Source organism: Narcine bancroftii, chromosome 5 (genome assembly GCF_036971445.1).
Source record: "Narcine bancroftii isolate sNarBan1 chromosome 5, sNarBan1.hap1, whole genome shotgun sequence".
Taxonomy (NCBI): Eukaryota; Metazoa; Chordata; class Chondrichthyes; order Torpediniformes; family Narcinidae; genus Narcine; species Narcine bancroftii.
The window spans coordinates 200,066,123-200,179,409 of NC_091473.1; the positions used below are offsets into that span (position 1 = coordinate 200,066,123).

Below are 113,287 nucleotides of genomic sequence, written 5' to 3' on the forward strand. Positions count from 1 at the left end.
TGTTGGGGAAGGGGTGTGTTCATCTTGGGGAGCTTTGGTTCACCTGTCGAATCTGCTGGGAGGAGTGTGGTCTCCCTAGGGAGTGTTTATTCACCTGACGAATGTGGGAATGGGATGTATTCCCCCATGGTGAGTTGTTTACCCTGCCAAATGTAGTGGTAGAGTTGTGTTCCCCCTCGGGAGAGTTGGGTCACCTGCTGAATGATGGGGAAAGGGTCTGTACCCTCTGGGGAGCAATGGCTCACCTGCCGAATGTGGGGGAAAGGGGTTGTTCCCCAGGAAGAGTTGGTTCACCTTCTGCATGTGGGGGAAGGGTTGTGTTAAATTAGTGATAGTTGGTTCACCTGCTAAATGTTGGTGAAGGGGGATTTCCCCGTGAGCAGAGTTGGTTCACCTGCTGAAAGTAGGGGAAAGGTTGTGTTACCATGGGGAGAGTTAGTTCACCTGCCAAATGTGGTGTAAGAGGTGTGTTCCTCTGCAGAAAGTTTGTTCACCTGCCAAATTTGGGGGAACGTGAGTGTTCCAACTGGGGATAGTTGGTTCACCTGTCGAATGTAGTGGAGGGGTGTGTACATCCTGGGGAAAGTTGGTTCACCTGCCAAATTGGGGTTAAGGGTGTGTTTCCCAGGGGAGAGTTGGGTCACCGGATGAATGTGGGGTAAAAGCGTGTGTTCCTCCTGGGGAGAGTTGGTTCACCTGCCAAATGTGGGGGAAACAACTTGTTCCACTGGGGAGATTTGGTTGACTTGCCGAATGGTGGGGAGAAGGTTGTTCCCCCTGTGGAGAGTTGGTTCACCTGATGAATGTTGGGGAAGGGGTGTGTTCATCTTGGGGAGCTTTGGTTCACCTGTCGAATCTGCTGGGAGGAGTGTGGTCTCCCTAGGGAGTGTTTATTCACCTGACGAATGTGGGAATGGGATGTATTCCCCCATGGTGAGTTGTTTACCCTGCCAAATGTAGTGGTAGAGTTGTGTTCCCCCTCGGGAGAGTTGGTTAACCTGCCGAAAGAGGGGAAAGGTTGTATTCTCCTGGAGAAAGTTGGTTCATCTGCCGAATATAGGTGAAGGGGGATATTATACCTGGGGAGAGTAGGTTCATCTGCCGAATGTGGGGGAAGGTGAGTGTTCCCACTGGGGATAGTTGGTTAACCTGTCGAATGTGTGTACATCCTGGGGAGAGTTGGTTCACCTGCCAAATGTGGGGTTAAGGGTGTGTTTGCCAGGGGACAGTTGGTTCACCTGCCAAATGTGGGGTAAAAGGGTGTGTTCCTCTTGGGGAGTGTTTGTTCACCTGCTGAATGTATTTGAAGGGGTGTGTTCCCCCTGGGGAGAGTTGGTTCACCAGCTGAAAGTAGGGGACAGTTGGTTCAACTGCCAAATGTGGAGGAAAAGGTGTGTTTCACTGGGGAGATTTGGTTCACCTGCCGAATGTATGGGATGGAGTGTCCTCTCCCTAGGAATTGTCTATACACCTGAAGAATGTAGGAAAGGGATGTATTCCCCTGTGGTGAGTTGTTTACCCTGCCGAATGTTGGGGTAGAGGTGTGTTCCCCTGGGGAGCAATGGCTCACCTGCCGAATGTGGGGTTAAGGGTGTGTTCCACTGGGGAGATATGGTTCACTTGTCAAATCTTGGAGAGGGGTGTGTTCCTCCTGGGGAGTGTTTGTTCACCTGCTGAATGTATTTGAAGGTGTGTTCCCCCTGGGGAGAGTTGGTTCACCAGCTGAAAGTAGGGTAAAGGTAATGTTCCCCTGGGGAGAGTTAGTTCACCTGCCAAATGAGTGTTTTTCTGTGTGTTCCCCTGGGGAGATTTGGTTCACCTGAAGAAAGTTGGGATATGCATGTGTTCCCCAGGGGAGAGTTGGATTACCTGCCAAAAGTGGGGGAAGAGGTGCGTTCGCCCTTTGGAGACATGGTTCACCTGCCAAATGTGGGGGGAGTGTTGTGCTCCACTCAGGAGAGTTGGTTTACCTGATAAATGAGGTGAAGGGTTGTGATCCCCCTGCGGAGAGTTGGTTCACCTGCCAAATGTAGGTGAAGGGGGATGTTCACCCTGGGGAGAGTTGGTTAACCTGCTGAAAGTAGGGGACTGGTTTTGTTCCCCTGGGGAGAGTTAGTTCACCTGCCGAATGTGGTGTAAGAGGTGTGTTCCCCTGTGAAAGTTTATTCACCTGCCAAAAGTAGGGGAAGGTTGTATTCAACTGCCAAATGTAGGTGAAGGGGAATGTTATACCTGGGGAAAGTAGGTTCACCTGACAAAAGTAGGGGGAAGGTGAGTGTTCATATTGGGGTGAGTTGGTTCACCTGCCGAATGTAGGGTGATGGTGAGTGTTCCCACTAGGAAGAGTTGGTTCACCTGCCGATTGTAAGGTAGGGGTGTGTTACCCCGAGAAAGTTGGTTCACATGCCGAAATTAGGGGAAAATATGTGTTCACCAAGGGAGACTTGGTTCACCTGCCATTTGTGGGGGTAGGGGTGTGTTACCCGGAGAAATTTGGTTTACCTGCTGATTATAGTGGAAGGGGTGTTTTCCCCTGTGGAGAGTTGGTTCAGTTGCCAAATGTGCGTGCAGGGGTGTTTTCCACCTGGAGAGAGTTGAGAAACCTGCCGAATGTGGGGATATGGATGTGATCCCCTGGGGAGACATGAATATCCTGTCAAAAGTGGAGGAGGTGGTGTGCTCCCCCTGCAGAGAGTTGGTTCACTTGCCGAATTTGAAGGGGTGTGTTTGCCCTTTGGAGAGTTGGGTCACCTTCCGAATGAGGGGGGAAGAGGTGTGTTCCCCCTGGGGAGCAATGGCTCACCTGCCGAATGTGGGGTTAAGGGCGTGTTCCACTGGGGAGATATGGTTCACGTCAAATCTTGGGGAGCGGTGTGTTCCTCATGGGGAGTGTTTGTTCACCTGCCAAATTTATCTGAAGGGGTGTGCTCCCCTGGGGAGAGTTGGTTCAACTACCGAATATTGTGGAAGTGTTGTGTTCCCCTACAGAGAGTTGGTTCACCTGCCGAATGTGGTGGAAGGGGTGTGTTCCCCTGTGGTGATTTTGTTCACCTGCCGAATGTGGGGGAAGGTGAGTGTTCCCCCTGGGCATAATAGGTTCACCTGCTGAATGTGGGTTTTTCAGTGTGTTCCCCCTAGGGAGATTTGGTACACCTGCTGAAAGTTGGGAAATGTATGTGTTGCCCTGCGGAGAGTTGGTTCACTTGCCAAATTTGAAGAGGTGTGTTTCCCCTTTGGAGAGTTGGGTCACCTTCCGAATGAGGGGGAAGAGGTGTGTTCCCCCCTGGGAGCAATGGCTCACCTGCCGAATGTGGAGTTAAGGGCGTGTTCCACTGGGGAGATATGGTTCACGTCAAATCTTGGAGAGGGGAGTGTTTGTTCACCTGCTGAATGTATTTGAAGGGGTGTGTTCCCCCTGGGGAGAGTTGTTTCAACTACCGAATATCGTGGAAGTGTTGTGTTCCCCTGTGGTGATTTTGTTCACCTGCCGAATGTGGGGGAAGGTGAGTGTTCCCCCTGGGGAGATTTGGTACACCTGCTGAAAGTTGGGAAATGTATGTGTTCCCCTGGGGAGAGTTGGATCACCTGCCAAAAGTGGGGGAAGAGGTGCGTTCGCCCTTTGGAGAGAGTTGGTTTCCTGCTGATCGTGGTTGAAGGGGTGTATTCCCCTGGGGAGAGTGCTTTCATCTGCCAAATGTGTGGGTAGGGTGTGTTCCCCCTGGGGACATTTGGTTCACCTGCCGATTGTGAGGTAGGGGTGTGTTACCCCGAGACATTTGGTTCACATGCCGAAAGTTGGGGTAAGCTTGTGTTTACCAAGCAAGACTTGGTTCACCTGCCATTTGTGGGGGTAGGGGTGTATTCCCCAGGGTAGAGTTGTTTCAGCTGCCAAATGTGCACGCAGGGCTGTGTTCCCCCTGGGAGAGTTGAGCCACCTGCTGAGTTGAGCTCATTCCCTAACAAGAGATCTCATATTACACCGTCCCGAGTCGGTTCTTCTACTAATTGATTTAGAAAGCAATCTTGAACACATTTAATGAACTCTAGCCCATACAGCCCTCTAACCATATGGGTATCCCAATCAATGTGAGGGAAGTTAAAATCTCCCATGATCACTACCTTATGATTCTCACACATATACGTTATCTCCCTACAAATTTGTTCCTCTAATTTTCTTGGCGCATTTGGTGGTCTGTATTACACCCCTATTAGCACTCTCATGCCTCCTTTACCCCTCAATTCCTCCCAAACAGCCTCACTGGACGATCCCTCCAGACCATCCTGCCACCTCACGGCAGTAATGTCCTCCTTAACAAGCGGAGCAACTCCTCCCCCTTTTTTACCCCCTGATCTATCACATCTAAAACAAATGTATCCTGGAATATTAAGTTGCCAGTCCTGCCCCTCCTGTAGCCAGGTCTCACCAATTGTCACAATATCATGACCCCAAGTATCTGTCCATGCTCTAAGCTCATCTACCTTGTTCACTATGCTTCTTGCATTAAAATATATGCATTTCAGAGAATGATCCTCACATATATTCTCTTTTCTACCTTTTACCCTAATCTCCATCCTACCTTTGTTATCGTTATTATTCCTATCGAGGTGGCCATGCTCCCTTGACACTGCTCTCACACCCTGTTCACAACCCCCCTGCCAAACTAGTTTAAACCTTCCCCCACAGCTCTATCAAATCTGCTTGCCAGCACACTGTTCCCCCTCCAGTTCAAGTGGAGTTCGTCCATTTTGTACAGGTCCAACCTTCCCCAGAAGAGATCCCAATGATCCAGAAATCTTATCCCTTGCCCCCTGCACCATCTCTTTAGCCACGCATTCATCCTCCACATCCTTCTATTTCTACCCTCACTAGCGCTTGGCACAGGCAGCAATCCAGAGATTACTACCCTGGAGGTCCTGCTTTTTAACTTCCTACCTAATTCCACATAATCCTGTTTCAGGACCTCATCCCCACTTCTAACTAAGTAATTGGTCCCAACATGGACCACAACTTCTGGCTGTTCTCCTTCCCCTTGCAAAATGCTATGAACTCGATCAGAGATATCCCTGACCCTGGCACCAGGGAGGCAACAGATCAACTTGGATCCCCGATCTCGTCCCACAAACCTTCTATCTGTCCCTCTGACTAATGAGTCCCCAACTACAAGTATCCTGTTCTTATCCCTCCTTCCCTTCTGAACCTCAGGGGCAGCCCCTGTGCCAGAGACCTGACCCCCACGACTCATCCCTGATAGGCTATTCCCCCCAGCAGTATCCAATGCAGAATACATGTTGCTGAGTGGCACTTCCACAGGGGTACTCTGCACAGGCACTCTCCCTCCTTTCCTCACTGTCACCCAATTCCCTGACTCCTGCCTTCTAGGAGTGACTGTCTCCCTGTAACTCTTCTCTATCACTGCCTCTGCTTCCCTTATGATCCTCAGTTCATCCAACTGCAGCTCAAGCTCCCTAACACGGTCACTCATTATATGCAATTGGATGCACCTTTTGCAGGTTTAGTCATCAGAAACAGCTGTGTTGTCTCTGATTTCCCACATCCCACAACTGGAGCACTTAACTACCCCAACTGACTCCATTTCCTCCTTTCTTACTATAAATATGTTGTTTCAAAGATATCTTTCCACACAAGGAGCTCCTTCTCAGCCCGTGCTCGCCAAAGTCCCTCGAGCCAAAGTCCCAAGTCCCCACTCCTTCACTGGGCCACTCACTCACTGCGCCGCTCCCTCCCTTTCTACTCCTTTTATTAGCCCTTACCAATTAACCCCAATTAACTCCTGGCTCCTCCTCCTCTCACCCAACACCAGGCGCTGACTCACTGCCTCCTCCGACCCCGAGTCCGACCTTTCGAAGCCCAAGCCCCGGTAAGTCCAGCTATTTATTCTACTCACCCCTCTATTAAGCAAGCACAGTACTAGCTATAGACTACCTTGGGTCACTGTACCAGCTTGAACCATATCCTTGCATCCTTGGGGCTTGAGATAAGAAGGGGCCCACTAGCTAGTAGTCTTCTCTCAAGCTCTAATCTGCATACTTTGCATTCCATCACTTTTCACAGAATGGTGTGAGTTTAATCACTTTCCACCTTTTTTCACAATTCCTCCTTTTTTCTCTTTACTATGTATTTCTGATTAAACTGCATTATTGTTCACCTTTTGTTTCCTCAAATTGTTGTAACATGAGTTGAATTTGTCATTGTTCATCTGCCATGGGTTTTTTTTAAATACCATCTGCTTCGCTCCAGTAACTGAGGAAATTAATCGAGTGATAATACATTGTAGGATGGCTAATCCAATAAATAAGCCCACTAGAATCATTAAACCATATTTTTTTCTTTGGCTTGGCTTCGCGGACGAAGATTTATGGAGGGGGTAAAAAGTCCACGTCAGCTGCAGGCTCGTTTGTGGCTGACAAGTCCGATGCGGGACAGGCAGACACGGTTGCAGCGGTTGCAGGGGAAAATTGGTTGGTTGGGGTTGGGTGTTGGGTTTTTCCTCCTTTGCCTTTTGTCAGTGAGGTGGGCTCTGCGGTCTTCTTCAAAGGAGGTTGCTGCCCGCCAAACTGTGAGGCGCCAAGATGCACGGTTTGAGGCATTATCAGCCCACTGGCGGTGGTCAATGTGGCAGGCACCAAGAGATTTATTTAGGCAGTCCTTGTACCTTTTCTTTGGTGCACCTCTGTCACGGTGGCCAGTGGAGAGCTCGCCATATAACACGATCTTGGAAAGGCGATGGTCCTCCATTCTGGAGACGTGACCCATCCAGCGCAGCTGGATCTTCAGCAGCGTGGACTCGATGCTGTCGACCTCTGCCATCTCGAGTACTTCGACGTTAGGGATGAAAGCGCTCCAATGGATGTTGAGGATGGAGCGGAGACAACGCTGGTGGAAGCGTTCTAGGAGCCGTAGGTGGTGCCGGTAGAGGACCCATGATTCGGAGCCGAACAGGAGTGTGGGTATGACAACGGCTCTGTATACGCTTATCTTTGTGAGGTTTTTCAGTTGGGTGTTTTTCCAGACTCTTTTGTGTAGTCTTCCAAAGGCGCTATTTGCCTTGGCGAGTCTGTTGTCTATCTCATTGTCGATCCTTGCATCTGATGAAATGGTGCAGCCGAGATAGGTAAACTGGTTGACCGTTTTGAGTTTTGTGTGCCCGATGGAGATGTGGGGGGGGCTGGTAGTCATGGTGGGGAGCTGGCTGATGGAGGACCTCAGTTTTCTTCAGGCTGACTTCCAGGCCAAACATTTTGGCAGTTTCCGCAAAGCAGGACGTCAAGCGCTGAAGAGCTGGCTCTGAATGGGCAACTAAAGCGGCATCGTCTGCAAAGAGTAGTTCACGGACAAGTTTCTCTTGTGTCTTAGTGTGAGCTTGCAGGCGCCTCAGATTGAAGAGACTGCCATCCGTGCGGTACCAGATGTAAACAGCGTCTTCATTGTTGGGGTCTTTCATGGCTTGGTTCAGCATCATGCTGAAGAAGATTGAAAAGAGGGTTGGTGCCAGAACACAGCCTTGCTTCACGCCATTGTTAATGGAGAAGGGTTTAGAGAGCTCATTGCTGTATCTGACCCGACCTTGTTGGTTTTCGTGCAGTTGGATAATCATGTTGAGGAATTTTGGGGGACATCCGATGCGCTCTAGTATTTGCCAAAGCCCTTTCCTGCTCACGGTGTCGAAGGCTTTGGTGAGGTCAACAAAGGTGATGTAGAGCCCTTTGTTTTGTTCTCTGCACTTTTCTTGGAGCTGTCTGAGGGCAAAGACCATGTCAGTAGTTCCTCTGTTTGCGCGAAAGCCGCACTGTGATTCTGGGAGAATATTCTCGGCGACACTAGGTATTATTCTATTTAGTAGAATCCTAGCTAAGATTTTGCCTGCAATGGAGAGCAACGTGATTCCCCTGTAGTTTGAGCAGTCTGATTTCTCGCCTTTGTTTTTGTACAGGGTGATGATGGTGGCATCACGAAGATCCTGAGGCAGTTTTCCTTGGTCCCAACAAAGCTTGAAAAACTCATGCAGTTTGGCATGCAGAGTTTTGCCGCCAGCCTTCCAGACCTCTGGGGGGATTCCATCCATACCTGCTGCTTTGCCACTTTTCAGTTGTTCGATTGCCTTATATGTCTCATCCAGGGTGAGAACCTCATCCAGCTCTAGCCTTAGGGGCTGTTGAGGGAGCTGGAGCAGGGCGGAATCTTGGACTGAGCGGTTGGCACTGAAAAGAGATTGGAAGTGTTCTGACCATCGGTTGAGGATGGAGATCTTGTTGCTGAGGAGGACTTTGCCGTCTGAGCTGCGCAGCGGGCTTTGGACTTGGGGTGAGGGGCCGTACACAGCCTTTAGAGCCTCGTAGAAACCCCTGAAGTCGCCAATGTCCGCGCTGAGCTGGGTTCATTTGGCGAGGCTAGTCCACCACTCATTTTGGATCTCCCGGAGTTTGCGCTGAAGATGGCTGCATGCGCGATGGAAGGCTTGTTTCTTCTCTGGACAGGACGGCTTTGTAAGGTGAGCCTGGTGGGCAGCTCGCTTCTTTGCCAGCAGCTCCTGGATTTCCTGGCTGTTTTCGTCAAACCAGTCCTTGTTTTTCCTGGAGGAGAAGCCCAGTACCTCTTCAGTGGATTGCAGTATGGTAGTCTTCAACTGATCCCAGAGGGTTTCAGGGGACGGGTCCGTGAGGCGGGTTGCATCGTCGAGCTTTGCTTTGAGGTTTGCCTGGAAGTTTCCTCTCGCTTCGTCTGACTGCAGGTTTCCAACATTGAACCTCTTTCTGGGGGCTTTATTGTTCCTGGGCTTTGGCTTGAAGTGAAGGTTGAGCTTGCAGTGAACCAGCCGGTGGTCAGTGTGGCATTCCGCGCTAGCCATGTCCCTGGTGTGGAGCACATCTCGTTTGTCACTTTCTCGCACCAGGATGTAGTCCAGGAGGTGCTAGTGTTTGGATCGGGGATGCATCCAGGTGGTCTTAAGGCTGTCCCTCTGCTGAAAAAGAGTGTTTGTAATGACAAGCCGCTGTTCTGCGCAGAGCTCCAACAGGAGGCGCCCATTGTCGTTGCACTTGCCGACGCCATGCTTGCCCAGGATTCCTGGCCAGGTTTCTGAGTCTTTGCCGACACGAGCGTTGAAGTCGCCCAGGATGACAACCTCGGGCAGCGCTGTTGGGGAAAGGCCCTGGGCAGTTTCCTAAGGTGAAGAAGATGGTCTCTGTAATTTAAAAAAAACAAATTGTTGCACCTCATTTCTAATAGATTATTTACTGAATGAGAGTGGGAGGCGGCGGCCCCAGTCCAGGCACAGGGTGAGCAGCAGCGGCCCCGGCCCCGGTCCGGGCGAAGGGTAGACGGCGGCGGCCCCGATACGGGCAGGAGAAAGGGGGAGACGGCGGCCCCGGCCTCGGTCGAGTGAAGCAGGCGGAGGCCCCGGTCCGGGCAGGGAGTGGGAGGCGGCGGCCCCAGTCCGGGCACAGGGAGAGCAGCAGCGGCCCCGGCCCCGGTCCGGGCGAAGGGTAGGCGGCGGCGGCGGCCCCGATCTGGGCAGGAGCAAGGGGGAGACGGCGGCCCCGGCCTCGGTCGAATGGGGCAGGCGGAGGCCCCGATCCGGGCAGAGAGTGGGAGGCGGCGGCCCCAGTCCAGGCACAGGGTGAGCTGCGGCGGCCTCGGCCCCGGTCCGGGCAGTATGGACCGACCTAGGAGGGGAGGCAGGCCCCTCCAGCCCGGGTAAGAAACCTGCATAGGAGAAGGCCACTCCGATATAAAACCTACGACCCAAGGACCTCGCTGCCACGTCCCAGCTTGCTTGGCCACGGCACACGAACCATGGGTGTAAAGGGTGGGGCCAGTACTGCGCGCACTGCACTCCACCTAAAAGCTCCTTTGCGCAGGCCCGAGGACAGGTCCACGTCCTCCCCCTCCACGTCCTCCCCCTCCACGTCCTCCCCCTCCACGTCCTCCCCCTCCACGTCCTCCCCCTCCACGTCCTCCCCCTCCACGTCCTCCCCCTCCACGTCCTCCCCCTCCACGTCCTCCCCCTCCACGTCCTCCCCCTCCACGTCCTCCCCCTCCACGTCCTCCCCCTCCACGTCCTCCCCCTCCACGTCCTCCCCCTCAAAAGATGCTCACAAACTCAAGCTAGCATGCTGGAACATCAGAACCATGCTAGACAAGGCTGACAGCCACCGACCTGAACGTCGGTCTGCCCTCATTGCACATGAACTCCTCAGACTTGACATCGACATAGCCGCTCTCAGTGAAGTCCGCCTGGCAGATATAGGCAGCCTCCAAGAACGCGGCGCGGGCTACACACTCTACTGGTCTGGCAAGCCTTCGGATGAACGACGCCTATCTGGTGTAGGCTTCATGGTCAAGAGCTTCATTGCCTCCAAACTCGAAAACCTTCCGACAGGCCTCTCGGACCGAATCATGTCCATGCGACTCCCCCTTCAAAACAAGCGTCACATCACCCTCATCAGTGTCTATGCTCCAACCCTCCAGGCGGAACCAGCAGAAAAGGACAAGTTCTACACCGACCTGCGCAACCTCATCCAAACCATATATAGCAAGGTGCATTAACCATGGCCCCTAACCTCCAAAATCCAATCTCCCCATCTCCAATCACCTTTTTTATTTTTGTCTCTAGCCTCCTGGATCTTCTCTCTATACTTTTTAGTATGGACTGCAAAATCCGAGATATTAGCTGATTCATCCGGGATGTATGTGCAACATTCAGTGCCAATTAAAGCACAAGTCACCCCCTCTTTCTGCTAAAATAAAATGAAGGGCCATGCGATTTTGGAGGACTGTAAGTCGCATGGCGGCCATCTCTGTATTTATTGCCCGGACGTGAGATTGGGCTTCCCCAAGCGCCAGGTCCACAGCATTTACTAGTTCATCTAGGGTGGCTGCTAATTCTTAAATCTCAACCTCAGCTCGTGTGGCTCCATATGTCGGGAAAAATGTCCGCATAAGATAATCGCCTTCAGCCACCCTTTTTTTGCTTTGCCCATGGGACGAGACTAGTACAGGTTAAGAACACTGTCATGGGGAATTATATAGGCCAGGTACAACATCCACACCAACCTTTAGGTGTACGGGTCAATTTAAACCCTTTCGTCTGATTCTAACATTCCTTTTCCCCAGGTAACCATGAATAAATTTTACGTCCATACACCCAATATGTGCCATTTACAGGCTGCGGGATTCAGTCGTGTGACGGTCCAATTCTGCATGTAATTGGAAACTCCTAGTTGGTTCCTCAAAAGGAAGCAACACTCCAGAGTGAGTAGTTGCTAACTTGGTTTGTTTTGGTCGTATAGACGACCCTTTGTATTTATCTTCAGTGGTTGGATCACTGTTGTTGGGCAAGGTATATATATCAAATAATTCATGTAGGGAGAGAGGGACTGCTACTAAGGGGACTCCTGACTTGCCATGGTGTGGTATTTTCGCACATACCCAACAATCTGTTTGATTTTGGTTCTTAGCATAATTAGTACAGAGAGATAAAATAATTTTTAGGTTCAACACGCAAAGCTATGATATGTATAAGTACAAATTGAAATAGGGGAAAAGTTTCATTATTTTACTTTTATTTTCTGTCCCTTTTTACTCCTCTTTCCTTCCTTCTGTGGCTGGTGGTGAGTCCACTGGTCTCTTTATTCTTGACGTGTGTGTCCACCCCTTTTCCTTCATTCGAACTGCTGTTTCTGTGGTCAACAGTACTAGGTATGGTCCGTTCCACCGGGGCTGAAGCTTTTCTTCTTTCCACGACTTGATCAGGACCCAGTCACCAGCATTCACAGAGTGGATAGGGAAATCCAGAGGAGGGCTCTGTGCCAGCAGACCCTTAGCTTTTAAATCTGCAAGAGAAAACACATCATTACTTTCAACTGTAGGTATTCCTTCTACCCGCCCCAAATATGGGAGTCCAAATAACATCTCATAAGGGGATATTCTAATGTCTTGTCGTAGGGCTGTCTGAATTCTGAGAAGAGCTATCAGTGAGTTCTCCTTCTGATGTCCTGGTACATGTACTATGGCAATTCTTTCTGGTTTGATTAATGCTTCTAAAGTCTTTTCAATTAGTTGCTCATAAGCCAGTTCTTTTCCTCTTGCTGTTATCATTCCCTGTTCTTTCCAAATTTTCCCAAATGTGTGTACCACTCCAAATGCATATTTCGAATCTGTATATATGGTACCTTCCTGCCCTTCCAACAGTTCCAGGGCTCTCATCAGGGCTTACAACTCACAGGACTGAGCAGACCAGCTGCAGGGCAGACACCCAGTTTCCATTTGGGTTCTGGTAACTCCATCAACGACAGCATATCCATTGTATCTCTTCCCACCTATACAGCTTGACGATCCATCTATGAACCACCGTTGTCCTTCTGAGTGAGGCTCCTCTTCTAAATCATCTCGACTTTTCGTTTTTTGTAGCTCGATCACCTCGCTACAGTCGTGCCCCGAGTCCACTGGTTCTTTATCTTCTCCTGACGAGTACAGGATCTATGAAGGGTTCAGACTTTTATCTGTACAAATCGTTGTCATCTTTTTCCATTAAGATTGCCTCATACTTTAAAATTCTCGAGTCTGTCAACCATCTGTGAGACTTCTGAGTTAAAATGGTTCTGATAGTGTGGGGAGTGAATACAACCAGACTCCCTCCAAAGGTAAATTTTCAGCTTTCTTTCACTAATACTGCAGTGGCTGCTACTGTTTGAATGCATTCTGGCCACCCTCGTGATACTGGGTCCAACATTTTTGAGAGGAATGCCACAGGTTGCCTTTGGCCTCCTCTTTTCTGAGCTAGCATTCCCAAAGCTATCCCTTTTTCCACATTTACAAACAAGTGGAAAGGCTGATTAATAACAGGCAAAGCCAGGACCGGAGCATTAATCAAGTCTTTCTTCAAGCAATTAAATTCCTGCTGTTCCTCTAGGTTCCACTCCACATTTTCATTTTCGCTTCCCAGTTTTTCATATAAGAATCAGACTTTCTGTGCATATCTATCTATCCACAGTATCTATCTATCCACAGTCTACAATACCCAATTAATCCGAGGAACTTCCTTATCTCCTTCTGATTTTTCGGTAAAGGCAGACCGGTGATACCAGCAATTCGTTCAGGTCCGATTCTCTTTTTCCCTTGACTAATCAAGTGTCCCAAATACCTTACTTCCTGTTCGACCAACTGCTGTTTGTTCTTAGAAACTCTTAACCCTTTCTCTCCCAAGAAGTTTAGCAACTCAATAGTGGATTCACGAACTTCATTTTCCTTTGTTCCTGAAATCAACAGATCGTCTACTTACTGTATTAACTGTGTTCCCGGAGTGTATGGGTGTTCTTCTAAAACTTGTCCAAATAGATTGGGAGATTCTGTAAACCCTTGGGCGAGGACTGTCCATTGATACTGCTGTATCGAGTGGGTCCTCCCACTCGAATGCAAACAAGTCCCAACTATTCTCATCCAAGGGGCAACTCCAAAAAGTATCTTTCAAATCTACAACTGTAAACCACTCGTGTTCCGGGGGAATTCGATTCAATATGTTATAAGGGTTTGGGACTACTGGATATCGTGTCTGAACAATCTTATTTAATTCTCGTAGATCCTGGACCAACCGGAAAGTCCCATCCGTTTTCCGTTCAGGGAGGATAGGGGTGTTATAAGGGGATGTGCAACTTTCTAGCATTCCATCTCGCAGCAAATTTTCAATAATCGGCTGAAGGCCTCTTCGTCTTTCTACAGAAATAGGATACTGTTTCATCCGTACTGGCTGGAACCCCTCCTTTAGGGTTATTTTGAGTGGGGCTATTTGCAGTCCTCCCGTTTCCCTCTCCGGCCCAGACACAGTCCCCAATGTCCTGGATATCCTCTTCCCTCAACAGGTACAATTTCACCATTATATGTCCTTCCACTGTACCAACTCCTATTCTAATTTGCAGATCTTGTCCTATCAGATTCACCCCAGCTTGAGGAACCAGAATCAGGTCTTCAATTGCCTCCCTGTCTTGATACTTCACACGGACCCCCTTGATCAGAGGGGTCTTCATGACTCTCCTCCGTACTCCCGATACCTTTAATTGTGGACTAGTGAATCTAACTCACTCCGGTATAATGTTTAATGATGATCTAGTAGCCTCTGTGTCCACCAGAAAAATGGCATCCTTTTTGTTGGGTCCCACCTGGAAGAAACCCCCGATCCCACTAATCCTCCCCAAAAGTCATCAGAGGGATATCATCCCTTTCCCTCTTTAATTCGAGACATTCCTGTTTGAAATGTCCCACTTTCCCACAATAGTAACCCCCTGCCTGCTGGGGTTACCCAAAACTCAAGTACATCAACATAATAACAATCGGAACATTTCCATCGCTCAATTTCTCTATCAGAGGCGTCCCTCTGGTGGAGTCTAATCACCTGGATGGAAGGTATAAGGCTTGTTGAGGAGGACTCATGTTGAACTAAATCTTTGGGGTCCCAATCTTGATAACCCTTTCGATACTTTATCTGCTGCCTCATTAAGTTAAGAAATCACATCTTTATCATGGGTATGTGCTCAACTTTAAATTGCAAACAAATTGGTATCTTGTGTGGCCCTTTTAAGAGTATTCCTGGCTGTCTTCGTTCTCTTCAGAATACGACAGTTTTCTGCACAAACTGGCTGCGTTATCTCTTCTTCTGGGCTTTCTGCCAATTTGCCTTATGTTTCCTAACTGCCTTATGTTTTTATGCTGAGTTCTCTCTGTCCTCATTGAGAACAGCTTAAATTTTAAACTGTGCAAATGCAGACAAACATGCTTTCCCTCTTGAATTTTCCACAGACTTTAAATCTTAACTTCTTTGTTACAGTGGCTGGATGATTTATCATGGCTCTGTGTTCAAGCACTAACAGAATCTGAAAAAACTTTGGGTATTGCTGGCTAGGGGTCTAGATACAGGCAGATGATATGCTAGGGTGGTCCTTAGGGGGTCCCCGAGGAGTACTCAGGGTCACTCGTCTCTCCTTCTTTCATCAGCCTTAGGACTTCCATTTACGTAGTCTTTGTTTATCCTCCTGTGCAGGAGGCTTCTCCTGCCTACCCTTTGCTTTTTTCCTTTCCTGATTTTTCCTGTCCTGCTCCTTTCTATGTGCACATTCTTTCTGGAGGGCATCCACAGGTTTACTGTCCCCCCTTCTGCCAGTTTTACAGTGTTAGTTTGGCAACCTGCAAGCCGATCTCTTTTCTTTCTTGTGCTTACAAGCGTCAGTTTCCAATGAGCTCTTTAATGAATTCATCATCTCAAGTTACCCCCCCCCACCCCCCAAACGGCCTCTCTCACCTGTTGCTCTTCCTCGGGAGGGATATCACCAGCATCCTGGTGATTCTCCCCTCCCCTCTGACTGTCATACAGTAGGGGCAGGTGTTTCAAAGGATCCCAGGGAGGTTCATCTTCCTCATTTTTCACAGCAACCTTAAACAATTCGGACACTTGGATCCAACACGCTGCATAATCTGACTCCTCTGGGTCTGGAGGACTTCTTTCATTTATGAATAAATTTAATTCCTGACATATCCAATCTTCATCTGACCCCAGTTGGGGCCATCAAACCAAAGACCCCAGAATCGGAGTCTGAGGCCATTTGTAATAACAAAACTTTATCATATTTTCCTTAATCTTTCCCTGGGTCCTTCACCAACCCCAGTTTCCTAACTGCCGTCCCAACGGACTATCGGGCGGAATGTCACTCTGGAGTCCCTTCTTCTCTTGGGTATTCTTATTACCCATATCCCTGTCAGATCACTCACTCCTGACAGAATCCCAGTCGCCGGAGTAGCACTAAATAGTCAATTTTTCTTACCCGGGTCTCGTGCACGAGAGTTGCCCCGATCGAACGACTTCCACTCCCTCTACCGGAGCTTCCCTAGGTCCTGTTCTTCAGAGTCTCCTGTCTGGTTATCTCTTGCTCAAACCACTGACAGCAAGCAAGGAAATCAGAGACCATTGAAATCAGTGGGGTGCACCTTTTCGTTCTCCGATAGCCAGTCGCCAAGTGGTGGGAGTTGAGGATCCCAGACGATCCCCCAAGCTTGTGAAATATAAAGTGTTCAGAATCACTACTCTGGAGACAAAGTCTTGGAGAACAGGTTCAGCTTTATTTCGAGTCTGCAGAGTCAGGTGTCCCTGGTCTGGAGACACACCGGACGTTCAGAATCACCACTCTTTTGTACAGTCCCGCGCTCAACATCACCCCACCTTCATCCAATCAGAATCCCAATACATTACAACATTCTCTTTCTCCCTTCCATCAATCCAGCTATCACTCAGTTCCTCCCTCTTCATACATCGCATGTTATGTTAATGAGTTCATTCCCTCCTTAGGGGTGTCTTCTTGGGGTGACTGTAACTCTTCTCTATCACTGCCTCTGCTTCCCTTCAGTTCATCCAATTGCAGCTCAAGCTCCCTAACACGGTCACTCATTATATGCAATTGGATGCACCTTTTGGAGGTGTAGTCATCAGAAACAGCTGTGTTGTCTCTGACTTCCCACATCCCACAACTGGAGCACTTAACTACCCCTGTAGCGCAAGAGAAAAAAGGAACTGATGGTCATTTCTAAGGCATTAAAGTTCACTGAAGTCAAGCATTGGATGAGGAAAATACAAATAGAGGATGATAGTGAAATAGGTGAGGGAAAATTTGTTAATAAAGACAGATAATTTTTCGGAGGATAGAAACGGAACTTTGAGTTGCAGAAACAACATAATAAGGCAGAGGAAGCAGGCACCAGACCTCACCTCAAGAACATCTACATGAGGCAGTGTCTTAAAAAAGCAGCCTCTATCCTTAAGACCCCACCACCCAGGCCATGCCCTCTTCACTGCTACCATTGGGGAAAATATTCAGGAGACAAAAATGAGCACTCAGTGACACAAGGACAGCTTCTTCCCCACTGACATCAGATTCCTGAATAATCAATGAACCAAACACACGGCCTTACTTTTCGTGCCCTATTATTGTTATTATATTTTTTTTTGATAATGTTGTGGTAGGTTGTGTTTTCACATTTTTACTCATCAGGGAAACTTCAGGAATCAGCTCGAAAAAAGGGCTGAAAAGTGCCAGATGGATTTAATGCAACAAGTGTGAGGTGTTGCATTTTGAAATGACAAACCAAGTTAGGACATACATGGTAAATGGTAGGGCACTGAGGCGTGTGGTAGAACATGGGGATCTGGGAATATCAATGTTGCTGGGACTTTCAGAACTTGCAAATAACTGTACATTTTTCAATATTTTTTCTGAATCTATGATCTCTCTATTTTCAACCACAGACCCTAAATCCTGCAGGAAGGGGTGAATGCAGTGAACTGAGATTCACTAGTGATGTGTTGTACTTATGGCTGGCTTCACCCCCATATATAACCCTGGTTTCCCACCTAAACCGCAAGACCTTCTGAAGACCCTACCCTCAGTTATAAGCTAATAAAAATGTGTGTTCTCCAGTTGTGAGAGCTTTTATTCATGCTACACTTACCTACTGTGGAAGAGAGCCCCATGGTCCATCGCACCTGCACCAGATCCTTAGTCACATGTTTGACTGGAAGGTTTTCCCTCACTACATCAATGGTTCAGGACATTCTGATGACAACGCTGCATTTCTAATTTTGGATGCTGTAAACTCAACCTGCGACCTGCAAGATCTCATCTCTCTTCCTGCCAATGTCATCAGTACCACAATGAACCACCAACTCTGGCTGCTCCTTCTCCCCGTCCAGGATACTGGACCCTGAACCTGCTGTGAAACAGCCGTGACCCTGGCACCAAGGAGGCAACTCCCCTTCCTGGATCGTACAAGTGCGTGTCTGTGTCCCAGACCCCAGAGTCCCCAGTCTCTGGGAGCAATATTCTGTAATAGTGTAAAGACTGTATTGTGAGGGTAAAGAAATGTCTAATTTGAATTTTGCAACTTTTAATGTACAGGGATTGAATAATCCAATTAAGTGTAAACGTGTATTGGCTTATTTCAAAAAAAGAAAGTTGATATTGTCTTTTTACAAGATACACATTTGACTGAAAAAGAACATTTAAAATTGAAGAGAGTTTGGGTTGGATATGTGATTGCTTCTTCTTTTAATTCTAAAGCAAGGGGTGTAGCAATTCTGATTCATAAGAAACTATGATTTGAGTTGAAATCATTTACGAAGATTGCTGGTTGGGTTTTGATGGTGAATTGTAAAATTTTTGCAGAACCATGGACATTGTTGAATATTTATGCACCTAATATGGATAATGATCGATTTATATCTGAGGCTTTCTTAACATTAAATCAGGCCAATTAAAATATTTTGATTGGAAGGGATTTTAATTGTGCTTTGGATCCATTACTGGAAAGTATAAGGAAATCAAAGATGGCGATATAAATGGGATCTTTGGAGATGAAAGATTTGAATTTAGTTGAAATTTGGAGAATAAATCTGACAGAAAAGGACTTTTTTTATTCATCTAGACATGATTCATTTTCTGGAATAGATCTGTTCTTGATTTCAGCACATTTGCAGGCTGGAGTGTGCAGGCTGAATATAAGAGTAGGGTGATATCCAATCATTCTGTGTTGTTTATTTCTTGTGTAAATTCTGAAGTGTTGCAATCAACTGACCGGTGGAGATTTAATGTAATGTTATTGAAGAAATCAGAGTTTATTACTTTTGTTAAGGAACAGATTGCTTTACTTTTGGCTGAAAATGCTAATTCAGTTAGTAGTAATTTTGTAATGTGAGATGCTTAAAAGCATATTTGCCTGGTCAAATTATTAGTTATTCTACAAAAGTGAAAAAACAGTATCTGGTGGAAAGTTTGGCATTGGAGAAACAAATTACTGAGTTAACCATTTACGGAGCGGAAACAGGCCATGTTGGCCTTTCGAGTCCGCACAGGTTCACTGATTTTGTGAGCCCTCTTCAGGTGGAAAAGGAATTTCAGAAGAAGGTTACAGAAGATAAGAAAGTAGCATTAACTAAGTTGAAATTACATTATAATACTTTACAAACATATTAGTAAGAGCAATTAATTCAAAGATCTAAGCAACATTATTATGAGTTGGGTGAGCGGGCTCATAATTGTCAATAGCTTGACAATTAAAAATGGAACAAGTATCGAGGACTATTAATGCTGTTAAAAATAATTCAATAGTTACCTATAAACTTCAGGAAATTAATTACCAATTTTATTCATTTTATCAGAAATTATATACTTCTGAGGGAAATCAGGATGATGGTTCTATTGAATCCTTCTTATCTAAGTTAAATTTTAGGGGAGGAAGAGGTAAAGGATTTGGAAGCTCATTTTACAGATTTTGAGATTAAAGAAGCTATACAAGAGATGTCAAATGGAAAGTCACCAGGCGATGTCGATTTTCAGTGGAATTTTATAGTGTTTTATGAAGATTTATCTCTACATTTAAGGATGTGTTGCAACAAATAACTGAGGATCAGTCACTACCGAATCTTGTTCAAATGCTCTAATTACAGTGATTCCAAAGGACAGCGTGACTCCAACAAGGGCCGGGCCGGGCAGGGCCCCGAACAGTCGGGATCCCCACACACCTCAGTCATTCCCCTCACGCTCCGCCTGTCCACCCGGGGCAAGTCTCACCTCCACCCCCGGGGCAAGTCTCACCTCCACCCCCGGGGCAAGTCTCACCTCCACCCCCGGGGCAAGTCTCACCTCCACCCCCGGGGCAAGTCTCACCTCCACCCCCGGGCCCAGGCCATGGCCTCCTCCGTAGACTCGCCAGTTGCTGAGAGAACGGAGCTCAGGGACGTTCGAAGGCCCTGTGACGACAATGCGTAACGGACTGGCTCGGGCACACCGTCACTTGACTGGGCGACCGCAGCCCAGGAGGAGTGGCAGAGGGAGCTGCCAATCAGAGGAGGGGCGGCGCCTGTGCTTCCCTGTACATGCGGAAAGGGGCTTCCCCAGTCCTTTCCGGGTGGAATCTGGAGCAGTGTTCATTGGAACCGGGAATAAAGCAGCGAAGAATGAGGGGGATAAATAAATAAGGGAAACGGGAGTGTGGGATAAAACTGGCCCGAAATGGGGAGAATAGACGGTCAGAGTTCATGTTGAGGGTTTTCACAGCCAAACGGTGCCGAAAGTGAGCGGTGAAGCTGCGCTCAGTGAGTGTCGGGCGGGCGGGCTCTGGGCTCAGTGATGGACAATAAGGAGAGAGCAGATTGAGAAAGAGGGTTTAGCATCATCCTGCTCAAACGTTGGTTCGGACTCAGCTGGAGATGTTGGCGATGGAATCCGATTTCCGCGCTCCCTCCCTCCCTCCATCATGTTCCCGCGGCTTCAGTGGACGAGGCTCCCTTTCAAACGAACCCGCGTCTCCTCTCCCCGACCCGGGGAGCCCCACCTTCCGCCCGGGCCCGAGGGGAGCATTAATCTCCAGTGTGGAAGCAATAAATGGGAACCTTTCCAACAGCCCTAACTCCACATTGGATGAAAACTCAGATCAATGACGGATCTTCACTCACATGGTTCCAATCCTGTTCAATGAGGAAGCTCAGTTTCACCAAGTCCAGGCAAATGATGGAGCTCCGCCCCTTTAAGGAAGGGGGGTCAAGGACGTCCCATGGGGTGACGTCATCTGGTTCGCCAGACGGATGACGCTCAGAGTTCTTCATAAGCATGCGCAGTGGGTGTATCCCCGACAGGCGCTTGTTGGAGATCGAATATGATTCAGAACCGGGCGCCGGGAGCAGTTCGCAGCACCTGGACCTGGAACCGAGGCTCCCGTGGTTCTGGGCTTTGCAGCGCCCGGCGAGAGGACGTTTCTCTCCGGGTCCCGGCCCCATTCCCAATTTCTGTTTTCATTTAACCCGCGGCCCAGCTCTGCGGGACCCTCCATCGGGCCGAGCCCGCGCTGTGGGGCCCGGGGCAGGTCTACATTGACTTATCTCCACAGCGATGAACCCTTTCCAGTGCTCCGACTGCGGGAAGAAATTTAAACGTCTGGGTGACTTAAAGAGACACCAACGGGTCCACACCGGGGAGAGGCCCTTCACTTGCCCTGAGTGCAAGAAGGCCTTCGCTAGGTTGTCCAACCTTGATGTGCACCTGCGGATCCACACGGGGGAGAGGCCGTTCACCTGTCCCGATTGCGGGAAGGGGTTTGCCCAGATCACCAACCTACGGACCCACCAGTGGATCCACACCGAGGAAAAGCCTTTCTCTTGTCCCGAGTGCGAGAAGGCCTTCAGCAGGTTGTCCAGTCTTGAGGTACACCAGCGGGTCCACACAGGGGAGAGGCCGTTCACTTGCTCCGAGTGCGAGAAGGCCTTCAGCAGGTGGTCCCACCTTGAGAGACACCAGCGTGTCCACACAGAGGAGAGGCCCTTCATTTGTCCGGAGTGCGGCAAGGGCTTCACCCAGAACTCCCACTTGCAGATACACCAGCGGGTCCACACAGGGGAAAAGCCATTCACCTGCTCCAAGTGCAAGAAGTCCTTCACCAGGTTGTCCAACCTTGAGGTACACTGGCGGATTCACACTGGCGAGAGGCCCTTCACCTGCCCCGAGTGCAAGAAGTCCTTCAACAGGTTGTCCAACCTTGAGGTACACCGGCGGATTCACACTGGCGAGAGGGCGTTCACCTGCCCCAAGTGTGGCAAAGACTTCACCGACACCTCCAGTCTGCAGAGGCACCAGTGGGTCCACACTGGGGAAAAGCCGTTCACCTGCTTTGAGTGTGGGAAAGGTTTTACCCAGTCAGACATCCTGCTGAAACACCAGCGAGTTCACACATAAAGTTTGTAGAGTATTGAATATTGAAGAATCACTCAGACTGGGCTGGCGGCATCATGGGATTGGCAGTAGATTGGTGCTCCTGCCAACTTTCAAACATTTCCCACTCAATCATCTTTAATCTTTAACCAAAGTGGCTTAAACTTATCCCCTTCAATATTTAATATCATTGCCTTTGGAGAAGATGACTACCAGAGGAGCTAAAGCAGCAAAAAATAGTAAAGAAGATACGGCTCCTCTGACTGCAGACTCTATCTCAGATGTGTTGAAAAAACAATCACAGGAAATATCCACAGAAGGTCAATGAGAGTTTAATTCTAAGGTTGAGAAGGTTTTCCAAGTGATTTCAGTAATTGAAGAGCATTTGGAAACTGGAGGATGGTTTGAAGTCTGTTAATGACCATATAGATTAGTGGTCTCCAAAGTGGTCAATATCGACCCCTAGCGGTCAATGGGACCATCCAGGGGGTCAAAAATGCGGGAGGGTCGATTTAAAATCGTGCTTCTACATGGCCCACCCCCAACCTGGTTAAGCACAGTGGTGGGGGGGAGGAGAGGCTGACCTGCCAGGAACCTATGTGCGCCGCCGTTAAACTGCCCCTTCATCCCGCATGCGCCAGCCGGCACTTTGAGCATCTCCATCACATTTTCCCCCCTCATCACACGTGTCAGGTGGATACACACGACCTGTGGACCCTGAGACACTGCATTTAACAAGTGCACTTTCTGCCCCTTAATTTGTCCTCTATTTCAGGCTGTAGTGTTTACACATTCAAATGGAGGACAAGTTAACGTCCGGCTTGAGGTGGCCTAAAATTGGATGTTTGGCCACCCGGCCCATCCCCCCCCCCCCCCTGCTCCTGTTCAGCCTCATTGTTGCTCCCCCCACTCCCAGTCCAGCACCTGGATTCCATGCCTGGGGGTCGATGAGGGACCACGTAGTCTCCTAAGGGGATTAGGGTCTAAAATGTTTGGGGGCCCCTGGTATAGATAAACTAGAAACTCGATGTAAAGTAATGTCAGCCTCCAAATCCAAGGTAGCCTGGAAGGTGGTTGATTTGGAGAGCAGGAGCAGATCCTGGGCTGAAAGGAAGACACTGAAAAAGGCCAGTTAACTGACTTCTGCTCAAATCTACTGATGGTGGGGTTTGGAAGAATTTTTTTGCTCCTAAGCCCGAGCTCAACAGAGCATGTCAGTCTCTGGTTCCCAAGCCAACCATGGAACATCGTTCACGTTCGGTAATTCTTCATTTTCATTATTACCAAAAAAAGGATCCTGTTATTCATGAAGCTCATCTGATCAGATATTTGAATGATCAGGTTCAAGAAATTAGATTTGTGGAAGATTTTTGCCACGAAGTTGTGGAGCTGTGGAAAGAATAGGTTATGACTGCATTGTACAAGAAAGGATTCAAACCCACTTTGTTGTATCCAGTTCGTCTGTGGATCACCTTGGAAAACGGCCACAAGTATTTTTTAAATTTGGTGGATGAAGCTTGAAAAGTTTTGGTTGATTCTGTTCCAACTGCAAGTTTAATATAAACGAATAGTCTGTGTCTGAAGATATTTCTGTCTTGAAGGGGGGGGGGGGGGGGTTTTCAAATGGGAGAAGTCTGACCACTCATTTCTTGTGTGAATTGAAGGGTTAATTGATTTAATAATGACATGGTTTTTTATTTTAATTTTTGTTTAGTTTATTTTGTTTATCTTTGATATTAAAGATTTAATAGATTGTATTAATCTTATTTTATTAATGTTGACAGTATTTGCCTATGTTGCTTATTCATTTATTAACACTGCAAGTGATATAATGTATGTCCTTTATTATCTGATCGTGGGAAAGTAGGTTTGTGCAGCTCGTTTATTCTAGGACCGTGGGAAACTCCGGTCAACATTGGAATAACAGATATGCGCTTCATCTTGTTTAGGTGGGGAAACATTTTATAATAAGTAAAGACAAGTTGTAATGTTCATGTTACTGAGTTTGGAAAGTTAAATATATATTTTTATAGTTTAAGAAGCCTTCCTTTTTAATTACTAATGATTTTATATTATTTTGAAAGTTTAAGGCTCTTTTAACAAATTTTGGTATTTCAGATATTTTAAGTTTTGAAAAAAAAATACTAACAACAGAGAATATTTTTTTGAAACTATTGTCGGATTGATTATTTTTTCGTAGATAATCAACTGATTTCTTTGACTAAATCAAGTGAATATCAAGGAATAGTGATATCTGATCATCTCCTGTTATCTTGTCTTGGAATTCTCCTGACATTCCTTTTACAGAGAGATGTTGGTCTTTTAATTCTACCTGACGCTCAGATAATGATGTTTTGAATTTTATGGAAGAGCAAATCCAATTGTTCTTCACTACAAATTCTTCTCAACAATTTATAACCTGATTGGGTCATAATGAAATCATATCTGAGATGGCAAATTATTTCTTATACAGCTAATATAAAGAAGACTAATAAGGAAAGATTAGATTTAATCAATCAGATTAAACAAATTGATTTACAGGATACACAAGTTAAAAATCCTTAAACTTAAAATTAATTTGATCTTCTTTCTACTTATCCCATTGAACAGCAACTTTTGAAGAGTAAGAGTCAGTTCTACATCCATGGTGAGAAGGCTGGTAAACCTTTGTCCAGCCAATTGAAAGTAATGGCTGCTGAGAAACAAATTAATAAGATTCTGATGGAAGTGTCCATACCATTATGGACACTACTGACCATTCTGAAATAAATTAGAGAATTTTATTCTAGATTGTATACTTCTGAATCTTCAACATTACTTCAATGTTAGATTTTCTGGATCACCTTAATTTGCCTATGCTTTCTCAGAATAATTGTACGAGTTTGGAAACACCTATACCTCAAGAGGAAATACTTTTTGCAATTTCCTCTTTACAATCTGGTCAATCTACAGGACCTGATGGGTACCCTATGGAATGTTATAAATCCTTTTCCAAATTGCTTGTACCCCAATAAAGTTAATAATTTGCAGCAGTCTTAATCTTAATCCCGTTTAATCTTCAACAGGATACTGGTCAAGGTTGTCCTTTAAGTCCATTACTTTTTGACTTGGTATTCGAACCTTTAGCAATTGCTCTTCATGGTAGGAGAGATTTTATAGGGGTTCCTAGGAACGGTATTGAACACAAGGTTTCTTCATATACAGATGATCATTTGTATCTAATCCAGATGTTTCTTTACCAAGCAAATTAACTTTGCTTTCCCATATTAGTCTGTTTCTGGGGTATGTTGAATCTACATAAAAGTGAACTTTTACCTTTAAATGGTTCTATACCAAGTTACTCTAATTTTCCTTTTAAGATTGTGAAGGATTGGAATACCTATTGTCATTGCAATTACTAGGAGTTATAAACAACTTTTTAAGAAAATCTTTCTACTTTATTTAATCAAGTCAAATTACTGCTATTGAGATAGTCGCCATGATCTCTTTCCATCATAGGTCGCATCAATTCTATTAAAATGAGCATTTTACCTATGCTTTTGTCTCTTTTCCAATTTTCTTATCCCAATCTTCTTTTAACTTACTTGATTCACTCATGTCTTCCGACATATGGCAAGGAAAATGCCCTCATTGACATAAAGCTCATCTTTAAAACACTAAAAGGAGTGGTGGATTGGTGTTTCCTAATTTTAGATTTTATTATTGGGTGTCAATATATGGAATTTGCTTTAGTTACATTTTGATAATCTAATTGGCTACCTTTCATGGTTAGAAACAGAATTGGCTTACTAAAAATACTTATTAGTTGGCAATTCTCATGTTTTTTTTAATCTCTTTCTTTATTTTAATTAATTGATGATCCGATAATCAGACATAGTTTCAGAATATGGGCACAATTTAGAAAGTTTTTTTTAATTTCAGAGCTTTCAGAACTTCTCTTGCCAGCCATATTTTATCTAATCATATTTTTCAACCTTCTTTGCAAGATACTGTTTAATGACTGGCACAGATTGGGTATTAAAAGTTTTAAAGTCATTTTTATTTGAAACAATTTAAACAATTGGAAGTAAAATTTAACTTATCAAACACTCAGTTTGTTAGAAATTTACAAGTTACACATTTTGTCCAATCTCAGATCACTGACTTTCCGAGGCAAACATCCTTGATTTATGTTTTGATTTACAACTTTCTCATGAAGGTTTAATATCTTATTTATAATTGCTTGATTTAAGAATTGCCTCGTTAGTTAAACTCAAGAGCAATTGGGAACAGGATTTGAATTTTTCATTCTGAGATGAGGGTTGTGACTCTATTTGGAATCTGATTAATACAACTTTCTTTTGTTCACCACCCTGTTTGTTGCAATTTAAAGTAGTCCATAGATCTAAAGTAAAATTGGCTTATTTTTATTCAGATATAAATCATCTATGTGATAAATGTAAAATTGTTGTTGCCTCTTTGGTTCACATGTTCTGGACTTGCCCTTGATCAGAAAAATCTGGAAAGCTATCTTTCGGTGATTATCCAGTCCAAATTAGAGCCTTGTCCTTTAATTGCTCAGTTTGGACCATTTCAGAATGATGATGTTTTACTGACTCCAACTCAAAACCAAATTATATCTTTTACTTTATTGATGGCCAGGCGTGCAATTTTGATGAATGGAAAGACAATTCTCCAGCTTCACATACACTATGGTTCAGTGATATTATGTCTTAAGTTAGAAAAAAAATAGAAATGCCATTAAAGATTTAATATTTCAGAAGACGTGGGGCCTGTTCGGGCTGTTCTGAAGCTTTGGTTCTGTGCTGTCCATCTCCAGGTTGTTATCACCTGACTCCTACGTGTCAGCCTTGAACCTTGCTCAGTGGGATGGGTTCTGGATTGGAAGGGTTTCTGTTTTTCTCTTGAATTTGACAATACAATATATAATTGTCCTGTTCAATTGTGTAAAATGAAAACAGCAAAAAAAAATTTTAAGAGGAAAAAGTTAATACTATTTAGGATGTGAATTATGAATCTGATTTACAATTTATGTCTGTTAGTGATGTATAACATTTAATTTAGTTTATGTAATTGTTCACATTGAATTGTACCCTTTTTGCTTGTTTAGGTTCTTTATTAAAATCAAATAAAAATATTATAAAAAGAAAGAACATCACTCACTCAACCTCCAGAAGGGTCTGGAGTCTTGTGGTTATTGAGGAAACAAATCAAAACAGGTCTTGGTTTTGTTGTCAATTTGCAATATGTTTTCAGGTTCAAGTTTATGTCACAGGTACACAGGTGCAGTGGGGAAGTTTGTTCTGGAGCAGTCCAGCTGGACATTCATGTAAGTCACAGTGAGGGGTGCAAGTTCCAGGGACAGATCAGTGGGTACAAGGCAAAAGCAGCATTATTTTACAATGGTGGGGATCTTAAGAGTCTTATAAGAGGAAGGAACTGTCCTTGAATCTGTTGGGGTGTGATCTCATATTGGGGAATCCTCTCCATGGGGAGAGGGAGGGTTGGGTTTTTTACTATACTGATTGCTTTCCAAGCTAGTGGAGGTGGAATGGATTCTCTCCCTCAATGTTCGTGACTCACATTAAATGTTTTTGAAAATCTTAACAATACAACACGGGTGAAGGCTCTCCGGCCCATGAAACCCGTGCCGCCCAATTAACCTACCAATCACAGTGGGAAGGTACAGACAGGACTAGATTCGAACCTGTGGCGTTGGTTGGACAGCGCTTTCAATGATCCTATTCACTGAAATCCAAAATCAATAGGCTCAATGACCGTCTTCGTTACCCAGAATCCCCCCACGCAGCTGGACCCGCTCTGCCTGTGCCGAGTTTTGCCGTTAAAACGCGCACTGTCACACACACACAAATAAAACCACATTCGGCAATGCATCGCAAATCAGTATAAACGCACACGCGGCTGCTCCAGCAAATAACCAACACAAACTAGTAGCTGGGAAACAAGGTATGGAACTCATCCGTCTGCCCCTGTCGGCTGGAAACGCCTGGCCCACTCGGTTGGTTTGGACCCAGGCAGGAATCCAGCGCAACTCGTCATTAGATTGGTAAAACACTCCCGTTCATTTCTCGAGCAGAGGGGACGAGTTCTGTGGAAACGAGACGCATTATCGATCATCCAAGCTTTAAACAACATTCTTATTTTGCCAAGTTGTATCATTTCCTCGCGTTGGCGACTTGCAATGAATTTGAACCACCAAATAAAGCTTTTCCGAATTTAATCCTTTCAAAGCACCCGCCCCACCCCACCCCAAGCCAGTTGGAAGCAAATTTGTATTAAATTTTTTATGGCGTGTCTTTAAAAAAAGAAATCATGCTTTCCAAATTGTTCATCAAATATTGAGGTTAATATATAAATCCACCATTTCAGGCTCTAACGACGCTCAGTGACCAACGGTACATTATATTCAGAAACACTGCCTGACTGAGACGTGATCCAGACCCACGAACAGGTAACACTGAACACAACATTAACCAAATAAAGTATTAATTTGTCCTTCAGTTGTGCTTTGGAGGGTCATGGATCAGGTGCAGGGAGATGGGATTAGCCCAGAAGACCTTGTTGCAGTGACTGGTTGGGCTGAAGGGCCTGTCCCACATTCTTTGACTTTATGAACATACCATCCAATATGTCCTGCACACAGTGTCCCAACGTTGCCGACGTCCACTGATCACTGCACATGGTGGTTCATGGCACTCGGTGACACATCTTTCCTCCCCACATCTTCCATGACATTTATTACCCTGTGGGGTGTTGACAGTGGAAGCAGCGTGGATAAGAGAATGATGCTGGAAGATGCTCCACTGTTGGCTTCTGGATGAGCTGGTGGGGGCAGGATCTTTGTGTCCGATGCACTTCGATCAGTGGTTCTCAACCTTTATATTTCCACTTACTCCCACCTTAAATAATCCCTGATGACCCACAGAGCATCTATTCTCTGGCATAGGATATCACAGATGCTCTGTGGGCCGGGGAAATGCTGGAGGGGCCCATGGAGAAGAGCGGCGTGAAGCGGGCATTTTGGATTAATTCAGCCCATTCTCTCCCTGCTGGGCAGGGAGGGGTCGCTCAAGCCGGATGGCTTATATTACCCAAAAGTTGTTTACTTCATAGCTTATCTCTTTGAACAAATGATTTAATTATCTTCAAGGTCTGCGACCAACAAAAGAAAACTGCATCTCTGGGCCTCATGGTGGAATTTAGGTGTATCTAATTCATATGCATCCCTGGGCCCCATAGTGTAAATTAGATTATGTCTGCTGATTCTAAAAAAACAAGCAGGTTCTCAACCTTGCAGAAGCAAAGGCTGCAAAAGTAAAAATCACGGTTTAAATCTTCCATTATTGTGCATCAAGGCTTTGATAGACGAGTGCGCAAGGTCGTGAACCATTTTGAAGGCTTGATGCCCCCACTGCTGTGCCACTACCGGACATGGTGTGCCAGAGGAGACCACATAGGAGCATGTCGGGGCTGTCCGGCAGCTTGAGGTCCTTGAAACAGAGGCTGGTGATGGCGGCGCGAAATGCTTGCGTCTTGCCATCCCCCTTTTGTGCCTGTGCTAGTTGAGTGTCGTAAAGGCCGAGGGGTAGCGTGTGGATCCTGGGTCATGAGAGTGCATCAGCCACGACATTGTCCTTGCCCATTAAGTGCCGATGTCCGTAGTGAACTTGATGTAGGACAGATGTTGTTGCTGGTGCGCTAACCAGGGTCTTTTGCCATGGTGAGGGCTTGGGTTAGGGGCTTGTGGTCTGTGAAGACTGTGAATGACCTGCCCTCCAGGAAGTACCAGAAGTGTCTGATCAGGTAAAGGGCTAGGAGCTCCCTGTTGAAGGTGCTATATTTGAGTTTGGGGGGAGACACAGATGCCGGCTGAAGAACGCCAGGGGTCTCTACTGACCTTCCACCGACCTCTCCAGGATGCTCTTTTAAACTGCAGCACCTGGGTAGCCCTCCTGGGAGCACCTTTTAAATTGCAGGAGGAATCAACCCATTAAATCATTAACCGGCAATTTAAGGGCAATCACACCCCCATGATGTTGTGGTAAGTGATGTGTCATGCACTCATGGGAACTATCAGCAGATAGTCTCCCCCACCAACCATCAGTCATCCCCCCCCCCCGCTAGTTACCACCCACCATCAATCACCACCCTCCCAGTCAGTCACCCTCCCCTGACAGTCACCATCTCCGCCATCAAACAACACCCACCCCAACAGTCACACCCCTCTCCTCAACTACGTCCCGGTGCTGCAAACCAGAGTGGCATTTGCAGCAGCAGCAATTCACAGCCCCCCACTCACCTTTCCCCTCTTGCAGCGACCTCTTCCCCCCACCCCTCACGGTAATGACTTGTCACCACTCACCCCCCCGCGCGACAGCGACATCTTCCCTTCAACCCCCCCCCCCCACTTCATTGCAGCAACCTCACTGCCCCCAATTGTGGCATAGAGGCTCTGATTCTAAAGGCGAGAACACAGAAGTTTATCTCACCAATCTATTTCATGCTCCATGCGGAAGGAGCTAAACCAGGCCTTCGTAAGTCAAGACAGAGGTGGGAGTTGGACCTTGGAATATCGAATGATGAGCTCTGCTGGTCTGGCCAGTTTGACTGCAATTATAAATGTGCGGTATGTTGGAACCAAGGGGTTAAGTAATCATAGAAATTATGCCTATGTACTATTCATTATGTATTCATTAATCCAGTACTATGTAACTATTTACTATTTACTTCAATTATACTATTTAAAGGAAATAGGAATGCAATTAAGTAACAGCCACAGTATGTAGCAAAGTTGGCTGATGATAGTACGTGTAGAATTTGCTGTCTCCAAATTTTTTTTTTTCTTTGGCTTGGCTTCGCGGACGAAGATTTATGGAGGGGGTAAAAAGTCCACGTCAGCTGCAGGCTCGTTTGTGGCTGACCAGTCCGATGCGGGACAGGCAGACACGATTGCAGCGGTTGCAAGGGAAAATTGGTTGGTTGGGGTTGGGTGTTGGGTTTTTCCTCCTTTGCCTTTTGTCAGTGAGGTGGGCTCTCCAAATACAAAAGAGAGAAAATGTATGAACCTGTTAGGAATTAAAGTACCTTTAAAGAAATTGCTCGAGACAAAAATTGAGAACAAAGAACATTTATTACTACAACAATGCAAAGTTGGGTGCTTCCCCTTACCCTGGGAATACACACACATACTGGGGCTCACCCAACTTTTATACAGTCAATTTCAGTATCAGAATGCCCTCCCCCTTACATTCTTCTGCCCCCTGGATGGGTTTGGCATAGGTAATTCTTCCTGCCTACGTGCAGTTTCAGTACACTTGGAGGACCAGGGGGTATCCTGTGGGTGCCCCATCATGTCATTGTCCTTATTCACACCTTCCTGATTCTCTGGGCTACAGTCTCTTAATATGCAGAGTTGACTCATTCTATCTAGGGTTGGCTAATTTCATATGTATAAATCTGTGTATGGTTAGCTAATTAGAAATGTATGACTTGGTACTTCTGTCCAGGGCTAGGAGACCCTTATCTGATCCAGACTACCTCAACTTCCTACATTCTATTGTACCTTACCATTCCTTATCTTAGTCACAAAGGATAGATGATTCTTATGTTAATCGTGCTGACTCTGCTTTCCTGCATCCTAAGCCCCAAACTTATCCTGTTTGAACTGGTTTCAGCCATTTTACTGATGAACTTTAGTTTCTTCCATGTTCATAATTTTAGGTCAATTTTCCCATCTCTCACAATCCTCACTTTTCTTTTAGATCAGTAATACTGATCTTTCACCATGATCAGTGTTACTGATCTTTGGTTACTAGTGTCAGTGTGACTGATCCCCCCCCCCCCCCCTCCTCACTTTTCTTTTAGATCAGTAACACTGATCTTTCAAGTGTAAGGTGTAGTTTTACCCAGCTGGTCAATAACCGAATTGTAATGTCTGTGTAAAGTCTTTAGGTAGGGGAGCACCATGAAGGTCAGGGGAGTGAGTCCAGCTGCTTATTAGGGTTTGGAGTATCAGGCTCCAGTTCTCAGTAAAGAGTCTAGTCCATCCCATACGTTGAAATATTGAAGCAGTGTCTTTGAAGCACACGACCTTTGTAAGTGTTGTCCCGACGAAGTCTGTGAGAGGCGCTGCCTTCAGCAGCGAACAAGTATCAGTCTATGAGAAGCGCTGCCTTCAGCAGCGAACGAGTAGCAGTAGTCAGGCGGTTCCGTTTGATTGTGGCTCGTATCTGATGTCCTCTTCAGCCCCGAACCCTAGGGCCACCGATCTCCGAAGGCTGTTTGGAGCCTGATATTAAAGTGTCAAGCAGCTCACGTTGTTGGAAACTGGTGCTCCCTTTCATGGGGTGATGAAAAGTGACCAAGCTGGGGGGGGATTGTTTCTTGTGATTTAACTGTGTGTTGCAGCTTGTCTGCTAACATTAGCATATGTATCATTGAACTTGTGAGTTGCAGCCTGTCTGTGTACATTAGCATATGTATTAACTCTCTCTCTCTGTTACATGTACAATCCTGACTACCATTCTGTCTGTCTTTGTCCCACCATGTCCTTTGTGCTATCGCTTCAAAACTCCTGTCTTTAATACCTGTGTAGGCTATGATACAAATTAGATGTACTCCACTAAAGCTGTTTAATTCCCCTGGTCCGTATTGGGATCCCTTATATCCCATTATGACTATACATTAAATCTATGCCCTGTCTACATTCTAAAGGAGCACAATTGTAACCTCTGCTGCCCCTATTCCAGGGGGACTTAAAACATTAACGAACAATATTCCAAAAAATGAGTAAAACAACAATGAAAGTAAAACCCATTGAAAGCAGCAATAAAATATAACAATAACTGAATAAACAACAATAAATGTAAAGCTCATTGAAAACAGCAATAAAATACACAAAAACTGAATAAACCACGATAAATGTAAAGCTCATTGAAAACAGCAATAAAATACACAAAAACTGAATAAACCACGATAAATGTAAAGCTCATTGAAAACAGCAATAAAATACACAAAACTGAATAAACCATTAAAAAAAACGAATAAAATTGTAACATTATGGCACTTTGTCATTAATTCTTTGAATGTGGGTCCAGCCTTTCTCTCTTGTTCTTACTGCGGTGTCTGTAATTAAAAGTACACAGAAGGGACCATCCCAGGCAGGTTTTAGTTGATCCTCTTGCCATGCTTTTACATATAACCAATCACTAGATTTTAATAAAATGAATAACAATCTGACTTTCCTTTGTGTTAGTGTAAAAATTGTAAAATGAAACACAAACCATATTTGCATGGGTTTTGAATATGTTAGACCTTATTAAAATGCAGTTGGAGCTGCTTGTCTGTATGGGGCACAACCCTCCAACTTGTTAGAGTGAGTACATAACAGACATTGCAGCACAAGAGCCCCTGCAAGAGAACTTGAAACATATTCAACCTTTAGTTCTGCCTTAAGTAAAATGCCTTGTGCCACAGCTCACAGGAGCTGGCCTTATTTAAAACAGTCTGTAAAACAGGCACCAAAAAAAAGTTAAAAGATGTTCTTATGAAGATTGCACACACAATAATTTAAGTACAGGCTAGTTTCTATTATATTCCACTTAAAAGTTCTGCTGCATGAATCCTGGAGCTTGTGGAGTCATTATTGAATCAAAAAATATTGGTACCATGCCAATCTCATTCTAACATGCCAATTTCTCCAGTCCTTAAGTCAAGATGTACTGAATAGCATCTGGTACAAGATCTGTGAGTTCTTAATGATATTATTATTCTTATGCACCCAATTGTTCTGAACAATGCCACCAATTTAAATCATATTCCACCTATTGCAGTACTCACACACCACCATAGACCAGTTCGCAGGTTTATTTCTCCATTAAGTTGAATCCAGTTGCGCAGGATTTACCTCTGTGATTATTTACAATGTAACTTCCGCACTACCGGATTTAAATATAAACCTGATGAATGGGGGAAAGTTATCATGAATTAAATAACAGCGGCAATACAGAGAAATTGTGCTGAGGCATTAATTTCACTCCAGAGGAAAATGCACCAGAGAAATGAATGATTAAACTTATAGGAATCCCCATAGGAATCCCCAGAGGTATCTTTATTCTCCAGAGGTGGGTGATCTTTAAACTCACGGACCTTGACTGCTGAATGTGTAGAAGAAATGTATTTGATAGGGCTCCATACCTCTAACTGCAAGACAAGAGCCTGAAGCCTCAATTTCAAGTGCCACAGTGCACTTAAAGGGACATGCACACTCCCCCTTCAACTGGCTGATCCAGCCACTTTACACATCAGATCCTTTCTTTATCTCACATACACTTAAAGTTAAGATGTATAGAACTCACCCTATTTGCGCAAACATTTCTCCCTGCAAATGTTATAACATCACTCAACTCTCAGGTACTCCCTGTGCAAAATCACTTTTAAATACAATTTATTTCATAAATTGGAATTAACTGGTAGTTAAATTCGCTAATTCTACAGTATTGAAAAACGATCATTTATGACATTTAATTTTTAGCATGAATTTTAATCAATATTGGTCAGTGACTGAAGTGGGAAGTCGTGATTTATGAAATTATCTCTGGTCTCTACTCTCCCACTCCCTGCACTTCTCCCAACATTCAGGAGCTGGCACACAGTCCCTGCCTTTTTTTTCATGTTACTCATCTACTATTCCTTTAACTGCTTGCATCAAAATGTTAGCCTTTGCTTTCTGCTTATCCTCAGATGTCTGGACAAATGCTTTTTGTGTGATCTGTAGAAGCTGGGTTATTCCCTGCTCATGCCAATTTTCTGTCTTTTGTAATTTTCTCTTAATGTCTGGGGCTGAGTTGGTAACAAAACCTGTTAGTACCAATTGTTCCCCTGCTGGGGATTCTATGTCGAGACCCCCATATTGTATATATATATGGTCCCAAAAATTGGTCTAACTGTTCAGCACATCCCTGGGGATCTTCTATCAGGGAGGTCAGTTCTTTCTTAAAGTTACACACTTCAGTACTGGTCAGGGGCACATTTACGAAACCGAGACCCTCTCCCATGGGAACTTCCCACAGTGGTCTCATCCAATTGGTTTCTAGCTTATTAGGTCTGGGTTCCTGCTCCCTGGGAAATGAATCAAAGGGTTCTGCCCTTTCTTCCTGAAGAGTCTCACGCTGTTCTGAATTAAAGTTACCTCTCTCTCCTGCCAACAGAGGTGGTAATCGAGTGCTTTGTGAGCAAGTTATCATACCACTCCTGCTCTCTTCTCTCTTCTCTAGTGGTGGGGGAGGTGGGGAAGGTGCAGAAGGGTAGGTCATAGGAGGGGAAGGAAAGATAGGAGCCGGCATAGGAGGAACATAGGGTGGAGGGAGGGAATGTAACACATCCCAACCCTGTGATTCAGGGACAAGAGGTTCCTCCTCTCTCTTATCCCTGGATTCTTTCTCATTCAAAACCAGCTGTTCAATGGATCCCTTGAGCCAGCAGGCTGCATATTCCCTGCTCTCAACATTGTCTGGCTGGTTTTGATAGAGCCATAAGTTCAAACTTCACACATCCATTCATCCTCGGATCCGAATTTTGGCCAGTACACGGAGCTCCCTTTAACCGGGTATCCCACCCATTCATTACAACAATACCTGACCGTCGTCAGTTTGTCTTTACCGCGGGTCTTTCCTGTGCCCCACTCAGATAACATCATCCCAAGCGGGCTGTACGTAGCTATCTGGTGGTCACGTCCTGTGTCAGGACTCTCATCTCTACTGCCCGCTATTCCCATACTTAGGAACAAGTAAAATACTCTTACCGAGTTCTGGCAGTACTGCTCTAGCGCGCGTCCTTCCGCCGTTTGTTCTCAATGCCTCTTCTCGGATATCACTCGCTTCTTCCACTGACCAGCCACCCGTCGCCCGTGAGTCCAGCTGAATCAGCCGGGGTGCACCTACTCTCGTCGTCGGGGCACTCTGTCAGTGGAGGGAGTGTGATCCCGGACGAGCCCCCATTTGTTAGGAATTAAAGTACCTTTAAAGAAATTGCTCGAGACAAAAATTGAGAACAAAGAACATTTATTACTACAACAATGCAAAGTTGGGTGCTTCCCCTTACCCTGGGAATACACACACATACTGGGGCTCACCCAACTTTTATACAGTCAATTTCAGTATCAGAATGCCCTCCCCCTTACATTCTTCTGCCCCCTGGATGGGTTTGGCATAGGTAATTCTTCCTGCCTACGTGCAGTTTCAGTACACTTGGAGGACCAGGGGGTATCCTGTGGGTGCCCCATCATGTCATTGTCCTTATTCACACCTTCCTGATTCTCTGGGCTACAGTCTCTTAATATGCAGAGTTGACTCATTCTATCTAGGGTTGGCTAATTTCATATGTATAAATCTGTGTATGGTTAGCTAATTAGAAATGTATGACTTGGTACTTCTGTCCAGGGCTAGGAGACCCTTATCTGATCCAGACTACCTCAACTTCCTACATTCTATTGTACCTTACCATTCCTTATCTTAGTCCTATGGTCTTGTCACAAAGGATAGAAGATTCTTATGTTAATCGTGCTGACTCTGCTTTCCTGCATCCTAAGCCCCAAACTTATCCTGTTTGAACTGGTTTCAGCCATTTTACTGATGAACTTTAGTTTCTTCCATGTTCATAATTTTAGGTCAATTTTCCCATCTCTCACAAACCAATTTAGTAGAAATGCTAAGTCATGAGGAGGTGTTGAGTAGAACAGAAGGCTATGGCCAGATGAGAACAAAGAAATAATTAGAAATATATGGGGTATGAATTGATTTCCGATCAAGACAACAGGATGTTCTGGCCTTGAGGATTAAGATGGGAGGTCGACACCTGAGATAACTGCAGAGCAGAAAATTGCTTGAGATAAGTCTTATGCAAGGAATCTAGCAAAGAAAGCCAACTTTTGTTCAGTGTAATATATAAACAGAAGAGACTGGATAGTAGGTGTGAGTCTTGGGGAATAGATCACTGAGCAGGTGACCTATGAACTAATGACTGAACCTGAGCTCTGTTAAGCTTTATTCTTGTGCTGTGTAATAAACTGATTGTTGAACCGAATACCTTCTCCTATCACTTCATTCGACGAGCACGCTGGACTCAGACGACACATAGACTAAATTGAGGGTAGGGTAAAGCCAGAGTCCGACAGGTACAGGATGGTACAATACAAATCCTTGCACCAGCTGTACCCGATGTCGCAAAAATTGAACAGATCCAAACCAAAATTATCAGACCAATGCTTCAGAGGTGGCATTGAAACAGGAACCTTTGTGCATGTAACCTGGACATGTACCAATGTGAGACCTTGCTGGGTAGAAGTGGGTCAAACCCTGAAAAAAAAATCAGTAAAGAATTCCCACAGGACCCAGAGTTATTTCTGTTGTGAAACATAATAGACGCAAGACTCATGATGAACCTGTCCAAATTTCAAATTTAATTCGCAATGATCACATTGACAGTGGCCGGGAAGTGCATACCAGTTAACTAGAAGTCCGACTCCTGCCTGACTATTGCGCACTGGATTATAGAAATGCAGAGCTGTGTTCCCCTGGAGAAAATCACTTATAACTTAAGAACAAAGTACGACACTTTTGTAAAAATTTGGCAACCATAAATTCCACAGAAACAGTTATCTGGAGGACTGTTGTGTGTCACTGCCTCACCTTCCCTGTCAGCCCCGCAGTTGGCGAGGGGAGTGGGTCATGAGAGTACATTAGCCATGACATTGTGCTCAAAACGCTTTGCTGGGGGGGGGGGGGGGTCAAAATGCTGCACCGGGGTCTTCACATGGCGGTGTGGACTTTAGAGGTCTATCCTACTTCAACCAGGAAAAGTCGTGAGAAGAAAACAGCCTGAGCACTGTCTGTCGTGATATAAGAGACCCAAAAACCCCTGATGTATATTTTATACCTTTTTGCTGTGAAATGTCCTAAGTGTTATGTGTAATTGTGTTTGGATGTGTATTAGGTGTTAAATGTGGAGGGTAAAGGGGAAGGAAAAGGCTTGAACTCTAGAGGAAAAATAAATTGTATAAAATCGACAATTGTAAATTGCAGCTGGCATTGATGTTATTAATGTTAACGTTGACAATGTTGATACGGTTTGAGTTTCAGTCTGGAAATGAGAGATAATGGAATATGGGAAGTTTAAGCAAGTGCTAAATAGGAATGAATTAAGATGGGGTGAAGGGAATGGAATAGAAGTCAAGCAAGTGCTAAATAGGAATGAATTATGATGGGTTGAATAAGGGTGGAGTAAGAATGAAGTGTGAGGAAAGGGTTAAGCAAGTATAATAGAATAGGGTCTTATAGCAAGTAGATAGATTTAGCAAGTCCTGGGGGTTGAGATTTATGAATAAGAACAAAGACATGACACTTCCTGGTAAACAAGTTTACACACAGAAAGGCACAGCACAAACTGCAGGTAGGCAGAATTTCCTAATGCTAAACCAATCCAGGAGGCGAGGCAGAAGAATGTTAAGGGGGGAGGTACCTCTGTACTGATAGAATGTATAAAAAGTTGGGTAAGCCCCAGTATGTGTGTGTATTCCCAGGGAAAGGGGAAGCACCCAACTTTGCACTGTTGTAAAATAAATGTTCTTTGTTCTCAATTTTTGTCTTGAGTGAAATCTGTGAAGGCATCTCTGCTTCTCACAAAAATCATAAATAAAATATTTTTTAAAAAGACAAATTGCAAGATTGAATTTAAGAGCAGGGAGGTTATGTGGTAAATGCTCAAGGTTTTGGTGAGGCTGCATCTGGAGAACTGCATGCAGTTCTGGTCTCCTGACTTGAGGAAAGATGTACTGGCTTTGGAGGTGTTTCAGACAAGGTTCACCAGTTGATTCTAGAGATGAGGGGGTTAGTCTGAGGAGAGATTGCTGGGATTTAGAAGAATGAGTGGGGATCTTCTAGAAATGTATAAAATTATTTAAGGCATAGATAAGATAGAGGTGGGTAAATTATTTTAGTTCTTGTTAAGGAAACTAGAACTAGGGAACATTGCCTTGGTATTCAGGGTAGTAGATTTTGGATGGAGATATGGAGGCTTTCCCAGAGGATGGTTAATTTATGAAATCTCTGCCCATTGAAGCAGGGGAGGTGACCTCAGTAAATATATTTAAAACAAGGTTGGATTGATATTTACATGCAGTAAAAGTTCTAAAATCCAGATCGCTTGGGGATTGGGTCAGGCCGCATTTTCAGATTTTCCTGATTCTCGGGCAGTACTTGTAAAACTCAAATTTAGGAAGAATAAACGGGTCAATTTAAAAAATTATTAACGAGACAGTTTTCATATAAAATACAAAAATCATCAATATTTTGCCTTGCATTTCCACGACTTCTGCATAGCCATGTTGCCACTGGGCCTCTGGCGCTTACACATGGACGCACACAGAACCCGAGTGTTTTTAAGGACCGGATTCTCGAATGGTCTAGATTTCAGCCAAGTGTTTCCTTGAAGTCCAGATTTTTGGACTTTGACTGGACAAGGGAATTAAGGGACATGGGAAAAAGACAGGTCAGTGCAGATGAGCCAATCATCAGATCAGCCATGATCTTGTTGATTGGTGGAGGAGGCTTGAAGGGCCACATAACCTACTCTTGCTCCTATTTCTTATCTTCTCCTGCTACTCTCTCTATAGACACTGACTGAGCAACTGAATATTTCCAGCAGTTTCTGTCTTTATTTTGGATTTCCAGCATCTACAGTGTTTTCTATCCATCTGAAAATTGGAGCCTGAGGTCAAGACCTGAACTAAAATGGGGTTGGTCTATACTTACTGGAGTTGAGAGGTTGGGAGGTGATCTGATTGGTGTCTCTTGTGGTTTGCAGATTGATGTGGAGATGGAGAAGGCGGTGATTACATCAAACGTTCTCTCCCATTCCCATGTGGGTCTGTGACCTGACTTGTGGGCCTGACTGTTTGTCCACTGCATGCGGACTTCGGTGTCTTCTCTTTCTGCCTGGTGGGCAGTGAACAGTGAGTGTCTGTCAGAATCAGGTTTATTGTCATGAACATGTCATGAAATTTGTTGTATTGTACATTCCAGGTGTAAAATTCTTATAAATTAGGGTTCCGTAAACATAATATTAGAACCATCGAACATACAGCACAGAGAATAGGGTGTTTGGCCCGTCTAGTCTGTGCCAAACTATAATCAGCCCAGTTTCATTGTCCTGTACCCAGCTTGTATCCATTCCACTCCCATCCACGCACATGTCCAAATTTTTCTTAAATATTAAAATAAGCCCATATTCATCACTTTATCTGGCAGCACGTTCCGAACACCCACTACTCTCTGTGTGAATGTTCCCCTAACGTTCCTCATAAACTTTTCCCTATTCACCCCTCACCTGTGTCCAATGGTTTGTACCTCACCACAACTCAGTAGAAAAAGCATTCTTGCATTTACTCTGGTGAGACCTTTCATAATTTTGTATACCTAGATCAAATCTCTCCTTATACTTCAGGGAATAGTCCCAACCTGTTTATCCTTCCCTGTAACTCAGCTCCAAACATCCTAGCAACATCGATATTCCCAGATTGCCTCAGTGCCCTTCCATTTACCATATATGTTCTAACTTGGTTTGTCATTTCAAAATGGAACATGTTGCATTAAATCTGTCTGGCATTTTTCAGGCCTTTTTTCCAGCTGGTCCATGAAGATTCCCTGATGACTACAAATGTGAAAACAAGACTTACCACACACAAAGCCATGTTGACTTTCCTTAATCAGCCCATGACTGTCCAAATACCTATATATCCTGTCTCTCAGAACTCCTTCCAATAATTTACCCACTACCGACATCAGGCTCCAGTCCTCTGGCACGTCACCTGTGAGGCATTTTGAATCTATCAGTCAGGGCCCCTGAAATTTCTACACTAGTCCCTGTCAAGGTCTGAGGGAATATCCTATCTAGTCCAGGTGATTTATCTACCTCTTTCGCCGTAAGGCACCAAGCACCTCCTCCTCCTTCATCTCCATCTGCTCCATGACTCTTCGGTTTGTCTCCCTTCCTTCCTTATGCACTTTGCCAGTTTCCTGAGTAAATGCTGATGGAAATAAAAAGTGTTTAAGATCTTTCCCTATTTCATGAGGCTCCACAAATACTTGACCATTCTGATCCTCTCGGGGACCAATTTTGCCCCTAACTATTCTTTACCACTAATATACTTATAGAAGCCCCTCAGGCTCACCTTCATATTATTTGACAGAGCAACCTCTTTTTCCTTCCTGATTTCTTTCTTGAGTATTTTCCTGCTTTTTTTGGTTCTCTTAGAGTACCTCATTAGCTCCCTGTTGCCTTTATTTGCTATATATCTCCCTCCCTAACCAGATCGCCAATATCCCTTGAAAAACCAGGGTTCTCTGCGCCTGGTAACTTTGCCTTTGATCCTACCAGGAACATGCAAACTCTCCACTCTCAAGATTTCACTCTAAGGACATCCATTTACCTCACCCACCCTTCCCCTAAAACAACATATCCCAATCCCCTCTACATTTCCACAAAATTTGCCTACCTCCAGTTTAAAATCCCAACATGAGAATCAGGATTTATTGTCATGAACGTCATGAAATTCAGAGTTTTGCAGCAGCATCACACATAATCATCTTACAACATTACTATGAAAAATAAATAATAACAATAATACGGCACGAAAATTAAGGCCGTGTCTTTGGTTCATTGATTATTCAGGAATCTGATGGCAGTGGGGAAGAAGCTGTCTTTGTGCTGCTGAGTGCTCGTCGTTTGGCTCCTGTACCTTTTCCCTGATGGTAGCAGAGTGAAGAGGGCATGGCCTGTGAGGTGGTGGTGGGGGTGGGGGTCTTTGAGGATAGAGGCTGCTTTTTTAAGACAGCATCTCATGTGGATGTCCTCGATGGAGTGAAGTCTGGTGCCTGTGATGCCACAGGCCGAGTTAACAACCTTCTTGTCCTGAGAGTTTAATGCTCTCCACAGTGCACCTGTAGAAGTTTACAAGAGTCTTCAGTGACATACCAAACCTCCTCAGACACCTCACAAAGTTTTGACAGAGCACCAGTCTTATACTTTTCCATAAATAACTTGAAGCTCCTGACATTATGGTCACTGGACCCAAAATGTTCACCTACACATGCACCTGTCCCTGACCTGTTTCGTTCCCTCTCTTGTTGGTCCTCAATGCATTGATTTGGAAAACTTTCCTGAACACATTTCACAAACTCCAAGCCATCCAGCCCTTTTACAGTATGTGAGTCCCAGTCAATATTTGGGAAGTTAAAATCTCCCACTATCACAACATTCTTCTTCTTACATTGATCTGCTATCTCACTACAGGAGAAGGTAAGCCTTTAAATTTGAGGGCTTACTGGGGATTGGGCCGACTTGGTTCAGGCAGAAAGTTGGAGGAGGCAGCGACTGGAGCTTGGGCGGTTTTCCAGAGGAGGAGGAGGAGGAGCATGAAGAGAGTGAGGGGGTTAATTAGACAAGGGTTAATAAAAGGAGGGTAAAGCAAAGGAGTGGCCAGCGAAGAGCGGCACAGTGAGTGAGTGGCCTAGTGAAGGAATGGGGCTTCAAGGCTTTGGCTCAAGAGGCTGATGAGCATATTGGGATGAAGAAAAGACTGTATATTTGTCACATATAATCTATATCTATTTTTTCTATTTGTAGGTGAGGGGGGAGAGAGAAGGGATGTGTGTGAGAGCAGTTTGCTGTCGGATGTGGTAGGTCCTGGAGTCTTCTAGCCTCCCGGACATCCATGTCTGCATTAGGTGTACTGAGGTGCAGCGTCTCAAGGAACGTGTTAGGGAACTGGACCTGCAGCTTGATGGCCTCACTCTGGTCAGGGAGACTGAGGCCATCATAGATAGGAGTTATAGTCAGGTGGTCTCACCAAGGGTCACAGCAGGAGAATCAGTGGGTTACGATTAGGAGGGGGAAAGGGAAGAGTCAGATACAAGAGAGGGCCCCTGAGCCTGTAGTCCTCAACAATTGGTACTCCTCCTTGAATACTGCTGGTGGGGGGGGGGGAGCAATCAGGCTGAGGAAGGTAGATGTGGCCTTCGCTAAGGTTCCACATGGAAAGTTGGTGAGGAAGGTTCAGGCGCTAGGGATAAATGTTGAGATAGTCAGATGGGTTCAATGGTAGCTAGAAGATAGATTCCAGAGGGTCATGATGGATAACAGTCTGTCAGGATGGAGGCCGGTGACGAGCGGCGTTCCTCAGGTCCCTTGTTGTTTGTCATTTATATTAATGATTTGGATGATGGAATGGTGAATTGAGTTAGTAAATATGCGGACGATATAAAAATAGAGGGAGTTGTGGATAGTGTGGAGGGTTTTCATGAACTGCAGAAGGATTTGGACTGTTAGAAGAGTGGGTTGAAAGGTGGTAGATGGAGTTTAATGTAGATAAGTGTGAAATGCTTCATTTTGGGAACAATAATCAAAACAGGACTTGTGCAGTGAAGGGGAGGTGTTGAGGTGGTGGTGGAATACCGATTTCTTTGAAAGTGGATTCTCATGTAGATAGGGTGGTAAAGAATGCTTTTGGTATGGTGGCCTTTATAAATCATAACATAGAATATAAGAGCTGGGAGGTGATGTTGAGACTGTTCAAGGCATTGGTGAGGCCATATTTGGAATATTGTGTGGAGTTCTGTTCCCAAATTGTAGGAAGGATATCAATAAGGTAAAGAGGGTGGAGAGATTTACTAAAATGTTGCCTGGATTGCAGTATCTAGAATACAAAGAAAGATTGAGTGGACTCAATCTTTATTCATTGGAGCATAGAAGGTTGGGGGTGGATTTAATAGAGGTATATAAAATTATGAGGGGGATAGATAGAGTAGATGTGAATAGACTCTTCCCCTTGAGGGTAGGTCATAAGTTAAGGGTTAGGGGGCAAAACTTTAGAAGTAACATAGGAGGAAGCTTCTTCACTCAAGAGAGTGATGGCTAAGTGGAATGACCTTTCGGAAGAGATGGTTGCAGCAGGGTCAATTTTGTCATTTAAGAGAAGGTTGGATGAGTGGATGGATGTGAGGGGATTGGAGGGTTATGGATAGGGAGCAGGTAGGTGGGACGAGATGGGCCGAGATGGCCTGTTTCTGTACTGTAATTGTTTTATGGTTATAAATGTGCTTGTCAAGGACTGAAGGTGATTCAGAACCAGGTGCTGGGAGCAGAATGCAGCACCAAGTCCCGGAACGTAGGGCTCCTCTGTTTCCGGGACTTGCAATGCCCAGCTAGAGGATGCTTCTCCCAGATCCCAGCTATGGTCCCAGCTTGGGTGTTGATTTTACCTGTGGCCCAGTTCTCCAGAAGCTCCATATGGTTGAATATGCACTGTGCACCATGGGGCAGGACTGCATCCTCTCGTCCCCACAGCAATGAACCTGTTTCAGTGCTCCGTCTGTGGGAAAAACTTAAAACGGTTGACTGAGTTAACAAGACACCAGGGAGAGGCTGTTCACCTGTCCCGAGTGCAAGAAGGCCTTCACCAGGTTGTCCAGCCTTGAGACACACCGACAGGTCCATACCGGGAGAAGCCCTTCTCCTGCCCCAAGTGAGAAAAGAGTTCATCCAGATCTCCAACCTGCAGAACCATCAGTGGGTCCACACTGGAGAAAAGCCATTTGCCTGCCCTGAGTGTGATAAGGGCTGCACCAGGTTGTCCAGCCCTGAAACACACCGATTGGTCCACACTGGGGAAAGGCCCTTCACCTGCCCCATGTACAGCAAAGAGTTCACCAACACCTCCAGTCTGCAGAAGCACCAGCGGATCCAAACTGAGGAAAAGCTGTTCGCCTGCCCTGAATGCGAGAAGACCTTCACTAACCAGTCCAGCCTTGCAATACACCATCATGTCCACAGCAGTGAGAGGCCCTTCTCCTGCTCCGTGTGGCAAAGGCTTCAACACCTCCAGCCTGCAGAGGCACCAGCAGGGCCACACTGAGGAAAAACCATTCAACCTGCCTTGAGTGTGCCAAGGTCTTTGCCCAGTCCTCCAACTGAGGTTGCACCAGCAGGCCCACACTGGGAAAAAGCCATTCACCTGCTCTGAGTTCAGAAAGGGGTTTGCCCAGTCCTCCAACCTGCAGAGCCACGAGTGGGACGATACCAGGGAAAAGCCATTCACCTGCTCTGAGTGCAGAAAGGGGTTTGCCCAGTCCTCCAACCGGCAGAGGCACAAGTGGGACGATACCAGGGAAAAGCCATTTGCCTGCCCTGAGTGTGAGAAGGCCTTCACCTGGTTGTCCACCCTTGAGACACACCGACGGATGTACAAGGGGGAGATGCCCTTCGCCTGCTTTGAATGCGATGAGAGGTTCAGTGAGTCCAGCAAGTTGAGGAGATGCCAACAAGTTCACACTAGGAAGAGGCCTTTCACTTGCCCTCAGTGTGGGAAGGGGTTTATCCAGACTTATGAGCTGATGTCCCACCAGCAAGTCCACTCCAGGAAAGGCCATTCATCTGTCCCAAGTGTGGGAGGGGCTTTATCCAATCCTCTCAGCTGCTGACCCACCAGCAGGTACACTCTGGGAAGAGAGCATTCTTTAGCCCCGTGCAGAAAGGGGTTCACCCAGTCCTCCAACCTGCTGACACACCAGTGGGGTACATCGGGGAGAGGCCATGCACCTGCTCCGTGTAGGAAGAGCTTAACCCAGTCCTCCAACCTGCTGAGACCTGCTGACTCACCAGTGGGTCCACACCAGGAAGAGGCTGTTCACCTGCTCCGAGTGTGGGTAGGGCTTCACCCAGTCAGACAATCTGCTGAAACACCAGCGAGCTCACACACAAAGTTTTCAGAATGTGGAATATTGAAACTCACTCAGAGTTCCAGCTGGTGAGCACGTCGGGTCAGAGGCAGTCATATGGTGCTCCTGCCAACTTTCAAACATTTCTCGCTCGATCATCTTTCATCTTTAAACAAAGAGGATAAAACATCCCCTTCACTATTTAATGTCATTGCTTTTGGAGATGATGACCACCAGAGGAGCTAAAGCAGCAAAAAATGGTAAAGAAGATATGGCCCCTCTGACTGCAGACTCTGTCCCAGACATGTTGAAAAAACAACCACGGGAGATAACAAGAGAAACAATTGCAGAAGGTCAACGGGAGATTAATTCTAAGCCTGAGAAGGTTTTATGAGCGATTTCAGCAATTGAAGAGCATTTCGAAACAGTGTTTGAAGTCTGTTAATGACCATAGATAAATGAGAAACTCAATGTGTCAGCCTCCAACTCCAAGTTGGCCTGGAAGGTGGTTAATTTGGAGAGTAAGAGCAGATGCCAAATCATTCAGATCTTGCACTGAAAGGAAGACACTGAACAAAGGCCAGTTAACTGACTTCTCAAATCTACTCATGGAAGTGTTTGGAAGAGAGTGTTTTGCTAAGCCTGGTCTCTGGTTCCCAAGCAAACCTCGGAACATTGTTCATGTTCAGTAATTCTTCGTTTTCGTCATAACCAAGAAAAGGATCGTGTTATTCATGAAGCTTATCCCATCAGAAATTTGAATGATCAGGTCAACAAATTACATTTGTGGAAGATTTTTCCATGAAGTTTTGTGGAGATGTGGAAAGATTACAGAGGTTATGACTGAGCTGTGCAAGAAAAGACTTAGACCCACTTTGTTTGTATCCAGCTCGTCTGCGGGTCACCTTGGAAAACGGCCACAAAAGAAGCCTTCACTTGCCCGATTGCATCAAGGGCTTCTGCGAGCGATCAAACTTGCTGAACACTAGAAAATTCACAGCAGAGACAGGCCATTCATCTGCCAGAGTGCGGGAAGGACTTCACTCAGTTATCCCAGCTGCAGACCCACCAGATGGTCCACACCATCCCGTCAGGAAGAGCTTTATCCATTCGTATGAGCTGAGGCCCACCAGCAGGTACACTCTGTGGAGAGGCCGTTCATCTGCCCCAATTGTGGTAGGAGCATTATCCAGTCCTCCCACCTGCTGAACCACCAGCAGGTCCACTCTGGGGAGAGGCTGTTCAACTGCTCTGACTGCAGGAAGGGTTTCACCTATCCCTCCCAGGTAGTAACTCACCAGCAGGTACACTCAAGGGAGAGGCCAATCATTTGCCCCAATTGCGAAAAGGGGTTCTCCCAGTCCTCCAACCTGCTGACACACCAGTGGGGTACATCGGGGAGAGGCCATGCACCTGCTCCATGTAGGAAGAGCTTAACCCAATCCTCCTACCTGCTGAGACACCAGTGTGTCCATGCCAGGGAGAGGCCATTCATCTGCTCAGTGTATGAAACTTCACCCAGTTGAACAACCTGGTGAAATACCAGTGAGTTCACACATAAAGTTTGCAGAGTGTGGAATATTTAAACATAACTCACTCAAACACCAGGAGGGTCTGGAGTCTTGTGATTATTGAGGCAACAACTCAAAACGTGTCTGTTTAGTGGGAAAGTTTGTTTTGGACCAGTCCAGCTGGACATCCTGTCCACAGTCCAACAAATATGTCACAGTGAAAGGGTGTAAGTTCCAGGGAGAGATCAGTGGGTACAAGGCAAAAGCAGCATTACTTTACAAGGGTGAGGATCATTCAAGAGTCTGATAACATGGGGAAGGAACTGTCCTTGAATCTGATGGTGTGTGATCTCACACTGGGGAATCTTCTCCACGGGGAGGAAGGAAGAGGGAGTGTGTCTGGGGAGGGGTGAGTGTTTTAATATGCTGGTTGCTTTTCCAAGGCACCGGGAAGTGGAGGTGGAATGGATTCTCTCTGTCAATGTTAGTGACTTCAGTTAAATATTTTTAAAAGTTAAGAATGTAGCACGGTTGAAGGCTCTCCAGCCCATGAAACCTGTACTGGCCAATTAACCTACCAATCACGGGGGGAATACAGACTCCTTAAAGGCAGGACTGGATTCGAACTTGGGTCATTGGTGCTGTAATAATGTTTTGTTACCATGCCACTCAATTACGGGAATTGAATTTTATTTCCTACATCTAAACTGAATAAAGCAGCTATGTTTGAAAACTGTGTCTCATCCCCTTGTATCTGTAATATACTCAATGTAGAGAACAAAGGCAAGCCCATTCAGTCCATCTGGTGTCATACTGGGAGCATCCTGGTGTCTCCCCTCCTGTCAGTGTTTCAGCTCCCCATCAGTCCCACCCTCCTCACCCTGCTGGGATTCTTTTCTGTTCCCTTCTCCTCTCTGTGTTCACTGAGCTTCCACTTCTAGACAGCTGCACTGTTCACCTCAAGGTCAGAAACAGAAGCAGGAGTTGGCCACCCGGCCCCTTGAGCCTGCTCTGCCAGACAATAAGATCATGGCTGATCTGGCCATGGACTGAACTCCACTTACCCACCCGTTTCTTATAATCCTTAATTCCCCAATCTGTTAAAAATCTATCCATCTGTGTCTTAAACACTTTCAATAAGGCAATCTCCACTGCTCAAGTTCAGGGGGAACTCAGGAGAACACAATCCAGTCCTCATCGAGGGCTCAGTCATGGAGAGGGTCAGGAACTTCAAATTCCTGGGTGCCAACATCTCTGAGGATCTGTCCTGGAGCCTCCATGTCGATGCCATCATGAAGAAGACTCACCAGTGGTGATTCTTTGTGAGGTGTTTGAGGAGATTAATTTTGTCACTGAAGAGTCTCGAACACTTCTACAGGTGAACTGTGGAGAGTGTTCTGGCTGGTTCATCACTGTCTGGTACAGAGATGCCAACACTCAGGACAAGAAAAAACTCCAGAGGGTTGTTGTTGCCTTTTAAAATATTTGTAGTGATTTTAATCAAGAGTTAATAAATAATGAGATACAATGAGATGATGTGAATAGTTGCACATAATTAATAAAACAATCATCACATCAAAACCAAACATCAATTGTAAAACATTCAAAATTCACAATTCAGATCATATTTTTTAAACAAAGAGAAACTAATAAAAAAGGAAAGAAAAGATAGAAGGAAAAAAGTATGAAAAGAAACCAAACTAAACAGTGAAAACTCTGTCCCCTCCTTAATTGTGTTGCCATGTGCTGCATATGATTATTGTTAAAAGTAAAACGAAGGGAAAAATATATATGAAAAGACACAGGTCGGACAATTCGATGACATTGGAGTGAAATTATAAAGTCAGAAAGTGAGTTGTAGTAAATGGGGATTTTGCACAATGCAAGAGAGTCATTGAGTTCAGGTGGCCAAAAGCTGGAAAAAATATTTGGGTATTCGTATGTGTTATGAGCCCAGAGGACCCCAATAGAAATTCACCAAGACAAATAGTTACTTAAACAAAAATAGTTTTAATTATCTTTAAATATGAAAACAGGATCAAACTTACTACTATTAAATTCACCTAACTTAACCCCCTTCTAATTCTAAGTGCACATGTAGGTAATGTGTGTACAAGTTCAGAAAAGTTCTTTAATTCACAGTTGAATCTCACTTCTCATTCCTCCAAGTTCAACAATATCAGGCAATTCTTATCACTGATCACAGAATTTAACAGTTAAGAATTTTCACCAGGCTTTGGTGCTTGGCAAGGTAAATGTTTACTACTCAGGAAGGTTCTTGTCGGTTTTCAGAGAGAGATTTGTTGCTCGTTGGACACAAACTGATACCTTCTGATCAGCCACTTCCGCGTCTTGCCAAAGAAACTTGCCCCATCGGGGTTTTTCCACAGAGCCTCCAGTCCCAGCTGGTGCTGATGAATTGTAAAACTGTAGAACTGAATTCTCTCTCTCTCTCTCTCTCTCAGAAAAAAACACCTGAGCCACTAAAACAGCAAACTGCACTCAGACAGACTGCAGCAGTGGACCCAATCTTCTGAGTCTGTTCATCTGTTGCTTTCCGAAACAATAATCCATGACTCCACAGCATGTCCAATTAACATCTACTTGTGAACTTTCTATAGGTATTCTTCAAAGTTTTTTTCAAAGGCACCTGGAGCCTGGACTGTCTGGCTTGAGCATTGCTCTGGTATTTTAAATGAGATCTGTTTTGAAGTGTTCGTATCTGTGTGTGACCTAACTAAAAACCCCACAATCTATCTTCCAAAAACATATCCATACCTAATATAAAACATAATCTGTCATGTGGAACCAGAGTTTTAAAACACATTTAGATTAAATTAATCACTATCATTAAAGAAAGTAAGAGATTTGGAAAGATAGAATATGTCACCTATCACTTTAATAGGTGGAGTAAATTGTGTTAAGATGAATGTTTTTCCTTGAATACTTTATCTTTTTCAATCGATTCCAATTGCAATTCCTCAAAAATTTGTTCAGGAATTAAATGCTTGTGTGAGGAATTTTTTTATGGAAAGGAAAACTGGCCCTGGTGTAGCATTCACATTACGCGAGCATGGAGAAGAACGACACACACATCAAATCCTTGGATTTGAGACTGGTTTATTGGTCTAGTTGTCACACTTTTATGGGTCTCAGGTGCTGATATTAGGGCTCCGCCACATGGGAAGTTGCCGCGGGACCAGGGATCTTCCAGGCATTTGTCAGGGGCCAGGAATTCCCCTGGTATGATTAGGGGTGCACCCTAGACCACCTCTGCCACTGAGGCATTGAAGTCTCCCTTCGGTGTGGAGCGAATCCCCAGCAGGACTCAAGGCAGTTCTTCCACTCAGTTGGGACCCCTGAGCTGGGCATCAAGGCTGCCTTGAGATGCCTGTGAAACTGCTCCACCAACCCATTGGCCTGAGGTTGATATGCTGGGGTGTGTTGGAGCTGTGTTCCCAGGAAGTTAGCCAGCACTGCCCAGAAACAAATTGTGCCCCCCCCTACCTAAGGTTATTTGCTCTGGGACCCTGAATCTGAGCACCCATGTATTGATGAGTGTCCTGGCTCAGATTTCTGTGGTGGTATCAGCTAGCGGGACCATCTCAGGGCACCTTGTGGAGTGGTTAGCCATGGTCAAGAGGTATCTCGCCCCACAGGAAACTGTGGCTGAACTTGTGCCACACTGGTGTAAAGGACTGTGTGGTACCCCTTGTGTGAGTATGCACTTTGGAGGACTGGCAGTTCAGACAGGTTTTGGCCCACTGGCTGAGCTGGGCATGTGTGAGGAATCATGCATCCACGCAACTCCTGATTGGGCCCAGGCTGTCGGGCTGACTCTCCCGGCGGCCCGATCATGTCAGGCCTATGTGAGAGGTGATGTTGACCCGAAATTGGGGGCCCAGGCTGAGATTCTGGTCTGGGAATCAGCAGAAGAAGAGGAAGTAGACAAACTAATGGAAGAACCTGAAGAGGAAACAGAAGCAATATTGAGAGCAGCCAAAATTCTTCACGGTCGGCCTCAAAAACTTAAAAAATTTCTAGAACTAAGTCTCCTACTCTGCATACTTTCCAAACAGTACAAGTGGAGGAGAAAACTATGAATAATATGGCTGTTCAAGTTACTCAGGGTTTTAAAGAAAGTAAGAAAGGAGGATTAGGCAGGATGTGGTTAAATGTTTGTGAGCAGAAGATGTGGTCCAGGATGAATTTAAAGATATCAAATGGGTGTTTCGTGATTGTACGGATACAGTGGATCGGTATACTGGGCGAAAGGATTACTTGGAACACTGTCTTACAGATTGGAATGTTCAGAGCATGAATTTTTGAAGAAGATTGACTTGTTGGAAAATCAAAGTAGTCATAACAATGTCAAAATAGTGGACTTGCCTGAAGATTTTGAAGGTACTGATCCAGTGAAGTTTTTTCAGAAATGGATAACAGAAGTGTTGGGAAAAGATGTTTTTCCAGAAGGAGTGGAATTGGACAGAGCACATAGGGCAATACGAAGAAAACCTTTCCCTGACCAGCCTCCATGAGCGGGTCTTATTCATTGTTTAAGGTACCAAGATCATGAGGTGATTTTGCAGCTCGCAGTTCAGAAAACTCGGCCCATGATGATTCAAGGAAATAGGGTCTTTTTTTGCACAGATCTAAGTCAAGATGTGATACAATGATGGAAAGAGTTTAATCCAGCTTCGGTTGTGTTATGGAAGAAGGGTTTGCTGTGCTGAAGGTGTTTTATGGAAATTTTCAAGCCCCGTTTTTTGATGATGAAATTGAGGCTTTGTCTTTTGCTAATTCTTTGCCAAATAATTCACATAGTTGCAGAAACAACCGAAATCGCAAGGTTCTCCAAAGCGAAATGGGAATGGGAACAGAAATGACAGGAAGAATGTTGAAGAGCAACATTCGACCCGGAGGGGAGATGATGATCAATCTGCTGATGTTGTTGGTGCTGTTGGTGTTCAGGATCAACTGGTTGGAGTTATGGATGTCGTAGATTGAATTATTAATGTAATTTAAGGGATTTTTGATATACGTGAATGTCAGCTGGGGGGGGGGGGGTGGTGTAGATGGCGCTGCATCTTCTGAAGTCATCTGCCACTAGTGGTTTAGACCACACCCAGTCTGTAGAGGGGGATACCCACCTAGGTGTTTTTTTTAAATATTTTTTAGTGGAGTTTAAGGGGGAGTATTTTTTAAAAAAGTTTATTTGTGTTTAGAAAAGGAGGAGGGGTTTTTTGGAGCTTAAAATTGTGTTTGGGTTGATTGTGTTGGGTACTCTTTGTTAAGATAAAATGAGTAAATTGAATTTTGCAACACGTAATGTTAAAGGGATGAATCGTCCGATAAAGAGGAAACGTGTGTTGGACTACATTAAGAAGATGAAGGTGGACATTGCTTTTTTGCAAGAGACACACCTGACGGAGAAAGAACATTTGAAACTGAAGCGAGATTGGGTTGGACATGTTTCGGCATCTTCTTTTAATTCTAAAGCTAGGGGAGTGGCAATTTTGATACATAAAAAGGTGCCTTTTGTTTTAGAATCTTTTTCTGAGAATGCTGGAAGAAATTTGAAAGTTAATTGGATTTTATTGAATTTGTATGCACCAAATGAAGATGATGTACAAATTGTTAGATGCTTTTTTGCATTTGAATCAATCAGATGAGAATGTAATGGTAGGAGGGGATTTTAATTGTTATTTGGATCCACTGTTGGATAAATCTCCAAAAATTGTTAAGAAAACTAAGATGGCGAAAAGGGTAATTGAATTGAAGGAGGAGTTGAATCTAGTTGAAATATGGTGACGAATTCATCCGACTGAGAAAAATTATTCTTTTTATTCTACTCACCTGCAATAAGGTTTATCAATGATTTTTTTTTTGGATGGAATATTGGAAGAGTGAATTTATTATCTGTGAGTATGCATACATTGCAAACAGATTTTAATAGTTTTGAAAAGTTTTTTTTAAACTAAACAACAAGATCAGTTTAATATTGAGAAAATTGGAAAAAACGTAAACTTTATTATTAAATTTGGAAATTCAGTAGAAAGAAACTATGAACAAGATTGATGATTTATAAAATTAAAGTCGAAGGAGCAATGTCCAAGAAGAGTTAAAATTTTGAATAAATGTTCAAGAAAATTTTAAAAGATTTGAAAAAAACTTTTTTTTGAAAGTAAGCTACAAATTCAACTTGAGACTGAGAAGAATGGAAGATTTGGTGTTGAACTGGGATGTTCAGAGGTGTTTTAATTCAGTGGATGAAATTCAGGAAGACTTGAAAAAAAAATTTAAAAAAAAACTTTTATTGATTGTAAACAATGTTTAACTCAGTGTTGGGAGGGTGGAAAGGGTGCAAAATTTAATATCAAGTTTGGATTTTCAAAAAAAAGAGTTTATGAATAAGGTTGGTTAAATTGATGGACCGGGGTTTTATGGATATAAGAAATGATGATTTTTTTTTCGGTTTATACGTGTATTTTGTCTGCCGGGGGGGGGGGGGGGGGGTGGGGGAGGGAGTGGTACTTCTGCTCCCGAAAGTCATATGCCACTTGTGGTTTATACCACACCCATTTGGGTTTTTGGGAATTAACCACCACAAGGTGGTTTCCTAAGGGGCTAGGGGAGGTGGGGGGGGGGGGGGTGAAAATTAGAAAATTATTTAGTATCTATTATGTAATATTATACTAAGTCAATTTGAAATGAATGTATGGAGATACTATAAATAAATTTCGAAAAAAAAAAAGTTGAATTTACCTTTATTGGATGAGAATGATACAAAATCATTGGATTTTGAACTTACAGAGGCATTACAATCTATACTGCGTGGGAAATCACCCGGGGAGGACAGTTTTACCAGAGTTTCATAAAGAATTTTATGATTTGTTGATGCCGTTGTATATGGATGTACTTAAACAAGCTACTGGTGCAGGTTTATTTCCCGAGTCATTTTCAAGAGCATTGATAACAGTTATAACAAAAAAAGACAGAGACCTATTAAAGATTGCGTCGTAAAGACCGATATCTTTATTGAATGTAGATTATAAAATTGTAGCAAAAGTTTTAGCAAATAGATTGGGTCATTTTTTTACCAAAATTGGTACATATGTTTCAAACAGTGGGAGGAAATGGGAGGCCCCAGGGAAAACCCTACACAGACACGGGGAGAATATACAAGCTCCCGATCGCTGGTGCTATTCAGGCGTTGCACTAACCGCTACACCATCCGTGCTGAGAAGTTGCCTCAATCAAGGCTGAAAGAGCCAAAAACTAAAAGATTCAACATTCTTGTGAATTGTGAGGAGGGGTGGAGTAGAGGGGGCTGAGGGAGGCAGGATCTTATGGAGATTTATAAAAGGTTGCCAGTCATCATCTTTTCCTCAGGATAGGGGTATCTAAAACTAAAGGGCAGAGATTTAAGGCAAGAAGGGAAAGATTTACAACAGTACCAAGGGGACAATTCAAATAATCCAACTAAAACCTAGGTCCAGCCCTCACTATTCAACAGACAACATGTCAGATGTTCAAGGTCCAGGTCTTTTCTTTGATGTGCCATGTACATTAAGTTGGAGAGCAGTTACAGGGGTCGTTACGATCAGCTGAATGGGGACAAGATGGTGGACACGGTCCACCCCTGGTTAGAATGACAGGGGTGTGGGGTCAGATCAGGTACAGAATCTGCCTCACTTGTGGATCCGTTGGTGCTTCCACATGCCGCTGACTGGATGAAGCTCTTGCCGCAGTTGAAGGGCCTTTCCCTGGTGTGGACCCACTGGTGGATCAGGAAGTTGCATGACCTGGTGAACCCTTTGCTGCATTTGAGGCAGGTGGACGGCCTCTACCTGTTGTAGAACCACTGGTGCAGGTACAGGCTGGAGGTCAGGGTGAAGCTGTTGCCACACTCGGGACAGATGAACGGCTTTTCACCGGTGTGGACCCGCAAGTGACTCAAGAGGTGGGAGGATCGGGCAAACTCCTTCCCACATTTGGGGCAGGTGAAGGGTCTCTACCTGGTGTGGACCAGCTGGTGTCTCAACAGATGGGAGGACTGGAAAAACCCCTTCCCACACTCGGGGCAGATGAATGGCCTGCCTCTGGTGTGTGCCTGTTGGTGTCTCAGCAGGCTGGAGGTATGGGTGAAGTCCTTGTCACAGACGGGGCAGGTGAAGGGCCCCTCTCCTTTGTGGGCCTGCTTGTGTATCTCAAGGTTGGCCAAACTGTTGAAGGTCTTCTTGCACTCAGAGCAGGTGAAGGACCTCTCCCTGGTGTGGATCAGCTGGTGTCTCATCAAGTGGGAGGGCTGAACAAACCCCTTCCCACAATCAGAGCAGATGAATGGCCTCTCTCCGGTGTGAACCCGTTGGTGTCTCAGCAGGCTGGAGGAATGGATGAAGCCTTTGCTACAGTTGTGGCAGGTGAAGGGCCTCTCCCCAGAGTGGACCCGCTGGTGAGCCAGCAGTTTGAAGTTATGGGTGAAGCCCTTGCTGCACTTGGAACAGACAAACCGGTTTTTACTGGTGTGGACCCTCTGATGCCTCTGCAGGCTGGAGGTCTGGTTGAAGCCCTTGCCACACTCAGGGCAGGTGAATGGTTCCTCTCCGGTGTGGACCCGCAAGTGACTCAAGAGGTTGGAGGATCGGACAAACTTCTTTCCGTACTTGGGGCAGTTGAAGGGTCTCTCCCGGTTGTGGATCAGCTGGTGTCTCAGCAGGTTGGAGGACTGGATAAACCCCTTCCTACACTTGGGGCAGATGAATGGCCTCTCTCTGGTGTGAACCCGATGGTGTCTCAGCAGGCTGGAGTTATGGGTGAAGCCTTTGCCACAGTCGTGGCAGGTGAAGGGCCTCTCCCCGGAGTGGACCCGCTGGTGAGCCAACAGTTTGGAGTTCTGGGTGAAGCCCTTGCCACACTCGGAACAAATGAACGGCTTTTCACCAGTGTGGATCCACTGATGCATACGCAGGTTGGAGACGTGGTTGAAGCCCTTGCCACATTCAGGGCAGGTGAATGGTTTCTCTCCGGTGTGGACCAGCAAGTGACTCACAAGGTGGGAGGACTGGACAAACAACTTCCCACACTTGGGGCAGGTGAAGGATCTCTCCTGGGTGTGGATCAGCTGGTGTCTCAGCAGGTGGGAGGACTGGATAAACCCCTTCCTACACTTGGGGCAGATGAATGGCCTCTCTCTGGTGTGAACCCGTTGGTGTCTCAGCAGGCTGGAGGTACGGGTGAAGCCTTTGCCACAGTCGTGGCAGGTGAAGGGCCTCTCCCCGGAGTGGACCCGCTGGTGAGCCAACAGTTTGGAGTTCTGGGTGAAGCCCTTGCCACACTCGGAACAGATGAACGGCTTTTCATCAGTGTGGATCCACTGATGCGTCCGCAGGTTGGAGACATGGTTGAAGCCCTTGCCACACTCAGGGCAGGTGAATGGTTTCTCTCCGGTGTGGACCAGCAAGTGACTCACGAGGTGGGAGGACTGGACAAACAGCTTCCCACACTTGGGGCAGGTGAAGGATCTCTCCTGGGTGTGGATCAGCTGGTGTCTCAGCAGGTGGGAGGACTGGATAAACCCCTTCCTACACTTGGGGCAAATGAATGGCCTCTCTCTGGTGTGAACCCGTTGGTGTCTCAGCAGGCTGGAGGTACGGGTGAAGCCTTTGCCACAGTCGTGGCAGGTGAAGGGCCTCTCCCCGGAGTGGACCCGCTGGTGAGCCAACAGTTTGGAGTTCTGGGAGAAGCCCTTGCCACACTCAGAACAGATGAACGGCTTTTCACCAGTGTGGATCCACTGATGCATCCGCAGGTTGGAGACGTGGTTGAAGCCCTTGCCACACTCAGGGCAGGTGAATGGTTTCTCTCCGGTGTGGACCAGCAAGTGACTCACAAGGTGGGAGGACTGGACAAACAGCTTCCCACACTTGGGGCAGGTGAAGGATCTCTCCTGGGTGTGGATCAGCTGGTGTCTCAGCAGGTGGGAGGACTGGATAAATCCCTTTTTGCACTCGGAGCAGATGAACGGCCTCTCCCTGGTGTGAACCCGTTGGTGTCTCAGCAGGCTGGACTCGGGGCAGGTGAAGGGCTTCTTCCTGGAGTGGCCCCGCTGGTGTCTCGTTAACTCATTCGATCTTTTGAAGTTCTTCCCGCAGTCGGAGCACTGAAACGGCTTCATCGCTGTAGGGTCGAGAGGCTGTGAACAGGGGATGAATCCAATGCAGTCTTGCCCCAGGGCCACAGCGTGTTCTCAGCACGAAGGAGGCTCCCGGAGAGCTGGGCCCTGGGTTAAATCAACACCGAGACTGGGATAAGGGCCGGGACTCAGAAGAAGTGTCCTCAAGACGGGCGTTGCAAGCCCCTGAACCACGGAATCCACCCGTTCCGGGATCCGGTCCTGCGCTCTGCAACCAGCGCTGAATCGCCTTCGGTCTCAGACCAGTGCTTGAACGGCGCGCGGAGGAAAAATTGTCACACACCAGGATGACGTCACGGAAAAAGGTTCGAGGTCGTTGCCCCCGCCCTCTGACCTGATTGACAGATGCACTTGGGAGCTCAACCAGATCGGGGAGAGGAGACGCGGGTCGGTTTTAAAGGGAGCCTCGTCCACTGAAGCCGCGGGAACATGATGGAGGGAGGGAGCGCGGAAATTGGATTCCATCGCCAACATCTCCAGCTGTGTCCGAACCAACGTTTGAGCAGGATGATGCTAAACCCTCTTTCTCAATCTGCTCTCTCCTTATTGTCCATCACTGAGCCCAGAGCCCGCCCGCCCGACACTCACTGAGCGCAGCTTCACCGCTCACTTTCGGCACCGTTTGCCTGCGAAAACCCTCAACATGAACTCTGACCGTCTATTCTCCCCATTTCGGGCCAGTTTTATCCCACACTCCCGTTTTCCTTCTTTATTTATCCCCCTCACCCTTCGCTGCTTTATTCCCTCTTGTTCCCGCCTCAAATAAAAACTTCGCTTTCCGGATGCAGATTCCACCTGGAAAAGGCTCTGGGAAGCCGCTATGCGCATGCGCAAGGACGGCTCTGGGCGCCACGCCTCCGATTGATCCTCCTCCAGGGTTGCGACCGCCCGTTACGTGACGGCATGCGCGAACTGGAGCGTGTGCGCGTTGACGTCACAGGGTCCGTGAGTGGCGTTCCCCTCAGCAACGGGCCGGTCCACGGAGGAGGTCTGGGAATGGAGGTGAGAATTGCCCCGGGTGGGCGGATGGAACGGGAACGGCCGCGGCCAGGAGGGGAGGGGAGGGGGGGGGGGAGGGGGAGGGGAAGGGGAGGGGAAGGGGAGGGGGGAAGGGGAGGGGGGAGGGGAGGGGAGGGGGGAAGGGGGGAAGGGGAAGGGGGGGAGGGGAGGGGAAGGGGAGGGGAGGGGGGAAGGGGGGAAGGGGAAGGGGGGAGGGGAGGGGAAGGGGAAGGGGAGGGGGGGAAGGGGAGGGGGGAAGGGGAGGGGGGAAGGGGGGAGGGGAGGGGAGGGGGGAAGGGGAGGGGGGAAGGGGAGGGGGGAAGGGGAGGGGAGAGGGGAGGGGGAGGGGACGAGGGGAGGGGAAGGGGAGGGCAGGGGGGGGAAGGGGAGGGGAGGGGACGAGGGGAGGGGAAGGGGAGGGGAGGGGACGAGGGGAGGGGAAGGGGAGGGCAGGGGGGGGGAAGGGGAGGGGAGGGCAGGGGGGGAAGGGGAGGGGAGGGCAGGGGGGGAAGGGGAGGGGAGGGGAGTGGACGGGGGGGAAGGGGAGGGGAGAGGAGGGGACGGGGGGGGGAGGGGAGGGGAGAGGAGGGGACGGGGGGGGGAGGGGAGGGGACGGGGGGGAAGGGGAGGGGAGGGGACGGGGTGAGGGGAGGGACCGCTCCTCCTGTCACACGGGGATGGGGGAGGAATCAGGGAGAATGGTCCCTGACAACACCGTGTACAGCGAATGTTTCTGGCTGTAGCCCCTGTCCCACCGGCCTCACGGATGGGTGGGGGCAGCAGTCGGACTGACGGGGGGAGGGGGACAGAGGGCAGACAGGGTCCCACGCAGGAGGGGCAGGGACGGTGTCCCACCAGGGTGAGGCCGTTCACCTGGTACTAGAAGGAGTTCACCCAGTCAAACAATAGCGAGTTCATACAGATAGTTTGCAGAGTGTAGAATATTTAAACATCACTCCCTCAAACACCAGGAGGGACTGGAGTCTTGTGGTTATTGAGGAAACAAATCAAAACGCGTCAGGTTTTGTTGTCAACTTGCAATTTGTTTTCAGGTTCAAGTTTATTGTCATTTGTACAAAGGTGCAGTGAGGGAGTTGTTGTCCAGCTGGACATCCTGTATATCGTCCAGCAAATAAGTCACAGTGAGGGGTGCAAGTTCCTGGGACAGATCAGTGGTTACAAGGCAAAAGCAGCATTATTTTACAAGTGTGAGTATTATTCAAGAATCTGATAACAATGGGAAAAGAACTGTCCTTGACTCTCACTGGAGAATCTTCTCCATGGGGAGGAGGGTAAAGTGAGTGTGCCTGGGGAGGGGTGAGTCTTTTAATATGTTGGTTGCTTTTCCAAGGCAGCGGGAAGTGGAGGTGGAATGGATTTTCTCCATCAATGTTAGTGACTCTGATTAAATATTTTAAAAATTTAACAATACAGCACGGTTGAAGGCTCTTGGGTCCATGAAACCCATGCTACCCAATTAAACTACCCATCACAGGGGGAACATACAGACTCTTTACAGATGGGACTGGATTCAAACCTGGGTCACTGATGCTATAATAGTGTTTTGCTAACCATTCCACCTGTGAAATATAAAGTGTGAACAATCACTACTCTGGAGACAAAGTCTTGAAGAACAGGTTCAGCTTTATTTCGAGTCGGCAGAGTCGCGTGTCCCTGGTCTGTAGCCACACCGGAGGTTCAGAATCATCACTCTCTTGTACAGTCCCACGTTCAATATCACCCAACTTCATTTACCTTCTTCCAATCAGAATCCTAATACATTACAACATTCTCCTTTTCCTTCCATCAATACAGGTATCACTCAGTTCCTCCCTCTCCATACATCGTATGTTACGCCACAGGGGAGTCTATATCCTAGCAAGATAGACAGTGAACCGCTGTGTGATCTGTTTAAAGGTTAATAAGAATGTTATGTTATGTTAATTAGTTCATTCCCTCCTTAGGGAATATTCATGTCACTATTAAACAAGCTATAGACTGCCTTGGGTCACTTACCAGCCTGAACCATATCCTTGTAATCCTTGGGGCTCCTGATAAGAAGAGGCCGGCCTATTAGCTAGTATTGTGTGTTTTCAAGCTCTCATCTACATTCTTTGCATTCCATCTCTTTTCACAAAATGGTGCAAGTTTAATCATCTTCAACTATATTTCACAATTCCTCCCTTTTCTCTTTACTGTGTATTTCTGATTAAACTGTATTATTGTTCACCTTTTGTTTCCTCAAATTGTTGTAACATGAGTTTAATTTGTCTTTGTTTTTTAATACCATCTGCTGAGCAAATTAATCTAGTGATAACACATCGTAGGATGGCCAATCCAATAATCATTAAACCATATATTGCAAGGTGCATTAACCATGGCCCCCAACCTCTGAAATTCCAATGTCCCCATATTTGTCATCAGCCTCCCAGATTTTCTGTCTTACTTTTTAGTATGGACCACCAAATCTGAGATATTAGCTGATTCATCCAGGATGTATGTGCACATTCAGAGCCAATTAAAGCACAAGTCCCCCTTCTCTCTGCTAAAATAAAATCACATGCCATGCGATTTTGGAGGACTGTAAGTCGAATGGTGGCCATTACTGAAGTTATTGCCCAGATTTGAGATTGGGCTTCCCCAAGTGCCAGGTCTGTAGCATTTACTAGTTTGTCTAAGGTGGCTGCTAATTCTTGAATCTCAACCCCAGCTCGTGTGGCTCCATATGCCGAGAAAAAAATCCACATGAGACGATCGCCTTCTTTTGCTTTGCCCATGGGACGAGACTATACAGGTAGCTGGTTAAGAACATGGACATGGGGAATTAAGTACGCCAGGTAACAGCATCCACTCCAACCTTGAGGTGAACGGGTCAATTTAAACCCTTTTGTCTGATTTCAACATTCCATTTCCCCGGGTATATATATATCAAATAATTCGTGTAGAGAGAGAGGGACTGCTACTAAGGGGACTCGTGACTTGCCATGGTGTGGTATTTTCGCACATACCCAACAATCTGTTTGATTTTGGTTTTTAGCATAATTAGTACATAGAGAGATAAAATAATTTTTAGGTTCAACATGCAAAACTATGATATGTTTAAGTACAAATTGAGATAGTAAGTGTAAAAGTTCATTATTGTAGTTTTCTGTCCCTTTTTACTCCTCTTTCTTTCTCTCTGCAGTTGGTGGTGGGTCCACTGGTCCCTTTATTCTTGAAGTGCGTGTCCACCCCTTTTCCTTTGTTCGGACTGCTGTTTCTGTGGTCAACAGTACCAGATATGATCCGTTCCACCGGGGCTGAAGCTTTTCTTCTTTCCACAATTTGATCAGGATCCAGTCACCAGCAGTCACAGAGTGGATAGGGAAATCCAGAGGAGGGCTCTGCGCCAGGAGACCCTTAGCTTTTAAATCTGCAAGAGAACGAGAGACTGCCAGTAAATAGTTCCTTAAAAACACACCATTACTTTCAACTGTGTGGGCAGCAACCTCCTTTGAAGAAGACCGCAGAGCCCACCTCACTGACAAAAGACAAAAGAGGAAAAACCCAACACCCAACCCCAACCAACCAATTTTCCCTTTCAAACGCTGCAACCATGCCTGCCTGTCCCGCATCGGACTTTTCAGTCACCAACGAGCCTGCAGCAGGCGTGGACATACCCCTCCATAAATCTTCGTCCGCGAAGCCAAGCCAAAGAAAAAAGAAGAAAAAGGTATTCCTTCTACCCACCCCAAATATGGGAGTCCAAATAACATCTCATAAGGGGAATTATAACGTCTTATTGTGGGGCTGTCCAAATTCTGAAAAGAGCTATCAGTAAGGGTAATTTAGTTTCTTCTTTTACTTTTGTAATTTGCCTTTTTAAAATGGCATTCATTCGCATTCACTCTTCCCGAACTCTGTGGATGCCATGGTGTATGCAGCTTCCATTCTATCCCTAAGGCTTCACAGACCAGGCTGTGAATTTTAGAAGCGAAGTGCATTCCCCAATCTGAATCGATGGACTCGGCTATTATATATCAGGGCACAATTTGTTCCAGAATTATTTTTGCCACTGCTTGTGCAGTGGCAGTGGCAGTGGGGAACGCTTCGACCCATCTCGTGAAGTGGACCACTATTACTAGTAGAAATTTCCATCGCTGGACCTTAGGGAGTTTGGTGAAATCCACTTGTATCCGCTGAAATGGCTGGATTGCTAAAGGTTGTCCTCCTCCAGGTATAGCTTTCATAACTTTCTTATTAACCTTTAAACAGATCACACAGCGGTTCACTGTCTATCTTGCTAGGATATAGACTCCCCTGTGGCGTAAGTTCATAAGAATGCATCACACAGTGCTCGTGCTCCCCAGCCGGGTGATTTCTTTATTTAACAATTGTCTTCCATTGGGGAGCCACCATTTTCCACCTTCTGTCTTCTTTGCTCCCATCTTTTCCATTTGTTCTTCTTCAGGGAGGGAAAAGATAGGCACCTTCTCTGAGAGGTATCAGAGTCATCATGTTCACTGTTCCTGATTGTGCTGCTTGTCGGGCCAGTTCATCAGCCATCCGATTTCCTTGCTCTTCTGGTACATGTACTCCCAGACTGGTACATGTACTATGGCAATTCTTTCTGGTTTGATTAATGCTTCCAAAGTCTTTTCAATTAATTGCTCATGAGCTAGTTCTTTTCCTCTCGCTGTTATCATCCCCCGTTCTTTCCAATTTTTCCCAAATGCGTGAACCTCACCAAATGCATATTTCGAATCTGTATATATGGTACGTTCCTGCCCTTCCAACAGTTCCAGGGCTTTCATTAGGGAATATAACTTGCAGGACTGAGCAGACCAGCTGCCAGGCAGACGCCCAGTTTCCACCTCGGTTCCGGTAACTCCATCAATGATAAGCATATCCAATGAATCTCTTTCCATCTGTACAGTTTGACGATCCATTTATGAACCACCATTGTCCTTCCGAGAGGGCCTCCTCTTCTAAGTCATATTGACTTTTCATTTGTAGCTCAACCACCTCGCTACAAGTCAAGCCCTGAGTCCTCTGGTTCTTTATCTTCTCCTGACGAGTACAGGAACTGTGAAGGATTCAGACTTTTATCTGTACAAATAGTTAAGTCATCTTTTTCCATTAAGATTGTCTCATACTTTAAAATTCTCGAGTCTGTCAACCATCTGTGAGATTTCTGAGTTAAAATGGTTCTGACAGTGTGGGGAGTGAATACAATCAGACACCCTCCAAAGGTAAATTTTCGGCTTTCTTCCACTAATATAGGTACACGATCCTTTATCTGGAACCCTTGAGGGACAGTGTGTTCTGAATTTTAGATTTTTCCGGATTTTGGAAAGCCCACCTGAATTGTGCTGCTGTATCCACCCCCATCCCTGTCCAGTCTCCCAGCTGTCTCGCCATTCGGCCGTCTCGCCACACCGCGGTCCCGCGGCCGTCTCGCCCCACCACGGTCCCGCGGCCGTCTCGCCCCACCGCGGTCCCGCGGCCGTCTCGCCCCCACCGCGGTCCCGCGGCCGTCTCGCCCCCACCGCGGTCCCGCGGCCGTCTCGCCCCCACCGCGGTCCCGCGGCCGTCTCGCCCCCACCGCGGTCCCGCGGCCGTCTCGCCCCCACCGCGGTCCCGCGGCCGTCTCGCCCCCACCGCGGTCCCGCGGCCGTCTCGCCCCCACCGCGGTCCCGCGGCCGTCTCGCGCCCGGCAGTTTCCCCCAACCGACTTCCTCGACCGCCTGGCAGTCTACCCTGGCGGTCTCCCCTTACCGGATTTTGAAGCTTTCTGTATTTTAGATGTCCGGATAAAGAATCATGTAATTGTATTGGCATGGCTGCTACTGCTTGAATGCATTCTGGCCACACTAGTGATACTGGGTCCAACATTTTTGGGAGGAATGCCACAGGTTGCCTGCCTTTGGCCTCCTCTTTTCTGAGCTAGCACTCCCAAAGCTATCCCTTTTTCCACATTTACAAACAAGTGGAAAGGCTGATTAATAACAGGCAAAGCCAGGACCGGAGCATTAATCAAGTCTTTCTTCAAGCGATTACATTCCTGCTGTTCCTCTAGTTTCCACTCCACATTTTCTTTTTCGCTTCCCAGTTTTTCATGTAAGAATCGGACTTTCTGTTCGTATCTATCTATCCACAGTCAGCAATACCACTGTAGGTATAGACAGACCAGTGATACCAGCAATTCGTTCAGGTCCGATTCCCTTTTTCCCTTGACTAATCAAGTATCTCAAATACCTTACTTCCTGTTCCACGAATTGCAATTTGTTCGGAGAAACACTTAACCCTTTCTCTCCCAAGAAGTTTAGCAACTCGATGGTGGATTTGTGAACTTCATTTTCCTTTGTTCCTGAAATCAACAGATCATCTACATACTGTATTAACTATGTTCCTGTAGTTCTTGGGTGTTCTTCTAATACTTGCTCTAAAATTTGTCCAAATAGATCGGGAGATTCTGTAAACCCATGAGGGATGACTGTCCATCGATACTGCTGTTTTCTTCCCGAGTGAGGGTCCTCCCACTCTAACCATATAACCACTTACAGCACAGAACAAGCCAGTTCGGCCCTACTAGTCCATGTCGTAACAAATCCCCACCCTCCTAGTCCCACTGACCAGCACCCGGTCCATACCCCTCCATTCCTCTCCTCTCCATGTAACTATCCAGTCTATCCTTAAATGTAACCAATGATCCCGCCTCGACCACGTCTGTCGGAAGCTCATTCCACATCTCCACCACCCTTTGCGTAAAGAAATTTCCCCTCATGTTCCCCTTATAATTTTCCCCCTTCAATCTTAAACCATGCCCTCTAGTTTGAATCTCCCCCACTCTTAATTGAAAAAGCCTATCCACATTTATTCTGTCTGTCCCTTTTAAAATCTTAAACACCTCTATCAAGTCCCCCCTCAATCTTCTAAGGTCCAGAGAAAAAAGCCCTAGTCTGCACAACCTTTCCCTAACTCAAACCTTGAAATCCTGTCAACATTCTCGTGAATGCTGAATTAAGGTAAGGGGTTTTGATATTTACAAAGTGAAATGCAGCAATCCTGAGAACAGTTCTGTAAAGTAAATATGACTGGCTGGTGTTTCCTCTCACAGTTAAAGGGAGGCTCAGCAGGCAGCAGATAAGCTGCAATGGAGTTCAAGAACGCAATATTTTACATTCCCATCTTTATCACAAAACTAATAGCATTCTCTGTATTTGAGCCAGTATATCTTAGGATTGAAGTTTTTATTTAGACACTGGTGTAACATTTAAGCCAAATAACTGTAAGTGTCCTTCTCGCCATCCACATGCTCCAAATACTCCTTTTCTATCAGAATGTCGTTGCATTTCTTTATGACGGGGACTCTGGGTTTAAACCTGGAGGAGAGTTGGTTCAGTACCTCCGCCAGTAACTGTTGATGTTTCAAAACTTTCCTCATCTTCATTATTCATACAATTGCAGCCTGAATCAACAATTTCCTATCTTCTTCACTGTTTTTCTTTCTTTCTTTTTCAATCTTTTTATTATTATTATAATTTATAAACACATACAGTTCAAAGAGATATAAAAAAAAATACATAGTAAGTAATGAATTAATACAGATATTAAAAAATAATATTACAGAATAAAAATATATCATAAAAAAATTGTTTTGATCAGTTTAGGGTGTGAACTATCTCTTAAAAAAAAAAGATATAATTAATAACAATATATGAAAAAAGAGAAAAAAAACCCCAAAAAAGAAGAAAAAACAAATCTGAATTAAAAAAAACTTTAAAAAAAAACTTTAAAAAAAACCTACAGATATAGCTAAACCACGCCGATCACTCCGATCTCATCTTACAGCCCAATTATCATACATAATCATAGAAAGAAAACAGAGCCAGATCAACTCACCACAAATGAAAATATTGAATAAATGGTCGCCAGGTTAACTCAAACTTAGAAGGGGATTCATAGACAGAGTTTCTAATTTTCTCTAAATTTAAACATAGTATAGTTTGGGTAAACCATTGGAAAACAGTGGGAGGATTTACCTCTTTCCAATTTAATAGTATAGATCTTCTAGCCATTAGTGTAAGAAAAGCAATCATACGATCCGCAGGAAGAGATAAATAAGTCAAATCTATCATAGGTAATCCAAAAATTGCAGTAATGGGATGTGGTTGTAAATCAATATTCAAAACAGTAGATATAATGGAAAAAATTTCCTTCCAATAATTCTGTAAAGAGGGACAGGACCAAAACATATGTGTAAGGGAAGCTATTTCCAATTGACATTTATCACATATAGGATCGATATGAGAATAAAAGCGATGGAGTTTATCTTTAGACATATGAGCTCTATGAACAACTTTAAACTGTATTAGTGAATGTTTTGCACATAGAGAAGAAGAGTTTACCAGTCGCAGAATTTTATTCCAATTTTCATTAGAAATATGAAGGTTGAGTTCTCTTTCCCAATCATTTTTAAACTTTTCAAAAGTCCCAGAATTTATTTTTGTAATTATATTATATAATTTAGATATCACACCTTTTGGAAGGAATTTTGAATATAGTATATCCTCTAAAACAGTCGTAGTCTCCCGATTGGGAAAAGAGGGTAAAGTCGAAACTAAGAAACTCCTAATCTGCAAATATCGAAAGAAATGAGATCGAGGTAAATCATATTTCATGGATAATTCTATTCCTGCAGTTTTATCTTTATTAGCCCAATTTAGTAATTTTTCGGGATATAAACTGAATTTAAATAAAAGTGAATTATTCCCTTTTAATGGATGGGTCCCTATTTATGATAGTTTACCTTTTAAAATAGCTAGAGACCATTTTATATATTTAGGGATTAAGATTACTAAAAAACATAAAGATTTGTTTAGGACTAATTTTTTCCCTCTATTGGACCTGATCGGCAGTTTACTTACCAATTGGTCACCATTATCCCTATCCATGATAGGCCGAATTAATGCTATTAAGATGATGATCTTACCTAAATTTTTATATATATTCCAAGCTATACCTATTTTTGTTCCTAAATCTTTTTTTGATAAGGTCGATTCTAAATTGTCCTCGTATATCTGGCAAAACAAGAATCCTAGATTGGGGAAAAAATATTTACAGAAATCTAAACTAGAGGGAGGGTTGGCATTACCCAACTTTAGAATTTATTACTGGGCAATTAATATTAGTTACTTAAGGTATTGGTTGAATTATTCAGAATTATCTCTAAATCCCCATTGGGTAAATTTAGAAATTAAACCGATACAAAATTTTTCAATTAGCTCTATTTTGGGAGCTGCTCTCCCTTTTACTCTTACTAAATTATATAAACAAATTGATAATCCAATGGCTAAACATACACTACGTATATGGTTTCAATTCCGGAGATTTTTTGGCCTAAGTCATTTTATCTTGGAAACTCCTATTGTACTAAATTTCCTTTTTCATCCCTCTCTAATTGATCAAGCTTATTTACTCTGGAAAGTTAAAGGTATAACATGCTTTTCGGATTTATTCTTGGATAACTCTTTCATGTCATTTGAACAATTCTTCACTGTTTTTATGTGTGGTCTCCTGTTCTTGTTTTTGTTCAGTTTTCATCGGCACATTAATGTTCACCCTCAACTTTTTATTTTTGTAGCCCAAATATAGTTTGATTAGTGTGTCAGGCTTCATTTCCACTTCATCCACATTTGCATTTTCATCTTCCAGAACCAGTCATTTGGACTTCAAGAGTATCTGTAAAACCTGCATGGCCATTTTTTTTTAATTTTATTTTTCATACTATAAACCACATTGATCAAGATACATACATTTTCCTTTTCAAATATATACAGTGTCGTTTTCTCCCCTCCCTACCTCCCCTCCCATTCATTTAAAGTTCAGAATCTAAGATACATTAAACCCGTCAAACAATGTTGTCACTCAATAAAAACAAACAAGAAATTCCACTGAGTCAGTTCTTTTCATTCTCTTCTCCTGTCATTTTAGGTGGTAGATGTCCACGGTAGGTTTTCTTTATTGTGTTTCATGTATGGCTCCCATATTTGTTCAAATATTGTAATATTATTTCTTAAATTATATGTTATTTTTTCTAATGGAATACATTTATTCATTTCTATATACCATTGTTGTATTCTCAAGTTATCTTCTAATTTACAGACTGACATAATACATTTTTTTGCTACAGCAAGGGCTATCCTAACAAATCTTTTTTGTGCACCATCCAAATCAAGTCCAAATTCTTTGCTTTTTATGTTACTTAGGAGGAAGATCTCTGGGTTTTTTGGTATATTACTTTTTGTGATTTTATTTAATATCTGGTTTAGATCTTCCCAAAATTTTTTGTCCAGATTGCATGAATTGTTGTTCCCATTTCCTTTTTACAGCGAAAACATCTGTCAGATACTGTTGGGTCCCATTTATTTAACTTTTGAGGTGTAATATATAACCTGTGTATCCAGTTATATTGTATCATACGTATCCTCGTATTTATTGTATTTCTCATAGTTCCTCGTTCTCCTTTTCTTGTAGTTTAATATACATGTTTGTTACAAATTTTTTGATTATCATTGTGTCTGTAATCACATATTCAAAATTACTTCCCTCTGGTAACCTCAGACTGCTTCACAATTTGTCCTTCAAGTAGGATTTCAGTTGGTAGTATGCCAACACTGTATCGTGAGTTATATTATATTTATCCTTAAATATAGTGGGAGTGGGAGGCGGCGGCCCCAGTCCAGGCACAGGGAGAGCAGCAGCGGCCCCGGCCCCGGTCCGGGTGAAGGGTAGACGGCGGCGGCCCCGATACGGGCAGGAGCAAGGGGGAGACGGCGGCCCCGGCCTCGGTCGAGTGAGGCAGGCGGAGGCCCCGGTCCAGGCAGGGAGTGGGAGGCGGCGGCCCCAGTCCAGGCACAGGGAGAGCAGCAGCGGCCCCGGTCCGGGCGAAGGGTAAACGGTGGCGGCCCCGATACGGGCAGGAGCAAGGGGGCGACGGCGGCCCCGGCCTCGGTCGAGTGAGGCAGGCGGAGGCCTCGGTCCGGGCAGGGAGTGGGAGGCGGCGGCCCCAGTCCAGGCACAGGGAGAGCAGCAGCGGCCCTGGCCCCGGTCCGGGCGAAGGGTAGACGGCGGCGGCCCCGATACGGGCAGAAGCAAGGGGGAGACGGCGGCCCCGGCCTCGGTCGAGTGAGGCAGGCGGAGGCCCCGGTCCGGGCAGGGAGTGGGAGGCGGCGGCCCCAGTCCAGGCACAGGGAGAGCAGCAGCGGCCCCGGCCCCGGTCCGGGCGAAGGGTAGACGGCGGCGGCCCCGATACGGGCAGGAGCAAGGGGGAGACGGTGGCCCCGGCCTCGGTCGAGTGAGGCAGGCGGAGGCCCCGGTCCAGGAAGGGAGTGGGAGGCGGCGGCCCCAGTCCAGGCACAGGGAGAGCAGCAGCGGCCCCGGCCCCGGTCCGGGCGAAGGCAAGACGGCGGCGGCCCCGATACGGGCAGGAGCAAGGGGGAGACGGCGGCCCCGGCCTCGGTCGTGTGAGGCAGGCGGAGGCCCTGGTCCGGGCAGGGAGTGGGAGGCGGCGACCCCAGTCCAGGCACAGGGAGAGCAGCAGCGGCCCCGGTCCGGGCGAAGGGTAGACGGCGGCGGCCCCGATACGGGCAGGAGCAAGGGGGAGACGGCGGCCCCGGCCTCGGTCGTGTGAGGCAGGCAGAGGCCCCGATACGGGCAGAGAGTTGGAGGCGGCGGCCCCAGTCCAGGCACAGGGAGAGCAGCAGCGGCCCCGGTCCGGGCGAAGGGTAGACGGCGGCGGCCCCGATATGGGCAGGAGCAAGGGGGAGACGGCGGCCCCGGCCTCGGTCGTGTGAGGCAGGCGGAGGCTCCGATACGGGCAGAGAGTTGGAGTCGGCGGCCCCAGTCCAGGCACAGGGAGAGCAGCAGTGGCCCCAGCCCCGGTCCGGGCGAAGGGTAGACGGCGGTGGCACGATACGGGCAGGAGCAAGGGGGAGACGGCGGCCCCGGCCTCGTTCGAGTGAGGCAGGCGGAGGCCCCGGTCCGGACAGGGAGTGGGAGGCGGCGGCCCCAGTCCGGGCACAGGGAGAGCAGCAGCGGCTCCGGCCCCGGTCCGGGCGAAGGGTAGACGGCTGCGGCCCCGATCCGGGCAGGAGCAAGGGGGAGACGGCGGCCCCGGCCTCGGTCGAGTGAGGCAGGCGGAGGCCCCGATCCGGGCAGAGAGTGGGAGGCGGCGGCCCCAGTCCAGGCACAGGGTGAGCTGCGGCGGCCTCGGCCCCGGTCCAGGCAGTATGGACCGACCTAGGAGGGGAAGCAGGCCCCTCCAGCCCGGTTAAGAAACCTGCATAGGAGAAGGCCACTCCGATATAAAACCTACGACCCAAGGACCTCGCTGCCACGTCCCAGCTTGCTTGGCCACGGCACACGAACCATGGGTGTAAAGGGTGGGGCCAGTACTGCGCGCACTGCACTCCACCTAAAAGCTCCTTTGCGCAGGCCCGAGGACAAGTCCACGTCCTCCCCCTCCGCGTCCTCCCCCTCCGCGTCCTCCCCCTCCGCGTCCTCCCCCTCCGCGTCCTCCCCCTCCGCGTCCTCCCCCTCCGCGTCCTCCCCCTCCGCGTCCTCCCCCTCCGCGTCCTCCCCCTCCGCGTCCTCCCCCTCCGCGTCCTCCCCCTCCGCGTCCTCCCCCTCCGCGTCCTCCCCCTCCGCGTCCTCCCCCTCCGCGTCCTCCCCCTCCGCGTCCTCCCCCTCCGCGTCCTCCCCCTCCGCGTCCTCCCCCTCCGCGTCCTCCCCCTCCGCGTCCTCCCCCTCCGCGTCCTCCCCCTCCGCGTCCTCCCCCTCCGCGTCCTCCCCCTCCGCGTCCTCCCCCTCCGCGTCCTCCCCCTCCGCGTCCTCCCCCTCCGCGTCCTCCCCCTCCGCGTCCTCCCCCTCCGCGTCCTCCCCCTCCGCGTCCTCCCCCTCCGCGTCCTCCCCCTCCGCGTCCTCCCCCTCCGCGTCCTCCCCCTCCGCGTCCTCCCCCTCCGCGTCCTCCCCCTCCGCGTCCTCCCCCTCCGCGTCCTCCCCCTCCGCGTCCTCCCCCTCCGCGTCCTCCCCCTCCGCGTCCTCCCCCTCCGCGTCCTCCCCCTCCGCGTCCTCCCCCTCCGCGTCCTCCCCCTCCGCGTCCTCCCCCTCCGCGTCCTCCCCCTCCGCGTCCTCCCCCTCCGCGTCCTCCCCCTCCGCGTCCTCCCCCTCCGCGTCCTCCCCCTCCGCGTCCTCCCCCTCCGCGTCCTCCCCCTCCGCGTCCTCCCCCTCCGCGTCCTCCCCCTCCGCGTACTCCCCCCTCAAAATATGCTCACAAACTCAAGCTAGCATGCTGGAACATCAGAACCATGCTAGACAAGGCTGACAGCCACCGACCTGAATGTCGGTCTGCCCTCATTGCACATGAACTCCTCAGACTTGACATCGACATAGCCGCTCTCAGTGAAGTCCGCCTGGCAGATGTAGGCAGCCTCCAAGAACGCGGCGCGGGCTACACACTCTACTGGTCTGGCAAGCCTTCGGATGAACGACGCCTATCTGGTGTAGGCTTCATGGTCAAGAGCTTCATTGCCTCCAAACTCGAAAATCTTCCGACAGGCCTCTCGGAACGAATCATGTCCATGCGACTCCCACTTCAAAACAAGCGTCACATCACCCTCATCAGTGTCTATGCTCCAACCCTCCAGGCGGAACCAGCAGAAAAGAACAAGTTCTACACCGACCTGCACAACCTCATGCAACGTACCCCTACAGCCGACAAGGTTGTCATCCTGGGCGACTTCAACGCTCGTGTCGGCAAAGACTCAGAAACCTGGCCAGGAATCCTGGGCAAGCATGACGTCGGCAAGTGCAACGACAATGGGCGCCTCCTGTTGGAGCTCTGCGCAGAACAGCGACTTGTCATTACAAACACCCTTTTTCAGCAGAGGGACAGCCTTAAGACCACCTGGATGCATCCCCGATCCAAACACTGGCACCTCCTGGACTACATCCTGGTGCGAGAAAGTGACAAACGAGATGTGCTCCACACCAGGGTCATGCCTAGCGCGGAATGCCACACTGACCAAAGCCCAGGAACAATAAAGCCCCCAGAAAGAGGTTCAATGTTGGAAACCTGCAGTCAGACGAAGCGAGAGGAAACTTCCAGGCAAACCTCAAAGCAAAGCTCGACGTTGCAACCCGCCTCATGGACCCGTCCCCTGAAACCCTCTGGGATCAGTTGAAGACTACCATACTGCAATCCACTGAAGAGGTACTGGGCTTCTCCTCCAGGAAAAACAAGGACTGGTTTGACGAAAACAGCCAGGAAATCCAGGAGCTGCTGGCAAAGAAGCGAGCTGCCCACCAGGCTCACCTTACAAAGCTGTCCTGTCCAGAGAAGAAACAAGCCTGCCGTCGCGCATGCAGCCATCTTCAGCGCAAACTCCGGGAGATCCAAAATGAGTGGTGGACTAGCCTCGCCAAACAAACCCAGCTCAGCGCGGACATTGGCGACTTCAGGGGTTTCTACGAGGCTCTAAAGGCCGTGTACGGCCCCTCACCCCAAGTCCAAAGCCCGGTGCGCAGCTCAGACGGCAAAGTCCTCCTCAGCGACAAGATCTCCATCCTCAACCGATGGTCAGAACACTTCCAATCTCTTTTCAGTGCCAACCGCTCAGTCCAAGATTCCGCCCTGCTCCTGCTCCCTCAACAGCCCCTAAGGCTAGAGCTGGATGAGGTTCCCACCCTGGATGAGACATATAAGGCAATCGAACAACTGAAAAGTGGCAAAGCAGCAGGTATGGATGGAATCCCCCCAGAAGTCTGGAAGGCTGGCGGCAAAACTCTGCATGCCAAACTGCATGAGTTTTTCAAGCTTTGTTGGGACCAAGGTAAACTGCCTCAGGATCTTCGTGATGCCACCATCATCACCCTGTACAAAAACAAAGGCGAGAAATCAGACTGCTCAAACTACAGGGGAATCACGTTGCTCTCCATTGCAGGCAAAATCTTCGCTAGGATTCTACTAAATAGAATAATACCTAGTGTCGCCGAGAATATTCTCCCAGAATCACAGTGCGGCTTTCGCGCAAACAGAGGAACCACTGACATGGTCTTTGCCCTCAGACAGCTCCAAGAAAAGTGCAGAGAACAAAACAAAGGACTCTACATCACCTTTGTTGACCTCACCAAAGCCTTCGACACCGTGAGCAGGAAAGGGCTTTGGCAAATACTAGAGCGCATCGGATGTCCCCCAAAGTTCTTCAACATGATTATCCAACTGCACGAAAACCAACAAGGTCGGGTCAGATACAGCAATGAGCTCTCTGAACCCTTCCCCATTAACAATGGCGTGAAGCAAGGCTGTGTTCTCGCACCAACCCTCTTTTCAATCTTCTTCAGCATGATGCTGAACCAAGCCATGAAAGACCCCAACAATGAAGACGCTGTTTACATCCGGTACCGCACGGATGGCAGTCTCTTCAATCTGAGGCGCCTGCAAGCTCACACCAAGACACAAGAGAAACTTGTCCGTGAACTACTCTTTGCAGACGATGCCGCTTTAGTTGCCCATTCAGAGCCAGCTCTTCAGCGCTTGACGTCCTGCTTTGCGGAAACTGCCAAAATGTTTGGCCTGGAAGTCAGCCTGAAGAAAACTGAGGTCCTCCATCAGCCAGCTCCCCACCATGACTACCAGCCCCCCCACATCTCCATCGGGCACACAAAACTCAAAATGGTCAACCAGTTTACCTATCTCGGCTGCACCATTTCATCAGATGCAAGGATCGACAATGAGATAGACAACAGACTCGCCAAGGCAAATAGCGCCTTTGGAAGACTACACAAAAGAGTCTGGAAAAACAACCAACTGAAAAACCTCACAAAGATAAGCGTATACAGAGCCGTTGTCATACCCACACTCCTGTTCGGCTCCGAATCATGGGTCCTCTACCGGCACCACCTACGGCTCCTAGAACGCTTCCACCAGCGTTGTCTCCGCTCCATCCTCAACATCCATTGGAGCGCTTACACCCCTAACGTCGAAGTACTCGAGATGGCAGAGGTCGACAGCATCGAGTCCACGCTGCTGAAGATCCAGCTGCGCTGGATGGGTCACGTCTCCAGAATGGAGGACCATCGCCTTCCCAAGATCGTGTTATATGGCGTGCTCTCCACTGGCCACCGTGACAGAGCTGCACCAAAGAAAAGGTACAAGGACTGCCTAAAGAAATCTCTTGGTGCCTGCCACATTGACCACCGCCAGTGGGCTGATAACGCCTCAAACCGTGCATCTTGGCGCCTCACAGTTTGGCGGGCAGCAACCTCCTTTGAAGAAGACCGCAGAGCCCACCTCACTGACAAAAGGCAAAGGAGGAAAAACCCAACACCCAACCCCAACCAACCAATTTTCCCTTGCAACCGCTGCAATCGTGTCTGCCTGTCCCGCATCGGACTTGTCAGCCACAAACGAGCCTGCAGCTGACGTGGACTTTTTACCCCCTCCATAAATCTTCGTCCGCGAAGCCAAGCCAAAGAAAGATCCTTAATTTGTTCAAAGGATAATAGTTTATTTCCTGAAAAGCAATTTTCTATTCTTTTGATCCCTTTTTTCTCCCATTCTCTAAAGGAAAGGTTATCTATTGTAAAAGGGATTAGCTGATTTTGCGTCAGTATTAGTTTTGGTAGTTGGTAATTTGTTTTATTCCTTTCTACATGAATCTTCTTCCAAATATTGAGCAGATGATGTAATACTGGAGAATTCCTACGTTGTACCAATTTTTCATCCCATTTATATAATATATGTTCGGGTATCTTTTCCCCTATTTTATCTAATTCTAATCTCGTCCAGTCTGGTTTTTCCCTTGTTTGATAAAAATCTGATAGGTATCTTAATTGTGCGGCTCTATAATAATTTTTAAAGTTTGGCAGTTGTAAGCCTCCTTGTTTATACCATTCTGTTAATTTATCTAGTGCTATCCTCGGTTTCCCCCCTTTCCATAAAAATTTCCTTATTATTTTCTTTAATTCCTTGAAGAATTTCTCCATCAAGTGTATTGGCAATGCCTGAAATAGGTATTGTATCCTTGGGAAAATGTTCATTTTAATACAGTTTATCCTTCCTATTAGTGTTAGTGGTAAGTCTTTCCAATGCTCTAAATCGTCCTGTAATTTTTTCATTAGTGGATAATAATTGAGTTTATATAGATGGCCGAGGTTTTTATTTATTTGTATGCCTAGGTATCGTATTGCTTGCATTTGCCATCTGAATGGTGATTCTTTCTTAAATATTGAGAAATCCACATTATTCATTGGCATTGCTTCACTTTTATTTGCGTTAATCTTGTATCCCGACACTTCTCCATATTCCTTCAATTTCTTATGTAATTCTTTTATTGATATTTCTGGTTCTGTTAAGTATACTATAACATCATCCGCAAATAGACTGATTTTATATTCCTTGTCTTTTATTTTTATTCCTTTTATATTATTATCTATTCTTATCAATTCTGCTAGTGGTTCTATAGCTAACGCAAACAATAAAGGTGATAGTGGGCATCCCTGCCGCGTTGACCTGCTTAAGTTAAATTGCTTTGATACATGTCCATTTACTGTCACTTTCGCTAACAGTCCCTTATATAATGCTTTAATCCAATTAATATACTTCTCGGGTAAACTGAATTTTTGCAATACTTTGAACAAATAATTCCATTCTACTCTGTCAAAGGCCTTCTCTGCGTCTAAAGCCACCGCTACTGTTGGAGCTTTATTTCCTTCTACTGCATGAATTAAGTTAATAAATTTACAAATATTGTCTGTTGTTCGTCTTTTTTTAATAAATCCAGTTTAGTCTAGATTTACTATTTTTGGTACATAGTCAGCTAATCTGTTTGCTAATAGTTTAGCTATTATCTTATAATCTGTGTTAAGTAAAGATATTGGTCTATATGACGCTGGTGCGAGTGGATCTTTCCCTGTCTTTGGTATTACTGTAATTATTGCTGTTTTGCATGAATCTGGTAAGCTTTGTGTTTTATCAATCTGGTTGATTACTTCCAGGAGGGGAGGAATTAATAAGTCTTTAAATGTTTTATAGAATTCTATTGGGAATCCATCCTCTCCTGGTGTTTTATTATTCGGTAGTTTTTTTATTATCTCTTGTATTTCTACTATTTCAAATGGTTCTGTTAATTTATTTTGTTCCTCTATTTGTAATTTTGGTAGTTCAATTTTAGTTAAAAATTCATCTATGTTGTCTTCTTTCCCTTCGTTTTCAGTTTGATATAATTGTTCGTAGAATTCTCTGAAGTTTTCATTAATCTCCGTTGGATTATATGTGATTTGTTTGTCTTTTTTCCTTGATGCCAATACCTTTCTCTTAGTTTGTTTTGTCTTAAGCTGCCACGCTAGAATTTTGTGCGTTTTTTCTCCTAGTTCATCATATTTCTGTTTTATCTTCATTATGTTCTTCTCCCGCCGCCGTCTACCCTTCGCCCGGACCGGGGCCGGGGCCGCTGCTGCTCTCCCTGTGCCCGGACTGGGGCCGCCGTCTCCCCCTTGCTCCTGCCCGTATCGGGGCCGCCGCCGTTTACCCTTCGCCCGGACCGGGGCCGGGGCCGCTGCTGCCCGATCCGGGCAGGAGCAAGGGGGAGACGGCGGCCCCAGTCCGGGCACAGGGAGAGCAGCAGCGGCCCCGGCCCCGGTCCGGGCGAAGGGTAGACGGCGGCGGCCCCGATACGGGCAGGAGCAAGGGGGAGGCGGCGGCCCCAGTCCGGGCACAGGGAGAGCAGCAGCGGCCCCGGCCCCGGTCCGGGCGAAGGGTAGACGGCGGCGGCCCTGATACGGGCAGGAGCAAGGGGGAGACGGCGGCCCCGGCCTCGGTCGAGTGAGGCAGGCGGAGGCCCCGGTCCGGACAGGGAGTGGGAGGCGGCGGCCCCAGTCCAGGCACAGGGAGAGCAGCAGCGGCCCCGGCCCCGGTCCGGGCGAAGGGTAGACGGCGGCGGCCCCGATACGGGCAGGAGCAAGGGGGAGACGGCGGCCCCGGCCTCGGTCGAGTGAGGCAGGCGGAGGCCCCGGTCCGGGCAGGGAGTGGGAGGCGGTGGCCCCAGTCCAGGCACAGGGTGAACTGCGGCGGCCTCGGCCCCGGTCCGGGCAGTATGGACCGACCTAGGAGGGGAGGCAGGCCCCTCCAGCCCGGGTAAGAAACCTGCATAGGAGAAGGCCACTCCGATATAAAACCTACGACCCAAGGACCTCGCTGCCACGTCCCAGCTTGCTTGGCCACGGCACACGAACCATGGGTGTAAAGGGTGGGGCCAGTACTGCGCGCACTGCACTCCACCTAAAAGCTCCTTTGCGCAGGCCCGAGGACAGGTCCACGTCCTCCCCCTCCACGTCCTCCCCCTCCACGTCCTCCCCCTCCACGTCCTCCCCCTCCACGTCCTCCCCCTCCACGTCCTCCCCCTCCACGTCCTCCCCCTCCACGTCCTCCCCCTCCACGTCCTCCCCCTCCACGTCCTCCCCCTCCACGTCCTCCCCCTCCACGTCCTCCCCCTCCACGTCCTCCCCCTCCACGTCCTCCCCCTCCACGTCCTCCCCCTCCACGTCCTCCCCCTCCACGTCCTCCCCCTCAAAAGATGCTCACAAACTCAAGCTAGCATGCTGGAACATCAGAACCATGCTAGACAAGACTGATAGCCACCGACCTGAACGTCGGTCTGCCCTCATTGCACATGAACTCCTCAGACTTGACATCGACAGAGCCGCTCTCAGTGAAGTCCGCCTGGCAGATGTAGGCAGCCTCCAAGAACGCGGCGCGGGCTACACACTCTACTGGTCTGGCAAGCCTTCGGATGAACGATGCCTATCTGGTGTAGGCTTCATGGTCAAGAGCTTCATTGCCTCCAAACTCGAAAACCTTCCGACAGGCCTCTCGGACCGAATCATGTCCATGCGACTCCCACTTCAAAACAAGCGTCACATCACCCTCATCAGTGTCTATGCTCCAACCCTCCAGGCGGAACCACCAGAAAAGAACAAGTTCTACACCGACCTGCGCAACCTCATCCAACGTACCCCTACAGCCGACAAGGTTGTCATCCTGGGCGACTTCAACGCTCGTGTCGGCAAAGACTCAGAAACCTGGCCAGGAATCCTGGGCAAGCATGGCGTCGGCAAGTGCAACGACAATGGGCGCCTCCTGTTGGAGCTCTGCGCAGAACAGCGGCTTGTCATTACAAACACCCTTTTTCAGCAGAGGGACAGCCTTAAGACCACCTGGATGCATCCCCGATCCAAACACTGGCACCTCCTGGACTACATCCTGGTGCGAGAAAGTGACAAACAAGATGTGCTCCACACCAGGGTCATGCCTAGCGCGGAATGCCACACTGACCACCGGCTGGTTCGCTGCAAGCTCAACCTTCACTTCAAGCCAAAGCCCAGGAACAATAAAGCCCCCAGAAAGAGGTTCAATGTTGGAAAACTGCAGTCAGACGAAGCGAGAGGAAACTTCCAGGCAAACCTCAAAGCAAAGCTCGACGTTGCAACCCGCCTCACGGACCCGTCCCCTGAAACCCTCTGGGATCAGTTGAAGGCTACCATACTGCAATCCACTGAAGAGGTACTGGGCTTCTCCTCCAGGAAAAACAAGGACTGGTTTGACGAAAACAGCCAGGAAATCCAGGAGCTGCTGGCAAAGAAGCGAGCTGCCCACCAGGCTCACTTTACAAAGCCGTCCTGTCCAGAGAAGAAACAAGATTTCCGTCGCGCATGCTGCCATCTTCAGCGCAAACTCCGGGAGATCCAAAATGAGTGGTGGACTAGCCTCGCCAAACGAACACAGCTCAGCGCGGACATTGGCGACTTCAGGGGTTTCTACGAGGCTCTAAAGGCTGTGTACGGCCCCTCACCCCAAGTCCAAAGCCCGCTGCGCAGCTCAGACGGCAAAGTCCTCCTCAGCGACAAGATCTCCATCCTCAACCGATGGTCAGAACACTTCCAATCTCTTTTCAGTACCAACCGCTCAGTCCAAGATTCCGCCCTGCTCCAGCTCCCTCAACAGCCCCTAAGGCTAGAGCTGGATGAGGTTCCCACCCTGGATGAGACATATAAGGCAATCGAACAACTGAAAAGTGGCAAAGCAGCAGGTATGGATGGAATCCCCCCAGAAGTCTGGAAGGCTGGCGGCAAAACTCTGCATGCCAAACTGCATGAGTTTTTCAAGCTTTGTTGGGACCAAGGTAAACTGCCTCAGGATCTTCGTGATGCCACCATCATCACCCTGTACAAAAACAAAGGCGAGAAATCAGACTGCTCAAACTACAGGGGAATCACGTTGCTCTCCATTGCAGGCAAAATCTTCGCTAGGATTCTACTAAATAGAATAATACCTAGTGTCGCTGAGAATATTCTCCCAGAATCACAGTGCGGCTTTCGCGCAAACAGAGGAACCACTGACATGGTCTTTGCCCTCAGACAGCTCCAAGAAAAGTGCAGAGAACAAAACAAAGGACTCTACATCACCTTTGTTGACCTCACCAAAGCCTTCGACACCGTGAGCAGGAAAGGGCTTTGGCAAATACTAGAGCGCATCGGATGTCCCCCAAAGTTCCTCAACATGATTATCCAACTGCACGAAAACCAACAAGGTCGGGTCAGATACAGCAATGAGCTCTCTGAACCCTTCTCCATTAACAATGGCGTGAATCAAGGCTGTGTTCTCGCACCAACCCTCTTTTCAATCTTCTTCAGCATGATGCTGAACCAAGCCATGAAAGACCCCAACAATGAAGACGCTGTTTACATCCGGTACCGCACGGATGGCAGTCTCTTCAATCTGAGGCGCCTGCAAGCTCACACCAAGACACAAGAGAAACTTGTCCGTGAACTACTCTTTGCAGATGATGCCGCTTTAGTTGCCCATTCAGAGCCAGCTCTTCAGCGCTTGACGTCCTGCTTTGCGGAAACTGCCAAAATGTTTGGCCTGGAAGTCAGCCTGAAGAAAACTGAGGTCCTCCATCAGCCAGCTCCCCACCATGACTACCAGCCCCCCCACATCTCCATCGGGCACACAAAACTCAAAACGGTCAACCAGTTTACCTATCTCGGCTGCACCATTTCATCAGATGCAAGGATCGACAATGAGATAGACAACAGACTCGCCAAGGCAAATAGCGCCTTTGGAAGACTACACAAAAGAGTCTGGAAAAACAACCAACTGAAAAACCTCACAAAGATAAGCGTATACAGAGCCGTTGTCATACCCACACTCCTGTTCGGCTCCGAATCATGGGTCCTCTACCGGCACCACCTACGGCTCCTAGAACGCTTCCACCAGCGTTGTCTCCGCTCCATCCTCAACATCCATTGGAGCGCTCACACCCCTAACGTCGAGGTACTCGAGATGGCAGAGGTCGACAGCATCGAATCCACGCTGCTGAAGATCCAGCTGCGCTGGATGGGTCACGTCTCCAGAATGGAGGACCATCGCCTTCCCAAGATCGTATTATATGGCGAGCTCTCCACTGGCCACCGTGACAGAGGTGCACCAAAGAAAAGGTACAAGGACTGCCTAAAGAAATCTCTTGGTGCCTGCCACATTGACCACCGCCAGTGGGCTGATAACGCCTCAATCCGTGCATCTTGGCGCCTCACAGTTTGGCGGGCAGCAGCCTCCGTTGAAGAAGACCGCAGAGCCCACCTCACTGACAAAAGGCAAAGGAGGAAAAACCCAACACCCAACCCCAACCAACCAATTTTCCCTTGCAACCGCTGCAATCGTGTCTGCCTGTCCCGCATCGGACTGGTCAGCCACAAACGAGCCTGCAGCTGACGTGGACTTTTTTACCCCCTCCATAAATCTTCGTCCGCGAAGCCAAGCCAAAGAAAGATGTTCTTCTCCACCTTATATGTTTGTAGTGTTTCATATTTTATTTTTTTATCTGCCAATTCTCTTTTATTGTGTCTTCCTTCATTGCTAATTCTTTTTCTATATTTGCTATTTCCCTTTCCAACTGCTCTGTTTCTTGATTGTAGTCCTTCTTCATCTTGGTTACATAACTTATTATTTGCCCTCTGATGAATGCTTTCATTGCGTCCCATAGTATAAACTTATCTTTCACTGATTCCATATTTATTTCAAAGTACATTTTAATTTGTCTTTCAATGAATTCTCTAAAATCCTGCCTTTTAAGTAGCATGGAGTTTAATCTCCATCTATACATTCTTGGAGGGATGTCCTCTAACTCTATTGCAAATATAAGGGGTGAGTGGTCTGATAATATTCTAGCTTCATATTCTGTTTTTCTAACTCTGTCTTGCATGTGAGCTGATAACAGGAATAGGTCTATTCTTGAGTATGTTTTATGTCTACCCGAATAATATGAGTATTCCTTTTCCTCCTCCATATATCCAAAAGTTGCATTTCTTACATCGATTTAATTATAAATTTGGTTACTTTGTTCTTTCTGTTAATTTTTCTCCCAGTTTTATCCATGTTTGAATCCAAATTAAGGCTGAAATCCCCTCCTATTAGTATGTTCCCTTGCGTGTCTGCTATCTTCAAAAAAATATCTTGCATATATTTTTGATCTTCTTCGTTAGGTGAATATACATTGAGTAAATTCCAAAACACTGAATATATCTGACATTTTATCATTACATATCTCCCTGCTGGGTCTATTATTTCCTCTTCTATTTTAATTGGTACATTTTTACTGATTAATATAGATACTCCTCTAGCTTTTGAATTATATGACGCTGCTGTTACATGTCCTATCCAATCTCTCTTTAATTTCTTGTGCTCCATTTCAGTTAAGTGTGTTTCTTGCACGAATGCTATATCAATTTTTTCTTTTTTCAGTAAATTTAGCAGTTTCTTCCTTTTGATTTGGTTATGTCTCTCTCTTGGCTTGGCTTCGTGGACGAAGATTTATAGAGGGGGTAAAAGTCCACATCTGCTGCAGGCTCATTGGTGACTGACAAGTCCGATGCGGGACAGGCAGACACGGTTGCAGCGGTTGCAGGGGGAAATTGGTTGGTTGGGGTTGGGTGTTGGGCTTTTCCGTTAATATTTAAAGTCATATAGTTCAACATAGCCATTTCATACTTTGTTTATCTTTCCTTTCCGTTTCCTCATCATCACCTTTCCTTCTTATCCATTTCAGCTTTCTTGTTTTGAACATTTTATAAGACAACATTTCTAAAACATCAAACATTTCCCTTATTCTCTTATCTAAAATTTCTTTAACCCCACTATCGCCTCCCCTTCCTGATTTGCCCTTTATCCCTTGTCGGGCAACCACATCTCCCTTCTCCATTTGGATTTGCGAATTCACTCGCAAGCGTCAACTGATTTCGCAGTGACCGTAACTTCTCCCCACCCAGCCCCCTCAGAAAAGATTCTAATTTTCATGTACAACAAAGGTCACTCTCTTAATTCCCTCCTTACTTCCTCTCTTCCCTTTCTTTCCCTTATTAATTCTTATCTATACTCTATATATTTTCCTTTAAATACGCATACACTCATGTACACATATATATACATACATACATATAGTTCGTGGTCATTTTTACTATCGTTACATGTCTTCATCTCTCTGTCTTGTAGTTGTTCTGCAAATTTTCATTCCTCCTCCGGATCCGAGAATAGTCTGTTTTGCTGCCCTGGAATAACTATTTTAAGTACCGCTGGGTACTTTAGCATAAATTTACCTCACTGACAAAAGGCAAAGGAGGAAAAACCCAACACCCAACCCCAACCAACCAATTTTCCGCTGCAACCGTGTCTGCCTGTCCCGCATCGGACTTGTCAGCCACAAACGAGCCTGCAGCTGACGTGGACTTTTTACCCCCTCCATAAATCTTCGTCCGCGAAGCCAAGCCAAAGATATCCTTTCTTCCATAGGATTGCTTTTGCTGTATTAAACTCCTTTCTCTTCTTCAGGAGTTCAAAACTTATGTCTTGATAGAAAAAAATTTTTTGACCTTTGTATTCCAGTGGCTTTTTGTCTTTTATTTTCTTCATTGCTTTCTCCAATATATTTTCTCTTGTTGTATATCTTAGGAATTTTACTAAAATGGATCTTGGTTTTTGTTGTGGCTGTGGTTTAGGGGCTAATGTTCTATGTGCCCTTTCTATTTCCATTTCTTCCTGTATTTCTGGTCTTCCTAGGACCCTGGGGATCTAATCTTTTATAAATTCTCTCATATTCTTGCCTTCTTCATCTTCCTTAAGGCCCACTATCTTTATATTATTTCTTCTATTATAATTTTCCATTATATCTATCTTCTGAGCTAACAGCTCTTGTGTCTAACTTTTTTATTAGATTCTTCTAGTTTCTCTTTTAAGTCCTCTACTTCCATTTCTACGGCTGTTTCTCATTCTTCCACCTTGTCTACTCTTTTTCGTCTGTCTGACATGACCATCTCTAATCTATTCATTTTTTCTTCTGTACTTTTAATTCTTTTTATTTCACTAAATTCTTGTGATTGGCATTCTTTTACTGATTCCATATATTCTTTAAAAAATATATATACATTGTCTTGCCTTTCCCTTCTTCCATTTCTCTGTGTTCTTCTTCTTCTTCTTCTTCTTCCTCTGGGTTGGTCATCTGTTGCTTCCTTGATTTCTTTTTACTCTCCTTTCTTGTTCTCGTTGTTTTCATGTTCTCTTCTTGCTGCTGTGCTGTGGCTGTCATTTCTCAGCTGTGGAGATCGACTCCTCAGCTGATCCCCCCTTCCGTCAATGTTTTTTTTGTCTTGCTTGGCTCCGCGAGCCATTTTTGTAGTCCCGAGCTCAGGACTTCGACTGACCTGAGGGAGCGGGCTTCTCTCTCCACAGCGGGCCTCCTCGGACAGGTAAGGCCTTCACCTTCTTCCGATGTCTTTTCTTCTTCTCTTCTTCCCGTTGCTTTCGACTTTTCTTTCTTCGCTGCCATTTTCTTCCCACCTTTTCTTTCACTTTATTTTAATTTTTGTGTTTGTGCCTTTGTTTTCTGTGTTTTTTTAAAACTTTTCTGGAGAGGGCTGGAGTTCCCCGACCGGCCACTACTCCATCACGTGACTCCTCCCAGTATGTCCATTTTGAGTTGAGTGCTGTCTGTCAATTGATGAACTGTATAGGCATCTTCTGTGTTATACTGAAGCAATATTGCCATCTGGAATGTTGATGCCTGTAAAGTATATCTGTTCTTAAAGCAGTTTGTGACTCGTTCTCCTTTAGACAACTGGTAGAGCCATGTCAATTTTCGCCCACTGTACCGAGGCATAGAATGCTGTGAATCTCTGGTAACTCCGTTCCAACTCAGATGGAAGTGCAAATGTACAAGACTGCTGAAAGGGCCATGAACCGGAGCTCAAAACCTGAATACTGAAATCCAAATCAAATGGTTCTGTGTTAGACAAATGTTTTTTGAATTGTTCATTCAAGTCTTTGCTCACGCCAATATCTTGAAACATTCGTTGTAGTTTAGAGGTATACTCAAAGCCACAGGCTTGCTTTAGTTTGGAGATCATGCTGGCTTCTGCATCATCACTTGCACTGTTCTGATGAACCAATCTCTTGGCTAACATCTTGGCATGGAACTAATGCAAACAAATCCTGACTATTCTCATCCAAGGGGCAACTCCAAAAAGCATCTTTCAAATCTACAACACTAAACCACTCGTGTTCCGGGCAAATTCGATTCAATATGTTATAGGGGTTTGGGACTATTGGATGTTGTGTCTGAACAATCTTATTTAATTCTCACATCCTGGTGATTCTCCCCTCCCTTCTGACTGTCATATAGTGGGGGCATGTGCTTCAAAGGATCCCAGGGAGGTACGTCTTCCTCCTCATTTTTCACCGCAACCTTAAAGAATTCGGTCACTCAGATCCAACACGCTGCATAATCTGACTCCTCTGGGTCTGGAGGGCTTCTTTCATTTATGAATAAATTTAATTTCTGACATATCCAATCTTCATCTGACCCCAGTTGGGGCCATCAAACCAAAGACCCCAGAATCAGAGTCTGAGGCCATTTGTAATAACAAAACTTTATCATATTTTCCTTAATCTTTCCCTGGGTCCTTCACCAACCCCAATTTCCTAACTGCCGTCCCAACGGACTATCGGGCGGAATGTCAATCCCGGGACCCCCACTCTGGAGTCACTTCTTCCCTTGGGTACTCTTATTACCCATATCCCTGTCAGATCACTCACTCCTGACAGAATCCCAGTCGCCGGAGTAGTACTAAATAGTCAATTTATCTTACCCGGGTCTCGTGGACGAGAGTTGCCCCAATCGAACCACTCCTCCTACCGGAGTCTCTTCGTTCTGTTCCACTTCCTCTACCGGAGCTTTCCTAGCTTCTGTTCTCCAGAGTCTCCTGTCCAGATATCACTCGCTCAAACTGCTGACGGCAAGCAAGGAAATCGGAGACCACTGAAATCAGTGGGGTGCATCTTCTCGTTCTTCGATAGCCAGTCGCCAAGCAGTGGGAGTTGAGGATCCTGTCCGAGTCCACAAGCTTGTGAAATATAGTGTTCACAATCACTACTCTGGAGAACAGGTTCAGCTTTATTTCGAGTCTGCAGAGTCGAGTGTCCCTGGTCTGGAGACACACCAGAGGTTCAGAATTATCATTCTTTTGTACAGTGCCACACTTCATTTTCCTTCTTCCAATCAGAATCCCAATACATTACAACATTCTCCTTTTCCCTTCCATCAATCCAGGTATCACTTAGTTCCTCCCTCTTCATACATCGCATGTTATGTTAATTAGTTCATTCGCTCCTTATGGTTGTCTAAGTTGATATTCATGTCTCTATTAAGCATGCGCAGTACTAGCTATGGACTATCTTAGGTCACTGTACCAGTCTGAACCAGATCCTTGCATCCTTGGGGCTCCTGATAAGAAGAGGCCTACTAGCTAGTGTTGTATGTTTTCAAGCTCTCATCTACATTCTTTGCATTCCATCCCTTTTCACAGAATGGTGCGAGTTTAATCATCTTCAACCATATTTCACACACCCAATTACAGAAATTTAATTTCATGTCTTGAATTGAGACAAAATAAAGCAGCTGTGCTTGAAAACTGTCTCATCCCCTTGTATCTCTGTAATACATTCAATGTAGAGAACAAAGATAAGGCCATTAAGTTCATCTGGGGCCACACAGCATGTATCCTGGAATATCCCATCCTGTCATTGTTTCTTCTCCATACCAGCCCCCAATCACCTCACCCTACTGGAATTCTTTTATTTTTTCTGTTCACTGAGATTCCACTTCAGGAGAGCTGCACCGTTCACCTCAAGGTAAGAAACAAGACCAGGAGTTGGCCATCTGGCCCGCTGAAGCTGCTATGCTATCCAATAAGATTATGGCTAATCTGCCGTGTGTGGTGAATGTCTGCCAAGCTGTCTGTCTCCCCTCTGGCGAGCCTTGCTGCACTAACATTGGCTGAACATTATCTCTACTGTTAAGGACACTCCCCTTGGATATAACTGTATATGCATCTATTGTCTTTTATTATTGTTCCATGAGTTTCTGCTAATAAAAGCCATTATTATTGTTTGACCACATCGTCTTTGTCTTCTTCGTTAACTGGCACTTCAATTTTATTAGCAGAAATGGATGCAGCACTCAAGCCAGAGCGGTTGATAATTGACCAGTCTGCCCTGAGGACCAGAGAAATTTTCAACTACTGGATTGCTTATTTCGATTATGACATGGCTCAAAACAACATGGTCGATGAGGTGATACAGTGGGGCCACCTGAACTCTCTGCTGAGTGAGGTCCATTTCGCCGTAATGCAAGGAGCTACCACTCTGGCTATAGCCCGGGAACATCTGACTGCTTACTATGCAGCGCCACGGAATGTGGTACTTGCTCGACACCAGTTGCTGACTAGACACCAGAAAATGTTGCTGCCTATGCACTGGCTCTCGACTCACTGGCAAATGAATGTGATGTCAAGGCAGTCAATGTGCAACAACACCGCAATGCCTTGAAGCTGGATGCTTTAGTCAAAGGGATTTACTCCAGTTACATCCGACAGAGGCTGCTGGAGATGGAGCCCTTAACCTATGACTGGGCAGTCACTCTAGCCAAAACACTGAGAAGTGCCATGCAGTCCAGTGAAATGCTAGAAACCGAAAGGAGTGCTGGAACCCGAAAGGAAAGAAAAAGGCGAACTCCTGAAAAATGCTGCTACTGTGATAAGAGCTAGCACCCTAGACAGAAGTGCCAGGCTCGATTTGCTACCTGCAGCTATTGTGGGAAACTCGACCACTTTGCTAAAGCATGTAAGCCTAAAAGTACTCCCATCTGGGAGTACGGGACAAGTGTAAAGTTACTTTAAATTTGCAGGGACATGGCCGGGCTGATGTGTGGCTCTTTATTATACCGGACCTCTGCGCCCCTGTGGTACTGTAGTTAGATATTCAATCTCAGATGAACAGTGTAGTGTTAAATTTCAGTGGGCCACTACCCACACTTAGCATCCCCCATGCTAGTTACTGTGGTCTGTCCACATTAAAGATCAAAGCTCCCTCCCTTTTCAGTGATTTATCCACAAGTGTTGATCGATTGCCACTAAGAGCCATTCTTACAGCAGAGGATTGTGAATTTATCAAAGCTGAGACCCAGAGATTGCTTAAAGAGGGAGTAATTGAACCCAGTAAGAAAGAGTACGTGGTGAGCCCAGGTGGTAGTTGTGAAAAATCACACTAAGAAATGACTGGCTATTGACTACAGCCAGACAATCAACAGTTTCACTAACCTGGATGCCTACCCCCTGCCACACATCAATGAAATTATTAATCCGATAGCGCAATACAAAGTGTACTCCACTATCGACCTCAAGGCAGCTTACCACCAAATCCTCATTAAAAAAAAAAAGGAACAACCCTATACAGCCTTTGAGGCTGATGGGGTGTTATACCAGTTTAAAAGGGTACCTTTTGGAGTCACTAATGGTGTGTCAGTGTTTCAGAGGGAAATGGATAAGATTGTTAGGATGTATGAGTTACAGGGTACGTTTCCCTATCTGGATAATGTCACTATCTGTGGGAAAACACAGGCTGAGCATGACGACAAGTTAAAGAAAATTTTTAGCAACAGCTAAAGAACTCAACCTTACATTTAACGATGGCAAATGTGTGTTCAACATGACAGAGCTACCCATTCTGTGCTACATTGTCTGCGGGGCGAAATCCACCTCGACCCGGAAAGAATGGCCTCCCTTAAGAAGTTACCTCCCCCAAACTCAGCAAAAGCCCTTAAAAAGTGTATGGGATTCTTTTCCTATTACTGCAAAGGGGTTCGGGACTACACCACGAAGGCATGCCCTCTGTTTGACACGGAATCTTTTCCTCTCTCCAATGGCCTTGAAGGCTTTCGAGAGAATTAAAGCTCATATTGCCAAAGCTGCACTCTTGTCCATTGGCGAGGATGTCCCATTCCAAGTGTAAACTGATGCCTCAGATTGTGACTTGGCAAAGGGGCAGACCTATGGCATTCTTTTACTGCACATTACGTGGACCTGAACATCCTGCCATTGAAAAAGAAGCCCAGGGTATTATTGAAGCTGTTCGGATCTGGAGACACTTTCTAGCTGGCAGAAAATTTACTCTTGTCACTGATCAGAAATCTGTAGCCTACATGTTCAGTACTAAACACAAAAGTAAAATCAAGAACGATAAGATGGCACGCTGGCGAATAGAACTCTCAACTTATGATTATGAGATCCAGTACAGACCGGGCAGGTTAAATGATCCCTCTGATGCATTGTCATGATCTGCTGCTAGTGTTCAGCTGGAGGGGGTAAAAGAGATCCATAGCAGACTGTGCCATCCAGGAGTCACGAGATTCCTTACTGTAATTGACGAATATTCCAGGTTTTTCTTTGCGATACCCTGCCCTAACATCTCGTCAGTGTCTGTCATTAAGTCACTTGACAGAATTTTCAGCATTTTTGGTTTACCCAATTACATTCATACCAATAGAGGTTCAGCATTCATGAGCGCTGAACTGCGATGAGGCCTGGTACGAAAGGGGATTGCCATCAGCTGTACCGTGAGCTACAACCCGTAGGGCAATGGGCAGATTGAAAGGGCTAATGCTACAGTCCAGAAGACTGTTAATCTTGCTTTAAAAGCACATGGTTACCCTGTTACCCGGTGGTAGGAGGTGCTTCCTGAGGCACAACATTCTATTCGGTCTTTATTGTGTACTGCAATAAATCAAACACCTCATGAATGTATGTTTGCTTTTCCTAGGAAATCAGGAACTGTGATGGGCTGGCTAGCCTGTTTATCGAAACCTGGAACCGTGCTGCTGAAGAGCCATACTCGGGCGTGTAAAACAGACCCCCTAGTCCAACCAGATCAGCTACTGCATACTAACCCCAACTACGCTCATGTTAAATTCCCAGACGGAGTACTGATACTGTACCCCTAAGAGATCTGGCCTCACCTGGTTTGCCCCTTCCTCGCACCCCTACTCAGAGTGAGCCTGAGAGGTTGGACTCATCCCACCCCCCCCCACCCCCCCCAGCCTATGACCCCTAGTCTGTGCTGAGATTCCACAGCGGCGATTCAGGAGCGGGTCCAGAAGTCAGTCCTTCCCACACTACAGACCCAGAACATGTACCAGTTCCCAAGGTTGCAAAGAGCCACCTGTTTTGAGACGAATCACCAGAATTCATAAACAACCCAATAGGCTGACATATTCATAAAACATATCATAATATTGCGATTGCTTGTTAGATACTGGCGTATTTTGGCTGTTAAGAGTATCTCAAGGACAAACATGCTATCTGTGTATCACTTGCTTCAGTCTTTCCGAGCAGCTGTCCTTTTGATTTTAACCCTGCTGCCAGGGGGAGACTGTGATGAATGTCTGCCAAGCTGCCTGTCTCCCCTCTGGTGAGCCTTGCTGTACTAATGTTGGCTGTGCATTATCTCTACTGTTAAGGACACTCCCCTTGGATATAACTGTATATACATCTGTCTATTGTTTTTCATTATTGTACCATGAGTTTCTGCTAATAAAAGGCATGATTATTGTTTGACCACATCGTCTTTGTCTACTTCATCAACTGGCACTTCACCGTGCACTCAGCTCCTCTTACCTGTTCGTTCCCTACCACCCTGAATTCCCCAATCTGTTAAAAACTATTCATACATGTTGAAAATATTTTCAACAAGGCAACCTCCACTGCTTAATAGGGCAGGGAATTCCACAGATCCACCACCCTGCAGGAAGCCAATTTCCAGTTCCACCCAGATGGTGAGACACAAACATGCTGGAGAAACTCACCAGGTCATCAAGCATTGGGGGTTGTAGGTCCAATGGGTGCCATTGGGGCCACGGGTTTGTTGGCCAAAATGGACTGTAATGTGCTGCATGTCTAAAATATCTGGAGGATCATATGCGAGTAGCTCAGCGCCTTGACCAAATATTTCAGTTCAAGTTCAAGTGGACTGAAATTGTCAACCTGTGAGGTGCTCAGCTACCATAAAATGGCATACCACCCACAAGCCAACGACGTTTCCACCTCAAGACCACCCTCATGACCAGATTCAAGGGCCCCAACTGGGTGGATGAGCTACCATGGGCATCTGAACAGCACTGAAAGAAAACCTCCACGCATCCTCCGCTGAACCCGTCTACGGAGCCCCACTCACAGTTCCTGGGGATTTTGTTCCACAGGCCAGAAGACACCAGGAGAAGTCAACCACCTTCCTGGACAGGCTGCATGAAAAGGTCGGTAACCTGGCTCCGATCCTACCCTCCAGACAAGACAAGCCATTGCGGAAATTGGGCCGGCACATCGTGCTGCAGCAGACACGGACAGAGATTGCTGAAGCGACTTCCAGGGTAGAAGCTGGGGCAGCATCAGACCAACAGCCCTAAAATGGCGTTGGTCAAGCTGCACAGCAAACTCGGCAGAAACAGGCTGGGGAAGAAGGGCATTAATATGCATGGACAGGACTCCCACTATTGTTATTCATATGGCTGATTCAGTCAATCAACAAAACAAAACCGGTGGGAACTTGAACAGTATAAAAGCAGTTTCCAGCCCTAATAATATAGTGAGCTTAAGCAACACTGTGTGTTTCTTTGTAGCGGTTGGCTACACTGTTCCTCATCCTGGTGGTGTTGACTCTGATACTCCTATATCTTTTCCCCATTGGGAACAGCTGAAAGATGCTATATGCAGGGTGGAAGGGGTCCTAAATAATTTTGCATGCCCTCTTCAGACAATGATCCTGGTAGATCATGTCAATGGTGGGGAAGGGAGACTCCAGTGATCCCCTTTGTCACTCTTAAGGTCCTGCAGATTGACCTCCAGTACATTTCTCTGCAGCAACCATACCACACTGTGATGCAGTCTGCCTGGATGCTGTCGAAGGTTGACATAATGGTGGCTGGTAGCCTTGTCCTCCAGTCTTCTCAGGAAACGCTGTGGCTCCTTCTTGACATGTGAGGAGATTTTGAGAGTCCATGATAGGTCACTAGTTAAGACAACTCCAAGAAACTTGGTGCCCTGCCCAATGCTAAGCACCCCTTCTTCACCACCCTGTCCACGTGAGTCACCACTTTTCAGGATAGTCCGTTCTTGTACCCATCCCCCTGGTCTCTCCCTCATATGAATCTTTTCAGGGCACGACCATTTTTACAGGAAGTACTAGGGCATCAAAATTTATAGACTCTGAAAAGACCAGGTGAAATTCTCCAGCATTTCGGTGTGTTTTTACTTTAATCAAAATCAGAACATCCACGGTGGGAAAAAAGCTTCTTTCCACACACGGTGAGATTGGTGAACAGTGTCCTGTCACCTTGGGTCTCTCAAAAATAAAAGGAGTGAATTAGGTATGGACCAGGTGCTGGTCAGTGGGACTAGGAGGGTGGGGATTTGTTCCGGCATGGATTAGTAGGGCCGAACTGGCCTATTCTGTGCTGTAAGTGGTTATATGGATATATAAGACTGGATAATTACATGGAGAGAAGAGGATTGGAGGGGTATGGACCAGGTGCAGGTCAGTGGGACTAGGAGGGTAGGGATTTGTTCCGGCATGGACTAGTTGGGCCGAACTGGCCTGTTCTGTGCTGTATATGGTTATATAAGATTTTAGATTCAGATTTTAGATTTATTGTCAGAGTACATATATGATGTTACATACAAACCTGAGAACTTTTTTCTTGTGGGCCAGGCAGAATTACCACTGATTGGTTATGGAGAAAAACAGTACACAATGTACAATTATTATAAAATATCTCTGTATTTTTACTTAATAGGTCTTTTTTTTTATCTGTGAGATTATTGTGTGCTGTGTATTGTGACAGTATTTTGAGGTGGTTTGGGAAGAATTGCACACACACATTTTAAAACAGAATTTTTGCAGAGGAGCAACAAAGTAGCAACATTCAGCAGCTTGCCTGGGAGAGCATGTGATCTTTGCAGGCAGAGGCAGAACAGTTTTGTTCTCAGAGAGAGGAGTCACAGAAATCAGTTCCAGAGGGACAAGCTGGCAAACTTTGGATGGCTGCCTGATCAAAGGAGAAGACAGGTGGTCTGAAAGGTGACCTGAAAAAAAGAGGATCACCTGGAGAACCCTGAAGGGGGCAAATTTCATTAGCAAGACTGATTGAGAAGAAATCAGTTGTTGTTGTCCTGGAAAAGGAATCTTTGAAAGCCATCAAGAACCTTCCTGAGTGGTAATAACCATTTGCCTATTAAACACCAAAGACTGGTGAACTTTGTTAATGCTAACTTCTCTGCACAGTACAAGAATTGCCTGCAACTGGTGAGATTGGACTGTGATCCAAAGAACTTTTCTAATCTTAAATATACATTACACACACCTGCATTTAGTATTAGAGGGGGGATTAAGTAGGTTAGGTAGGTTAAGTAAGTTGATAGTAATAAGTTAAAGTTTAATTCTGTTTTCTTGTTCAAATGTAATTAAAAACTACTTTTGTTTAAGTAACCCTGTGTTGTGGTGCATATCGGTGCTGGTTTTTGGGGTGTTCTGGACTCCATAACAGTATTGCGCGCGTGTGAATGTGTGAGAGAGTTTGTGTGAATGATTGTTTGAGTGTTGTGTAGTGTGTGCATGTGTATGTGCCTTGAGGTCTGGAGAAACATTTCAACTGGTTGTATAGATACAGACAGATGATAATGAATTGAACTTGAATTGCAGAGTAGAGAAGGAAGAAAGTCTTGCTTCTGGAACTGTTTATTGCAGTCTACCACACAACGCTAATGGGAGGGCCATAGAAACCCCCAGACGTGCCTCGTGAAGCATATAACTTGGACAGCGCAGAGATTCTTTGGATGCCCGAGAACTCCTGAAGGAAACAAGGGCACATACTTCGAGATCAGATCCCAACATCGGAAGGCAGGTTCAGTGCACACCTCCCCGACAGGCGGCTTCGATCAGCGTGGAGAAAAAGGCTGGTTTGACCGGCCCTCAGCACCGCAGGATGCTGTGTGGGGCCTTCTTGCCCCGTGGTCCTCACTCATGACCCCCAGGGATTTTCGTGCTTTGTCAACCTTGCCATGATGCATTGCTGGCAACAGGCATGCATGTTTCCCTTGCACTGTCACTGGCAGAATGGTTCCAGCTGCCTGGGGGATTATGGGTAATGAAGGCATCCATTGATCCTGCTGTGACCATCGTTTTCTTTCTCTGTTGCTCAGCAGACTGAGTCCGGGAAGGCAGACAGGCAAACTGTGGCTGTTCGGTTCTGCAGACCTTGCCGGGATCCAAACCCTGGGAGGTAATGGTGACCATTGGAACTGACACAAAGCACAAGTAAGAAATATATAATAAACGCGGAAAACACTGGAACATTCAGGCAGCGTCTAAGTCTTTTCACTCACAATCCACTTGAAGTCATCCCTTACACAGAATGCCACAGGTGCTCTGTGCTTAATAAGGGATGACTTCAAAGGCTTTGTGAGTGGGGGAAATGAAGGTTGAGAACCTCTGGTCTAAGGGCTCGGACTCAGTATGTTGACATTTCTTTTCCTCTCACTGAAGCCCCTCAAGCCGTTAACTTCCTCCTGCAGATTGGGTTTTGCTTCAGATTCTAGAATTTGCCGTCTCTTGAACCTGAACCCTAACGTCTCCAGGTTCTTTTTGATTAAAGGAGAAACTAAAACATAAACTCTTCCTGCTTTTGTTCTGATCCGATTTCCATCACCTGCAGAATTTTACTTTCCAAAAATAAGAAGTTGAATTTAAGCCTGAAAGAACAATTAAGATTCTTTAATTCAAGATTCTGAATAACTGTGGAAACAAGTTTCTCTTCTGCCATTCTCTCTATTTAGAAAACTCATCACAACTTCCTCTATTCCAAGGTGACCAGCTTTTCCTCAGTCAAACCAGGTAACGGAAGGGCCTCATCCCATGAATTATTCTGAGATAATTTCCCAATTCATCTCCAAAATATCCAAAGATATGCTGAACAATTCCTGTAAAAGATCCCACACAGTTCGCAGCTATTATTGTATCAACATTACCGGTACAATCCGGTGCTGTTTGGAAGGAGTTTGTATGTTCTCCCCATGTCTGCGTGCATTTCCTCTGGGTGCTCCAGTTTCCTCCTGTCTCTCAAAAATGTACAGGGTGTGATAGTACAGATTCTATCATCAATGTGTATATGGAGGGGGAGTCACGTGATGGAGTAGTGGCTGGATGGTGAACTCCAGCCCTCTCCAGAAAAGTCGGAAAAAACAAAGGAAAACACAAAGGCACAGAAATAAAAGTTAAAGAAAAGTGAGTATAAAGGTGGAAAGAAGATAGTGACAAAAAAAGAAAAATCGAAATCAACGGTAAGAAGAGAGGAAGAGAAGACAACGGAGGAAGAAGGAGAAGGCCTTACCTGTTCGAAGAGGCCCGCGGTGGAGAGAGAAACCCGCTCACTCAGGTCGGTAGAAAGTGGACTACAAAAATGGCTCGTTGAGCCGAGTAAAAGTGCGCAACCGCGCATGCGCGACTCCTTGCGCATGCGCGGTGCGCATGAAAAAAAACACACCGACGGGAGGGGTGACCAGCTGGGGAGTCGATCTCCACAACCGGCAACGACAGCTGCAGTACACCTGCAGCAAGAAGAGAACACAGAAGACAATGAAAACAAGAAAGAAGAGAAGAAAAGGGCAACAAAGAAACAACAGATGGCCAACCCAGAGGAAGAAGAAGAGGAAGAGTACAGTGAAATAGAAGAAGAAGGGAAAGGCAAGATAAAGGATATACTTTCTCTTATTAAAAAATACATGGAGTCATTTAAAGAATGGCAAACACAAGAATTTAATGATTTAAGAAGAAGAATAAACAACACAGAAGAGAAAATGAATAAAATAGATATGACCTTAACAGAAATGGGAAAGAAAATGGACAAGATGGAAGAGCGGGAAGCAGCAGTAGAAATGGAGGTAGAGGACTTAAAAAAGAAATTAGAGGAATCTAATTAAAAAATTATAGAGACACAAGAACTGTTAGCTCAGAAAATAGATATAATGGAAAACTATAACAGAAGAAATAACAAAGATAGTGGGCCTTAAGGAAGATGAAGAAGGCAAGAATATGAGAGAGTTTATAAAAGATTGGATCCCTAGGATCCTAGGATGTCCAGAACTACAGCAAGAAATGGAAATAGAAAGGGCACATAGAGCATTGGCCTTTAAACCACAACCACAACAAAAACCAAGATCTATTTTAGTAAAATTCCTAAGATATACTACAAGAGAAAAGGTACTGGAGAAGACAATGGAAAAAGTAAGAGAGAGCAACAAGCCACTGGAGTACAAAGGGCAAAAAATCTTCATTTATCCAGATATAAGTTTTGAACTCCTAAAGAAGAGAAAGGAGTTCAATACAGCAAAGGCGATTTTATGGAAGAAAGGGTATAAATTTATACTAAAGCATCCAGCGGTATTGAAAATATTTATTCCAGGACAACAAAACAGACTATTCTCGGATCCAGAAGAAGCACGAAAATTTGCAGAACAATTACAAAATAGACTGAGGGATGAAGCCGTGTAATGAGAGTAAAAATGACCACGATTTATATGTATGTGGGTAAAGAGGTATAAGAGTGTATATGTATAATGTGCATACGTGAATGTATCCGTATTTAGAGGAAAATATAGATAGTATAGACAAGAATTAATAAGGGAAGGAAATGGAATAAAGGGAATAAGGAGGGAACTAAAAGAGTGACCTTTGTTACATATGAAAAGTGAAATATTTTCTGGGGGGGCTGGGTGGGGAGGAGTTGCGGTCACTGCAAAATCAGCTGACGCTTGCGAGTGAATTCGCAAACCCAAATGGAGAGGGGAGATGTGGTTGTCCGACAAGGGATAAAGGACAACTCAGGAGGGGAAGGGGAGATTGGGGCTAAAGAAGTTTTAAATAGGAGAATAAGGAAAATGTTTGATGTTTTAGGAATGTTGTCTTATAAAGGGTTTAAAATAAGAAAACAGAAATGGAAAAGGAGGAAAGGTAATGATGGAAAAACGGAAAGGGAAGATAAACAAAGTATAAAATGGCTACGTTGAACTATATGACTTTAAATATTAATGGAATACATAACCAAATTAAAAGGAAGAAACTGCTAAATTTACTGAAAAAAGAAAAAATTGATATAGCATTTGTGCAAGAAACACACTTAACTGAATTGGAGCACAAGAAATTAAAGAGAGATTGGGTAGGACATGTAACAGCAGCATCGTATAATTCAAAAGCAAGAGGAGTGGCTATATTAATTAGTAAAAATGTGCCATTTAAAATAGAAGAGGAAATAATAGATCCAGCAGGGAGATATGTAATGATAAAATGTCAGATATATTCGGAGTTTTGGAATCTACTCAATGTATATTCACCTAACGAAGAAGATCAAAAGTTGATGCAAGATATCTTTTTGAAGGTAGCTAAAACGCAAGGGAACATATTAATAGGAGGGGATTTCAACCTGAATTTGGATTCAAATATGGATAAAACTGGGAAAAAAATTAACAGAAAGAACAAAGTAACCAAATTTATAATTAAATCAATGGAAGAAATGCAACTTTTGGATATATGGAGGAAACAACACCCAAAAGAAAAGGAATATTCATATTACTCGGCTAGACATAAAACATACTCAAGAATAGACCTATTTTTGTTATCAGCTAGTATGGAAGATAGAGTAAGAAAAACAGAATATAAAGCTAGAATACTATCGGACCATTCACCCTTAATATTGACAGTAAAGCTAGAGGACATCCCTCCAAGAATGTATAGATGGAGATTAAACCCCATGTTACTTAAAAGGCAGGATTTTAGAGAATTTATTGAAAAACAAATAAAAATGTATTTTGAAACAAATACGGAATCAGTGGAAGATAAGTTTATACTATGGGATGCAATGAAAGCATTCATTAGAGGGCAAATAATAAGTTATGTAACCAAGATGAAGAAGGACTATAATCAGGAAACAGAGCAGTTGGAAAGGGAAATAGTAAATATAGAAAAAAAATTAGCAATGAAGGAAGATACAACTAAAAGAAGAGAATTGGCGGATAAAAAAATAAAATATGAAACACTACAAACATATAAGGTGGAGAAGAATATAATGAAGACAAAACAGAAATATTATGAACTGGGTGAAAAAACGCACAAAATCCTAGCATGGCAGCTTAAGACAGAACAAGCTAAGAAAATGGTATTGGCATCAAGGAAAAAAGACAAACAAATTACATATAATCCAAAAGAAATTAAGGAAAACTTTAGAGAATTCTATGAACAATTATACCGAACTGAAAACGAAGGGAAAGAAGGGAAAATAGATGAATTTCTGACTAAAATTGAACTACCAAAACTACAAATAGAGGAACAAAATAAATTAACAGAACCATTTGGAATAGTAGAAATAATAAAAAAATTACCAAATAATAAGACACCAGGAGAGGATGGATTCCAAATAGAATTCTACAAAACATTTAAAGACTTATTAATTCCGCCCCTCCTGGATGTAATCAACCAGATTGATGAAACACAAAGCTTACCAGATTCATGTAAAATAGCAATAATTACAGTAATACTAAAGCAAGGGAAAGATCCACTCTCACCAGCGTCATATAGACCAATATCTTTACTAAACACAGATTATAAGATAATAGCTAAACTATTAGCAAACAGATTAGCAGAGCATGTACCGAAAATGGTAAATTTAGACCAAACTGGATTTATCAAAAAAAGACGCACAACAGACAATATTTGTAAATTTATTAACTTAATTCATGCAGTAGAAGGAAATAAAGCACCTACAGTAGCAGTTGCTTTAGACGCAGAGAAGGCCTTTGACAGAGTAGAATGGAATTATTTGTTCAAAGTATTGCAAAAATTCAGTTTACCCGAGAAGTATATTAATTGGATTAAAGCATTATATAAGGGACCGTTAGCGAAAGTGACAGTAAATGGACATGTATCAAAGCAATTTAACTTAAGCAGGTCAACGCGGCAGGGATGCCCACTATCACCTTTATTGTTTGCGTTAGCTATAGAACCACTAGCAGAATTGATAAGAATAGATAATAATATAAAAGGAATAAAAATAAAAGACAAGGAATATAAAATCAGTCTATTTGCGGATGATGTTATAGTGTACTTAACAGAACCAGAACTATCAATAAAAGAATTATATAAGAAATTGAAGGAATATGGAGAAGTGTCGGGTTACAAGATAAACGTAAATAAAAGTGAAGCAATGCCTATGAATAATGCGGATTTCTCAAAATTTAAGAAGGAATCTCCATTTAGATGGCAAATGCAGGCAATAAGATACCTAGGTGTAGAAATGAACAAAAATCTCGGCCAACTATATAAACTCAATTATTATCCACTAATGAAAAAATTACAGGACGATTTAGAGCATTGGAAAGATTTACCACTAACACTAATAGGAAGGATAAACTGTATTAAAATGAACATTTTTCCATGGATATTATACTTATTTCAGGCATTGCCAATACAACTGACAGAAAAATTCTTCAAGGAGTTGAAGAAAATAATAAGGAAATTTTTATGGAGAGGGGGGAAACCGAGGATAGCACTAGATAAATTAACAGAATGGTATAAACAAGGAGGCTTACAACTGCCAAACTTTAAAAATTATTATAGAGCCGCACAATTAAGATACCTATCAGATTTTTATCAAACAAGGGAAAAACCAGACTGGACGAGATTAGAATTAGATAAAATAGGGGAAAAGATACCTGAACATATATTATATAAATGGGATGAAAAATTGGTACAACATAGAAGTTCTCCAGTATTACATCATCTCCTCAATATTTGGAAGAAGATTTATGTAGAAAGAAATAAAACAAATTATCAATTACCAAAACTAATATTGACGCAAAACAAGTTACTCCCTTTTACAATAGATAACCTTTCCTTTAGAGAATGGGGAAAAAAAGGGATTAAAAGAATAGAAAATTGTTTTTCAGGAAATAGATTCTTATCCTTTGAACAAATGAAAGATAAGTACAATATAACTCAAGATACAGCACTGGCATATTACCAATTGAGATCCTACTTGAAGGATAAATTAGGAAGCAGTTTGAGTTTGCCAGAGGCAAGTAACCTTGAATATGTGATTACAGATACAATGATAATCAAAAGATTTATAACAAATATGTATATTAAACTGCAAGAAAAGGAGAATGAGGAAACAAATGGTAAAACTAAACAAAAATGGGAACAAGATTTAAATATAAAGATAAAAAAGGAAACATGGGAGAAATTATGTTCTGGAACGATGAGAAATACAATAAATACGAGGCTACGTATGATACAATATAACTGGATACACAGACTATACATTACACCTCAAAAGTTAAATAAATGGGACCCAACAGTATCTGATAGATGTTTTCGATGTAAAAAAGAAATGGGAACAACAATTCATGCAATCTGGACATGTGAGAAAGTAGAAAAATTTTGGGAAGATCTCAATCAGATATTAAATAAAATAACAGAAAACAATATACCAAAGAATCCAGAGATCTTTCTCCTAAGTAACATAAAAAACAAAGAATTTGGAATTGATTTGGAGGATGCACAAAAAAGATTTGTTAAGATAGCTCTAGCCGTAGCAAAAAAATGTATTATGTCAACCTGAAAATTGGAAGATAATTTGAAAATACAACAATGGTATATAGAAATGAATAAATGTATTCCATTAGAAAAAATAACATATAGTTTAAGAAATAATATTGTAATATTCGAACAAATATGGAAGCCTTACATTAAATACAATAGCGAAAACCTACCGGGGACAATCATTACCTAAGTTGATGGAAGGAGAAGGAAAGAAAAGAATGGACTCAGTAGAATTTCTGGTGTATTTTTGTTGAGTGACAACATTGTCTGACTGGTTTAATGTATCCTAGATTGTATACCTTAAATGGATGGGGGGGGGGTGGGGGGTGTGGATTGGGAGGAGGGAGGTGGGGGGAGAAAATGTCACTGTATATGTGTGAAAAGGAAAAAGTGTGTATCATGACTAATGTGATTTATGGTGTGAAAAATAAAAAATTATTAAAAAAAATCAATGTGTATATGTACATATGTACAGATGGTAGTGTAGGCTGACTGTGATTGGCTGAGTGTGTAGCCACACCTACTGGCAGGTCATAAAGGATTGCTCCTAGCCAGACCAGGTCATTCTGGACTGGTCGACCTACATGCGATATGCTCCAGTCTTTTAGTTAATAAAAGCCTTGGTTTGGATCAACAAGTCTTTGGTTCTTTCGGCGTGCTGTACACAGGGTTTGTAGGTTAAATTTCTTTTAGACATACAGCACAGTAACTGTCGCTTTTGGCCCACGAGACTGTGCCGCCCAATTACACTCTGTTGACTTACAACTCCCAGTATATTTGGAATGGTGGGAAGAATCCAGAGCCCCTGGGAAAAACTCACCCAGACACAGTGAAAACATTCAAACTCCTTACAGACAGGGCAGATTTGAACCCCACTCCTAATCACTGGCCCTGAAACAGTGTTGCACTAACCGCTATGCTAATCAAGCCACCCTAGTTTCTTCACCCAATCCAAAGCATCTACATCTCTCCTGTAACGAGGCAACCAGGACTGAATGCAATGCTCTCTTCACCCCGTCATCCCTCCAGACACTTCAGTATTGGCTGATCTTAACCAACTCCATGACCATTTCTCAGACCGAAATGTCAGTTTTGTATCTTTACCTTTGATGCAGCCTTCTGGCATCTTCTCATACCTTGATGAAGGGCTCAAGCCTGAAACGTCAGTTATGCATCATTACCTTTGCTACATAAAGGACACTGTTTGACCTGCTGAATTTCTCCAGCATTTTATGTTTCTACTTTCCCATCGCTGTTCATGTCAGTGGATAAGAGGGGAAAACTGTCGATCGAGATACATATGCAAGAACTAACATACAAGTCTCCCTTTGAAGGGAGTTCTGTGAGAGTCTCTCTTACTGTTCCCCCTCTGTAATCCTCTGCTCTCAACCAGCTACAGACTTCCTTGTTTAACTCCATTCAACTGCTCCATTGCAGAACCTCTTCAAGGAATTCCCACCCTGGAGCAGTTTTCCTTTGCAGATGATACAAAGATGGGAGGGCGGGCAGGTAGATAAAAACTCACTGAAATGTCGGAGGAACTCAGCCGGTGTTTTCAGTGTCCATAGGAGACAAATATAAATTACCAACGTTTCAGACCATAGCCTTTCTTCAAGGAATAATTAGAATAAGCCAGAAGCATGAAGTCTGAGAAAGTCTCTGAATTCAATCAAGTGGGGAGGAATCCAGACCAACAAAAGGTGTTAATTGGATATGATGAGAGTTGAGGTGAGAATTTATATTTGTGAAAAAGGAGACAGGGAATGTAGAGATAGCGATAAGGAAAGGCCATGGGACAAGGAGGTATAACGAAAGCCAGAGAAATGGAAATTAATGTCATCCACTTGGAGGGTGTCCAATGGAAAGATGAGATGATCTGTTTCCAATTTGCAGGTGGTCTCAGTTGGCACTGCACGAGACCATGGACATAGAAACATAAACATAGAAACATAGAAGATAGGAGCAGGAGTAGGTCATTCGACCCTTCGAGCCTGCTCCGCCATTCAACGAGATCATGGCTGATCTTAAAGTTTAGTACCCTGTCCCCGCCTTCTCTCCGTAACCTTTAATATCCTTATACTGAAGAAATATATCTAATTCCCTCTTAAATATATTTAATGAACCTGCCTCTACTGCCCTCTGTGGCAATGAATTCCACAGATTCACCACCCTCTGGGTAAAGAAATTCCTCCTCATCTCGGTCCTAAATGGTTTGCCTATTATCCTCAAACCATGGCCCCGGGTTCTGGATTTTCCCATCATTGGAAACATCCCATCTGCATCCATTCTGTCCAGTCCTGCCAGAATTTTATATGTCTCTATGAGATCCCCTCTCAATCTTCTAAACTCCAGCGAGTACAATCCCAATTTGCGCAGTCTTTCCTCATAAGCCATTCCTGCTATTCCAGGTATCAGCCTGGTGAATCGCCTCTGCACTCCCTCCATTGCAAGAACATCCTTCCTTAGATAAGGTGACCAAAACTGCACACAATACTCCAGGTGTAGTCTCACCAAGGCCCTGTACAGCTGCAGTAAGATATCCTTGTTCCTATACTCAAACCCTCTTGATATGAAGGCCAACATACCATTTGCCTTTTTAACCGCCTGCTGTACCTGCATGCTCGCCTTCAGAGACTGGTGTACAAGTACTCCTAGGTCTCTCTGCACTTCCCCATCTCTTAATCTATTGCCATTCAAATAGTAATCTGCCCTCCGGTTTGTATCCACATTTATCCACATTGTAGTGCATTTGCCATGTATCTGCCCAGTCCCTCAATTTATCCAAATCACACTGGAGCTTCCTGACCCCCTCTTCCGTGCACACAACCCCTCCTAGCTTAGTGTCGTCTGCAAATTTGGAGATATTACATCCAATCCCCTCATTCAGATCATTAATGTAAATTGTGAACAGCTGGGGTCCCAGTACAGATCCCTGTGGCACCCCACTGGTCACCGCCTGCCACTCAGAAAACGAGCCATTTATCCCAACTCTCTGTCTTCTACCTGCCAGCCAGTTCTCAATCCACATCAATACTTTGCCCCCAATCCCATGAGCCTTTATTTTGGAAGCCAATCGTTTATGCGGGATCTTATTGAAGGCCTTTTGGAAGTCCAGGTACACCACATCCACTGGCTCTCCCCCATCTATTTTACCTGTCACTATCTCAAAGAATTCCAATAGATTTGTCACCACGATTTACCTTTTGTAAATCTAAGTTGACTCCGTCCGATCCCTTCTCTGCTAGTCATATGCTCCGCTATTACATCTTTAATAATGGATTCCATCATTTTGTCCACTACTGACCTATAATTCCCTGCTTTTTCTCTACCCCCCTTTTTAAATAGTGAGATAACATTAGCTACCCTCCAATCCATGGGTACTGATCCTGAGTCTATTGAGTTCTGGAAAATAATTCTTAAAGCATCTGCTATCTGAATGGCCACTTCCTTAAGTACCCTAGGATGTAGATTATCAGGCCCTTGGGATTTATCTGCCTTCAATCCCATCAATTTCCCCAAGACCATGTCCATAGAGATACTGATTTCTTTCAGTTCCTCCCTTGCATTAGTCTCTATGTTTCCCAACATCCTTGGGAGGTTATTTGTATCCTCTCTTGTAAAAACAGAACTAAAGTAAGAATTTAATTGGTCTGCCATTTCCTTATTCCCCTTTTCCTCTTGACATATTTATAAAAGCTTTTGCAGTCGGTTTTTATATTTGCCTCAAGCTTACTTTTGTAATTTATTTTTGATCTCTTGATTAATCCCTTTGTCCTCCTTTGGTGCATCTTGAACTGCTCCCAGTCTTCGGTTGTGGTACTTTTTTTGGCCAATTGATATGCTCTCTCTTTGGACCTAATGCTGTCTCTAATTTCCCTTTTTTGGTTTATTTTTATGCCAAACCAGTATAAACAATTTTTGCAATTTCTCCAGTAGATCTGTGAATGCTTTCCATTATCTATCCACAGTCAACTCCCCCATAAACACCACCCGTCTTACTCAACTCCCGTCTCATACCATCATAATTCCCTTTATTTAAATTCAGGACCTTAGTCTCGGTTTTAATTTCATCACTCTCCATGTCGAGTGAGAATTCGATCATATTGTGATCGCTCCTACCCAAAGGGCCTCATACAACAAGATTGTTGATTAGCCCCTTATCATTGCATAATACCCAATCTAAAATGGCCTGCTCCCGAGTTGGTTCCTTGACATATTGGTCTAGATAACCGTCCCGTAAACATTCAAGGAATTCCTCCTCCTCAGTATTTTTACCAATTTGACTAGTCCAATCTATATGCAAATTAAAGTCTCCCATGATGACAGCTGTTCCCTTATTGCACGCTTTTCTAATTTCTCTTTTAATGCCTTCCCTCACCTCTACACTACTATTTGGAGGCCTATATACCACCCCCACTAACGTTTTCCGCCCCTTGCTATCAAGTTCTACCCATATAGATTCTGCATCTTCCGAGTTGATATCCTTTCTGTCAATCATGTCGGTCCCTTCTCTCACCATCAATACTACCCCACCCCCTTTTCTTTCTTGCCTATCCCTCCTAAATATCGTATACCCCGGCATGTTAAGTTCCCAGGCTTGCCCACCCTGCAGCCATGTTTCTGTAATCCCAATCAAATCATACCTTGTTCCGAATGCTTCTTGCATTAAGATATAAAGCCTTCAGATTTGCTTTTTTCACCCTCCTTGCTCTTTCTGATTTTTTACTTTTGCTGCCTAACCTAACTTTTCCTGTTTTATCTTTTCTGTCCTTTGCCCTATCATACAGGTTCCCACCCCCCTGCCAAATTAGTTTAAACCGCACCGGATGGCTGTACCAAACCTAGCTGCCAATATATTGACCCCTTTTGGGTTTAGGTGTAACTCATCCTTCTTGTAGAGGTCATGCCTTCCCCAAAAGAGATCCCAATGATCCAAGAAGCCAAAACCCTGTCCTTTACACCAGCCCCTCAGCCACACATTCATTTTTCTTAACCTTCCATTTTTGTCCTTAGTTGTACTTAGCACAGGTAGCAAACCAGAGATCACCACCCTGGCTGTCCTATTTCTTAGTTTCTGTCCTAGCTCTCTCTAATCCTTTTTCAGTACTTCCTCCTTTTTATCTATGTCATTGGTACCCACATGTACCAAGACATCAGGCTGTTCGCCTTCCCCTTTTAGAATACCCTGGACCCGATTTGAGATATCCCGCACCCTTGCACCAGGGAGGCAGCACACCATGTTGGCATACCTATCTGGCTCACAGAATCTCCTGACATGTCAGCAAGGGAATGGGATGGAGAATTGAAATGGGTGGCAGCTGGGAGATCCACACTATTACAGAGAATAGAACTAAGGTGCTCAACAAAGCAATCTCTCAGTCTGCATGCAGTCTTTTCAATGAAGAGGAGACCACAGCAGGAGCACTGGATACAGTAGATGACCCTGGCAGATTCACAAGAAAATGTTGCTTCATGTGGGGGCCCCGAAATGTGATGAGGTAGGAGGTGTGGGCACAAGTGGAGCATCTCCTGTGGTCACAGGGATAGATCCCAAGCGGACGATTGATGCAGTGGGAGAGTGGACAAGGGAGTCACAGAGGGAGTGGTGCCTGCAGGTGGTAAGGGGAGAGGAGAGGAATATGTGGCTAGTGGTGGGATCACAAGGGGAAGGTAGTGTTAAGGCAGTCTGCAGAAGGGCTTAGACAGCTTGGCAGATTGTGCACGAAAATGGCAGATGGAGTGTAGTGGAGAGAAATATATGATCATGCACTTTGGCGGAAGGATAAAGATGTGGACATTCAGAAATCAAAGGCACAGAGGGACTTAGGAGTTCTCGTGCAAGAATCCCTAAAGGTGCACTTGCACGTAGAGTCAGTGGTGAGGAAGCCAAATGGAATGCTGGAATTCAGTTCCAGAGGGATAGAATATGAAAGCAGGGATGTAATGAGGTTTTATGAAGCATTGGGAAGAGCACAGTTTTGGGCTTGTTACGAGCCAGAGGACCCCAAAACCCAGCAGCAATAGATATTCACCAAGACATATGGTTACTTAAACAAAAGTTGTTTTTAATTATCTTTAAACATGAAAATAGAATCAAACTTTTACTTATCACTAAATTACTTAACCTAACTTATCCCCCTTCTAATTCTAAGCTCACGTGTATGTAATGTGTGTGAAAGTTCAGAAAAGCTCTTTGTTCACAGTCCAGTCTCACTTCTCAAGTTCACTGATTGCAGGCAATTCTTATACTGTGCACAGAATTGAACATTTATAAAGTTCACTAGGCTTTGGTGCTTGAAAGGTAATTACTGCTCAGGAAGGTTCTTGTCGGTTTTCAGAGAGAGATTTGTTGCTCCAATAACTGATGTACTTCCATCAGCCATTGCAGTGTCTGGCTGACGAAACTTGCTCCTTCAGGGTACTCCAGATGATAACCTCTTTTTGTGTCTCTTATTCCAAGTGAAACATTAGACAGCCAGTCCTCTCTTGCATGAACCACAAAGGCTTTGACCAGGCCGTCTTCCAAATCAGCTTGCCAGCTTGTCCTGTTCCATTCCCAGCTACTTCTCTGGCTGTAACACTGTCAAGCGATCTCTATCTCTGACTCTCTCTGAGAGAAAGCCTGTTTGACTCTCTCCGCTTGCAAAACCACATGACCCTCTTACAAAAGCAAGTTCTCCTTCCAGACAGCAGTGGCTCCAGCACTCTCTTTCATCTGTTGTCTTTGGTAAACAATCCATTATTGAAGTCTCTTGAGCAGTCTTCAAAGCTCTTGCAAAAGATGTGAAAAGCCACTATGTCTAGCATTAGCAGAGCTCCAGTATATACTCTGTCACACCTTCCCCCTTTAAAGGAATTTTAACTCTCGAGTTAAAATTCAGTTATAACCAAACTATCTTTACAATCATTAAAGAGATAACAATACACAATATATCGCATGTTATGATAAAGTAACAATGTTGAGAGTATTTTTATACAGGATCAATTTTAACATCTTGACAAACAATCTGCTATCACATTATTTGTAACTCTGATATGATTAATTTGCAAATTATATTTTTGTTATATTAAACTCCAGTTTAACAATCTTCTCTTTTTATTCTTCATTTTATTCAAAAACACCAGAGGATTGTGGTCAGTAAATATCACAATTGGTTCTTGAGAGGTACCGAGATATACATCAAAATTCTTCAGAGCAAATATGATAGACAACAGCTCTTTTTCAACAGTGGAATAGTTCCTTTCTGAACATTGAATTTTTTTGAAAAGTAGGCAACTCGATTATATATTTTCAATAAAACTGCACCTGCTGCTCCCTCACTGGCATCCACTGCTAAAGAAAATGGTTTGCTAAAATCAGGAGATTTTAACACAGGGAAATGGCATAGCATATCTTTTAAATTTTGTAAAGCTGTTTGACAAACTTTAGTCCACACAAATTTCTCCCCTTCAAAAGATTGGTGAAAGGAAGAGCAACCTCAGCAAAATTTCCTATAATATCCTTCAATTCCTAAAAACCTTCTCACTCTTTCTTGCCATTGGGAATAGGAAACTCAAAAATTGCTTTCACCTTAGGTTGAATAGGTGCAACTTTGCCATGACCAACTACATGACAGTGTGACATTTGAAAATGACTTTTTGCTAAATTAACAGTTAAATTTGCAAACAATTTGACCAGTTCCCTTAGATATTCTCCCCATGTGTCACTTTTTGTAACCAAGTCATCAATATAAGCATTGTATGTTAACCCTTGGATTACCGAATTAATCATCCTTTGGAATGTTGCAGGGACATTTTTCATGCCAAAAGATAACACATTATACTCATATAAACCGGATGGTGGTACAAAAGCTGAAATATTGCTCTATCAGTTAAAGGCACACACCAGTAACCCTTCAATAAATCCATTTTAGTAAGAAATTAAATTTCCCAATTTTATCAATACAGTCATCTTTTCTTGGAATAGGATAAGCATCTATTTTAGCTACTGTATCAACCTTACTGAATTAACCTTACAGAACCTAACAGTTCCATCTGGATTTGGTACCAGAATACAAGGAGAACTCCAATCTGAGTTTGAAGGTCTAATAATATAATTTCTCAACATATATTCCACCTCCTGATCCATGATTTTAATTTTCTGAATGTTTATTCTATATGGGTGCTGTTTTATGGGATTTGCTTCTCCAACATCTACATTCTGATAAATCACTAATGTCCTTTTTGGCACATTAGGAATAAATTTGTATATTTCAAAATTAATTCTTTCAACTGTATCTGTTCTTGTGACTTAAGATGGCCTAACATTTCCTCCAAATTTTTCAAAGTTGCTGAGTTAGACAGGAACCATGGTTTCTTCAAGGTTACCCTCACAAGATTCTGTTTCCATAGTCTTATGATCCATAACTTCCTCTACCCTGTCAACAACTAACACCTTTGATACAGATTGTTCTCCACTACCTTTATCCTCATAATAAGATTTCAACATATTTATGTGACAAACCTGAGTTTTATTCCTTCTATCTGGAGTGTTAACAACATAGTTAACATCATTCAGTTTTTATTTAACTATATATGGTCCAGAAAATCTATCTTTCAAAGGATTGTCCTGTGTTGGAAACAAAATCAAAACTTTACTTCCTGCCTTAAAATTCCTCACTTAAGTTTCCTGTCAAATAAATGCTTCATTTTACCCAGAGCCATTTCTAAATTCTCTTGAGCCAAAGTCCACACTTTTTGTAATCTATCTTTAAATTTAAAAACATAATCCAGCAAGTCCACATCCTCATTAACCCACTGTTCTTTTATCAACATTAATGGTCCTCTAACCTGATGTCCAAACACAATTCCAAAAGGGCTGAAACCTAATGACTCCTGAACAGCTTCCCTTGCTGCAAAAAACAATAAATGAATACCTTCTTCCCAATATTTTCCATTCTCCAAACAATAAATCCTCATCATATTTTTAAGAGTAGAATGAAATCTTTCCAAAGCTCCTTGAGTTTCAGGATGGTACACAGATGAAGTGATCTGGTTTATTCCCAACTCATAAATCAACGACTGAAACAACCCAGACATAAAGTTAGATCCTTGATCACTCTGGATCTCTTTAGGTAATTCAAAAACTATGAAAAATCTTTCCAGAGCCATTACCACCATTTTGGCTTTAATATTCCTTAATGGTATAGCCTCTGGAATTCTCAATGCTGTACATTTAATTGTTAACAAGTACTGATTTCCAGACTTAGTTTTAACCAGGGGACCTACACAATCCACAATAACCTACAAAGGTTCCCCAACAACAGGAATAGGTTGTAATGGAGCTACTGGAAGACCCTGGTTAGGTTTCCCTACAACCTAACAAAAGAAACATGTCTGGCACCAATTTACAACATTCTTCCTCAAGCCAGGCCAGAAAAATTGTCTCAAAATCTTATTCATGGCTTTCTTTACACCAGGATGACTACCAAAAGGTGTACTGTTGGCTAGATTTAAATTTTAATTCCGGTAATTTCCCCCCACTCTTCATTACCAGGAATATCAAGAGGTCTCTATTTTCTTATCAACAATTCACCCTTGAACTAATATCCACAAGCCTTTTCTTAATCTCCTATTGAATTACTGCTTTGTACCTTAAGTCAATAAGATTTGTTTCTGCTTTCTGTTGTTGAATTAACTCTTTCCTTGACAAAGAGAAATCCTTACTCTCACAATTACCCTGCTCTTTCAAAACTATTTCAGAAGCACTGGGCAAGTCTCTATTAACTGGATCTTCTTCAGCTCTCATCATTTTCTTCGTAACAGACCTTGTAACAGAACATGCAGGCTTCCTCTTCACAATCCTCTTCAAACTTATCCTTACCAGGCCAATTTGTTAATCTCAAAACTGACCCAACTTTATCATCTGCCAAATCATTCCCCAATAAAAACGAGACACCCTGCATGGGTAACTTTGAAATTATATCTACTACAACAGGTCCTTTAACTAATCCTGAATTTAGCAAAATATTGTGAATAGATATTGACTCTACCTCACCTCCAATACATATAATCAAAGATGTCTCCCCTGTGTCAGTCCTTTGATCCAAAGTTAAAATGCTTTCCAACAAGGATGACTGAGCAGTCCCAGTATCTGTAAGAATTTTAACTGGAACTTGTGATTCTCTCTCCTTTACTGAAACCAAACCCTCTTGACACCAAAGGTTTGAAAACATCCATGACACCCTTTGGCACATCTGCTCTTGTTAAATTCAACTGTTTGAATACATGCTTCTGGTAAAACCTCCTTTTCTCATCTCTTTTTCAATACTAGACAATTTTCAATAACGTGACCAGGTTTCTTACAAAAATGACATACAAATCCAGAAGTTCTGTCCTTTCCCACCTTACCTTCATCTTTTCTCTTAACATTCTCTCCAGACTTTATTTCAGGTTTACTAGTCTGCTCCACATTAACCTTCTGAACAGGCTTATTAATCTGTTTAACATTACTCTCTGAAACTACCTACTATTCTGGAATGTACCTTTGTGAATTAGAGCAAATTCGTGCGCTAATCTAGCCGTTTGTCGCCTCGTCCCCATGTCTTTCTCATCCAGGTATAATTTAATCTCATCTGGAACACACCTTTTAATTTTCTCAATTAACATCAATTCTCTCAATCTGTCAAAATCATTATTTATTCCTTTTGAGGGGCACCAACAGTCAAAACATACAGATTTTTTTTTAGTGCAAAATCCATATAAGATTGATTCCATGTTTTCACCAAACTCCTAAATTGTTGTCTATGTTCTTCTGGAACCTACTCATAACCTTTCAATACTGCTTGTTTAACAATATCATAATTTTCCACTTGCGCTGCACTCAAACTAGAGGATGTAATTTGTGCTTTTCCCTTCAATACACTTTGGAGCATGAGGGCATTTTTCTTTTGGCCATCTTGAGCTCTCAGCAACCTTTTCAAAAGGTGAAAATATGTATCTATATCTCCCTCATCAAAAGGAGACACTAGATTTACCCCTCTACTAGCCCAAAACCTCTCCCCAGGAGTTACAGCCTCAATTCAAGTTTTATCTTCTCTAATTGAAACTCTGCCCCTTTCAATCTTTTCCAAGTCATATTTTCTTTGTCTTTCATCATCCTCCCTGTTTTTCAGTTTCCTCTTCCTCATATATCCTCTGTTTTTCAGCCTCTTCTCTTTGCTTTTCAGGAAGGGTGTGTTGGCATTGGAGAGGGGCCCAGAGGACGTTTACAAGGATGAGCCATGAAGCTTCAGATTTTCATAGATGAATTTGAAAACTCTGGGATTGTACTCGCGTGGGTTGAGAAGAATGAGGGCGGAGGTCTCATTGAAACCCATAGAATACTGAAAGGCCTGGATATAGTGGACATGGAAAGGATATTTCCTCTGGTGGGAGAATCTGTGACCAGAGCATACAGTCTTGGAATACAAAACAGCCCTTTAGAACAGAGAGGAGGAATTTATTTACATAGATGGTGATGAATTTGGGGAATTCGTTACTGCGAGGGGTTGAGGACATTTAAGGTGGGGGGGGGAGGGATTCAAGGATAGGGAAGAAGGCAGGAGAATGGGGTTGAAAAGAGTAGTAAATCATCCATGATAGAATGGTGGGGTGAGTTAGATGGCTGGCTTATGATCTTGTATTACAGTCAGCAACAGACATTAAGTCCGTGAACTTCACAGCATCGGGAGAGGTTTCTTCACCTGGGGCACCCCAGCTCCTAGTGCTTGGCCATCACTCTTTCCCCCCCCACCCCACCCCCCGCACATTTCCAAGGAAGCGGTTTTCTCACCACCCACAAAACACCTGATCAACGGCGGCTTCTCTGACCACAATGCCCCACGCTCGGCAAAGGGTTCTGCAGCCGCTGTTCTGGGCATCGCGCATGCTCCTTCCAGGGGAATTGGAACCGAAGGCGATTCAGCACCGGGTGCTGGGCGCCGGAAGCAGAGGGCTCCCGTGGTTCCGGGGCTTGCAACACCCGGCTAGAGGATATTTCTCCCTGGGTCTGAGCCCTAGTCTCAGTATTGATAGAACCCACTGCCCAGCTTTCTGGGCACCTCCATTGGGCTGACCCCACACTGTGGCCCCGGGGCAGGACTGCATTGATTTATCCCTGGTCACATCCTCTCATCCCCCCAGCAGTGAAACCCCTTCAGTGCTCCGTCTGCGAGTAAGCGAGAGGAGGGGTTCAGGGAAGCGAGGGGGGAGCAAGAGGAGGGGGGTGTAGGGGAGCAAGAGGAGGGGAGAGCTCCGCGACGGTTCCAACCTATCCCTCGCCCACTTCCCCCTTCAGCCTGCAGACTGGGAACGAGCCGATTCCATCGCTCATCCCCAGCCCCCAACTCCTTAACCTGCTGAATGTGAAGAAATTGGGCGCCCAGTCACACAACATTTTCGTCCCAGTTTAACCGTTTTCCTTTGGGAGTTCTTGTCCCTTCCTGATCCCGGCAAATTTCTCTTGTGGGTGAGGACAGGGCTTCTTGTGTTTGATGAACGTTGATCCAAGGCCCCAGGGTTTATTTTTTGTGTTTTCGTTTCTCATCCTTATTATTTTCTAGATGAGTATCATGTGGATTCTGTTTCTTTCTCTCTCACTGTGTTTGGGGAGATGAAGACACGATGATTAGTTTTGTGAGAAACAGAAGTACCTTCACAGAATTTGCTCGAGACAAAAATTGAGAACAAAGAACATTTATTATACAACAATGCAAAGTTGGGTGCTTCCCCTTACCCTGGGAATACACACACACACTGGGGCTCACCCAACTTTTATACAGTTTATTTCAGTATAGAAGCACCCTCCCCCTTACATTCTTCTGCCTCCTGGATGAGTTTGGCATTAGGCAATCCTGTCTGCCTACATGCTGTTTCTGTGAACTTGGAGGACCAG

At 45.2% G+C, this 113,287-nt stretch overlaps 4 protein-coding genes and 1 pseudogene across 14 annotated transcripts; 2 read left to right on the forward strand and 3 right to left on the reverse strand.

Annotated features, from left to right (window-relative positions):
• Positions 1–8,064: 8,064 nt before the first annotated feature.
• On the reverse strand, positions 8,065–20,587 carry LOC138764566 (mucin-13-like). 11 transcript variants are annotated; one of them, XM_069940668.1, is made up of 5 exons: positions 20,511–20,587; positions 15,832–16,059; positions 11,581–11,853; positions 10,179–10,435; positions 8,065–9,203 (listed from the first exon to the last, which is right to left on the reverse strand). In XM_069940668.1, exons 4-5 carry the CDS (start codon positions 10,205–10,207, stop codon positions 8,642–8,644), a joined length of 591 nt encoding a protein of 196 aa, XP_069796769.1. In that variant the 5' UTR covers positions 10,208–10,435; positions 11,581–11,853; positions 15,832–16,059; positions 20,511–20,587; the 3' UTR covers positions 8,065–8,641. The 11 variants fall into 11 exon arrangements, with proteins under 11 accessions (XP_069796769.1, XP_069796768.1, XP_069796770.1 ...); XM_069940667.1 differs by lacking the exon at positions 20,511–20,587 and adding an exon at positions 19,699–19,876; XM_069940669.1 differs by lacking the exon at positions 20,511–20,587 and adding an exon at positions 19,675–19,876.
• A 90-nt stretch (positions 20,588–20,677) lies between these two features.
• On the forward strand, positions 20,678–24,789 carry LOC138764563 (zinc finger protein ZFP2-like). The gene has a single exon (XM_069940652.1). It carries the CDS (start codon positions 20,944–20,946, stop codon positions 21,781–21,783), a length of 840 nt encoding a protein of 279 aa, XP_069796753.1. The 5' UTR covers positions 20,678–20,943; the 3' UTR covers positions 21,784–24,789.
• A 19,391-nt stretch (positions 24,790–44,180) lies between these two features.
• LOC138765458 (zinc finger protein 271-like) lies at positions 44,181–48,112 on the forward strand. Its single transcript, XM_069942498.1, has 8 exons — positions 44,181–44,294; positions 44,393–44,666; positions 44,794–45,235; positions 45,323–45,536; positions 46,003–46,069; positions 46,438–46,684; positions 46,729–47,052; positions 48,001–48,112. The coding sequence occupies exons 1-8, from the start codon at positions 44,181–44,183 to the stop codon at positions 48,110–48,112; spliced, it is 1,794 nt and encodes a 597-aa protein (XP_069798599.1).
• Positions 48,113–54,913: 6,801 nt separating this feature from the next.
• LOC138764547 (zinc finger protein 850-like) lies at positions 54,914–58,109 on the reverse strand. The gene has a single exon (XM_069940636.1). It carries the CDS (start codon positions 57,234–57,236, stop codon positions 55,074–55,076), a length of 2,163 nt encoding a protein of 720 aa, XP_069796737.1. The 5' UTR covers positions 57,237–58,109; the 3' UTR covers positions 54,914–55,073.
• Positions 58,110–84,289: 26,180 nt separating this feature from the next.
• LOC138765459 (cullin-1-like) lies at positions 84,290–85,986 on the reverse strand (annotated as a pseudogene).
• Positions 85,987–113,287: the final 27,301 nt, after the last annotated feature.

Excerpts from the sequence above, each read along its gene's own strand:
- LOC138764566 (XM_069940668.1), bottom strand. The coding sequence starts at position 10,207 with ATGTGCAATGAGGGCAGACCGACGTTCAG. Across the intron at positions 9,204-10,178 it reads GAGGGCAGACCGACGTTCAG|AGACCATCTTCTTCACCTTA; the intron begins GTCGGTGGCTGT and ends TTTAAATTACAG.
- LOC138764563 (XM_069940652.1), top strand. The coding sequence starts at position 20,944 with ATGAACCCTTTCCAGTGCTCCGACTGCGGGAAGAAATTTAAACGTCTG.
- LOC138765458 (XM_069942498.1), top strand. The coding sequence starts at position 44,181 with ATGAACCTGTTTCAGTGCTCCGTCTGTGGGAAAAACTTAAAACGGTTG. Across the intron at positions 44,295-44,392 it reads TGCAAGAAGGCCTTCACCAG|AACCATCAGTGGGTCCACAC; the intron begins GTTGTCCAGCCT and ends TCCAACCTGCAG. Across the intron at positions 44,667-44,793 it reads ACACCATCATGTCCACAGCA|TCCTCCAACTGAGGTTGCAC; the intron begins GTGAGAGGCCCT and ends GTCTTTGCCCAG.
- LOC138764547 (XM_069940636.1), bottom strand. The coding sequence starts at position 57,236 with ATGAAGCCGTTTCAGTGCTCCGACTGCGGGAAGAACTTCAAAAGATCG.